Here is a 144,179-nt window from a genome sequence, read left to right as displayed (position 1 = left end):
ATGCTGAAGGAGCTTGTCTAGGTGGAAAATAAAAGGCCACAACTAGAAACAAGAAAATTATAAATGGAAAAGCTCACTGGTAAAGTCATACATACTGTTTAGGGAGGAAATCATCTGTACCCAAGGATGGTATCAAAACCAGCAACAACGAGAAGAGAGTACAAATACAGAATTTTGGAAATGCATTTGATATTACAATATATTATTTTTCATATATAGACTCCTATATCAAAACTTCATGGGAACAGCGATTTGAAAACTTATAATGATATACACTCAATGGACATGGGTTTGGGTGGACTCTGGGAGTTGGTGATGGACAGGGAGGCCTGGCGTGCTGTGGTTCATGGGGTTGCAAAGAGTTGAACACGACTGAGTGGCTGAACTGAACTGATACACACAAAGAAGAAAAAGGAATCCAAACAGAACACTAGAGTTAGTCGTCAGATCACAAGAGACCAAAGAGGAAGGGAAGGAAAAAAACACCTACAAAAACTAATCCAAAACAATGAACAAAGTGGCAATAAGAACATACATATCAAGAATTACCTTAAATGTAAATGGATTAAATGCTCCAACCAAAAGACATAGACTGGTTAAATGGATGAAAAAACAAGACCTGTATAGGCTACCCTGGTGACCCAGACAGTAAAGAATCTGCCTATAAGGCAGGAAACCCGGGTTCAATCCCTGAGTCAGGAAGAACCCCTGGAAAAGGGCATGGCTACCCACTCCAGTATTCTTGCCTGGGGAATTCTATGGACAGAGGAGCCTGGTAGGCTACCATCCATGAGATCACAAAGAGTTAGACACAACTGAACAACTAACACACACATGCTGTCTACAAAAGACTCACTTTAGATCAAGGGACACGTGTAGACTGAAAATGAGGGGATAGAAAAATGTATTCCATGCAAATGGAAATGAAAAGAAAGCTGGAGTAGCAATATTCATGTCAGACAAAATAGACTTTAAAGACTATCATAAGAGATACAAAGGGCACTACATAGTGATCAAGGGATCAATCCCCCCAAAAGATACAGCAATTGTAAATATATATGCGTCCAAAATAGGAGTACCTCAATTTTTAAGGTAAATACTATCAACCATAAAAGGAGAAATCAACAGTAACACAATAATAGTGGGGGATTTTAACATCCTACTTTTTCATCAATGGACAGATGATCCAGCAGAAAATAAGTAAAGAAACACAGGCATTAAATGGCCAATTAGATCAGATGGGCTAAATTGATATTTATAGAACATTCCATACAAAAGAAGCAGAATACACATTCTTCTCAAGTGCACATGGAATATTCTCCAGAATTGATCACATTCTGGTCCAAAAAGTGAGCCTCAGTAAATTTAAGAAAATTGAAATCATACTAGTCACCTTTTCTGAATACAATGCTATGAGATTAGAAATCTACTACAAGAAAAAAAAAAAAATGTAAAAAAAACCCCAAGTACATGGAGGCTGAAGAATATGCTACTAAACAACCGATGGATCACTAAAGAAATCAGAGAGAAAAATTTTAAATGCCTGGAAACAAATGAAAATAAAAGCACAACAATCCAAAACCTATGGACACAGCAAAAGCAGTTCTAAGAAGGAAGTTTACAGCAATAAAGTCTTACCTCAGGAAACAAGGAATATCTCAGGTATACACCTAACCTTATACCTAAAGCAACTTAGTAGAAAGGAAGTGAGAGGCTAACAGGCAGGAAGGCCAGGGGTCTCCAAACAGAGGAAATAAGCTCCAAGTGTCATTTTTTTCTCTCTCTCAAGCGAAAGGGGGAAACAAACCAGTGATATATTTTTCCCCCTTCTCTATACAAATTTAAAAAGAGGTTTCTCTTAAAATACTGTGCTGCCATAATGATAATTGGTTCCACCTGAACTTAACTTTTCTCAAATCTTGAGCTAACCAATGCATTTTTCTTATGCAAATGTTTGTCTTAAGCTATGTTAATGTATATGCATTTACCCTAGATTCTATCTTCAAGTCTGCTGCTGCTGCTGCTGCTAAGTCGCTTCAGTCGTGTCCGACTCTCTGCGACCCCATAGATGGCAGCCCACCAGGCTCCCCCGTCCCTGGGATTCTCCAGGCAAGAATACTGGAGTGGGTTGCCGTTTCCTTCTCCAAGGCATGAAAGTGAAAAGTGAAAGTGAAGTCGCTCAGTCGTGTCCGACTCTTCGCGACCCCATAGACTGCAGCCTACCAGGCTCCTCCGCCCACAGGATTTTCCAGCAAGAGTACTGGAGTGGTTTGCCATTGCCTTCGGTTCTGCCTAAAAGCTCAGATTTAGGCTCAGAACTGACTTGACAAACCAGTATGTTAAACTCTTACATTGTTCTCCTAATCTATGTAAATGAAATTATTTGTATGGTAACCTGCTTTTCTTCAAGATTCAAGTCAATTGTTTTATGGCCGGGATGACTCATCTGGTTCCAAGATTATCTCAAAATGCATCTTGTAGGTGAGGGGCCTGGTGACCTCTGAGTTTTGAGACATTTCCTTTCTTTAATTAATAGACTGCTAGTAGCCATACAACATCCAGCTAAAGACTAACAGGCGGGTACTCTTTCTGCCCCCTTCTGAAGTCTATGTCAGAAGCTTTCTCTACCTCTTTTATACTTTAATAAAACTTTATTACACAAAAGCTCTGAGCGATCAAGCCTCATTTTTGGCCCCGGATTGAATTCTTCTCCCCCAGTGGTGAAGAATCCCGGCGTCTTTCATGGTTCAGCAACAACTTCTCAGAAGTAATCATAAAGATCAGAACAGAGATAAATGAAATAGAATGAGGGTGAGAAATGCTGCTGTGGTAGTTGCTTAGTAAACATAAAAAATTAGATTATGCAAGTAAGGCCAAATGACCCTAATTCTTTCATTTCTGCAGGGAAACACCTTCTACAGTATATTCAGCAGTGACTGCAACTTGGATACTTCTAAAGCTCCAGAACCTAGCATAGGATTTATAATAGGGACAAAAGAAGGGAAGAAATATAAAGAAGATAATAAATTACTTGCATTGAAGCAGCTAGAATATATAAAATATAAAATAAGTCATAATAAAATAAAAACATAGAAGGATTAAGTAAACAATATGAAAAATTCTAAGAACTATTGCTTTAATAGATGTGAAATGTCAAGACAAGATTACCATTGATCAAACCACATTTAGAATATACAGTTATGGATGCCAAAGCATAAGTGAGATATTTAAAAACCTTGTGAGCAGAGGAAAGATTTCCCACTGTTTCCCCATCTATTTCCCATGAAGTGATGGGACCAGATGCCATGATCTTCGTTTTCTGAATGTTGAGCTTTAAGCCAACTTTTTCACTCTCCTCTTTCACTTTCATCAAGAGGCTTTTTAGCTCCTTTTCACTTTCTGCCATAAGATTGGTGTCATCTGCATATCTGAGGTTATTGATATTTCTCCCAGCAATCTTGATTCCAGCTTGTGCTTCTTCCAGCCCAGGGTTTCTCATGATGTACTCTGCATAGAAATTAAATAAGCAGGGTGACAATATACAGCCTTGACGAACTCCTTTTCCTGTCTGGAACCAGTCTGTTGTTCTATGTCCAGTTCTAACTGTTGCTTCCTGACCTGCATATAGGTTTCTCAAGAGGCAGGTCAGGTGGTCTGGTATTCCCATCTCTTTCAGAATTTTCCACAGTTTATTGTGATCCACACAGTCAAAGGCTTTGGCATAGTCAATAAAGCAGAAATAGATGTTTTTCTGGAACTCTCTTGCTTTTTCCATGATCCAGCGGATGTTGGCAATTTGATCTCTGGTTCCTCTGCCTTTTCTAAAACCAGCTTGAACATCAGGAAGTTCACGGTTCATGTATTGCTGAAGCCTGGCTTGGAGAATTTTGAGCATTACTTTACTAGCGTGTGAGATGAGTGCAATTGTGTGGTAGTTTGAGCATTCTTTGGCATTGCCTTTCTTTGGAAGTGGAATGAAAACATCTTTTCCAGTCCTATGGCCACTGCTGAGTTTTCCAAATTTGCTGACATATTGAGTGCAGCACTTTCACAGCATCATCTTTCAGGATTTGAAATAGCTCAACTGGAATTCCATCACCTCCACTAGCTTTGTTTATAGTGATGCTTTCTAAGGCCCACTTGATGTCACATTCCAGGACGTCTGGCAGAATACGCAGTATATGCAGAATACATCATGCAAAATGCCTGGCTGGATGAAGCACAAGCTGGAGTCATGATTTCCTGGAGAAATATCAATAACCTCAGATATGCAGATGACACCTTCTAGGGGACCCATGTCCCTGTCCAGGGTACAAATTGCTGCAGCAAAGATAGTCTGATCTTTATTCCATTTAGGCCGCCACGGATCAGCTGCTTCACTCTGAGCCTCAAATGTTTCTCCTCTGACCCAAACAAGTGCTCTTTTGTGGGGATCAGACCCTTCCTTCAGTTCCCCCACCCACCTAAGGCAGGTCCAGTCCAACTAACTCTCCTGTTTCCCCCCCTACTTCCTTCATCCAAGTTTTGCATTGGTCCATATATTCCTTTCTGGTGGTTAGGTACTCCTGTCCACGTTCAGCTGTTGTTCTGCAAGCACTTTCGTGTCTCTGTTATGTATATTTCATCACAGTAAAAAAAAAAAAAAGACAATTGAGCCCATGTGCACTGGAAACTTAATCTTTGATCTTGACAGTTTTGACAGCCTTGTGAATAATGGAGTCAAAAATCAAATCCAAGACTTGTTGTTGTTGTTCAGTTGCTAAGAATACGACTCTTTGTGACTCTGTCTTCCACTTACTCCCAGAGTTTGCTCAGATTCATGTTCATTGAGTTGGTGATGCTATCTAACCATCTCATCCTCTGCTGCCCAAATCTTTAATCTTTCCAAAAATCAGGGTCATTTCCAATGAGTTGACCATTCTCATCAGGTGGCCAAAGTATTGGAGCTTTAGCTTCAGCAACAGATCTTCCAATGAATATTCAGGGTTGATTTCCTTTAGAATTTACTGGTTTGTTCTCCTTGCTGTTAAAGGGAGTCTATAGAGTATTCTCCAGCACCACAATTCAAAAGCATCAATTCTTTGGTGTTTAGCCTTTTTTATGGTTTAACTCTCACATCTGTAGATGACTACTGGGAAAACCATAGCTTTGACTATATGCACCACTGTTGGCAAGGTGATATCTCTGCTTTTTAATACACTCTAGGTTTGTCATGGCTTTCCTTCCAAGGAGCAAGCAGCTTTTAATTTCATGACTGCAGCCACCATCCAAAGAACAATAATAACAAAGGAGGCAAAAGAGCTGGAGCAGGCAATGGCAACCCACTCCAGTACTTTTGCCTGGAAAATCCCATGGACGGAGGAGCCTGGTAGGCTGCAGTCCATAGAGTTGCTAAGAGTCAGGCACGACTGAGGGACTTCACTTTCACTTTTCACTTTCATGCCTTGGAGAAGGAAATGGCAACCCACTCCAGTGTTCTTGCCTGGAGAATCCCAGGGACAGACGGCAGACATAGTGGGCTGCCGTCTATGGGGTCACACAGAGTCGGACGCGACTGAAGTGACTTAGCAGCAGCAGGCAAAAGAGCTATACTCTGAAAACTTTAAAACACCGATGAAAGAAATCAAAGATGACAAACAGATGGAGACATATACCATGTTTTGTATTTGAATAATTAATATTCTGAAAATGAATATACTACCCAAAGAAATCTATGGATTCAGTGCAAGTCCAATCAATTACCAATGACATTATTCACAGAATTAAAACAAATAATTTTACAATTTGTATGGAAACACAAAACACTTTGAATAGCAAAAATATCTTTAGAAAGAAAAACAGAAGTGGAGACATCAGGCTCCTCAACTTCAAACTATACCACAAAGCTACGGTAATCAAGACAGCATGGTACTGGCACAAAAACAGAAATATAGACCAGTGGTACAGAATAGAAAACCCAGAGACAAACTCATGCACCTGTGGTAACCTAATCTATGACAAAGGAGGCAAGAATATACAATAGAGAAGACAGCATCTTCAAGAAGTGGTGCTGAGAAATCTGGACAATTACATATAAAAGAATGAAATTAACATTACCTAGCATCATACACAAAAATAAACTCAAAATGGATTAAAGACCTACATGCAAGACCATTCACTATAAAACTCTTAAAGGAAAACATAGGAAAAACACTCTTTGACATAAACCACACAAGATCTTTTTTGACCTACCTCCTAGAATAAAGAAAATAAAAACAAAAATAAGCAAATAGTACCTAATTGAACTTAAAAGCTTTTGCGCAGCAAAAGAAACCAAAATAAGGTGAAAAGATAACTGTCAGAATGGGAGAAAATATTTGCAAATGAATAACATAAACAAGTTTAATCTCCAAAATATACAAATAGCTCATGGAGCTCAATATCAAGAATACAAACAACCCGATCAAAAAATGGATGCAAGGCTTAAATAGATCTCTCTTCAAAGAAGACACATAGATGGCCAAGAAGGACATGAACAGATGTTTAACATCACTAATTATTACAGAAATACAAATCAAAACTACAATGAGATACTGCCTCACACCAGCTATTGTAAAAAATCTACAAACAATACATGCTGGAGAGTGTGTGAAGAAAATGAAACCCTCTTACACTGTTGGTGGGAAGGTAAATTAATACAGCCACTGTGGAAATAGTATGGAGATTCCTTAAAAAACTAAACATAGAACTACCATATGACCAAGCAATCCCACTACTGGGCATACATCCTGAGAAAACCATAACTCAAAAAAAAAAAAAAAAAATGTGGTAAATGGATTAAACACACCAATCAAAAGACATAGACTAGCTGGGTGAATGAAAACATGTGCATGTATGCACTTTCACTTGCCATATCACTCTACTTAACTTCCAAAATTGTATTTAATTATTTTATATTATTAGGTGAGCCATTTTTCCATTATGGCTCACAAATGCAATAATCTTTCTTTTCCCTGGCTATTGTTTATAAAAAATGATAAATATTTTTTTACTATTGAAATTAACTGTTATTCATTTTAATAGTATCTTTATTGGTCAACATAAAATGATATAATTCTATATCACTAAAACTACCATTTATAGAAAAACCTGTAATTACTTTTCAAAATCCAAATGTACATTAGAATTATCTTGGAATTTTTTGAAAAGTGTTAATGCCCAGATGCGTGCTGAGATTCATCGGGTCACAAAGAGTCAGACATGACTGAGTGACTGAACTGAACTGAACTGAATGCCCAGGTATTGTTTTTTTCCTCGAAAGCTCCAGATACAATTATAATGAGCAGCCATGTTTAAAAACTGGACTGTATCATGATCTTTTATCTAGTCTGTTTCACTTTTTCTATTCCATATTCAGTGCTCCCATTTCATTTAATCTATACTTTCCAATTTCTCGATCTCTTTTTTTGTTGTTCATTCTTAAGCCTTTATCAAGTATAGTAGAAAGCTTTTGTATACATATATATCTATAAATAGCATGTATAATATAATACATATGTTAGAAAACTTATGTTTTTGCATAAATAAAAACAATATAACATATTAATTCCACTTGTTTGACTAAGTATGAATAGAATGTTAGATTTCTAATTTTATTCACTCAAAACTTTGATATAGTTCCACTTATTCTGGCATCTAATATTACAGCTAAAAGTCTAGAAAGGTATTATCTTAGTGATTTTTCTGGTCACGTGAGCTGCTCGGACCTCGGAAGGGCACAAAACGCAGGCCCAACTGAGTCTGCGCCTTTGTGGAGTACCCGAGAACCTGAACCTGAGCAACTTAGACCTGGGAAGTGCACGCAACCCAGGGCCTGCCTCTGACAGTTCCCAGCAGAGCAACCTAGAGCCTGAGAAGTGTAGACCATGAAAGCACACAAGCCCTGAGCGGGGGCAAACCCAGTGCGGCTGACAGCTAGCACTCCCCACACATGCCAGTGATGTTTGAAGTGTTCCTCCCTCCCCACAACACGACTGAACAAGTGAAGCTAAAAAAGTGACCACCATCGCCCCCTTGTGTCAGGGCGAAAATTAGACACTGAAGAGACCAGCAAACAGAAGCTAAAATAAACAGAGGGAACCGCTTTGGAAGTGACAGGTGCAACAGATTAAAACTCTGTAGTTAGCACTAACTACATAGGAAGGGGCCTATAGATCTTGAGAAGAAATATAAGCAAGATCAAGGAACTATCTGAAAATGAATTGACCCCACACTGTCCGCAACAGCTCCAGAGAAATTCCTAGATATGTTTTTACTACTATAATTTTTTAAAATTAAAAAAAAATTAAGTCCTATATTACTCTTTTAATTTTCATTTTTATAACCTACTATTACCCTGCAAAGAAAGACCTTCGTACATATATATTTTACAATTGTTGTGACTTTTTTTTTTTAAATATTGTATTTTTGAGAATCTAATCTCTACTCTAGATTTTTAAACTTTGCTTTTTGGTATTTGTTATCAATTTTGTACCTTTAAGAACCCAATCTTCAGTATCCATTTTGACTTGGGAGTGAGATTACTGGCTTCATTGCTCTATCCCCCTTCTCCACCAGGTCACCTCTATCTCCTCCCTCTCCCTTCTCTTCTCTATCCAACTCTGTGATTCTTTATGTGTGTTCCGGGCTGTGGAGAACACTTAGGGAACTGATTACTGGCTGGATCTGTCTCGCTCCTTTTGATTCCCCCTTTTATCCTGGCCACCTTTGTCACCTTCCTCCCTCTTCTCTTCTCTGTGTAACTCCGTGAACATCTCTGAGGGATCCAGATTGTGGAGAGCACATAGGGAAGTGATTACTGGCTAGCCTGATCTCTCCCTTTTTGCTTCCCTGTCTTCTCCTCCTGGTCACCTCTATCTCCCTCCTCCCTCTTCTCTTCTCCATGTAACTCTGTGAAACTCTCTGGGTGTCCCTCACTGTGGAGAAACTTTTCATCATTAACCTAAATGTTTTATCATCAGTGCTGTATAGATGGAGAAGTCTTGAGGCTGCTGTAAGAATAAGACTGAAAACCAGAGGCAGGAGGCTTAAGTCCAAAACCTGAGAACACCAGAGAACTCCTGACTCCAGGGAACATTAATCAATAAGAGCTCATTCAACGCCTCCATACCTACACTGAAACCAAGCACATACCATGCAAATTCTCCAGCAACACAGGAACATAGCCCTGAGCTTTAATATACAGGCACCCAAAGTTACTCCAAACCCACTGACATCTCAAAACTCACTGCTTGACACTTCATTGCACTCCAGAGAGAAAAAAATCCAGCTCCACCCACCAGAACACTGACACAAGCTTCTCTAACCAGGAAACCTTGACAAGCTACTCATCCAACCCCACACACAGCAAGGAACCTCCACAATGAAGAGGAACCACAAAGAGCCAGAATACAGAAAGGCCACCTCAAACATAGCTGTTGGGGGCCAGCGTGAGGTACTCCGCCCATGGCAAAGGTCATGAGGAAGGAGGCTCGACATACGCAAAGGCGGGATCGAGCCTCAGGAGTCCCCCTGGAAATCCTCGAGCATCTACCCCCATAACCAGAGCCTGCCTACTTTACTACTTTGTGCTCTCCCCTACACCTCTGACTTTACGGGGGGCTGTCCCCCACCACCTCTTTCGGAGAAGGAGTTAACCTAGAGCTCCAGTTAATCAAAACTCCTGGGCGTGACAAGAGTGTTTTAACCTACAAACTCCTCTGAAGGTTCTCTGGCCTGCCTGACAGGCTTGTCCGGCCACATGTATTGCTCACAGTCTCCCAACCGTGAGAGGCATGAGATGCCTTAAACCTTCTAAAAACAGGTTCCTTAGAAAAGTTAGAAAACTATTAGTATAAGTATAATGGGCTGATTAGAAATTGTATTGGTGAAGGGTTTTTCATTTGTTGAGCCAATGTTTGTTGCTAAGACCCCACATCCCCTGCCCTTACACACATTAATGAATATATAGAAGAAATAAGTATTAACCTTTGATATTAATCACGTTAGACCTTAGGCTAAGTAAATTCTTTCCTTAACTAAAACCCACTATACCCTCAGGCTATAGGAATGTGACTTTATTTGGGTGGCGTCTGTTTTGAGAATAATCACCCTTGGAGAAAAAAGTGTTCTGGTTGACTGACCACTGTCACAAGGAGAGGGTCATAAATTGTCAGCAGGCCCCCCTGGCCAGAAGATGATGTAACACCCCTAAGACCTCTGTATACATTTGTGTGAAGCACCTGACTTTAATAAAAGTCAGGACTGCTGTCCCCACATGACTTTTGTATAACATCTCAGTGTATAAAACAGACTCTGGAAAATAAAGAATTGGGATCAGTTCCTCGAAAGACTGGTCTCCCCATGTCTCTCTCTCTCTCACTCTGGCTGAGTCTCCATCTGGAGCATGGAACCCACCATGCTTACTAATTATGCCTGGGCTTCTAAGATCCGACCGGGGAGGCCTCAGTGTCTCCTCTCCTTCGGGAGAACGGAAGGACGCCTGCGGCCTACATAAGTGGTGCAAGCTTCTTGTCTTGAAGTTTTATTGGTCTCCCACGTAAACCAAGCTACTCAGCCTCTTTTCTCCACTGAATTTTCCTACTGAGCTATCCTCATTCTATTACTCTTTATATCTTTGATGAATATTTAAATAGTCGCCTAAGCCGTCTCCCCTTCGAATACCCTGGATCAGCCAGGGCTGGACCCCAGCAGCTGGCGCCCGAGACAGGGACTTTGAAGGTAAGTCCCCAGCCCTATTCCCCCAGTGTTGAGTTTTCGGGATGGCTAGGACCCCACTTAGGGTGCTGCAGACCCCCCTGTAGGATAGACAGGGTGAAGAGGAGTGGGAAGTGTTGAAAGTGTTGAAGAGTTAGAGATAAAAAACGGATTCCAAAAAGGCTGACAAAAAAGCCCTAATCTTTTGATAGCTAAAAGCAAAATCTTTTACTATACTTAATTTTCTGACATGGGTAACACTGAATCAAATGAAAGACAACTCTTTATATGAGTAATTTTTTTCCATTTGTACAAAAACAATGTCCTTGATTTCCAGAAGAGGGTACTGTTAATTTAGATACATGGGTGAAGGTAAAAAAAAAAAAAAAAAAACTAAAAACTTATCCTATAAATATGATTAAAAATGTTCTGGAACCCCGTCATGAGGCTGTGGGATAACCTATGGGAGAGGCTATAGCGGTGGATGGTAGTGGGTCTCCACCTTCTGCGCAGATCATATTTTCTGCCATTGATGAAGAAAAGGAGGGAGACTGTGCTCTACCTCCCGAGGAGTGAGAGGGCTTACAGGACGCTGTGGCGGGGCGCCCTGGCGAGCCCCCTCTTCCTCTACACAAACCTTTAAAAATTTATCCAATAATTTCTGATTTAAGATGACTACCCCACCTCCGCTTGCACCTCCCAGGGCCTAATAATTCCCCAGTTTACATCCAAAGCCTCCCAGAGCATTGCCTAAAGCTGAAAAAGATAAAAAAAGTTTTCTTTTTAAACAAAGGAGCTTTTAAAAAAATACACAATATACAGAGCCTGCTCCTTGCAGAAAACCCCCTCGGGGGGGGCCTCACCCAAGCAAAAAAAAAAAAAAAAAACAAGAGAGAGAGAAAAAAAAAAAAAATGAAAAAGTGAAAAAGAAAAAATAAGGAAAAAAGGAAAGACAATAGAGAAAAATCTAAAGATAGAGAAAGAACTAAAGAGTGAAAAGGAGAGAGCAACAGAGGAGGAAGGAATCAGGGAACGCAGCAAGATAGAAAAAGGAAAAAAGGAAGTTAAAAAAAAGAGATACAGAGAGAAAGAGGGAGGAGGGAAGAAAAAGTTAGAGAGAAAGAGGGTAAAAGGAAAGGAACGAAGGAAAGAGAAGGTAGCAAGAAAGGAAGGGGGAGAGAAAAGTGAGAAAGGCAGGAAGAGAGGGAGAGAGGGAGAGAGAAAGTAAGGAAGAAGGGAGAATGAAAGAGGGAAACAGGAAGGAAATGATAGAAAGTAAAAGAAGAGAAGAGGAAGGAAAAAAGATAGACTGAGGGAAAGAAAACTTGAGAAAGATTTAAAGAGAAGAAGGAAGAAAAAATCAGCAGAGGAGAGAGGAGAGGACTTACAGGACACTGTGGCAAGGTGCCCTGGCGAGCTCCCTCCCTCTCTGCGCAAACCTTTAAAAAAACCTATCCACCAGTTTCTGATTTAAGGCGATTGCTCCCGCCTCCGTTTGTGCCTTCCAGGGCCCAAAAGTTCCCCACTTTGCCCCCAAAGCCTCTCAAAGTGTTGCCTAAGCCTGAAAAAGATAAAAAGTTTTTTAAACAGTGGAGCTTTTAAAACAGACTGCATGCACAATATGCAGAGCATGCTCCTTGGAGAAAACCCCCTCAGGGGGGTCTCACCCAGGCTAAGAGAAAAACAAAATGGTAAGGGGATTTAGCAACAATATTAACCCCTGACAAGCCGATTACTCCAATTCCAAAGGGAGTGGCTGGCCCCCTACCTGAGGGCATTGTAGGACTTGTGCTAGGGCGTAGCTAGCTTTCTTTTAAAAAAAAAAAAAGAAAAATAAAGAAAGAAAAGAAAAAAGGAAAAATTTCGGTGGTGCATGGTGTAGTAGATTCTGATTATATTGAGAAATTAAAGTTTTGACCTCACCACCTACTAAAACTGTACAAATTAATAAAGGTCAAAGAGTAACACAGCTTTTGCTTTTTACCTTATTATCAGACAAGAAAAAACTTGACTTCTCAGGCTAGGAGCCACAGAGCATTTGGATTTAGTGATCTAGCCTTTTGGGTGCAGGAAATTACAGCTTCTAAGCCTTAAAAAAAATTTTTTTTTTAATTAAAAAAAATAAAAAGTCAGGTGCTTCACACAAATGTATACAGAGGTCTTAGGGGTGTTACATCATCTTCTGGCCAGGGGGCCTGCTGACAATTTATGACCCTCTCCTTGTGACAGTGGTCAGTCAACCAGAACACTTTTTTCTCCAAGGGTGATTATTCTCAAAACAGACGCCACCCAAATAAAGTCACATTCCTATAGCCTGAGGGTATAGTGGGTTTTAGTTAAGGAAAGAATTTACTTAGCCTAAGGTCTAACGTGATTAATATCAAAGGTTAATACTTATTTCTTCTATATATTCATTAATGTGTGTAAGGGCAGGGGATGTGGGGTCTTAGCAACAAACATTGGCTCAACAAATGAAAAACCCTTCACCAATACAATTTCTAATCAGCCCATTATACTTATACTAATAGTTTTCTAACTTTTCTAAGGAACCTGTTTTTAGAAGGTTTAAGGCATCTCATGCCTCTCACGGTTGGGAGACTGTGAGCAATACATGTGGCCGGACAAGCCTGTCAGGCAGGCCAGAGAACCTTCAGAGGAGTTTGTAGGTTAAAACACTCTTGTCATGCCCAGGAGTTTTGATTAACTGGAGCTCTAGGTTAACTCCTTCTCCGAAAGAGGTGGTGGGGGACAGCCCCCCGTAAAGTCAGAGGTGTAGGGGAGAGCACAAAGTAGTAAAGTAGGCAGGCTCTGGTTATGGGGGTAGATGCTCGAGGATTTCCAGGGGGACTCCTGAGGCTCGATCCCGCCTTTGCGTATGTCGAGCCTCCTTCCTCATGACCTTTGCCATGGGTGGAGTACCTCACGCTGGCCCCCAACACATAGCAATATAAACAAGATGAAAAGGCAGAGAAATACACAGCAGGTAAAGGAACAGGACAAACGCCCACCAAAACAAACAAAAGAGGAAGGGATAGGGAATCTACTTGATAAAGAATTCAGAATAATGACAGTGAAAATGATCCAAAATCTTGAAAACAAAATGGAGTTACAGATAAGTCGCCTGGAGACAAGGATTGAGAAGATGCAAGAAAGGTTTAACAAGGACCTAGAAGAAATAAAAAAGAGTCAATATATAATGAATAATGCAATAAATGACATCAAAAACACTCTGGAGGGAACCAATAGTAGAATAACAGAGGCAGAAGATAGGATAAGTGAGGTAGAAGATAGAATGGTAGAAATAAATGAAGCAGAGAGGAAAAAAGAATTAAAAGGAATGAGGACAAACTCAGAGACCTCTGGGACAATGTTAAATGCCCCAACATTTGAATCATAGGAATCCCAGAAGAAGAAGACAAAAAGAAAGTCCATGAGAAAATACTTGAGGAGATAATACTTGAAAACTTCCCTAAAATGGGGAAGGAAATAATCACCCAAGTCCAAGAAACTCAGAGAGTCCCAAATAGGATAAACCCAAGGCCAAACACCCTGAGACATATATTAATCAAATTAACAAAGATCAAACACAAAGAACAAATATTAAAAGCAGTAAGGGGAAAACAACCAATAACACACAAGGGGATTTCCATAGGAATAACAGCTGATCTTTCAATAGAAACTCTTCAGGCCAGAAAGGAATGGCAGGACATACTTAAAATGATGAAAGAAAAAACGTACAGCCCAGATTACTGTACCCAGCAAGGATCTCATTCAAATATGAAGGAGAAATCAAAAGCTTTACAGACAAGCAAAAGCTGAGAGAATTCCAGCACCACCAAACCAGCTCTCCAATAAATGCTAAAGGATCTTCTCTAGACAGGAAACACAGAAAGGGTGTATAAACTCGAACCCAAAACAATAAAGTAAATGGCAACGGGAATCATACTTATCAATAATTACCTTAAACATGAATGGGTTGAACGCCCCAACCAAAAGACAAAGACTGGCTGAATGGATACAAAAACAAGACCCCTATTATGTTGTCTACAAGAGACCCACCTCAAAACATGGGACACATACAGACTGAAAGTGAAGGGCTGGAAAAAGATATTCCATGCAAATAGAGACCAAAAGAAAGCAGGAGTACCAATACTCATATCAGATAAAATAGACTTTAAAACAAAGGGTGTGAAAAGAGGCAAAGAAGGACACTACATAATGATCAAAGGATCAATCCAAGGAGAAGATATAACAGTTATAAATATATATGCACCCAACATAAGAGCACCACAATATGTAGGCAAATGCTAACAAGTATGAAAGGGGAAATTAACAATAACACAATAATGGTGGGAGACTTTAATACCCCAGTCACACTATGGATAGATCAACTAAACAGAAAATTAACATGGAAACACAAACTTTAAATGATGCAACAGATGAGTTAAACCTAATTGATATCTTTAGGACATTTCACTCCAAAACAATGAATTTCACTTTTGTGTCAAGTGCACATGGAACCTTCTCCAGGCAGATCACATCCTAGGCCATAAATCTAGCCTTGGTAATTCAAAAAAATTGAAATCATTCCAAGCATCTTTTCTGACCATAATACAGTAAGATTAGATCTCAATTACAGGAGAAAAAATATTAAAAATTCCAACATGTGGAGGCTGAACAACACGCTGCTGAAAAACCAACAAATCGCAGAAGAAATCAAAAAAGAAATCAAAATATGCATAGAAATGAATGAAAATGAAAACACAACAACCCCGAACCTGTGGGATACTGTAAAAGCAGTGCTAAGGGAAGGTTCATAGCAATAAGGGCAAAACCTCAAGAAACAAGAAAAAAAGTCAAATAAATAACCTAACTCTACACCTAAAGCAACTAGAAAAGGAAGCAATGAAGAGCCCCAGGGTTAATAGAAGGAAAGAACTCTAAAAAATTAGGGCAGAAATAAATGCAAAAGAAACAAAAGAGACCATAGCAAAAATCAACAAAGCTAAAAGCTGGTTCTTTGAGAAGATAAATAAAATTGACAAACCATTAGCCAGACTCATCAAGAAACAAATGGAGAAGAATCAGATCAACAAGATTAGAAATCAAAATGGAGAAATCACAACAGACAACACAGAAATACAAAGGATCATAAGAGACTACTATGAGCAACTATATGCCAATAAAAAGGACAACTTGGAAGAGATGGACAAATTCTTAGAAAACTACAACTTTCCAAAACTGAACCAGGAAGAAACAGAAAATCTTAACAGACCCATCACAAGCATGGAAATTTAAACTCTAATCAGAAATCTTCCAACAAACAAAAGCCCAGGACCAGACGACTTCACAGCTGAATTCTACCAAAAATTTAGAGAAGAGCTAACACCTATCCTATTCAAACTCTTCCAGAAAATTGCAAAGGAAGGTAAACTTCCAAACGCATTCTATGAGGCCACCATCACACTAATACCAAAACCAGACAAAGCTGCCACAAAAAAAGAAAACTACAATATCACTGATGAACATAGATGCAAAAATCCTTAATAAAATTCTAGCAAACAGAATCCAACAACATATTAAAAAGATTATACATCATGACCAAGTGGGCTTTATCCCAGTAATGCAGGGATTCTTCAATATCTGCAAATCAATCAATGTAACACACCACATTAACAAATTGAAAGATTAAAAACCAGATGATTATCTCAATAGATGAAGAGAAAGGTTTGACAAAATTCAACATCCATTTATGATAAAAACTCTCCAAAAAGCAGGAATAGAAGGAACATACCTCAACATAATAAAAGCTATATATGACAGTTCAGCTCAGTCACTCAGCCATGTCTGACTCTTTGCGACCCCATGAATTGCAGCACGCCAGGCCTCCCTGTCCATCACCAACTCCCGGAGTTCACTCAGACTCACGTCCATCGAGTCAGTGATGCCATCCAGCCATCTCATCCTCTGTCGTCCCCTTCTCCTCCTGCCCCCAATCCCTCCCAGCATCAGAGTCTTTTCCAATGGGTCAACTCTTCGCATGAGGTGGCCAAAGTACTGGAGTTTCAGCTTTAGCATCATTCCTTCCAAAGAACACCCAGGACTGCTCTCCTTTAGAATGGACTGGTTGGATCTCCTTGCAGTCCAAGGGGCTCTCAAGAGTCTTCTTCAACACCACAATTCAAAAGCATCAATTCTTCTGTGCTCAGCTTTCTTCACAGTCCAACTCTCACATCCATACATGACCATTGGAAAAGCCATAGCCTTGACTAGACGGACCTTTGTTGGCAAAGTAATGTCTCTGCTTTTGAATATGCTATCTATGTTGGTCATAACTTTCCTTCCGAGGAGTAAGCGTCTTTTAATTTCATGGCTGCAGTCACCATCTGCAGTGATTTTGGAGCCCTAAAAAATAGTCTGACTCTGTTTCCACTGTTTCCTCATCTATTTCCCATGAAGTGATGGGACGAGATGCCATGATCTTCGTTTTCTGAATGTTCAGCTTTAAGCCAACTTTTTCACTCTCCTCTTTCACTTGCATCAAGAGGCCTTTTAGTTCCTCTTCACTTTCTGCCATAAGGGTGGTGTCATCTGCATATCTGAGGTGATTGATATTTCTCCCAAATAATCTTGATTCCAGCTTGTGCTTCCTCCAGCCCAGCATTTCTCATGATGTACTCTGCATATAAGTTAAAAAAGCAGGGTGACAATATACAGCCCTGACGTACGCCTTTTCCTATTTGGAACGAGTCTGTTGTTCCATGTCCAGTTCTAACTGTTGCTTCCTGACCTGCATACAAATTTCTCAAAAGGTAGATCAGGTGGTCTTGTATTCCCATCTCTTTGAGAATTTTCCACAGTTTATTTTATTTCTTTTTCTGTTCTGATTGCTGTGGCCAAAATTTCCAAAACTATGTTGAATAGTAGTGGTGAGAGTGGGCACCCTTATCTTATGCCTGACTTTAGGGGAAATGCTTTCAATTTTTCACCATTTTAGCAAACAGTATCCTCAATGGTGAAAAATTGAAAGCATTTCCCCTAAAGTCAGGCATAAGACAAGGGTGCCCACTCTCACGACTACTATTCAACATAGTTTTGGAAGTTTTGGCCACAGCAATCAGAGCAGAAAAAGAAATAAAAGGAATCCAAATTGGAAAAGAAGAAGTAAAACTCTCACTGTTTGCAGATGACATGATCCTCTACATAGAAAACCCTAAAGACGCCACCAGAAAATTACTAGAGCTAATCAATGAATATAGTAAAGTTTCAGGATATAAAATTAACACACAGAAATCCCTTACATTCCTATACACTAACAATGAGAAAACAGAAAGAGAAATAAAGGAAAAACTTCAGTTCACCATTGCAATGAAAAGAATAAAATACTTAGGAATATATCTACCTAAAGAAACAACAGACCTATATATAGAATACTATAAAACACTGATGAAAGAAATCAAAGAGGACACAAATAGACGGAGAAATATACCATGTTCATGGATTGGAAGAATCAATATAGTGAAAATGAGTATAATACCCAAATCAATCTATACATTCAATGCAATCCCTATCAAGCTACCAATGGTGTTTTTCACAGAACTAGAACAAATAATTTCACAATTTGTATGGAAATACAAATAACCTCGAATAGCCAAAGCAATCTTGAGACAGAAGAATGGGACTGGAGAAATCAACCTGCCTGACTTCAGGCTATACTACAAAGCCACAGTCATCAAGACAGTATGGTACTGGCACAAAGACAGAAATATAGATCAGTGGAACAAAATAGAAAGCCCAGAGATAAATCCTCGCACCTATGGACACCTTGTCTTTGACAAAGGAGACAAGAATATACAATGGAGAAAAGACAATCTCTTTAACAAGTGGTGCTGGGAAAACTGGTCAACCACTTGTAAAAGAATGAAACTGGAATACTTTCTAACACTATACACAAAAATAAACTCAAAATGGATTAAAGAGCTAAACCTAAGACCAGAAACTATAAAACTCCTAGAGGAAAACATAGGCAAAACACTCTCTGACATAAATTACAGCAGGATCCTCTATGACCCACATCCCAGAGTATTGGAAATAAAAGGAAAAATAAACAAATGGGACCTAATTAAACGTAAAAGCTGTTGCACAACAAAGGAAACTATAAGCAAGGTGAAAGCCTTCAGAATGGAAGAAAATAATAGCAAACGAAGCAACTGACAAAGATTTAATCTCAAAAATATACAAGCAACTCTTGCAGCTCAATTCCAGAAAAATAAACGACCCAATCAAAACATGGGCCAAAGAACTAAACAGACATTTCTCCAAAGAAGACATACAGATGGCTAACATGAAAAGATGCTCAACATCACTCAGAGAAATGCAAATCGAAACCACAATGAGATACCATCTCATGTCAGTCAGAATGGCTGCGATCCAAAAGTCTACAAGCAATAAATGCTGGAGAGGGTGTGGAGAAAAGGGAACCCTCTTACACTGTTGGTGGGAATGCAAACTAGTACAGCCACTATGGAGAACAGTGTGGAGATTCCTTTAAAAACTGGAAATAGAACTGCCTTATGATCCAGCAATCCCACTGCTGGGCATACACACTGAGGAAACCAGAATTGAAAGAGACATGGGTACCCCAATGTTCATCGCAGCACTGTTATAATAGCCAGGACATGGAAGCAACCTAGATGTCCATCAGCAGATGAATGGATAAGAAAGCTGTCGTACATATACACAATGGAATATTACTCAGCCATTAAAAAGAAAACATTTGAATCAGTTCTAATGAGGTGGATGAAACTGGAGCCTATTATACAGAGTGAAGTAAGCCAGAAAGAAAAACACCAATACAGTATACTAACGCATATATATGGAATTTAGAAAGGTGGTAACAATAACCCCACGTGTGAGACAGCAAAAGAACACATATGTATAGAACAGTCTTTTGGACTTTGTGGGAGAGGGTGAGGATGGGATGATTTGGGAGAATGGCATTGAAACATGTATATTATCATATGTGAAATAGATCACCAGTCCAGGTTCGATGCATGAGACGGTACTCAGGACTGGTGCACTGTGATGACCCAGAGGAATTGGATGGGGAGGGAGGTGGGAGGGGGGTTCATCATGGGGAACACATGTACACCTGTGGCAGATCCATGTCAATGTATGGCAAAACCGCTACAATATTGTAAAGTAATTAGCCTCCAATTACAATAAGTAAATTTATATTAAGAAATAAAATAAATAAATAAATTTAAAAAATAATAAAAGGAAAAGAAAGACTGAGACTAAAAAAAAATTTTTTAATAAAAATAAAATTTGAATGAGGCTTGAAACTTCTAATCCAATTCTGAGAATATAACGAAATACTATGTTGTAAAGAAAACAGGAAACTAACCTTTCATGGGGTCACAAAAAGTTGGACATGACTCAGCGACTGAACTGAACTGAACTGAACTGATAATAAATTTATATATATATTATAAATTTTAATTGATATGCACAAATACCAAATAATCTACATGAAAAGAAAATAATTTTAAATGTCTTATTACACCTAATCTACCTCTTTTGAGGAAAAGTTCATTAATCATGTTACATTAGATAACAGGATTTTAAATTTTCACTATGTTTTTTCTTGTATTTTCATCTCTTACATCAGTTATATTTTCTCTCTTAAGTAAAGAGCTATGTAATTTTATTTCCAATTGAATAGTATTTACAAAAGTATTTACAGAAGCAGAAGGTACAGTATCTTGATATATTTCTGTAGCCATGAAGTTAAAAGATACTTGCTCCTTGGAAGAAAAGCTGTAACAAACCTAGACAGCATATTAAAAAGCAGAGACATCACTTTGCCAACAGAGGTCCATATAGACAAAGCTGTGGTTTTTCCAGTAATCATGTACAGATGTAAGAATTGGACCACTGAGCGGCTTAGTTCTGAAGAACTGATGTTTTTGAACTATGGTGCTGGAGAAAGATGCTTGAGAGTCCCTTGGACAGTAAGGAGATCAAACCAGTCTATCCTAAAGGAAATCAATCCTGAATATTCATTGGAAGAACTGATGATGAGGTTAAAGCTCCAATACTTAGGCCACCTGATGCAAAGAGCCAGCTCATTGGAAAATATCCTGATTCTGGGTAAGACAGAAGGAAGAAGGAGAAGAGAATGACAGAGGATGAGATGGTTGAATGGCATCACTGACTCAATGGACATAAGTTTGAGCAAACTCTGGGACATAGTGAAAGACAGGGAAGCCTGGCATGCTGCAGTCCATGGGGTCGCAAAGAGTCAGACATGACTAAGTGAGTGAAGAACAATAACAAAAGCCTGTCATACAGAGTCAAGTAAGCCAGGAAAAAAAAAAAAAAAGACCATATATTAACACATATATATATGGAATCTTGAAAAATGGTACTGATAAACTTATTTGCAGGACAGGAATAGAGACACAGATGTAGAGGATGGACTTGTGGACACAGGAAAGGAAGGAGAGGGTGGGACAACTGAGAGAATAGCATTGACATATATACACTATCATATATAAAATAGATAGCTAGTGGGGAGCTGCTGTATAGTACAGGGAGCTCAGCCCAATGCTATGTGGTGACCTAGAGTGGTGGGATGGAGGGGTATGAAGGGGGCTCAAGAGGAGGGGATTTCAATGGCACCCCACTCCAGTACTCTTGCCTGGAAAATCCCATGGACGGAGGAGCCTGGTAGGATGCAGTCCATGGGGTCGCTAAGAGTCGGACAAGACTAGACGACTTCACTTTCACTTTTCACTTTCATGCATTGGAGAAGGAAATGGCAACCCACTCCAGTGTTCTTGTCTGGAGAATCCCAGGGATGGGGGAGCCTGGTAGGCTACCGTCTATGGGGTCACACAGAGTCGGACATGACTGAAGTGACTTAGCATAGCATAGCTATTTTACATTATTGTACATCAGAAATTAACACAGCATTGTAAAGCAATTATATTCCAATAAAAAAATAATAAGGAAAAAGCTCAATGGAAAAAGCAGGTGAACAGTATGAATAACAACTTACAATGGAGCAAATCCAATAACTGAAGACAGTTTGAAATGATTCCTAGCCTCATTAGTGATCATGGAAAATGAAATTGAAAAACAACAAAGGGATATTCTTTTCCATTCAGCAGATAGTCACAATACTACAGAGCAGGGCCTCAGATCCTCCTGATGGGAGTATAGATTGCTCTACTCTTTGGGAATAAAAGCCTGGAGGTCGATTTAAGATGAAAAATACACATACTCTCTGAAATTTCATTTTAGATAATGTATATTGTGAAAATTAAGCTTACATGAACACAAACAAACATGCATTTTCCACAGATATTTTTCTATGGACATAAATATATACACAATAACAACTGAAAGCTACCTTAATGCCAATCAATAGAATGTTTGGCCAAACTAGAGTACATCTTTACTATGGGTTATTTATTATGCAGTCATTAGAAAATGAATTGCATTTGTTATGGTGATCTGTGATCAGTGATCTTGATATTACTACAGTAATTGTTTTGGGATGCCACAAACTATCCTTAAGTAAGACAGTGAATTTAATCAATAAAAGTTGCATGCATTCTGATATATACTATGATAATGAACATCATGTTTTTCACTGTCAGAGGGAAAAATGCTATGCTATTGCTTGCAGTGAATTAGATTCTGAGGTATTGGTTTGACCTTTTTAATATGTATTTTTATTGTGGTAAAAATACATAACACAAAGTTGTTATTTTGATAATTTTAAAGTATTAGTCCAGTGAAAATAGGTATATTCACATCATTGTACAAGCATTACCATTATCAATTTCCAGAACATTTTCATAATCCCAAACTGAAACTCTGCACCTACTAAACAATATTTCCCCATTCTCCCTCCCCCCAGCCCCTTATAATTTCTGTTCAACTTTCTTTGTGTTTTTAACTCTTCAAACTCCTTCATATAAATGTATGCATACAATATTTATTTTTTTTGTTTGGCTTATTTCATGTAGCATAATGTCTTCAAGGTATAGCTACATTGTAGCATGTATCAGAACTTCATTCTTTTTTAAAGACTATATATACCACACTTTGTTTATCCATTCATCCACTGATGGACATTTTGGTCATTTCCACCTTTTGGCTATTGTGAACAATGTTTCTTTGAACACTGATTACAGACAATTGCTTGAGTTCATCTTTTCAATTATTTTAGTTACATACACAGAGGCAAATATCTAGGTTAAATGTTAAGTCTATGTTTAATATTTTGAGGACAACCATATTTGTCCACAATGACTGCACCATTTTATAATTCCACTATAAACCCACAAAGGTTCCAGTTTCTCCACATCCTTGCCAACACTTTTTGTTTTCTGCCTATATATATATATATGTGTGTGTGTGTGTGTGTGTGTGTGCTAATGGATTTTTAAATATAGATGTGTGTCTATATGACTTAGTATATACGTATTTCCTTTTTCTGCCAGCTGAGAGGACCTAGAAGCAGCGACACAACAATGTGATGAACTAACTACCTAGCACACAGATTTTGGTTTCTAAATACCATTCTCCATTAAAAATGACCAGGGCCCCCTGGAGAAGTGGTTAATTTCAGGGCTGAGACAAGGAAAATGTGAGATAATTCTGGAGTTTCTTTTGTGGCAGAAAGTCAGGAAGTGCTAGGGGAAACCTGAGAGAAAATGGGAACATGTAGAAAGACACAGTAGTCAGCCTGAAAGAGCTCCCGTTATCACAGCTGGAAAAATGTGAGTGATATTTCTGTGATATTTCCCAAAACTTATAACCTCAGACTACTTATAAGATAACATCAGGAAAACCCAAATTGAAGGACATTCTTTGAAATACTGAATCTGTACTTTTCAAAAGTGTCAAGGTCATGAAAGGCAAGGAAAGACTGAGGAACTGTCACAGAGTAGAAGAAAATAAGGAAACATTACAGCCAAAAGCAAAGTGGAATCTTGGATTGAATTTTGGAAGAAATAACATCAGTGGAAAAACCGGTAAAATCTGAGTAAAGTCTGTAGTTTAGTTAGTGGTATTGTGACAATGTTAATTTCTCAATTTTGACAATTGTATTATGGTTCTACAGATACTAACATTACGGGATGCTCAGTGAGGAACATAGGAGAATATAACACAATCATTGCAGATTTTCTGTACACTGAAAATATGCCTTATGCCAAGTTATGAAAATATATTATGTGTTTAACTTACTTTTTGTGTGTTTCTCACCTGCTGAATGTGTTAAAATCTTACACTATGATGGTAGATAAATCTATTTCTCTTCATAATTGTATCAATGTTTACTTTCTATAGTTAATGTTATGTAACTAGGCACATGCAAATTTAAAATTGTTGTATCTATCTGTGAAATAACACTTTATGAACTTTCCCTATTTTTCACTTGTAGTGATTTTTGCTTGAAATCTATTTTACCTAGTATTAATGTAACTTTAGCAACTTTTTTTTTTTTTTGGTTAGAATTACCCTAAATGTCTTTTTCTAACCTTTTACTTTCAAATTCTCAGCGTTCTTGTACTTCAGAAGTGTCTCTTTAATAATATGTAGTACATTTCTAAAAAATACAGTCTGACCACTTTTGCCTTTTATGATTGTAATCACTAATGTTCCAATTTACAACTGTCGTCTTTGTACTTTTTATTGTCTCACCTGTTTTATATGTATTTTCTTGGGCTCCAAAATCACTGAGGACAGTGACTGCAGCCATGAAATTAAAGGACACTTGTTCCTTGGAAGAAAAGCTATGACAAACCTAGACAGCATAAACATGTATAATATCATATAAGAAACAAATCGCCAGTCCAGGTTCCATGCAGAATACAGGATGCTTGGGGCTGGTGCACTGGGATGACCCAGAGGGATGGTATGGGGAGGGAGTTATGAGGGGGGCTCAGGATGGGGAACACGTGTACACCCGTGGCAGATTCATGTTGATGTATGGCAAAACCAATACAATATCGTAAAGTAATTAGCCTCCAATTAAAATAAATTAATTTAAATTAAAAATAAATAAATAAATAAAGACATCACTTTGCTGACTACAAGGAACTTGCAGCAAAGCTATGGCTTTTCCAGTAGTCATGTACAGATGTGAGAGTTGGACCATAAGGAAGGGTGAGCACCAGAGAATTGATGCTTTTGAATTGTGGTGCTGGAGAAGACTTGAGAATCCCCTGGACTACAAGGAAATCAAGCCAGTCAGTTCTAAAGGAAATCAACCCTGAATATTCATTGAAAGGATTGATGCTGAAGCTGGAGCTCCAGTAATTCTGCCATTTAATGTGAAGAGCTGACTCATTGAAAAAGATCCTGATGCTGGGAAAGATTGAAGGTAAAAGGAGAAGGGGACAGCAGAGGATGAGGCAGATAGCAGCACCAACTCAATGGACATAAATTTGAGCGAACTCCAGGAGATAGTGGAGGACAGAGGAGCCTGGTGTGCTTCAGTCCGTTGGGTCACCAAGAGTCAGCACTGTCTTAGCAACTGAACAACAACAACATTTTAAATAAATTCAGTATTAGTCTGGAAGTTAGGGCTAGGACTATAATGCTTCTATATTCCAAGAATTACAATATGCTTTTTCTCTTTAACAAAAGGCAATAAATAAATTAAAAATAATATTAGTAAATAAAAGCCTGGTTTGTAGCATGTATTTATTTCTGTGATTTAAGTACTCCCATCATGGCTGATTTCAAGTTGCCAACATTGGGAGTCAGAAATGTCCAGAAATGGCATGGAAGTTTCATACTACTTACACCCTCAATAAATTAAAAGGTCTTAGAAGTACTTTTCTTCCATCTGCTATTATACTGTTGTTGACATGTTAACTCTGTTAAGTTTCTATTGCTTCTGTAACAAATTCTTATAAGCTTAGTGACTTGAAACAACACCATGTATTATCTTCCAGTTCTGTAGAAGTTCAATTCAGATCTCACTGAGCTAAAATCAAGCTGTTGGAAAGTCTCTGCTCCTTGCTAGAGACCCTAGAAGGGAATCTGTTTCCTTGCTTTTCCAGCTTGTAGAGATGGGCTGTATATTTTGGCTCAGGTCCCTTCCTCGTTCTTCAAATCCAGCAACAGTAGATCAAGTCCTTGTAGACCATCACCCTGACATTTTCTTCTGCCTCCTTTTTCTACATTTAAAGACCCTATGTAGTGGACATGGCTCTTCCTCCAGTAATCCATATACTCTTCCCTTGTTAGAACCATCTGATTAGTTCCATCTTTAATCTTAATTTCCCTTTGTTATGTAACATAACATATTCACAAGTTATATGGGCATTTTGGGGGGACCTTACTTTGTCTACTAATCTTGCCCTTAAAATAGTTTTCAGTTCAGTTCAGTTCAATTACTCAGTTGTGTCCGACTCTTTGTGACCCCATGAATCGCAGCATGCCAGGCCTCCCTTTCCATCACCAACTCCCGGATTTCACTCACACTCACGTCCATCGAGTCAGTGATGCCATCCAGCCATCTCATCCTCTGTCGTCCCCTTCTCCTCCGGCCCCCAATCCCTTCCAGCATCAGAGTCTTTTCCAATGAGTCAACTCTTCGCATGAGGTGGCCAAAGTACTGGAGTTTCACCTTCAGCATCATTCCCTCCAATGAACACCCAGGACTGACCTCCTTTAGAATGGACTGCTTGGATCTCCTTGAGTCCAAGGGACTCTCAAGAGTCTTCTCCAACACCACAGTTCAAAAGCATTAATTCTTTGGCGCTCAGCCTTCTTCACAGTCCAACTCTCACATCCATACATGACCACTGGAAAAACCATAGCCTTGACTAGATGAACCTTTGTTGGCAAAGCAATGTCTCTGCTTTTGAATACGCTATCTAGGTTGGTCATAACTTTCCTTCCAAGGAGTAAGCATCTTTTAATTTCATGGCTGCAGTCACCATCTGTAGTGACTTTGGAGCCCAGAAAAATAAAGTCTGACACTGTTTCCACTGTTTCCCCATCTATTTCCCATGAAGTGATGGGACCAGATGCCATGATCTTCGTTTTCTGAATGTTCAGCTTTAAGCCAACTTTTTCACTCTCCTCTTTCACTTCATCAAGAGGCTTTTTAGTTCCTCTTCACTTTCTGCCATAAGGGTGGTGTCATCTGCATATCTGAGGTGATTGATATTTCTCTCAGCAATCTTGATTTCAGCTTGTGCTTCTTCCAGCCCAGCGTTTCTCATGATGTACTCTGCATATAAGTTAAATAAGCAGGGTGACAATATATAGCCCTGACGTACTCCTTTTCCTATTTGGAACTAGTCTGTTGTTCCATGTCCAGTTCTAACTGTTGCTTCCTGACCTGCATACAAATTTCTCAAGAGGCAGATCAGGTGGTCTGGTATTCCTATCTCTTTCAGAATTTTCCACAGTTTACTGTGATCCACAGTCAAAGGCTTTGACATAGTCAATAAAGCAGAAATAGATGTTTTTCTGGAACTCTTGCTTTTTCCATGATCCAGCAAATGTTGGCAATTTGATCTCTGGTTCCTCTGCCTTTTCTAAAACCAGCTTGAACATCAGGAAGTTCACGGTTCACATATTGCTAAAGCCTGGCTTGGAGAATTTTGAGCATTACTTTACTAGCATGTGAGATGAGTGCAATTGTGCGGTAGTTTGAGCATTCTTTGGCATTGTCTTTCTTTGGGATTGGAATGAAAACTGACCTTTTCCAGTCCTGTGGCCACTGCTGAGTTTTCCAACTTTGCTGGCCTATTGAGTACAGCACTTTCACAGCATCATCTTTCAGAATTTGAAATAGCTCAACTGGAATTCCATCACCTCCACTAGCTTTGTTCGTAGTGATGCTTTCTAAGGCCCATTTGACTTCACATTCCAGGATTTCTGGCTCTAGATGAGTGATCACACCATCGTGCTTATCTGGGTCGTGAAGATCTTTTTTGCACAGTTCTTCTGTGTATTCTTGTCACCTCTTCTTAATATCTTCTGCTTCTGTTAGGTCCATACCATTTCTGTCCTTTATCGAGCCCATCTTTGCGTAAAATGTTCCCTTGGTATCTCTAATTTTCTTGAAGAGATCTCTAGTCTTTCCCATTCTGTTGTTTTCCTCTACTTCTTTGCATTGATCACTGAGGGAGGCTTTCTTTTCTTGCTATTCTTTGGAACTCTGCATTCAGATGCTTATATCTTTCCTTTTCTCCTTTGCTTTTCACCTCTCTTCTTTTCACAGCCATTTGTAAGGCCTCCTCAGACAGCCATTTTGCTTGTTTGCATTTCTTTTCCATGGGGATGGTCTTGATCCCTGTCTCCTGTACAATGTCACAAACCTCATTCCATAGTTCATCAGGCACTCTATCTATCAAATCTAGGCCCTTAAATCTATTTCTCACTTCCACTGTATAATCATAAGGGATTTGATTTAGGTCATACCTGAATGGTCTAGTGCTTTTCCCTACTTTCTTCACTTTAAGTCTGAATTTGGCAATAAGGAGTTCATGATCTGAGCCACAGCCAGTTCCTGGTCTTGTTTTTGCTGACTGTATAGAGCTTCTCCATCTTTGGCTGCAAAGAATATAATCAATCTGATTTTGGTGTTGACCATCTGGTGATGTCCATGTGTAGAGTCTTCCTTTGTGTTGTTGGAAGAGGGTGTTCGTTATGACCAGTGCATTTTCTTGGCAAAACTCTATTAGTCTTTGCCCTGCTTCATTCCGTATTCCAAGGCCAAATTTGCCTGTTACTCCAGGTGTTTCTTGACTTCGTACTTTTGCATTCCAGTCCCCTATAATGAAAAGGACATCTTTTTTGGGTGTTAGTTCTAAAAGGTCTTGTAGGTCTTCATAGAACTGTTCAACTTCAGCTTCTTCAGTGTTAGTGGTTGGGGCATTGGCTTGGATTACTGTGATATTGAATGGTTTGCCTTGGAAACAAACAGAGATCATTCTGTCATTTTTGAGATTGCATCCAAGTACCGCATTCCGGACTCTTTTGTTGACCATGATGGCTACTCCATTTCCTTCTAAGGGATTCCTGCCTGCAGCAGTAGATATAATGGTCATCTGAGTTAAATTCACCCATTCCAGTCCATCTTAGTTTTCTGATTCTAGATTCCTGATTCACTCTTGCCATCTCTTGTTTGACTACTTCCAATTTGCCTTGATTCATGGACCTGACATTCCAGGTTCCTATGCAATATTGCTCTTTACAGCATCAGATCTTGCTTCTATCACCAGTCACATCCACAGCTGGGTATTCTTTTTGCTTTGGCTCCATACCTTCATTCTTTCTGGAGTTATTTCTCCACTGATCTCCAGTAGCATATTGGGCCCCTACTGACCTGGGGAGTTCCTCTTTCAGTATCCTATCATTTTGCCTTTTCATACTGTTCATGGGGTTCTCAAGGCAAGAATACTGAAGTGGTTTGCCATTCCCTTCTCCAGTGGACCACATTCTGTTAAATCTCTCCACCATGACCTGCCCATCTTGGGTTGCCCCACGTGCATGGCTTACTTTCATTGAGTTAGACAAGGTTGTGGTCCTAGTGTGATTAGATTGACTAGTTTTCTGTGAGTATGGTTTCAGTGTGTCTGCCCTCTGATGCCCTCCTGCAACACCTACTGTCTTACTTGGATTTCTCTTACCTTGGGCGTGGGGTGTCTCTTCACGCCTGCTCCAGCAAAGCGCAGCCGCTGCTCCTTACCTTGGACGAGGGGTATCTCGTCACCGCCGCCCTTCCTGACTTTCAACGTGGGATAGCTCCTCTAGGCCCTCCTGCATCCGCGCAGCCACTGTTCCTTGGACGTGGGGTTGGTCCTCCCAGCTGCCGCCCCTGGCCTCTGGCATGGAGTTGGACCTCCCGGCTGCCGCCCCTGGCCTCAGGCATGGGGTAGCTCCTCCCGGCCGCTGCCCCTGACATCGGATATGGGATAACTCCTCTCTTCACCGCCCCTGACCTCAGACGCGGGGTAGCTCCTCTTGGCTGTTCCTGCGCCGTCGCAGCCTGGCACTCTCGGCTGCTGCCCCTGACCTTGGACGTGGGGTAACTCCTCTTGCCGCCCCCCTTCAGGCATGGGGTCCTCCCGGCTTCTGCCCCTGACCTCGGACGTGGGGTAGCTCCTCACGGCCCCACTTAGTGCGCCGGTCGCAGCCGCCCCAAATACATCCTTATTGTTTTTAAGGCCAATGTTAGTTTAAATTTATCCACAAAGTTACTGCTTCTTGTGCTCTTTATTACCTCTTGCTGCCCAGATCTTCTACCTGCTAATTTTCCTTTTCCCTAGAGTATATTCTGTGTATTATGCATTTCATTCTTATATAACCAGGTATGGATTTCTTTTTGTTTCTTCAGCTTGAGATTTGTTTAGCTTGTTGGATCTGTGAGTTGTTCCCTTTCCTCACTTCTTAGTCATTATGTTTTCAGATATTGCTGCAGGTATTTCAGATATTGCTTCTTCTCCACATTCCCTTCCTTTCCAGCTGGATCAATAATTACATATACATTAAACTTTCTTCATCTTCTGTGTTTCTTAACCCTTATTCATATTTTATCTTTGACTTTTTGTTCCATTCTAGATAATTTTTTAACTTCTATATTTCAATTCACCAATTTCTTTTCAGTATGTCTAATTTGCAGTTAAACCCACCCATTACACTTGTGATTTTAATTATAATTTATTTGTTTTGATTATTTTTCAAATCTCATTCACATGTTTTGGTAAATATATTTAAGATTATCTTTTATTTCTTTCAAAATATTAAACATAGTTACTATAAAATCTATGGATAATAATTCCATTTACTTAAAATTCTTGAAGGTTTGAGTTTTTTCTCACTCATGGTGCCTTGTTTCTGTTTGCGTTATTTTCGACTATCAAATGCTCATTTTTCTTGGAATTTTATTTCAGAAATTCTTTGAGGCCTAGAATAAAATGTGTATTTTTCCAGAGGGGATTTGTGCTTGTGTCTTCCAGGCTCCTGGAAGGACTCCCAATCCAGAATTTACTCTAAATTTACTTCTCAATTTTCAGATTTTCCCAGGTAATATTAATTCAGGCTGTAAACTCATGTGAGGACCACCTCTCACTTTGATATTCTCAGAGGTTATCCTCCTAAGCCAAACTGGAGACAATCAACTCTCCTCTGAAATGGATGCCAGTTTGCTCCTATTTCACTGTCAATCCTGTGTATATGGCCCTTTGTGGTACCAGCTTTAGAGATGGAGGCTGTTCTTTTACAGTTATTGCCTTGGGTGGGTCCTGAGATTTGTTTTCTGTTTTTCAGACTCTCAAACTTTCACTTGGTAAGACAAAGATCTCCAAGAAGAAAGAGTTTGAATATACTCTGTAGGTTCACTTTGTTTCTAACCAAAGAATTCTTAACTTCTTATGAACTCATTGGAGAGATTTAATATTTTTTAAATTTCCCAGAGTTTTAAAATTCTTTATAGCATTAGGGTCAAACTGAATAAGATAGTCTGGATTTTTTGATAATCAAAATCCACTCTTTCAGCCCTTTAACTTCAATGTGCTAAGTCACTTCAGTTGTGTCTGACTCTGCAACCTCATGGACAATAGCCCACCAGGCTTCACTGTCCATGGGGTTCTCGGATTTTCCAGGTAAGACTACTGGAGTGGGTTGCCATGCCCTCCTCCAGGAGATCTTCCTGACCCAAGGATCGAGCTTACGTCTCTTAAGTCTCCTGCATTGGCAGGCAGGCTCTTTACAACCAGTGCCACCTGGGAAGACTTTTGCCTCCTTCGGTACATTTATTCCTAGGTATTTTATACTTTTTGTTGCAGTGTTGAAAGGGATTGTTTCCTTCTCTTATTTTTCATTGTTACTGTATAGGGATACATGGGAATTCGGCGCATTAATTTTATATCCTGTGACTTTATGATATTCTTTGATGAGCTCTAGTAATTTTCTAGTGTTATCTTTAGGGTTTTCCATGTATAGTGTCATGTCATCTGCATACAGTAAGAGTTTACTTCTTCTTTTTCAGTCTGGTTTCCTTTTATCTCTTTCCTTCTCTGATTGCCATGGCTAGGACTTCCAAAACAATGTTGAATTACAGTGGCAAGAGTGTGCACCCTAGTCTTGTTCCTGATCTTAGAGGAAATGCTTTCAGTTTTTCACCACTGAGAATAATGTTTGCTGTGGATTTGTCATATATGGCCTTTATTAAGTTGACGTAGGTTCCTTCTATGCCTACTTTCTAGAGAGTTTTTATCATGATTTGTCGTTGTTCTTCAGTTGCCAAGTCCTGTCTGACTCTTTGCAGCCCCATGGACTGCATGCAGCTCGCCAGGCTTCTCTATCCCTCACCATCTCCCAGAGTTTTCCCAAATTCATGTCCAGTGAAACAGTGATGCCATTCAACCATCTCAAGCTCTGTCACCCCCTTCTTCAGCCTTCACTCTTTCCCAACATCAGGGTATTTTCCCTATGTCACTCTTGAAGATGGGGTCCTGAAGTTTGCAAGTGTGCAAAGTTAGGTTATTGCAGCAGTGATTTCTTGTCTCTCTGGCAGGCCCAGGCTTTCCCCTGGACTTGCTCAGCTGTGTCATACTGGCCTCCTCAGAGTATATTCATGGCAAGTAACCAGAGTCCTCTCTCTGGGGTCCAGCCCCTAAAGCCTGAGCCTCAGCATCCAACCCCTACTCACCGTGGCAGGTGTGCAGTGTTTTGGCTAGGAAGTGTTGGTTTGCAATGATTTCTATGGTGAACTTTCCACTTTGTTTTCCAAGCACCTGTTGCTGGTTCCCCTCTGAGATTCCATATCTCCACCTGTCCCTACCTTTAAGGGAGTTTCCAAGTGTGCAGAAAGTGTTTCTCCTTCATAGCTCCCTTCCCAAGACACAGGTCCCTGTCCCAAATCCTTTGTCTATTTATACTTTTTTATATCTTTTGCCCTACATCATTCTCTGGAGATTAGCTTGCTTTTTGGAAGTCTAGGGTCTTCTGCCAGTGTTCAGGTGTTCTATAGGGGTTGGTCATATGCAGATGCATTTTTGATGTATTTGTGGGCAGGAAGGTGATATGCCTATTTGACTCTTCTGCCACCTTGTGTGGGTCTCCCAAATAGACTTTAGAACAAAGTCCATGAAGAAAACAATGGACATTACATAATGATAAAAGGAAGAAGAAGGGTATATTAAACTCTTTAATATATGCACCCAATAGAGAAGTCCCCAAATATATAAACAAATAATAATAGAAATAAAGAGAGAAATGGACAATAATACAATAATAGTAGGAGACTTTAACAATCTACTGACACCAATGGACAGATATTCCAGAAATAAAATCAATAATGCAATAGAGGACCAAAATGATACAATAGGCCATTTGGACTTAATTGATATCTATAGGACACTACATCTAAATACATATTCTTTTCAAGCATACAGGAAAAGTTCTCTAGGTGGACCACATTTGATGTCACAAAACAAGTCTCAACAAATTCAGTTGGATAGAAATTAAAGCAAGCATCTTTTCCAACCACAGTCATATGAAATTAGAAATCAATTTGCAAAAAGAAAAATGGGAAAAGAACATGTGGAACCTAAACAAAATACTACCCAAAAAATCCAATCAGTCAATTATGAACTCAAAGAGGAAATCAGAAAATACGTCAAGACAAATGACAATGAAAACATAGCCTTACAAAATGTATGGAGTGCGGAAAAGCAGTTTTAAGAGTGAAGTTCATAGCAAATAGCCCTTCCTCCAGAAGCATACAAACAAACAAAAACTCAAATAGAAAAATCTAACCTACCACCTAAAAGAATTGGGAAAAGAAGAACTAACAGAACCTAAATTCAGCAGAAGGAAGGAAATAATAACAATCAGTGAGGACATAAACAAAATATATATTAATATTAAAAACAATAAAAATGATCAATGAAACTAAGAGCTGATTTTTAAAAAGGTAAAGCCAACAAACCTTTAGCCAGATTCATCAAGAAGAGAGAGAGAGAGGACCCAAATAAACAAAATAAGAAATGAAAGAAGGAGAAGTAACAACCTCAGGAAAAAAAAAAATTATAAAAGAAAGTTATTAACAGTTATATGCCAACAAATTGGTCCACCTAGAAGAAACAGACAAGGTTCTAGAAATATAGAGCCTGCCAAAACTGAGTAAAGAAAAATTAGGTAATTTGAACAGGCCAATCACTAGAAGTGAAAGAATTTGCAAAAATAATAATAAAAACTCCATGTGAACAAAATTCCAGGATTGGACAACTTCTCCAGGGGATTTTACCAAACATACAAAGAATTTACAACTATCCTCCTCAAAATATTCCAAAAAATTGAAGAGAAAGGAACACTTCCAAATTCATTCTATAAAGTCACCAGCACCTTGATACCAAACTCAAAGACACCACACAAAAAAAGAAAGAAAGAAAAAAGAAAATTACAAGTCAATATCTTTGATGATTATAGATACAGAAATCCTCACAAAATGTCAGCAATCTAAATCCAACTATACATAAAAAAGGATCATACACCATGATCAAACTGGATTTATTCCTGGTCAAAAGTGTGGTTCAACTTATTCCTTATTGAGTTATGGTTGACAGTGTGTTTCTAGGAAAACTTTTTTAGGTTATCCAATTCATTGGTATACATCTGTTATAATGTTCTCTAAAATTATTTTTGTTTCTGTAAAGTCTATAATAATGTCCTCACATTTACTTCTGATTTTAGTAATTTGAGTCTTCCTTTGTTTTTTCTGAGTTGAGCAAAGATTTGTTAATTTTGTTGATCTTTTCAAAAAGTCAACTTCTTAAAAAATATTTGGCTATGCTGGGTCTTAGTTGTGGCATGTGGGATCTTCTATCTTCATTGCAACGTGGAATCATTTTAGTTTAGGCATGAGGGATCTTTAGTTGTGGCATACGAACTCTTATTTGTGGCATGCAGGATCTAGTTTCATGACCAGGGGTCAAACCCAGGACCCAAGCACTGGGAGCACAGGATTTTAGCCAGTAGATCATCAGGGAAGTCCCAGAATCAACTTTTTACTTCATTGATTTTTCTCTCTAGTTTATCCTCTACTCTTTATTTTCTCTGCCCTAATCTTTAATTTTTTTTTTTTTTCATTTTGTTACCTTTGAGTGCTCTTCATTTTTTTGTTTGTTTTGTTTTTCCTTAAGATACAGAGTTAGGTTATTAATTGGAGATCTTTCTTCTTTAACACATATTCACAAGTATAAAATTCCTTCTTAGCCTTGATTTTGCTGTGTCACATAAGCTTTAACATACTGTGTGTCTTATTTTTATCATGGTATTTCCTAATGTTCCTTATGATTTATTCTTTAATCCACATTTTTAGAGTCAGTTTTTTAATTTCCACATATTTGTGAATTTTCTAGTTTTCCTTCTTTTTTCTAGTTTCATTCCACTGTGATCAGAAAAGTAACTTTGTAGTATCTTTAAAGATCATTAAGGATGATTTGTCTTTTAAAAATTTGGCCCAACATAGGGTCTATTCCAAACAATGTACCATGTACACTTGAGAAGAATGTGTACTCTGCTGTTATTGAGTTGAGTGTTCTGTATATGTCTGTGTGGACTGCTATATCAGTAATCAAATTATGTTGCTGCCATCAGTGCCTATAGCCACCCCAGACTTTATATCCCAAGGAAATTCAGGATGGTTAAGAACAGGATACTGGTCTTAGACAGTTAAGGTGCACATCAAAGGAATATTTTTAATGAGCCTATACTCTTGAACCTTGCCATACATAGAAAAGTGCTAAATTCATTAACTTGAGATGTCTGGGTTTTCTTTAATTAATCTTTTGAAGTTCTGACTACCTGATTTTTGTTGCAAAACTTCTATATATCCTGTCTCCTCCCTTACCTCTTCAGAGCAGTCCCTCAAAGCTATATGAAAGAATGTCTTCTGGAATTAAGTCCTCAGAAAGCCTTAAAACATAATTGCCAGCTTTTAGATTGTGCACTTTTTTCAGTTGACACCTGTTAAGTAAAACTGACTTGTAGTACTGTTTAGGTTATCTATTTTCTTTTGTCTGGTTCCATCTACTATTGAAAATGATTATTGAAGTATTCACCTATGACTGTGGAACTATTTTCCCTTCAATTCTGTGAATGTTTGCTTCATTATATTTTGAGGCTCATTTTTGTACATATATGTTTATAATTAGGTCTTGTTGAATTAACTTTTGTTTACTACATAATGTCTTTATCCTTTGTAAGTTTTAAAACTGAAGTCTATTTTGTCTGAATTAGTATAGCCTACCCAGCTTTCGTTTGGTTAATATTTACATGGAATATCTGTTTCCATCCTTTTATTTTCAGTTTTCTATCTTTATATCTAAAGTGAGTCTCTTGAAGACTGTATATTTGGATCATTTTTCTAATCCATTCAGCTATCTCTGCCTTTTGATCAGTTTGATCCATTTACATTTAAAATAACTACTTGTGAGGAGGAACTTCTTACTGTCACTTTGCTACTTTTGAAAAAGTCTTATAGGGTTTTTTGGGGTTTTTTTGGTCTCTATTACTGCCATCTACGGAGAAGGCAATGGCACCCCACTCCAGTACTCTTGCCTGGAAAATCCCATGGACGGAGGAGCCTAGTGGGCTCCAGTCCATGGGGTCGCTAAGAGTTGGACATGACTGAACGACTTCACTTTCACTTTTTACTTTCATGCATTGGAGAAGGAAATGGCAACCCACTCCAGTGTTCTTGCCTGGAAAATCCTAGGGACAGGAGAGCCTGGTGGGCTGCTGTCATGGGATCACACAGAGTTGGACACGACTGAAGCGACTTAGCAGCAGCAGCAACTGCCGTCTTTTCTATTCAGCTTTTTTTTTTTTTTTGTAATGACATGTTTTTAGTTCCCTTCTCACATATACTTTTCTGTATATTCTATAGATATTATCTCTGTGATGACCATGAGGAATTCATATAACATTCTAATGTTATTAACAATCTAATTTGGATGATACCAACTTAGCTTCAGTTGCATACAAAAACTCTACTCCCTAAAAGTTCTGTTTCCCCTTTATGTTAATATCACAAATTACATCTTTATATGTTGTATGTCCAATAATATATTTATAATATGTATTTTTAAAGTCTTTTTGGAAATAAAAACTGGAGTTGCTACCAAAATTAAAATAATATTGCCCATGCATTTCTTTTATGTTGCCCATGGATTTCTTTTTTGGATTATTACATCTTCATACTGCTGTGATTACCGTATAGCATCTTTTCATTTCAAACTGAAGGACTGATTTTACCACTTCTTACAGGTCAGGTAGTACACAAATAAAGTCTGCTCTGCTCCTTCCAGTTCAAGGTGATAGGAATGTGGGGATTGGAAAATAGGATGCTACTATCTCAAGACCAAGACCACTGCCACACTAGAGAATGAGTAGGGCAATGGAATCTGAAAATGCCACAAAATTTTTGTGTCATTTTAAAGATGGCTTTTTCTTTCTTGAATGTTTGCTTGATTCCTATGAATCTTTGATTTTTTTCAGAGTATCTACAAAATTAGTTCAGACAACTTGTTTGCTTTCTTCATGTTTCTTTCTATGGGAAAAGGAGAGCTTGGAACTTCCTAGTCTACCATTTTGTCAAAATACTGTTTTTTAATCTACTAAATTTGCAATGATAAAGAAATAATAAAATTTATTGAGAGTTTTGGCAAACTGGCACCATCATCGGTGTTGGTGACTGCTGGGACAGCAATCTCTATGTGTGTGTGTTAGTATATATATCTGTGTGTGTGTGTGTGCACATAAGTATATATGTGTGCGTGTGTGTTTGTGTAATTAAGTACACAAATACAAACAGAGATTATATATGTATCTGAAGAGACCTAAAATACTAGTATCATCTGACTCCTGGGAACTTAGCTTAAGGAAATACTCATGGGTATATATACAGAGTTTTTGCTATATTTATAGTCCACATTTTCCATAATAATGAAATATTGGAAGCAAAATTTTGTCTAATAATATGTATGGAAAAAGTGAAAGTGTTAGTCGCTCAGTCATGTCCAACTCTGTGACCCCAAGACTGTAGGACTGCAGCCCACAAGCCTGCCCACCAGGCAAGAATACTGGAGTGGGTTGCCATTTCCTCCTCCACGGGATTTTCCCGACCTGGGAATCCACCTGCACTGTAGGCGGATTCTTTACCATTGGGGCTACCAGGGAAGCCCAAAGTCATAGGTGTAGAGCCCTGTACGAAGGTCACAGGACAAAAACCTCTGGAACTGACCAAGCCTCATAGCAACTGTTGCCTTGAGCCTCTGGATCTAAACAGGCCAGTTCCTTGACCCCATATTAGGTAAAATGTCTACCCTATTACCCACCCTGAGCTTCAACTCCTAGATCAGGAAGATGCCCTGGAAAAGGAATAGGTTACCCACGCCAGTAGTCTTGAGGTTCCCTGGTAGCTCAGCTGGTGAAGAATCTGCCTGCAAAGAGGGAGACCTGGGTTCGATCCCTGGGTTGGGAAGATCTCCTGGAGAAGGGAATGGCTACCCACTCCACTATTCTGGCCTGGAGAATTCTATGGACTGTATAGTCCACAGGGTCGCAAAGAGTTGGCCACAACTGAGTGGCTTTCACTTTCACTTTTCATTACCCACCCTACAGAACCCTAACCAATCACGTAATGCCACCATTCCAGTAGGAATTTTCTGTGTCTTGAGGCTATAAAAATTGGCTATAAGCCTGCGAAAGGGTTCTGCTCTCTCTCAGGCTGGCCTTCTGTTCTAACAGTGCCTCCCACTCTAATAAACTTTATTCTCCTCTCATTCTGCCTCACATATGAAAATTATTTTCCAATCCACACATGGACCACAACAATAGGGGTTGGTTAAAACATATGGTGCTCCACCATGCAGTGAAATGCTACATACCTAGTATAACTCATATTGAGGAAGAATATTTACTTTCATTGAACTAATACTAGTCATTATTTCAAAATACATTTTAAAACCAACAGCTTATTTTAAAAAACACTGGACCTCCTCTGCTCCAATGGCAACCACTGCTGCCTGGAATCAGGCCACTTTATCAGTTGAATGGGCAACTGATAGAGTTTGCCCATTCCCCAAACTCTTCCTTAACCCTCTAAGATTCACATCTACTTTGGGTCTCACAAACCCCTGTAGCTTTACTTTTCAGCTCACACTTACAGAGCATTATCTTCTGAACTCAAGGCATCAATTGTGACATTCCATTTTACTGAAGGAAAGAGGATTCTCAAAACATTGGATGGGTTCTCTGGAGGTTAAGAGACTGAGAAATGGAATATTTCCTCCCATATCATTACACAAGAATGTCACAGTCACCAGTGATTACAGCTACCATATATGGTGAGCTGGTGAGCCACGAGGGAACTTAGGAAGGAAAGAATACCTGCCATCCCAATGTTCACTGCAGTACTATTTATAATAATCAGGACATGGAAGCAGCCTAGATGTCCATCAACAGAAGAATAGATAAAGAAGCTGTGGTACATATATATAATGGAATATTACACAGCCATAGAAAGGAATGCATTTGAGTCTGTTCTAATGAGGTGGATGAACTTAGAGCCTATTATATAGAGTGAAGTGAGTCAGAAAGAGAAAAACAAATATTGTATATTAATGCATATATATGGAATCTAGAAAGATGATACTGATGAACCTACTCACAGGGCAGCAACGGAGACACGGACACAGAGAACAAACTAATGGACATGGTGCGGGGGGTGGGGGGGAGGGAGAGAATGGGACAAATGGAGAGAGTAACGTGGAAATATATATGCTTGTTACTCAGTCACCAAGTTGTATCCAACTCTGTGATCCTATGGGCTGCAGCACGCTAGGCTTTGCTGTCCCTCATCATCTCCCAGTTTGCCCAAGTTAATGTCCATTGAATTGGTGATGACATCCAACCATCTCATCCTCTGTACACTACTGTACATAAAATAGACAGCCAATGGGAATTTGCTGTATGACTCAGGGAACTCAAATGGGGACTCTGTAACAACCTAGAGGGGTGGGATGGGGTGGGAGGCAGGAGGTGGGAGGGAGGTTCATGAGGGAGAGGATGTAGGTATACCTATGGCTGATTCACGATGATGTGTGGCAGAAACCAACACAATATCATAAAGCAATTATCCCTCAATTTAAAATAAATAAATAAAATTTTAAAAAACACAGAGAATATATGCCATCTAGCAGCTGTCAGACTGCAGTCACTACCTACAGTGAAAGCTGGAGTACATATCAAAGGAATGGTTTCAGGAAGCCCAGACTCTTATATCTCTCCATACATAGAAAAGTGCTAAATTCCTTAACTTGGGTTATCTAGTTTTCTTTAATGATAACCTTTTGATATTCAGACTACCTGTCCTTTGTTAAAAAACTTCTATATAACTTGGCTCCTCCCCTCACCTTCTCCAAGCAGTTCTCCAGGCTTAAATTCCTAAAAATTCCCACTGAATAAAAATAACTCTCAGCTTTTAGGTTGTTAATCTTTAAGTCAACAAGGCCATCTACCAGGCAATGTATTAATCACTTTACAAATATTAACTCATTCAATTCTCATAGAGAGGAAGGGGCCTATCATTATCCTCGTTTTTCAACTGAAGAAACTGTAGCCCTTGGAAGGTTCTATCTTCCTAAGATTCCACAGATGATAATTAGTAGAGGTGAGATTTCAATCCAGGTATTTTGGCTCCAAAGCCAAGGCTTTCAGTCACAACTTTATTGTCTCTTAACTCTTATTATTAGTAAAAATAATGAAATAATGATTAATAATATTTAATATAACACAGAAGTGTAATCAACGATGATTTTCATTGTCCAGAGCTTTTTACTAAGTGTTCTTACTTACAAGAGCTCATTTACCTCTGAAAACTCATTTTGTTGAGACAAGAGCTGAGGTTCAAGTACCCATCATTGATGCTGTGAAACCCACTGCAGGAATTCCAGAGCCATTACTATGGATAAATAGTATAATGTAAAGAATAATAAAAAAGTGCCCCCACAATCCTCAAGCCTTCACAATGTGATTTTACACATCTTTTACAATGGATAACTGACTCCGAAGCCAACATTCATGCAACACAGTACACCAAGTAAGAAATAGTGAAGTTACTGTTTTGCTTAATAACAACACATCTTCACACACCAGCGCTAAAGGATTTTCTTAAGGAAATCAAACTCAAATCTGGGAGGTTCTGACTTCACCAGGGTCCTGCAGCTGTTTAGTGGCCCCAGGGCAGGTTCTCCCGCTGATTTGGCACCGGAGGCGTCTTCCAGCGACTGCTGGCCTCTAGGCAGCGGTGCACCTGAGCAGGTGGGAGGTTCAGGCCTGCGGGTCGTGCACCGCCCCCGTTCTCGGTGCCACCCAGCGCCGTCAGCGCGCCAACTGCCCCCCGCCCCCCACCCTGGGCCGCTCGGAGCGGGCCCTGGACCCCTCCCAAGGCCCCACCGCCCTAGACGCTCAGAACCGATGCCCGGCTTCAGCCTCATCTGGCCGCCGGCGCGCTCACACCCTTCTCCGGCTGACCCCGGGCCCTCCCCGCCGCCCCCGCCGCCTGCTGGTGGAGTCGGGCCGGCGAGAGGCCCCTCCCCGGCGGAGCGGCTCAGCACGGAGGAAGCACAGGCGGCGACAGTACCGAGGCCTCGTCGCGCTCATGGCGTCGTCCGGGTGAGTGCGGCGCTCGCGGCCGCGCCGGTGCGGGCTGCGCGGTGGGTGCTTCGGCCCACCGCCGGCGGCCTACCCCGGCTCGCGGCTCCGGACCCCCGCCCACCCGGCCCTGCGGCCCTCTGCTGCCGACCTTGGTCGCGGGCGGCCGAGGCCGGGGCAGGGGCGGGCTGGGGGCGCGGGCTGAGGCTCTGAGCGTGGGGGGCGGGATCGGGGTCCCGGGCCGCGGAGGCGGGCAGCGCGGGGGGCCGAGGGCTTGGAGCGCGGGCGCGGCAATTCCCCACCCCCACTGGCGCCCGGGGCCTGAAGCCGCAGCGCCCGGAGCTCGGCTGGGGTTTGCCACCCTGCCTTCCGCATCTGTTTTCTCCTCTTGTTCTCGTTAGAGTTGATGCTGGGCTCTCATCGCAGTCAGGACGCAGCCTGAATGTACCCGAAACGTCAGGGGGTAAGGGCAGGGTCAGCCCTCGACTTGGCCAGGTCGGGGCCTCCTTCTTGGTCTGGGCCGTGGGCCTGGTTACAGTGGCTACCGCGATTCCGACATCACCTCCATTCTACCGTCTTGGTGTTAAAATGCTTTTTTAGGAAGTGATGGTGACACACGGAGTTTGTAATTAAATTTTTTTTTTTTAATTGCAAAGTAAAACCTCAGCAATTCATTATGATCATGAAAGCTAGGATTGACAGAATTAATCAAACAGCTATGCTTAACAGAGGAGGAAAATTAGTCTCAAGGTCATTGCTTTAGTCGTTACTAGTTTTCATTTGACTATTGTCCACTGTTGAAAGTGACATAGATCTAGTGGCTGTGATAGCAATTCAAGTTGTAGATCCTTTCACATCTCAAAGGGCTTTTACCTGTTCGTGGTGTGGGGGTGGGGTTGCTGGTAGAAATGATGGATATTACGACCCTTACAGGGGATGGGAGTTCACTCATGCCATGGCTTAATGAACTGACTCAGTGGAGTGGGTCTTAATGGAGCAAGCTGGATTTGACTCCAGCCAAGTCATGGGCATTTTCCGTCTACCGGCTGTCTTTCTAGGTTTGGGGAGGAGCAGTCAGAAGTACCCAGTACTTGGAGGTTGTAAATGTAATAAACAGTCATTCCTCAGAAGGCCAGGTTGATTCACCCAGAGGTTCAAGGTCCCACTGTGTTGCTGGCCCTCTTGTCAGGAGAGGGTGAGGCAGGGCAGACTGGAAGCAGCAAGGGCTGGCAGAGCCAGTGTGGGGCTTCCATGAGGCCTTTTAACAAGTGATGGTGCATTTGGTGTCCACTACTTTGTAGTCATGGGTCAGAGGTGGACTTAATGCTGGGCTGGTATGCCCTTCTGTGTGCCAATAGTCCCTAAACTGTGTCCCTGTGGTAGATCATATAAGTGCAGATTTGATATTTGCAGTTTGAAGTATTTTTGAGTGATCTCATAAGTCTGCAGTTGTTACTTATTTCTTAGAGGTACCCATTTGAAAACTGAGGTCACACTTTTTAGTATACTTTATTTTCATTTCATGGAAAGAACTATGTACTTACTATGGTATGTACAAATTTGGGAATAGTCTGCATCTCCAGATGTCTGCAGGTTTTGCTGATAGACCAGTGTCTAGCCAGGCAGACCTGGTTTCCTAAGATCCTTTGGCCTTTCCAAGTCAGTCTACTAGATGAGGTGCTGCAGGAATAAGTCCAGAGATTCAGGGCAGGGATGGGAGGGGAGCCATGATTTCTGCTGGGCTGTTTATGGAAGAGCCTCCAAATCTAGTGTTCTTTTCTAAGTGACAATTTCCATAAGAGGATTGGTAAGGAAAGAAGAAATTCTGACAAGTTTTGAGGACCTTACCAATGTGCTAGGCATTATACAAAAGAAAATGGCAAAATGAAGTCATGAAAGGGAAAAGATATATTTGAGATGACTCACAGCTCAGTGTGTTTGGAGCTACATAGAGATAAGGCCAGAGATGGAGGCAGGGTCAAACTGCAGGATCAGATCAGATCAGTCGCTCAGTCATGTCTGACTCTTTGCGACCCCATGAATCGCAGCACGCCAGGCCTCCCTGTCCATCACCAACTCCCGGAGTTCACTCAGACTCACGTCCATCAAGTCAGTGATGCCATCCAGCCATCTCATCCTCTGTCATCCCCTTCTCCTCCTGCCCCCAATCCCTCCCAGCATCAGAGTCTTTTCCAATGAGTCAACTCTTCACATGAGGTGGCCAAAGTACTGGAGTTTCAGCTTTAGCTTCATTCCTTCCAAAGAAATCCCAGGGCTGATCTCCTTCAGAATGGACTGGTTGGATCTCCTTACAGTCCAAGGGACTCTCAAGAGTCTTCTCCAACACCACAGTTCAAAAGCATCAATTCTTCGGCGCTCAGCCTGCTTCACAGTCCAACTCTCACATCCATACATGACCACAGGAAAAACCATAGCCTTGACTAGACGGACCTTTGTTGGCAAAGTAATGTCTCTGCTTTTCAATATGCTATCTAGGTTGGTCATAACTTTCCTTCCAAGGAGTAAGCGTCTTTTAATTTCATGGATGCAGTCACCATCTGTAGTGATTTTGGAGCCCAGAAAAATAGAGTCTGACACTGTTTCCACTGTTTCCCCATCTATTTCCCATGAAGTGGTGGGACTGGATGCCATGATCTTTGTTTTCTGAATGTTGAGCTTTAAGCCAACTTTTTCACTCTCCACTTTCACTTTCATCAAGAGGCTTTTTAGTTCCTCTTCACTTTCTGCCATAAGGCTGGTGTCATCTGCATATCTGAGGTTATTGATATTTCTCCCGGCAATCTTGATTCCAGCTTGTGTTTCTTCCAGTCCAGCGTTTCTCGTGATGTACTCTGCATATAAGTTAAATAAACAGGGTGACAATATACAGCCTTGACGTACTCCTTTTCCTATTTGGAACCAGTCTGTTGTTCCGTGTCCAGGTCTAACTGTTGCTTCCTGACCTGCATACAAATTTCTCAAGAGGCAGATCAGGTGGTCTGGTATTCCCATCTCTTTCAGAATTTTCCACAGTTTATTGTGATCCATACAGTCAATGGCTTTGACATAGTCAATAAAGCAGAAATAGATGTTTTTCTGGAACTCTTGCTTTTTCCATGATCCAGTGGATGTTGGCAATTTGATCTCTGGTTCCTCTGCCTTTTCTAAAACCAGCTTGAACATCAGGAAGTTCACGGTTCACATATTGCTAAAGCCTGGCTTGGAGAATTTTGAGCATTACTTTACTAGCATGTGAGATGAGTGCAATTGTGCAGTAGTTTGAGCATTCTTTGGCATTGCCTTTCTTTGGGATTGGAATGAAAACTGACCTTTTCCAGTCCTGTGGCCACTGCGGAGTTTTCCAACTTTGCTGGCATATTGAGTGCAGCACTTTCACAGCACCATACTCCAGGATTTGGAATAGCTCAACTGAAATTCCATCACCTCCACTAGCTTTGTTCGTAGTGATGCTTTCTAAGGCCCAGTTGACTTCACATTCCAGGATTTCTGGCTCTAGGTCAGTGATCACACCATTGTGATTATCTGGGTCATGAAGATCTTTTTTGTACAGTTCTTCTGTGTATTCTTGTCATCTCTTCTTAATATCTTCTGCTTCTGTTAGGTCCATACCATTTCTGTCCTTTATCGAGCTCATCTTTGGATGAAATGTTCCTTTGGTATCTCTGATTTTCTTGAAGAGATCCCTAGTCTTTCCCATTCTGTTGTTTTCCTCTATTTCTTTGCATTGATCGCTGAAGAAGGCTTTCTTCTCTCTTCTTGCTATTCTTTGGAACTCTGCATTCAGATGTTTATATCTTTCCTTTTCTCCTTTGCTTTTTGCTTCTCTTCTTTTCACAGCCATTTGTAAGGCCTCCCCAGACAGCCATCTTGCTTTTTTGCATTTCTTTTCCATGGGGATGGTCTTGATCCCTGTCTCCTGTACAATGTTGCAAACCTCATTCCATAGTTCATCAGGCACTCTATCTATCAGATCTAGGCCCTTAAATCTATTTCTCACTTCCACTGTATAATCATAAGGGATTTGATTTAGGTCATACCTGAATGGTCTAGTGCTTTTCCCTACTTTCTTCAATTTAAGTCTGAATTTGGCAATAAGGAGTTTATGATCTGAGCCACAGTCAGCTCCTGGACCTAGCCTCCTTTTGTGGGTTTACTGCCCACTGTTTATGGGAGGATGTTTGTCATACAGTTCTTGGGCAATCCATGTGACAGCAGTTTGGAGGTGGCAGAGGGGACAGGAGAGATGGAGCTCATCAGCCTGCTACTGGCTATTCTTCTGCAGGCCTCCACTCCTTACAGCCTGCATCTCTTCTTTACTCTGCCTGCTCCTTCATCGTTGGGGGTTCTTTGGGTTCTATAGTCTATCTCTGTTAATTCCTACGTAGCACATGTTCTTTGCATGATTGCATCCATTTCTGCAGCTTTAAATGTCCAAATCAAAGGTTCATAACCTGGGGTTCATAACTTACGGGTGGGCTTCCAAGGTCCTGCATTCCTTGAAATTGTGTAAAGTATTTGGATATACTTGAATTTGTATAAAATACTAATAAAGAATTAGTATTCTTTATTATATAAAGAAATTGTACAAAGTGTGTGTTTTCCTGGGACCATAGTCTGTGGCCTTCATCATCTGCAGCCTGTCTTGAAGGGGCTCCTACCCAGAGCAACTTTACAACCATCCATCCATACCTATCTAGAGGGATAGCAAACCTAGTTAACTGTTAACCTAGTTAACCTATATACACATATATATTCTATGCTATGCTAAGTCACTTCAGTCGTGTCCGACTCTGTGTGACCCCATAGATGGCAGCCACCAGGCCCCGCCGTCCCTGGGATTTTCCAGGCAAGAACACTGGAGTGGGTTGCCATTTCCTTCTCCAGTGCATGAAAGTGAAAAGTGAAAGCGAAGTCACTCATATATATATATGTGTGACTTATATAAGTCACACATATATATATCATATTGTTAATGGCAGATAATTTGATAAACAAAAGTATAAAATTTAAAAACAAAAAAAGTATAAAACAGAAAATAAAAATCAAGTGTAGTCTGAGTTTCTATAGACCACCAGTTTAAACATTTTGATATTTTTAAAATCAGGCCATTATTTTATCAGAGAGACATGCTCTGCTCCCCACCACCCCGCCGCCCCTGCCACCATCTTAGTTAGGCAGGTATCCTGATAGACATTTTCTATTGCATTTACATGTTTTATCCTTCCCCCCCCATTTTTTAATTTATTATTTTACAAATAACATAAAATTTGCTGTCTTAAATATTTGCTCTCTCTTTTACATAAGTGGTCTCATACTGTTCTGCAGCTTGCTTTATTCACCCGGCAGTATGCTTTGAAATGCTTTTCATGTGAAAACAAAGAACAGATCTACCTAAAATTTGACAGTTATATAATATTTTGTGATGCTTATGTTATCTAGTTAAGAATGCTTTCAGTTTTCTTTGTAAGATAATGCTGTACAATTGGTGTCTCCCTATGGACATGCACAAGTGTTTTTCTAAAATAGATAACAATGCATTGTGGTTGGAGGACCTGTCTGTTTTTTAGCTGATGCTACCAAATATCCTTATAAATGACTGTACCACATTCCCCTTCCACCACCACATTGTAAGGGTCCTCTACACCTTCCAACATGTGATGACATCAAACTTTAAAAGTTTTGCCTGTCTGATGTAATTATTGATTCAAGAAATAGTAAGCTAATGGCATCTTCATTCACCCTGTCTTCAAAATAGAAACTTCATCCCTGACTCCTTATATCCCCTTGGTGCTTAGTCGCTCAGTAGTGTCCAACTCTTTGTGACCCCATGGACTGTAACCCACCAGGCTCCTCTGTCCATGAGGATTCTCCAGGCAAGGCCCTCCTCCGGGGGATCTTCCCAACCTAGGGATCATACCCATGTCTCCCACATTGCAGGTAGATTCTTTACCATCTGAGCCACCAGGAAAGCCCTTGGAAATAGTCCTAATTTCTTTGATCTGGTTGATAACATTGAACTCTAACCACCCATAATATCTCATAAGTAAACTCATACCCTCAGGTTTTTGTTTCAGAAAATGTGGTCATTGTAACACTTAAGTAGTCTCTACACAAGGCCTGGAGTGATGATGAGATCTGTCCTGGACTGAAAGTAGGGGAAGCAAGGAGAGCCACAGAACACCTCACCTGCCCTCCTGACCACTCTCCCAGGATTCATCTCCCTTGGCAGCTGAAAGCAACTCCCATTAACATTGACTGGATATTTAAAAGTCCCCCAGACTTAATGCAACCTTTTGTCTTTCCTGTCCAGGAAGATTCTCTCCAACACCAACATTTTGTGGGAAAGGAAAGGATCCTGGGCTTCCCTTCCTGGGAAGGACTCAGCTTTCCCAGTGAAGCCTGTTCTGGTCCAAATGGACCACAAGAGCTTCAAGCTCTTCACACTGGGTGGAGGATGGGTCTTATGGCCAGGCCAGGGGGAGGAAGAAAAGGGCCCACAGATCACACCATGGGGATGAGACACTGAGGAATTCGTGTGAGGTATATATATTGCTCCTGGGTAAAGTCCAAAAGAGCTGTGAGCCTCTGCTCAGGAGCTGCTGTGGCTTCCAAAGAATGCATGCATGTGGCTTTGGCAGCAGGATGCAGACTTCGCTCTTCCTCTGTAGATCTGGGGTTGCTCAGTGAACCAGCAGCCACCCCAGTGGCTCCCCGCTGGAGAAAACTAGAGAACTGGGAGGGTTGTTATAGCTGAAGCATCCCTGGCTCTGCAAGAGCAGCTCACCAGACTCCACTTACGTGCTCACGGGTGTCAGATGTGTCAGTGCTTCGTCAGATGGAGTGCCATGTGGTGACTTCTCTCTCAACTTAAAGGAGAACCTCTTCTTACACATAACCATGAGTGTCAGGAGTTTTCCAGCCCAAAGGAATGTTCTTTTAAATTTAGATCCTGCCTGCTTCTAAGGAGTGTGTTGTTAGGCCCTCTTGAAGTGTTTTTGTTTATATTGTGTTATTTAATCTTCATAGCAACCCTATAGTGAGTACTATTATTACCTGCATTGTAAGGATAAAGAAATTGAGGCCCAGCTAAGCAGTTTAAGTTAAAACTTGATACCTAACAGGCCCATTATGGATAACTGGTTTAAATTTATTTACTGAGCACAACAAAAATGTTCGATTCAGTATTTTGTTCTGATCACAAAGCACGTGCAGCATCTCTGGCATGCTCGGAATGAAAGTGAAGTGAGGATGTGTTCACTTGGTTTATTGGAGCAAGAAGCTGTTTTAGCAGAGTGGTTATACCCTCAATTTTGCTTGTATGAAATATGGCTCAGTGTAGAATAATTTAGACACAGCTCTTTCTTTTAAAGAAGAATTCCCTCTAGGAGGTTTTACATTCCTAGTGAGATGACCTGCATGTCAGGAAGGCCTTTTTTTCTGTTATAGTTCAGATGTGGTTCTGTCTTAGATTCTCTGCACTGTAACTTTTTATAAAACTGTTAGTTGTCTTAAATGCATATGGTAAAATTTTCAAAATGAACATAAATGAAAACTCAGGCACCTTGCCTCCTGCTCCTGTCTGAGAAGCTGGCTTCCTCATTAGAGAAGCATCTCCCTGGGAGGCAGGGCACAGGGTGGATTCCAGTCCTTCTTGTTCGGTTTTAAACCCAGAATGTTTTTTGGAGATATCTTTGTTACTTTGTTTCTATTTAGCTTGGTTCTTTCTCATGGATTTGTAGATCTTTGTACATTGAGAAAACTAACTTTCATCCTTTGCGTTATACATGCTTTTCCACTGTCTGGCCTTTTGACTTTATGAAGTCAAATTTTAAAGTCTTAAATATTTATTTCAGTGCATTTTTGTTTCATTTTCTAATTTAACTCTTTGATCCAGGTAGTTTTCATTTTGGTGAAAGGAGTAGTAAGAATTTACCTTTATTTTTTCCAAGTTGTTATAATTGAATAATCACCAGATACTTAGAGCTACCTGGATCAGGGACAAAATTCCCAACTGTATTTGGGCCTACTCTGGGGTCCTCTTTTACTGAACTCTTCGTCTATTTGTGAACCAGTACTACAGCTTTAATTTTTTGTGGTTTATACTATGTTTTACTGTCTGGCAGGTTTTGTCCTCCTTCATTACTATTCTTTTTCAGAATTTTCCTGATTATTATTGTACAGATATTCCTGAGTAGAGCCAACTTATCTGTTTTTAAACCTAAATTCACTTATAGGTCAATTTAGTGAGAATTGACTTTAAAATTATGGTAAGACTTTCTTTATCCAAAAAGGATATGGGCTTTCATTTGTTCAAGTTTTTTTTTTTTAAATATATATTTATTTATTTTAATTGGAGGTTAATTACTTTACAATATTGTATTGGTTTTGCCATACATCAACATGAATCTGCCATGGGTATACACGTGTTCCCCATCCTGAACCCCCCTCTCTGCTCCCTCCATGTACCATCCCTCTGGGTCATCCCAGTGAACCAGCCCCAAGAAACCAGTATAATGCATCGAGCTTGGACTGCCGATTCGTTTCATATATGATATTATACATGTTTCAGTGCCATTCTCTTCTTTAGTATTTAGAAATTCTTTTCATTTAGAGGTTGAACATTTTTATGTATATTAAATTTTTTTTTCTTTTTGATACTCTACATGGGAGTCCTCCTTTCACATTGTTAAACTTGTTTGTATATAGGAAGGCAATTTGGTTATTACAATTTTTTTTTGTATGTCCCCAGCTTACCAAGTTCTCTTATTGCTCACAGCAATTTTTCAGTTGATCTCTTCTATTTTCTTTCTGTTATCACGGATAAATAACAAGTTGATTCTTCCTTTGCTATGGGCAGACTGTGTGTCTTTTGGGTCCATGGTGCAATGCTGCTTTCCCTAAGTGCCCCCAGCCCCTTTGCTGCTCAACATCTCCAAGGAGGTTATTTGTGGGTCCTGGGCCAGAACATAAACATTGGCTTGCTCATGGTGCCCTCCAGCCAGGCTCATCTATAGCCTTCCCATTTGAGACAGTAGCAGCTCTACTGAGTCTTAACATTTGAGGTTTACCAGACTCTTTCTCACATGCTCTCCAGTCCTGCACAGAGTTCAGAGCCCAACCCTGTGTTGTTGCCTCTGGTGCTGCCACCCAGATCTGATCTTCCTCATCTCTAGTCTGTTCCCAATATGAAACAGGCATATTGACTTGCACTCAGACCACCTTCCAGAATAAAAACCGGAGTCTTTTCTATGGCCTGGAAAGTTTGCTCTTACCTGACCTCTTCTGTGTCTTCCTCCTACTCACTCCATACCAGTTGCACCATCTTCCCACTGAATGCTGAGCACCTTCTGGCCTGTGTGGTGCCTGAAACACTCTCCTCATGGAGCCAACCATATGCCCCCACTTGCCAAGCTTGCACTTGATGTCCCCTTCTCCAGGAGGCCCACCCTGACCTAATTATGCAGTATGTGCTGCCCGTTCACCACATGTCTGGTACCCTGATCTTAGTCTACACTTTCTTTCTTTCTTCCACAGTGTTTGAACACCTCCTAGTGTATCTTCTATTTAAACTTTCAAAAATAGTTGGTCGGTTTCCCCTACCTCCTTGAATGTAAGCTAAGAGCAGAGGTATTTATGTCCTTCACAGATAAATCCAGAACTCCTAGAAAAGTTCCTCAGTTCAGTTCAGTAGCTCAGTTGAGTCCGACTCTTTGCGACCCCATGAATCGCAGCACGCCAGGCCTCCGTGTCCATCACCAACTCCCGGAGTTCACTCAGACTCACGTCCATCGAGTCAGTGATGCCAGCCAGCCATCTCATCCTCTGTCGTCCCCTTCTCCTCCTGCCCCCAATCCCTCCCAGCATCAGAGTCTTTTCCAATAAGTCAGTTCTTCGCATGAGGTGGCCAAAGTACTGGAGTTTCAGCTTTAGCATCATTCCTTCCAAAGAAATCTCAGGGCTGATCTCCTTCAGAATGGACTGGTTGGATCTCCTTACAGTCCAAGGGACTCTCAAGAGTCTTCTCCAACACCACAATTCAAAAGCATCAATTCTTCAGCGCTCAGCCTTCTTCACAGTCCAACTCTCACATCCATACATGACCACTGGAAAAACCATAGCCTTGACTAGACGGACCTTTGTTGGCAAAGTAATGTCTCTGCTTTTGAATATGCTATATAGGTTGGTCAAAACTGTCCTTCCAAGGAGTAAGTGTCTTTTAATTTCATGGCTGCAGTCACCATCTGCAGTGATTTTGGAGCCCCCAAAAATAAAGTCTGACACTGTTTCCACTGTTTCCCCATCTATTTCCCGTGAAGTGATGGGACCAGATGCCATGATCTTCATTTTCTGAATGTTGAGCTTTAAGCCAACTTTTTCACTCTCCACTTTCACTTTCATCAAGAGGCTTTTGAGTTCCTCTTCACTTTCTGCCATAAGGGTGGTGTCATCTGCATATCTGAGGTTACTGATATTTCTCCTGGCAATCTTGATTCCAGCTTGTGTTTCTTCCAGTCCAGCGTTTCTCATGATGTACTCTGCATATAAGTTAAATAAGCAGGGTGACAATATACAGCCTTGACATACTCCTTTTCCTATTTGGAATGAGTCTGTTGTTCCATGTCCAGTTCTAACTGTTGCTTCCTTACCTGCGTACAGATTTCTCAAGAGGCAGGTCAGGTGGTCTGGTATTCTCATCTCTTTCAGAATTTTCCACAGTTTATTGTGATCCACACAGTCAAAGGCTTTGACATAGTCAGTAAAGCAGAAATAGATGTTTTTCTGGAATTCTTTTGCTTTTTCCATGATCCAGCAGATGTTGGCAATTTGATCTCTGGTTCCTCTGCCTTCTCTAAAACCAGCTTGAACATCAGGAAGTTCACGGTTCACATATTGCTGAAGCCTGGCTTGGAGAATTTTGAGCATTACTTTACTAGCATGTGAGATGAGTGCAATTGTGCGGTAGTTGGAGCATTCTTTGGCATTGCCTTTCTTTGGGATTGGAATGAAAACTGACGTTTTCCAGTCCTGTGGCCACTGCTGAGTTTTCCAACTTTGCTGGCATATTGAGTGCAGCACCTTCACAGCATCATCTTTCAGGATTTGAAATAGCTCAACTGGAATTCCATCACCTCCACTAGCTTTGTTCGTAGTGATGCTTTCTAAGGCCCACTTGACTTCACATTCCAGGATGTCTGGCTCTAAATGAGTGATCACACCATCGTGATTATCTGGGTCGTGAAGATCTTTTTTGTACAGTTCTTCTGTGTATTCTTGTCACCTCTTCTTAATATCTTCTGCTTCTGTTAGGTCCATTCCATTTCTGTCCTTTATTGAGCCCATCTTTGCATGAAATGTTCCCTTGGTATCTCTAATTTTCTTGAAGAGATCCCTAGTCTTTCCCATTCTGTTGTTTTCCTCTATTTCTTTGCATTGATCACTGAGGAAGGCTTTCTTATCTCTTCTTGCTATTCTTTGGAACTCTGCATTCAGATGTTTGTATCTTTGCTTTTCACTTCTCTTCTTTTCACAGCTATTTGTAAGGCCTCCCCAGACAGCCATTTTGCTTGTTTGCATTTATTTTCCATGGGGATGGTCTTGATCCCTGTCTCCTGTACAATGTCACAAACCTTATTCCATAGTTCATCAGGCACTCTCATCTATGAGATCTAGGCCCTTAAATCTATTTCTCACTTCCACTGTATAATCATAAGGGATTTGATTTAGGTCTAGTGGTTTTCCCTACTTTCTTCAATTTATGTCTGAATTTGGTAATAAGGAGTTCATGATCTGAGCCACAGTCAGCTCCTGGTCTTGTTTTTGCTGACTGTATAGAGCTTCTCCATCTTTGGCTGCAAAGAATATAATCAACCTGATTTCGGTGTTGATCATCTGGTGATGTCCATGTGTAGAGTCTTCTCTTGTGTTGTTGGAAGAGGGTGTTTGCTATGACCTTATGTTCAATGTGTCCTCTTGTTCTCTCAGAGAGAGAGCAAGCTCTTGGGGGTCTCCTCTCATAGGACACCAATCCCGTCACATCAGTGCCTTACCCTGGTGACTTCATTCAACAGTAATTACTCCTCTAAAGGTCATATATCCAAATATGGTTTCATAGGGGGTTATGGTTTCACTATAGGAATTTGGGGGAATATAATTCAGGCCGTGCAATCATTGAAAGGAGAGTTGTAAACTAAAATGCATGAGACAAAGGTGTGATTCTGCTGCTGCTCTCTCTTGCAAGACTTGGCTCTGCTTCCAGTTGAAACACAGAGACTCAGTTAGATGTGAAGTTCTTTGATGAGAAAAAAGAAGAGATTTATATGTATATTTTTAGAAATGGGCACAAATTCAGGGTTGTCCCTGTGATAATTACACTCTTGTCTTCTACCTCTTGCATGGAGAAGAAAGGGCTGAAGTTAAGTTCCTGTCTTGGTAAGTTCTGACGAGTGTCCTGAAAGCCTGTGTGCAGGGGGAAGAGGCCAGGGAACACCCTCGGTGGAACTTCCTGTCCTCTGCCCTTGTCCTCCCTGTGTCTCAGCACAGGGCTCCATGTCACCGCCATGACAGGCCTGCTTCTTCCCCTCTGGAAAACTATTTTTAACCAGTCATGGTTAATTTTTTATTCTTTTTACAAAAGCTATATATGTTCTTTTCAGAAAAATGAAGCAAAGACAATGAAAACCTCCATTTTTGTCAGCAATAGGATCAGATTTAGTTAGAGAGTTGCCTAGTACTCTGCAATGATAACCTGGAGTAGGAAATAGCAATCCACTCCAGTGTTCTTGCCTGAAAATTCCATGGACAGAGGAGCCTGGTAGACTATATAGTCCCTGGTGTCACAAAGAGTTGGACACAACTGAGCACACACACAGTGCACTGTTAAAATGGCTAAAACAGCTGTGAACACAGTAACCACTGGGGTTACCAGAACTCTTTTCAGAGAGGGCTGAAGATGAGACCTTCAAGGAACATGCTGGGATAATAACCAATGGTCCTGAAATCCTTCTTTCCTCTAGGAGGATGAATTTCATTAACACAAAACATTTGTTTTGCTGATGAATTAAATGGAGCTAGATTACTTGTCTCTAAGGGGGCCTGCCACAGTGTTTTACACTCTTGGAAAAACATTGGTTTGAAGGGGCAGCAGATTACAAGTTTTCTTGGGGCAGACACACATACAGTTCTCACCCTGACCCTGAGTAATAGCATTACTTTAATAGCTCATTTAGCTTTATTAAATCAGTATGTGCCTCTTCTATTTAAAAAATTCAAATAAGACAAAATAAACTGATATCATACTACCCACAAATAACTAACACTATTAACTTGAACACATTTTGTTTGGAAATAACTTCTACTTAGAAATAAGTTACAAAATTAAAAAGGCACCTCATACAGAGTCTCCTATTCTTAATCTTTTAGCTCATTTACCATTCCCATTTATCGTTCTATGGGTATGCATGTGTATACACACACACATAAATACATACATATATACTTTTTTCTTAACCAGAAGTTAAGAAAAAGTTAGAAACTAACTTGCATGTATCATTACCCTTTATTCCTAAATTCTTCAGTACCTTATTTCCTAAGAGTAGAGATATTCTCTTACATAACCACAGTACCAGTTATCAACATCAGTAAATGTGACATGGATAGCATCTATATTTCAATTTAGTCAATAGATCACAAAATGTCTCCTTCTGGTTTAAGATCCAGTCCAGGGGTAGTTACTACATTTTTTCCTTATCTCTGTAGCACCCTTAATCTGGAAAGTTCCTCAATAATTTTTTTTTTTCTTTTCAGACATTCATTGTTGTTGTTTAGTCGTGTCCAACTCTGTGTGACCCTATGGACTGTAGAGGAGCCCCATTCTTCAGGGTCCTCTGTCCATGGAATTCTCTGGGCAAGAATACTGGAGTGGGTTGCCATTCCCTTCTCCAGGGGCTCTTCCCAACCCAGGGATCAAACCCGGGTCGCCCTCATCACAGGCGGGCTCTTGACTGCTGAGCCACCAGGGAAGCCCAAGACGTTCATACTTTGTGATAATATTTTTTTCCCCTGTCACAATACATTTCATTTTGGGTTTGTCCTTATGATTACATCAAGGTTCTACAGTCTCAGCCAGAGTGCTGCATAGGTGATGGTGTGTACTTCCTCAGGGTACCGCAGCTGGAGGCACATACAGCTCTCTATCCCCATGTTCACTGGCTTTGCTTACCCTGTCAAGTATAATTGCTAGTTTTTTTTCTTTTTTCCTCCTGGCACCTAATAAGCAATCTGTGAGGAAACATTTTGGGCCTGGGCAAATATCTTACTCCCTGTCAACATTCTCTTGCCAGAACTGGCATTCATTGGTGTTTCTAGCTTGAACCATTCTTTATTAGGATAATTCTAAAAGTCATGCTGTGCTACCTGCAGCACCGTCCACATTAGCATTCTGTTATAAGCAAGAGCCCTCATTTCCTCCCCCTGCCATTTGTTTATCTGTTTGTTATCTATACGGACTCACTAATACCTGTTTTTCAATGGTTTTAAATTGATTACTGTATTTAATTATATTCATGCTCAAACTGACTAACACTTGGTAGTGGGAGCCCCTTCAAGGTGGCTTCTGTGTCCTGTGACGTACCCCAGCATTTTTTTTTTCGAGTACTTCCTAGTTTTCAGAGGGATTCTCTGTTAGCTCAGCTGGTAAAGAATTAGCCTGCAACGCAGGAGACCCCAGTTCAATTCCTGGGTCAGGAAGATCCGCTGGAGAAGGGGAATGGCTACCCACTCCAGTATTCTGACCTAGAGAATTCCATGGACTGTATAGTACATGGGGTCACAAAAAGTCGGACACAACTCAGTGACTTTCACTTGCACTTTTAGTCTTCAGAAATAAAATGCTCAGGCTCATCTTGTTCTTTTGCTGCTCCAGCCCTGGACTCTCTAATTCCTCCAAGGAGACCTGATAGCTTTTAGTGTGGTGTGATATTGAAAGGTACTTGGTATGCTCACTAATATTGTAGTGTCTTTGCTTCAGGCCTTTTCAATGGACAGAGCTAGGAAATGTATGCATGTGTACACAGATACACGGACATGCATGTAGAAATCACGAGTGCATACCAGTACCTCCAATCCCAGTGTACCTCTGTGAATTCTTTTTCTAACTTCCTTCATTCTTTATTTGTGTGCCCTTTCTTCAACAATGGAACCCTGACTTCTGACAAAATGAACACATTTAATCATTCCTATAATATACCTTAAATAGTTTATTCTTAAATAGATTAGACTTATCAAGGCTACTTAAATTAATTCAGGATCATCCCTCCCTGCCCACACTATTAACTTTTGATGAACATCCTTCTAGATCTCCCTGTATACACCTTTAGATAAAAAGACAGTTTTATTAAATAGTAATCAGACTCTACATACTCTTCTGTAACCTGGCTTTTCCCAACCAATGAAAATATCATTAACATCATTCCATATCATACAACATCTTTTTTTTCCACAAAATGAGATCCATAGAATATTTTTTAATGATTGCACAATAAGACTGTACCATAATTCCTGTTATTGGACTTTGATTTAAAAGATGTCCAATTTTTCACATAATAGTGTAAAAGAATGAAAATCTATCTTTTATCCACTTGGCATCAACATATTTGTAACTAAATTTTAATTGTTTCAGTAGGATAGAAGTGGACTTACTGGTCAAAGGATATATATATATATATATATATATATTTTTTTTTTTTTTTTTTTAATGCTTTTCTGGATGGCTGTTTGCTCTGTTCCACAGTTTTTGAGTGCTGGTTTTTCTAGACACATATGGGCCTGGCTTTGAGATTCTAGTTTTGAGGATCTAGAGTGTGACCAGGATTTGTACTTTTTAAAGGCTTCTTAAGAGATTTTGATGTGCATCCAATTTGATAGGTGAAAGTGGCATTTCATTAATTTAATAATAATTTTCTTCTGAAATTGTTTCAGACACTCAGATTTGGGAGAAGTAACATCAGAAATAAAAGCTTCTGAGAGACGAACAGCTGTGGCCATTGCAGGTAAAGTTGGGCTTGGGCCCACCCTGAAGCAAATCCATTTCTTCTGTCCCATTGGGATTCTGGATTCCAGAATCATACTGGGCAGGATCATGGACCTCAAAAATAAGTAAGCATAAGGAGCTTGCCAGGCTCCTCTTTCCATGAAATTCTCCAGGCAAGAATATTGGAGTGGGTAGCCATTCTCTTTTCCAGGAGATTTTCCCAACCCAGGGAAGCCCCCATTTTGGATCTATCTTTTATTAATTTGGTGCTCCTCAAAATGAATGCGTCCTATTGGATATTAATAGTGTTATGCAGAAATAACCCTACAAAAATATGCAAATAAGTTTGGGTTAATCAAATTTTATTTTATCCATTCAAACAAATATTTGTTGACTATTTACCATGTGTTGGTTTTATTGTAGGGATTGTGAATATAAGAAACAATAGTGAATGCAATAACCAAAAATCCTAGTCTTTTGGGAACTTAAGTTCTAGAAGGTAGGCATTGTGGGAGTTCATGGTCAGTTGCTCAAGGCTAAGCAAAGCTGAGATCAAGCAATAATTGCTCAAAGCCCTTCAGTTTCTCCAGACCTTGAATTGTACTATTCATTAGCCACTAGGCACACATTTAAAATTAAATAAAATTAAAAATCCAGTTCCACAATCACACTAGCCATATGTCAAGTGCTCAGTAGCCATACAGCTAGTGACTGCATGTTTAACAGTGTAGATAGAGAACAAGGCAATCTATTGGCAGGCAGTGCTATATAAAATCGGGAAAGAAAATTTCAGGGTGGGCTGGGGAAAAGCAGTGGCCTTACTGGCTTATTGTGAGCTACTGCTGCTCCTAAGTCACTTCAGTCATGTCTGACTATGTGTGATCCCATAGACGGCAGCCCACCAGGCTCCCCCGTCCCTGGGATTGTCCAGGCAAGAACACTGGAGTGGGTTGCCATTTCCTTCTCCAATGCATGAAAGTGAAAAGTGAAAGGAAAGTCGCTCAGTCGTGTCCGACTCTTCACAACCCCATGGGCTGCAGCCTACCAGGCTCCTCCATCCATGGGATTTTCCAGGCAAGAGTACTGGAGTGGGGTGCCAGCTAGGTTGCCCTATTTAGTTCTTTACAACAGCCTCATAAGATAGTCATTATCAGCCCTTTGTTTCATTTGAGGAAACTGAGGGTCAGAGATGTTCTAGCCCTTCTCCAAAATTCTATCTTCCCAGTGAATAAGGCTTTTGTAATTATTAAAAAAAATTTCTTCTTCACATGCCTGAGGCATGTGAATTCCTCTTAAGCATATTAGACCTAAAGCAAGCTTTTCAACATATAAGATTAAAAAAAAAGTTGTATTGAAGTATAATATAAATATGGAAAAGAGCCCATATTGTAAGTACATAGCTTCATAAAGTTTCACAAAGACTGACCTATGTTAGCCAGCATCCAGGAGAAGAAGCTAAACAAAAACATTACCTAAGAAGTCCACCTTCTAATCACTTCCTACCATGCCTTTGCCAGACATAACCACTCTTTAGACTTCTAAAAGCTTAGATTAATTTTGCTTGGTTTGTGCTTTATATAATTATCCTATAGAATATATTTGCTTTTGCTTTATCTCAAGTCTGAGGACTCTAATTACTTCATAACTTTTTCTTTAAAAAAATTATTTAAATCATTGAAGAGAATTCTGGAAGATGGCATAGCAAGATATGCCAGGAATACCTCTCCTCACCTGGACAGCAGTTGTGCTGGCAGAATCTGATGTAATTACTCTGGGACTCTGCAGTCTGATGGAGGCTTCCAACTTCCAGGGGAAGAATTAGAGGGTAAACTGCAGTTAATTTTGGTCAGTTTCAGCTCTTAATACAGTAGCAGTTACCCATCTCTACCCACAGCCAAGTGGCAGGCAACTGTGTACATGGTCTTGGAGTAACTTGACACAGCATGTGAGATCCAGGGTGAGCAAAAAAAACCCATCCTCTAAATATCCAGTATCTGTGCTCTAATTGCTGATTGCTGTTTCTGATCACAGAACTGAAGGCAAAGAGGGGGACAGCAATTGTCAGAACTCCAAACATTGTTGCGAGCCCCTCCCCCTCTGGCTGAAGGGCCTTACAGGGAGAATCAAAAGATCAACACCTTCCCATCTATCATTATTTGCTTATTTCTATTTTGTAAGCCACACATTAAAGAGTAGAACATTCAAAAACAACTGCATATCTGGGAAAAATTAGAAAATAACTGTGCATTCCCAGGAAAATGCTCAAAAAAGATCAGTTCAGTTCAGTTCAGTCGCTCAGTTGTGTCCGACTCTTTGTGACCCCATGAATCGCAGAACTCCAGGCCTCCCTGTCCATCACCAACTCCCGGAGTTCACTCAGACTCACATCCATCAAGTCAGTGATGCCATCCAGCCATCTCATCCTCTGTCGTCTCCTTCTCCTCCTGTCCCCAATCCCTCCCAGCGTCAGAGTCTTTTCCAATGAGTCAACTCTTCGCATGAGGTGGCCAAAGTACTGGAGTTTCAGCTTTAGTATTATTCCTTCCAAAGAAATCCTAGGGCTGATCTCCTTCAGAATGGACTGGTTGGATCTCCTTGCAGTCCAAGGGACCCTCAAGAGTCTTCTCCAACACCACAGTTCAAAAGCATCAATTCTTCAGCGCTCAGCTTTCTTCACAGTCCAACTCTCACATCCATACACGACCACTGGAAAAACCATAGCCTCGACTAGACGGACCTTTGTTGGCAAAGTAATGTCTCTGCTTTAGAGAAGACTTTAAGTTTACATCTTAAGCTGAATCTCAGCACAGCAACAGCCAACTGCAATCAAAAACAAACAATAAAAAAATAACCATAGCAAACCCTGAGTAAGGGGAAATAATCTGATTTCCATAATTAGCACATTATTAGATTCAAAGGTGTTCAACAAAAACATCAGAAAGCATAGAAAAAAATAGGAATATGTGGTCCATTCAAAAGGAAAAATATATCAACAAAATCTGTCCCTCAAAAGACTTTGTGGCAGATATATTAGACAGACTTTAAAACAACAATCCTAAAGATGCTAGAAGAACTAAAGGAGGATATGGAGAAAGTCAGGAGAATGGTGAGTGAACAGAAGGTGAATATCAATAAAGAAATAGAAAACCTAAAAATAAGCCAAAACAAGTTCTAGAGCTGAAGAGTACAACAACTGAAATGAAAAATTCACGAGCAGGATTCAAAGGCAGACTTGGCAGACGGAAGAATGAATTAGTGAACTTGAAGATCGGACAGTGGAAATTATCAAAGCTGAGGAACAGAAAGAGAAAAGATTGAATAAAAGCAGACAGAGCCTGTTTGACACCATCAAAAGGACCAAGATACTCATTGTAGGAGACTCAGAAGGCGAAGAGAAAGAAGCAGAGAGAATATTTGAAGAAATAATGGCTGAAACTTGCTGAATCTAAAGAAAGATGTGTATGTAATCATCCAAAAAGCTCAGTGAACTCCAAGTAAAATGAATTCAGAGAGACCTACACCAAGACACATAATACAAAGAAAAAGAAGAAATCTTGAAAGCAGCAAGTGATAAGTCACTACAAGTGATTTTCAAAGAGATAATCTGCAGATTTCTCATTAGAAACTTTGAAGGCCAGAAAATATAGTCAAAGTGTTTAAAAAAACTGTCAACCAGGATTCATATATCCAGCAAAATTGTGCTTCAGAAATGAGGGAGAAATCAAGACATTCCCAGATGAACAAAAGCTGAGGGAGTTTGAGACCACTAGTTATTCCTAAAAGAAGTGCTTAAGGGAGTGCTGCAAAGAGAATGGACATTCATTAGACAGTAACCTTATGCTGTATGAGAAATAAAGATCTCAGTAAAGTAGATACATGGGCAATTATATAGTTAGTATTATTGTAACAGTTGTTTGTAACTGCAGTTTTTGTTTTCTATGTGATGTAAGAGACCAATATATTTAAATTAAAAATTAATATGATAGCTAGCATTACTGTAACATTGATTTGTAATTCCAAATCTTGTTCTGTATGTAATTCAGGAGAGTAATACATTTGAAGAGTTATTAGTTTATGTTTAGGGGCACACATTATATAAAGATGTAATTTTGTGATATCAAAAAACAAAAGGGGTTTTTGGTTTTACAGTGTGTAAACAATTAGAATATATATGTTGTTGACATTAAATTAGTATAAATTCAAATTAGAATGTTATAAACTTAGGAGACTAAATGTAATCCCCATGGCAATCACAAAGGAAATTGTTATAGAATATACACAAAAGGGAATCAAGAAGGAATTTAAACATTTCACTACCAAAAAATAGACACAAAAGAAGATAGGAATGCAGGAAATGAGGGACATAAAGATATAGCACAATGACAGAAATAAGTGCCTCCTTATCATTAATTACTTTAAATGTAAGTGGATTAAACTCTCCCATCAAAAACCAGAGATTGGCAGAATTGATAAAAACACATGACCTAACTCTTTCCTGGAAAATCCCGTGGATGGAGGAGCCTGGAAGGCTGCAGTCCATGAGATCATTGAGGGTCGGACACGACTGAGTGACTTCACTTTCACTTTTCACTTTCATGCTTTGGAGAAGGAAATGGCAACCCACTCCAGTGTTCTTGCCTGGAGAATCCCAGGGACAGGGGAGCCTGGTGGGCTGCCATCTATGGGGTCGCACAGAGTCGGACATGACTGAAGCGATTTAGCAGCAGCATAAGAGACTCACTTTTGAGATCCAAAGACAACTTGTAAAAGTAAAAAGATGGAGAATGTGCAAATAATTATCAAAAGAGAACTTCAGTGGCTATACTAATTTCAGATGAAATAGGCTTTAAGTAAAAATCAACTACAAGAGAAAGAGAAGGACATTACATGTTAACAAACATTTCAATATAGCAAGAATATATAACAATTATAAGCATTTATGTAATGTCAGACCATCAAAATATAAAAAGCAAAACCTGAGAGAACTGAAGGAGAAAATAGACGGTTCTACAGTAATAGTTGTGGATTCCAATACCCCACTCAGAATAATGGATAGAACAACCAGACAGAAGATAAGTGAGGAAATAGAGGCCTTCAACAACACAATAAACCTACTAGATCTAAGAGACATATGCAGAACACCCCCCTCCCCCGGCCAGCAACAACAACAGCATACACATTCTTCTCAACTGGATATAGGATATCCATATATAGATATATGGATAGACCATATATAGGGCCACAAAGTAAGTGTCAGTGGTTTCTAGAAGATATCATACAAAGTATCTTCTTTGACCATTGAGATAAAGTTAGAAATCAATAACAACCTGGAGAATTCACAAAATTTTGGAGACCTAATAATGTCCTTTCAAACAACCAATGGATCAAAGACAAAATCACAAAGAAATTTAAAAAATAGTTAAGAAGACATGAATGAAAATATAAACACATCATATTAACACTTACGGACTGCATCCAAAGTGGTACTAAGGGGAAATTTATAAATGCTCATGTTAAAAACAAGAAACATCCCATATAAACAGACTAACTTTACAACTTTAAGTTGTAACAGGAAAAGAAAAACAAGCTAAATGCAAAACTCACACAAAGAAAGAAATAATAAAAGATTAGAGCAGAAATCAATGAAATAGAGAATAGAAAACTAATAGATTCCAGTTCAAGATGGTGGAGTAGAAGGATGTGCGTGTATCTCCTCCCATGGGAGCACCAAAATTGCAACTAGCTGTTGAACAACCATCAAAAGGAGGATGCTGGAAACCACCAAAAAAAGATACCGCACATCCTAAGACAAACAAGAAGCTGCAGTGAGACAGTAAGAGGGGCACGAAGAGAAAGAGAAAGGACCTGGGAAAATATTTGAAGAGATAATAGCTGAAAACATCCCAAACATGGGAAAGGAAATAGTCAGCCAAGTCCAGGAAAGACAGAGTCGTAGAAAGTAAAACCCCAAGGAGGAACACACCAAGACACAGACTAATCAAACTGACAAAAATTAAAGACAAGACAAAATATTAAAAGCAACAAGGGAAAAACAACAAATAACATACAGGGAACTCCCATCAGGCTATCAGCTGATTTCTAAGCAGAAACTCTACGAGCCAGAAGGGAATGGCATGATTTATTTAAACTGATGAAAGGGAAGTACTACAACCAAGAATACTTCCTCTACCCAGCAAGACTCTCCTTCAGATTTGATGGAGAAATCAAAAGCTTTCCAAGACAAGCAAAAGTTAAGAGAATTCAGCACCACCAAACCAGCTTTACAACAAATGCTAAAAGCACTTCTCTAGGCAGGAAACACAAGAGTAGGAAAAGACCTACAGAAAATAAACCCAAAACAATTAAGAAAACAGTAATAGGATTATACATATCTATCAGTTCAGTTCAGTTCAGTTCAGTCACTCAGTTGTGTCCGACTCTTTGCAACCCCATGAACCTCAGCATGCCAGGCCTCCTGTCCATCACCAACACCTGGAGTCTACCCAAACCCATGTCCATTGAGTCGGTGATGCCATCCAACCATCTCATTCTCTGTCATCCCCTTCTCCTCCTGCCCTCAATTAGATGGCCAAAGTATTGGAGTTTCAGCCTCAGTGTCAGTCCTGCCCATGAACACTCAGAACTGATCTCCAGTAGGATGGACTGGTTGGATCTCCTTGCAGTCCAAGGGACTCTCAAGAGTCCCTGGTGGTCCAGTGGTTAGGACTTTGCGCTTTCACTTCCCAGGGCCTGGGTTCACTCCATAGTCCAGAAACTAAGATCCTCTCAGCTGTATGGCATGCCCCTCCGACCCCGCCAAAATAGTAAATTTTATGTTACGTGTATTTTAACACAATTTTTAAAAACGGAAAAATACTGAAGGAAAAAAGTGTTTTATGGTGAACAATTCTATGACATTTAGTACATTCATAAACTTATGAAATCACAACTTCTTATCTATTAATTTCCAAAACATTTCCATCACTTGAAAGTAAAACTCTGTACCCCTTGAGCAGTTTCTACCATCTCTCCTCCCAATTTCCAGGCTGGACCACCAATCTGTGTTAAGTCTTTGTTTACATTTATGTTAAGTATTTTCCTATAAATGAAGTCATACAATATGTGCCCTTTTGTGTTGTTGTTTTTTTTTTCACCTAGCATAGTGTTTTGGAGTTCCTCCACGTTGCTCCTTTTTCGGGTTGAATCATATGCTATTGTATGGTTAGACTGCATTTTGTTTATCTATTCATTTGTCAAGTGGACGTTTGGCTATTTGGTTTCCACCTTTTGGCTATTGTGAGTAATCATGCTATGAACATGCATGTACATGTACTTGTTTGAGTCCCAGTTTTAAGTTCTTCTAGGCAGATACCTCAGAGTGGAATTACTGAATCAAATGGTAATTCTGTGTTTAACTGTTTGAGGAATAGCCAAATTGTTTTCCCAACAGCTGCACCGCTTAAAGTCCTACCAGAAATGTACAAGGGTTCTGATTTCCCCCCATCCTGTCAATGCTTGCGATTTTCCATCCTTTTTTAAAGTCACCATCCTAACAGGTGTGCAGCGCTATCTCCCTGTGGTTTTGATTTGATTTCCCTTGTGACTGATGATGTTGAGCATCATTTTATGTTCTTGTGATCATTTGTATATTTTTTTGGAGAAATGTCTATTCAACTTCTTTGAATATTCCACTTTTCAATTGAGGTTTTTTTGTGTGTGTCTTTTTTTGTTGTGAAGTTGTACTTGTTTACATATTCCAGATACTAGATCTAATCACATATGATTTGCACATATTTTCCACATTCATAGGTGGTCTTTCACTTTCTTGAGAATGTTCTTTGATGCATAGAGAATTTTACTTTGATGAAGTCCAGTTTATGTATTTTTTGTGGCCTGTGCTTTTGGACTGATAATCCTAGAGCAAATCATTATCTTGTGTGTGTGGTTATTACTACTTTGTGTCCTATTTGGGATTGTAAGCAAATTTACATAGGAAAAACTGAAACCAATAATAGTACTCAAAATAAACATTGTATCTTCACTTGAATTTTCTGGTAGAAAGGTCCTAAGTTGCTGATGAAACTAAATGTGTATATATGTTTTTTTCTTCCAGATTTGGAATGGAGAGAAATGGAAGGAGATGACTGCGAGTTTCATTATGGAGGTAGAAATTACAGGATTGGCAACAGATTGGATTAGGGAAAGAGATAAGGAAGTGATGGGCAAAGATAGGCAAAGTGAAAAAAATAACTGGGATTTTAGATTTTGAACAATTGGGAGAAGTTACTACCTTAGTAAGAAAGAATGGGGGTTCTAAGTTTAGCCTAAATTAATTTGTGTCAATTCAAGCCCCCTGATTTGATTGATATTTCGTTTTCCTTTGCTTTTTTTTAGAGGGTCCAAATGAAGCTCAGGATAATGACTTTCCAATAGGTATGTTTCATCTCTCTGCTCTGTCTGTGTTATTGATGGAAAACATCATCTGGGCTGATAGTTTCAACCCCTGACTGCATCAAAAGCACTGCTAGTCCATTAATCCTTTATGTGCCATTAATAATACTGCCAGGAAAATAACGCCTGGGGAGCTGTTACCATACAGAGTAACATAATGAATTTGCATATTTGGACATAAAGCTCAAAAACCTTATTTTTAACAAGTTCCTAAAGTGATTCTAAAGCTTATCCAAGTTTGGGAGTCATTCATCTGATCCGGTGGTTTCATTTATAGATCTGCCAAGGGTCATGGACTGGGCATGGGTGTACACATTAATAGGTTTGTTTGCTCTGGCTTTCCCTGTCACATTTAGCTACATGCTGCTTAAAAAAGTTATTCTATGCCTGGATAAGAAAAACAATGTCCCTGGTTTTAATTCAGGCAACAATCAGAAAATTAAGTTACTTATATGATGGATTTCTACTAAGGTGTCTCTCCCCATGTGGTTCTTTTGTTTCTGCAACAAGTTTACCAGCTCTTGACTCTCTGGGATGGTATGGCCAGTTAGCCCCTGTGGAAGGCTGAGCTTCTGAAGAGAGACATTAGGCAGCAAGTGGATCCCTACAGGGGAATGAGTGCTTTGAGTCCTGCTCTTCACCCAGGCATGGTCCTGATCCCATCATATAACTTACTGGGAACAAGAAGAAGGCTGATCACCTGCAGTTCCTCCTGTGGTTTCTGTCAGCACCTAACGTAGCATCATAGGCATAGCTTCCTCTTTTAAGGAAAGAATGGAGAGAATCCTAGAGCTCAGCAGGATTTATGTTTATTTGTTTTGTTAATATATTTAACATTTAAAATTTTCTAATTATATGCAGTGCTATCAAAGTGCTGCCCTCGATATGTCAGCAAATTTGGAAAACCCAGCAATGGCCATAGGACTGGAAAAGGTAAATCCTCATCCCAATCCCCAAGAAGGCAATACTAAAGAATGTTCAAGCCACTGGACAATTGCACGCATGTCCCCTGCTAGTAAGGTTATGTTCCAAGTCTTGCATGCTAGACTTCAGCATTACATGAACAGAGAACTTCTAGATGTCCAAACTGGGTTTAGAAAAGGCAGGAACCAGAGATCAAATTGCCAACATTCACTGGATCATAGAGAAAGCAAGGGAGTTTCCAGAAAAACATCTACCTCTGTTTCATTGACTATGCTAACGCGTTTGACTGTGTGGATCATAACAAACTGTGGAAAACTCTTAAAGAGATGGGAATACCAGACCATCTTACCTGTTTCCCGAGAAACCTGTATGTGTCAAGAAGCAACAGATAGAACCAGACATGGAACAACTGACTGGTTGATTGAGAAAGGAGTACGACAAGGCTGTTTATTGTCACCTTGTTTATTTAACTTATACACAGGGCATATCATGTGAAATGCTGGGCTGGATGAATTACAAGCTGGAACCAAGATTGCCGGGAGAAACATGAACAACCTCAGATATGCAGATGATTCCCAATGGCAGAAAGCGAAGAGGAACTAAAGAGCCTCTTGATGAGGGTGAAGGAGGAGAGTGAAAAATTTGGCTTAAAACTCAATGTTAAAACAACTAAGATCATGGCATCTAGCCCCATCACTTCATGGCAAATAGAAGGGGAAAAGGTGGAAGCAGTGACAGATTTCCTCTTCTTGGGCTCTAAAATCTGCAGCCATAAAATTAGAAGACAACTGCTTCTTGGCAGGAAAGCTATGACAAACCTAGACAGTGTGTTAAAAACCAAAAACATCACATTGCTGACAAAGGTCCGTATAGTCAAGGCTGTGGTCTTTCCAGTAGTCATGAACGGTTGTGAGAGCTGGACCATAAAGAAGGCAGAACACTGAAGAATTGATGCTTGAACTGTGGCACTAGAGAAGACTCTTGAGAGTCCCCTGGACTCTCAAGCAAAGAGATCAAGCCAGTCAATCTTATAGGAAATCAACCATGAATACTCATTGGAAGGACTGATGTTGAAGCTGAAGCTCCAGTTCTTTGGCCACCTGATGTGAACAGCCAACACATTGGAAAAGACTCTGATTCTGGGAAAGATTGAGGGCAGGAGGAGAAGAGGGTGACAGAGGATAAGATGGTTGTATGACATCATTGATGCAATGGACATGAACTTGGGCAAACTCCAGGAGATGGTGAGGGACATGGAAGCCCGGTGTGCTGCAGTCCATGGGGTCGCGAAGAGTTGGACATGACTTGGCGACTGAACAAATTATATGCAGTAAATTATATGCAATGAAAATTGGTAAGATGCTGTGGCCAAGAACAGGGATGGTGGAGGAAACCTTTGCAGGTGACATTACTGTTCTGAGCATCTAGTGCTTGTAAGAATTCATACTCTATTGGATGTTATGGCTGAAAATCTGAACAAATAAGTACAGACTTATGATCTCTACCAAATATTTTAATACAGTGAAAATTTAGAACCATACTAGCAGCTTCAAGTTTGGAGAAATGTTATTTAAAAGTGATTGCTATTACTCTGTACCAAGAGTAACTCCCTGTTTCCTTTACAAAATTTCCAGCTTGTTTGTAGACAGAAAAGAACATCAACCAGAAAACCACAGTGAATCAGTGATTGTGTCCACTGTGGAAAGTTCCTGGTAACAGTGTGAGGGAATCCACTGCTGGGCCAGAAGCACAGGAGTATGTTGAAGGGAGCGGGGTATGGCCAGAGAATGAGGCCTGTGTTCCACATCTCAAGTGCATAGCTGCTCACTCTAGCCAATTTTTTACATAAAATCTCCCAATTCTTAAAAGTAGCCCCTGGATATCCCTTTCTTTTTCGTCTCTAATGTCACATGTATCTGGCCACACTTGGGTCTGGGGTGGGTGATGTTACCTTTGTCTTGTTCTCAGGTGGCCTAGGGGTGCCTGCATTTTGCTCTGAAGGAGGCCATCTCCTACCTGCTGAGTTCGGCTCTCCCTCCCCACCTCTAACCTGGATCCTCTGACATGCAGAGTATGTAATTATATCTTCATTTCTCTCCACAGAGGAGAGGAGCAGACTACAAGAAATGCTGTTCCTTTTGGGACTAGAGACATACCAAACACAGAAACTCAGCCTCCAGGACGCCTTACAGATCAGCAGTGACAGCATGAAGAACTGGGCTCCTCAGACTCCCAAAGACTTGCCCTGGAATTTCCTCAGGAAGCTGCAGGCCCTCAATGCTGAAGCCAGGAATACCACCATGGTCCTGGACCTTCCCCTGGACACCAGGCCTGTGGAGAAGGAGAGCCAAATGGAAGAGGAGATCATCTACTGGGACACGGCTGAGGACATCTCAGCAGACATCTATTCCTTCTCCGAGCTGCCAACACCCGACACACCTGTGAATCCCTTGGACCTTCTCTGTGCCCTTCTGCTTTCCTCTGATAGTTTCCTGCAACAGGAAATTGTGTCAAAAATGTCTCTCTGCCAGTTTGCACTCCCTCTCATTTTGCCTGACCCAGAAAACCACTACCACACATTTCTGTTGTGGGCCATGAGGGGGACTGTGCGGACATGGGGGTCACAGCCCCCAAGGGTGATGGGAAGCTTCAGAGAAGACAGCATGGTCCTGTCCCGAGCACCTGCCTTCGCCTTTGTGCGCATGGAGGTCAGCAGCAACTCTAAATCCCAGCTTCTCAACGACGTACTCAGCCCTGGCCACAGGCAGCAGGACTGTTTCTGGCATCGGGATCTGAACTTGGGCACTAACCCTCGGGAGATAGCAGACGGGCTGGTAGAAATTTCCTGGTTTCTTCCCAGTGGCAGGGAGGACTTGGACATTTTCCCAGAGCCCATGGCCTTCCTAAACTTGAGAGGTGACATTGGGTCTCACTGGCTGCAGTTCAAGCTCTTGACAGAAATCTCTTCGGCCATATTCATCTTGACTGACAACATCAGTAAGAAGGAATACAAATTGCTGTCTTCCATGAAGGGGTCAGCCACAAAATACTACTTCATCCTGAGTCCCTACCGTGGGAAACGAAACACAAACCTGAGATTTCTGAACAGGTTAATTCCTGTGCTGAAGATGGACCACTCTCACGTCCTCGTGAAGGTCAGCAGCACAGACAGTGTAGGCTTTGTGCGTAGGGTCCGCGCCATCATCACACATGTGACCCGGTCCCCCTGCAGGAGGGTATCCGTGGAGGACATGGCAAACGCGGCCCGCAAGCTGGGGCTGAAGGTCGATGAGGACTGTGAGGAGTGTCAGCGGGCAAAGGACCGGATGGAGCAGATCACCAGGAAAATCAAGGACTTGGATGCCTACCGCAGGGATGAGCTGAGGCTACAGGGGGAAACTTGGAGAAAGGTGGCCCAGGTGGAGAAGGAGCTCTGCCAGATCCAGTGGGCCAGCGACCCTCCTGAGAAGTACAGGGCTGAGCTGAGGCATCGGTTACTGGAACTTCGAATGCAGCAGAATGACCATGACCCTTCCTGGGGGGTCCAGGAGTTCATCTCGGGCATCAGCAGCCCCTCCCTGGGGGAGAAGCAGTATTTCCTGAAGTGGATGGAGTGGGGACTGGCCCGGGTGGCCCAGCCAAGGCCAAGACCATCTCCAGAGATGATTTTTACCCTGAGACCAAAGCACTGTGGGGCCGTGGACTTCAGTGAGCCATTCTGGCCTGAGCCCCTGGGGGTGGAGCATTTCCTGCGGGAGATGGGACAGTTTTACGAGGCCGAAAGCTGCCTTGTGGAGGCAGGGAAGCTGCCAGCAGGGCAGAGGCGGTTTGCCCACTTCCCAGGCTTGGCCTTGGAGCTGCTGCTGAAGGGGCTTCCTCTGGAGCTGATCGATGGGAACACCCTAAGCCCCGCCTTGCGCTGGGTCACAGGGCTCCTGAAGGAGCTACACGTCCGCCTGGAGAGGAGGTCACGCCTGGTAGTCCTGTCAGCACTTGGCGTGCCAGGCACGGGCAAGTCCACCCTTCTCAATACCATGTTCGGGCTGCGGTTTGTCACAGGAAGGGGCCGTGGTCCTCGAGGGGCCTTCATGCAGCTCATTAAGGTGGCCGAGAGCTTTAGCCAGGACCTGGGCTGTGATCACATCCTGGTAATAGACTCTGGGGGCTTGATAGCTGGAGTCCGGACCGAGGCAGGGGAGAGGTTTGAGCGGGAGGCTTCCCTGGCCACTTTGATTATGGGGCTGAGCAATGTCACTGTGGTCAGTTTAGCTGAAACAAGGAACATTCCACCAGCTATTCTGCATGCATTTCTAAGGCTGGAAAAAACAGGGCACATGCCCAACTATCAGTTTGTACACCAGAACCTTCATGATGTGTCTGCCCTTGGCTCCAAGCCAAGAGATCGGAGGCAGCTTCTGGACCAGCCCAGTGATGTGGGCAGAGCCACAGTGCAAATGGAGAAACAGGGTGACGGGATCCAGACGCTGGCTGACCTGGCCTTTTGGGACCCTGAGAAGCAGCACATTTGGCACATCCCTGGCTTATGGCATGGAGTGCCTCCCATGGCCGCTGTGAACTTGGCGTACAGTGAAGCCATTTTTGAACTGAAGAGATGCCTGCTAGAAAACATCAGGAATGGCCTGTCCAACCAAAATAAAAACATTCAGCAGCTCATTGAGCTAGTAAGACGGCTGTGAGTCATCAAAAGAAAAGATCAGCTGCCAGAGGCCTCCTCTGGGCAACCTGTTCTGATGGGCCTGTCCACGTGGGGCTGTGCCCAGCTTCTGAGAGGGGAGAAAAGTGAAAATGGGGCTGGGTCTGGAGTTGCCTACACAGTGTTAGGAAAGGAAGTTACCTCACAGACCAGCTCAGAGATGCTTTCAGGAGTATAACAACCTGGGGCAGGAGCTGTTGACACAAGCAGTAAAGTGTTCTTTGTCTCTGAACTTTGCAGCCCCTGGTGGTTTGCCTTTTGTACAGCTACTCTCTGTCATTAGCCTCTGAAGCAGAGAGTGGCTCCTGAAAACTGCAGCCCAGGCAGACAGTAATCAGGATAGGGCTGGGAAGGTGCCCTGAGGAAGCAGGTAGGCCTTCCCAACTAGCAAACTTCAGCGTCAGCATGGGTGACCCAGTCCTGCCCACTGAGGGAGTGCCTGCTGTGTGCACGCGATGTATGGACTGCCCGTGCCCCAGGAGGGCTCCTGCTGGTTCTGTTGCACCCACAGCACTTTGTTTACACCTCCGCCACAACACTCAACATGTGCAGTGTCTTACCTGTGCATATGTTTGCCTCTTGCCTAGACCTGTGAGCTCCTTGAGAGTACATGACCCACATCTGTACCCCCAGAGCCTGACACACTGTAGGCACTTAATAAATGTGTGTTGAATGAATGAAATTAGTGAATGCACAAATGGTAAGTAATGGGCAGGTTCCTCTCTGTGCCTTGATTTTTCTTTTTCTTCAAAGAGGATCACAGTGTCGTCTTAGAGGGTTGCTTACTAGAACATCTGAAATAGTGGACACCTGGGAGAGCATCTTTAAAAATGCCATCATGTCCCCTTTCTTTAAGCAGAGATCCAGTCTTCAGGGTATTAATAGAAAACTGAACTAAATATCTTCACGGGAACTCTGTGATGGTGATGATAGCTCCATCATTACCCATTTTAGGAAAGGAGGCCTGGAGCAGTTCAGCAGCTCATCCAGCCTGCAAACCTGCATCAGGGGTGAGGAGCTGATGAGGAAGCGGGTGCCCTCTGCCCTGCACCTCTGCTTGTGACCACTTATTGTCCCCAGACTTCCACAGCTTCCAGGCTGAACCCGAGCCTGGCCCCTTGGGTGTCCCCAGTTTCATGCCTCCAGGGCAAGACCCCTGACATCATCCATGGCCCACTTGACACCATGAGCCAGAACATGGAGTTTTTCCTCTGGTGAGTCTCCAGCTGGAATCTGTCTGTGCTGGAACAGCTTGAATCAATGTTTAAAGGAACTGATTGGTTTTCATCCATCATAAAGAGATTTCCAGTGCTTGAATTTGGGACCCAGGAATGTCCTGGGTGAAATTCCTATAAGTGCTAGAGAGGCAACTGGGTAGTTTTCATGACTCTAAGAGGGAAAAAGGAAGGACAGGTTTTGGTATTTCCAGGTAAACCAACATCTTACTATTTGTGTATATAATGATCTAGGAAGAAATGAATTTTTAGTGCCTGAGCACTAGAAACTCTTTTGAGTTTCAGAAGTGATATGTGAAAGTCATGTCCAACTCTTTGTGACCCCACCTACTGTAGAGTTCATGTAATTCTCCAGGCCAGAATACTGGAGTGGGTAGCCTATCCCTTCTCCAGGGTATCTTCCCAATCCAGGAATTGAACCCTAGTCTCCCATATTGCAGGTGGATTCTTTACCATCTGAGCCACAAGAGAAGCCCTCAGAAGTGATAAGGTTTTCCTAAATTTGTTAGCAAAAGACTAGGTTCCCCGAGTTCCAGCACTTCTTCCAACCTCTGTTTCACATATCCAGAGCCAGGCTCCCAGAGCACAGGGACCACATTCTGAACATCAGGGGCAGCAGGCGGAACATCCTGGGGCTCTGGAACGGGGGCTGAGGAGCCTGCCATTAAAGAAAGGGTTCCAGTCTGGAGGGCTCCCTTTCCAAGTCTGGTAGAAGGAGTTCAGGGAACAGACAAGTTCCTGGTCCCCACCTGGAGGCCTCATTTTCCTGAAATCGCAAATTACAGAGGGGAGGAGGCCCTAGGCCCAAGCAAGAGACTTCCAGAACTAGTGACACAGCTAGGGTTGGGGTCTGTGGCTCAGACAGGTGACCCTGGTCCTGGAGCTCAGAACACTAAGCATCAGCCTACTGTAGCCATTCATGGGTACACCACAGTCAGAAGGCCTCCCTGCATCAGACCTGAAGACATCTTTAGGGTCTGAGAGGTCATGGGACTTGCTGTAGGGCTACTGGGCAGTAATGTCTTTAGAGCCCAGCTTTGTAATGTGAGAGTGTCTCAGAAGAATGGGTGGGTGGACAGCTCACAGGGTATCAGGTGCTTTGATGAAAACATAAACCATGTCAATGATCTTGGAGTAAATGGGCCTATGAGTCTTAAGATTGGGCACAGAACGCCTGCCCCATTCTCTGGAGACAGAAAGTAGGATGTGGAACTCAAGGTCTGGTTTTGAACTTGGCCTTGCTTCCTGCTAATTACATGGCCCTTGAACAGAGTCATTCAACGTCTCTAAGCCTTAGGTCACTCCTAGCACCTCCTCTGTGGTGAGTGCACAAAAGCTGGTTTTGGAGGAGCCAGTCTGTGTGCACAAACAAGTAAGGCACCTGAAGATGTGTCTACACCAGTCTGCATGCCCATGAGACTTACGCAAAGGAAGCTGCCGGCCTTCTCCATCAAATTCATTTTAACAGGCCAAAAAGGATTTATCTTGTAATTGATTAGTGATATCTTAATTTACAGCCTTTTCTCCTTCTAATTAGTGATGTCTTCTAAACGATGTGATCTTAGATTTACTGAAACATATTGTCTAGCAGGGCTACTGTTGAGAAATCTGTGCCAGTGTAAACCTGATCTGGTAGCTCTCCCCAGCTCCTCAGATGTGAATTAGCCCAAGAGAAATCCTTTCTTTCTGAGTCAGTAGTGAAAAAATGATTTTTGCTACAAACCTATCCTGAGTTCCTAAAATTTCAACAAAATTATATCAGAATGCAGCCTTACAAGCACTGTAAGTCAGAGCCGCAAAAGAGAGCTCCACGGTGGTCTTGCTCCGGCTTCTGTGACTTTCCAGCCCCCATCCACAGCACCCACACTTGGGCTCCATGGCTGCATCTACGCTGTCTGTCTGGGGCCTCCGTCCACCTCTCCTTGGTCCTGGCTGACCCTTCTTTAGGATGGCTTTGACGGCAGCCCCACCTCCACTCTACCACCTAAGGGGGTCATGGTCCTCGTCTAAGCCCCTTTTACTTGTCTCCTTCTCTGCCCTCCCCATCAGAAGAAAGGATATCAAGCCTATTTTTTTGTGTCCAGGTCTAGCACAGTAGCTAAGGACCAGGGAGTGACGTCTCAATGCCTTTCATACATGAGGCCCACTCCTATCCATCTACTTCAAGGCGTCCTGAAGTAGGATTGTTTTAGCTTAGGCTACCAGTGTAGCAAAGGGTGTTTCTAATTGGTTCCACCATCAGAGACTGGACTTCCTCAGGATGGCAATGCTGGTCAGTAATGATAGTTTTGGATGTAACCCCTCTTCTTGTGCCTCAACAGAAGGAGAGTTGAGAGGTAGGAGTAGAGGCTCATGGGGAAACATGGGATTAGGGCCCCTTCAGCTTCCTATGCAAGAGAGAAGACAATTCAAGACTCTGCTTTAATTTGGTTTCAGTGGTTGTTTGGCATAATTCACAGAAGAGAGGTCGTGAGAACCTCTGGGATTCTCTTGGTGAATGGGTTGGTTATTAGCAGAAAATGAATTACCAACAGTGACACAAAAACCATAGGGTTACAAAATTTAAAGTATCAGCAGTTCTGAATTAGAACAAGTCCATCTTGTGAGGAGAATCAACATGAGTGGAGCTGTCTCCATGACCCCACAGCCAACAGGATTGCAGACGTCTCTGCCTAAGACACCTCTCCCAGAGGGTGCATTCTTGTGAGTTCTAGGAAACAAACACTGTTCTAGGCTGTGCTGTGCTATGCAGAGTCTCTTTCTCACACAGTGCCACCCCACAGCCTAGCCACTGCTCTATCCTTTGATACAAGTCAGCCTTTGGGCTACACTGGACCCACCGAACAGACCATCTTCAAAAAAAAGTCCAGACCACACAGCAGCCCCCTCCTTTTTCTAGTCCCCTCAGAATAAGAGCTGTGATGGTCTCACAAGACTGGTGGTAGGAAAGGGTTGTAAGAAGCATCTAATGTCCCTCTCCTGCAAAGGGGTCTCAGGTTCCGAGGGTCTTTCACATAAACCTGGAGTTGAGGATGCTGTTTCTCAACCTGGGCTGTAAATTGGGATCATCTAAGGAATGCTGCCACTCCTCTGCCCAGTACTGTCCTTGTGGTATGGGGTCCAGTGGGCTCTAATATGCAGTCAGGGTGGAGAATCGCTGCTCTGAGAGTAAATAGGGGAATCTGGATCCTCCTGGCTACCATGAGGAGAGCAAAGGCGCTCACCTGTGAGAATAAACAGCCGGACACCCTTGTCTCCCCAGGGTTCTGGTCTGGACTCCCAGCAAGGGAGTCCCCCAGGGCCAATCCTGAGCACTCTGTGCCCAACCACAGACACATGGGCCATTCGTCCATTCTCTATGGTTCTGAACACTCACCCCCACTCAGTGATGCAGTGGAACCCCAGATACGGAATGAGCACATGCTTTGGAACAAGAAGTCCGCTACCCTTTGCTAGTTCTGTAACCTCAGAGGAGTCTCTGAGCTTCCATCTTCTGATCTGCAAAACCTGGACAATACTGCCTCCTTTCTAGGATTGATGGGAGAAGCAAAGTACATAAAAACACCGTTAGTGTTTTGTTAAATGGAAATTACAGAAAAATAAATATCCTACTAAATTATTTCTCTTGGTGATCTAAAACAATGTAAGTTCATGCTAATGTATTAAAATGTACCTTTAAGTTGTTTAAATCATGCAAACACATTTATGTGATCCCCCCTCCTCCCCCACCCCCTTTCAAGGAACCAGCTGAATCCCTTTTTGCAACAAGGCATAGTATAAAATAAAGATAATAAACAAAAGGTAGCAAATGGTCTGGATCAGTTTGGAATTCCTGGGAGACTCTCAGGCATAAGGAACAGTGGCAAAACTTGAACCCCAAGCACAATAGCTCCTGCTCGGCTGGACAGCACTGCCTTCTGCTGTGAAGTCCAGGCCATTGTCACCTTGATGGAAAACCAGGCCTTTCCTTGGGTGAAGGTGGTATTTCAGTGAATTCTCATGAACCCTCAATGGCTGGTTCATTTCTCTAAGAGGATAATAGATACCAGGGACTTTATTATTTAAACAACAACAACAATAACAACAAAATATTTATTAGCTGCTCACTCCGTCAGGCATTTTACAATGTGAATTTCACAACAACCATCATTGTCCTCATTTTATAGATAAGAGAAACTGAGACTCAGGAAGGTCAAGTCACTTGCCAAAATTTACAAGCCAGGAAGTTGTAGTTCTACCTGATCTATATCTACCAGATCCCACGTGCCTCACCACTTTGGAGATTTAAAAATGCTTCTCTTGTGGCTCAGCTGGTAAATAATCCACCTGCAATGCTGGAGACACAGTTTAATCCCTGGGTTGGGAAGGTCCCCTGGAGAAGGGAAAGTCTACCCACTCCAGTATTATGGCCTGGAGAGTTCCATGGACTGCAGTTCATGGGGTTGCAGAGAGTCAGACATGATTGAGCAACTTTCACTTTTCAAAAATTTACCAAAATATAAATTACCAAACTTTATGGAAACTTTTAAAAGAAAAAAATACTATCAGCTTAAAAAAGTCCTTCAGTTAAAGTTGAAATTTCTTATATTTGAAAAATATTGTGATTGAAGAACATCTCAGTCCTATTCTGTCCCCTTATTCAATATGCAGAACAGCTGGAGGCCACAGTTAAACATTTTAGAAATAAAATGTTCCTAGTAAAGTGGGCTTGAAAGACGTTGTCCCTTTTTGGAGAAGCCAGCTCCCAATGGTCAGAGGAAACGTGATCATGGAAAATGGACTGCACTGAAGCCAAGAGTCCCCTCCAAACCTCCCCGTGTCGTCTGAGGCAGCTCACCGTTTGCCTTTGCCTCTGTTTCCCTTCCACACACATGATAATCTAGTCCTCCCTCCCATGGGAAAGCACAGCAGTTTTAAGCAGCATTAGGTGAATGATTTAAGTCAAAATGGTCAAACGGTAGCAACTTCACATGATTCACCCTAACAGTACCAATAACAGCACTATGAGGTGGTATTATTAACAAAACCAATTATATGGATTATGGAACTGAGGCTCAGTTGTACAAAAATTGTTATATCTGAATCCAGAGTCTGTGTTTTTTCCATTACTATGTTGAATTCTGAACTAAGATATCCAGTGTTGATATTTTCCCCTCTGACAATTTCTGGATATAATTACAATGGCAATGCTTTGGCAATGCTGAGTAGACCAGGTTCTATAATATCTTCAAGAATTTTCTGACCATCAGTCCTTTCTCCTTTAAAACTTCCCTTCCTCAAGGACCAGATCCTAGGGTATGGTCAGATGTGAAAACCTACCCTCTGCATAACGCATCCTTGAAGACTTGGATGATTTTTAAGTTTAAGTTACAGCTAATTGAAAACTTACCCTCTGCATAACCCATCCTTGAAGACTTGGGTGATTTTTAAGTTTAAGTTACAGCTAATTTATTAATATTAGTGTACAATATTATATTAGGTGCTAAACTAAAAAACTAAACTAAGTCACTTCAGTCGTGTCCAACTCTGTGCGACCCCAGAGACGGCAGCCCACCAGGCTCCCCCGTCCCTGGGATTCTCCAGGCAAGAACTCTGGAGTGGGTTGCCATTTCCTTCTCCAATGCTTGAAAGTGAAAAGTGAAAGTGAAGTCGCTCAGTCATGTCTGACTCTTAGCGACCCCATGGACTGCAGCCCATCAGGCTCCTCCATCCATGGGATTTTCCAGGCAAGTGTACAACAATATTAATAATTCAATATTTTTTATAGATTTTGCTTAATTTAAAGTTATTATAAAATTAAAAACTTTTTATATTCCCTGTATTGAACAATATTTCTTTTACCCTGCTTATTTTTACATTGCAGTCTGTGTCCCTGAACCCTGTCAACTAAAAAATATTAGTTACAACCTGTAAATAGTTGTTTTATTTGGTGGGAATGTTTAGGACCCTGAGCCTGGGAGACAGCAGCGCAGTAGCTCTGAGAACACTGCTCCGAGGAGGCGGGCGTGGGTGCCCGGTGTGCAGTCAAGTTTGCAACAAAGGGAGAGGTAGGGGCAGGCAATCTAAACATCGAAGATTATTGTCAAGTAAAGAAACCCAGCTATCAAGTTTAGGAATTTAGTATTCTTCTATGTAATGGGAAGATGCAAGAGTGTGGGATTATTTAAGTCATTCCTTTCATATGCTTCTCAGCTTGGGGCCACCATGTTGCGTATTTACAGAGATAATTTCTCTTTCCTGAGTTCCCTTAGGGCCTTCTGGGTCACATTGGAGGCTGTAACTGTGACTTTGGTCAATCACTGGTGACTGTGACATCCTTAAGTACGTTATGTAGGGAGTGGTGCCGACTGCCAGCATGGCTCAGTAATTCACATTTGGAAGGCTGGAATCACGCAGAAAGCTGTGACATCGCTTGCCCACCAATATGGCAGGAAATATTTCATTTCACAGTTTCGTACCCCTATCTTGCCCCTCCCAAGAACTGTATAAAGTTTTAACCAAAAGATATTTCTTCTTTATCTGTGGATAAGTCAGTACCCCCCACCTTTTTTTTTTAAAGGATATTATTTGAAGACAGAGCTTAGCAGCCTAATCTGTCAGAGGTGGTAAAACGCTGTTTCCCTAGAGACCCTGGCCAGGCGGTAGGGTTAGCACCAACCCTCCGAAACACTCGTCATTCCACCTGTGAGAACTCTCAAGACAGCGAATCCTCGCGTTCAGCATCCTTCAGTTTCCGCATAGATGACGCAAACCACGACTGTGGCACGGCGGAGTGGTGCGAGACATGCACAGGGCTGCGAGGGGAGGCGCTGAGTCCAACTCCCCGCACCTCCCGGCCCCACACAGCCCGTCTCCTGAGCCCGGAGCCAGGGCCTCCACCGCCCACAGCAGGTCGGTGCCGACGGTGCGCGCCCCTGCGCCGGCCCGCGGGTGGTCTCGCCCTGGTGGAAGCCTCGCGCGGTTTGTCTTTACGCGGCCCGCTCCGCTCCGCCCCGCCCCGCCCCGCCCCCACGTCCAAGATGGTGGCGCTCTACTGCGGTGGCGGGCTCAGGCCTCTGGTGAGTGGGCGGTGCGGGCCGGACGGCCGGGTGGAAGTGAGGGCCCCTGTCTGGGTCTCACCCCTCACTGTCCCTACAGATGCTGTCCTGGAGCCGGGATCTGCCATGCATCTGGCGCGCCCTGCATACCTCCGCGGTCTGCTTCAAGGTGAGCGCAGCATGGGGACTCGCGGCCTCGGGGTCTGGGACCTGGGGGTGGGGACATGACCTAGGGCTCGTCCTTGGTCAGTGGTCGCGGAAAGTCACGGCTTCTCTTTTCAGAACCGGGCGGCCCGAGTCCGAGTGGGCAAGGGGAACAAACCAGTGACCTACGAGGAAGCGCATGCGCCTCACTACATCGCCCACCGCAAGGGCTGGCTGTCACTGCACACAGGTGAGGGGACGGTGCGGGACAGAGACGTGCTGTGTCGTGACTGTCACATAAAACACTAATTGAACACGTGTCACATATTTTAGTTAACTCAGTAATAAATGGGTGGATCAGAAATCAGTTAAAATAAAGGAGAATTAATATAGATGAGAGGTATGTGATACGGAATGTCCAAATGTATTTGAAGGGATGCAAAATTGTTTTTTTTTTCCATGGGGGGTGGGCAAGGATTTTGTTGAACTTCCACAGAAATTACTTGCATGCCTAAAGATAATTGTTTTGCATTGCTGTCTTCCTGCATGGTTCAGCCTGGAGAAGGCAATGGCACCCCACTCCAGTACTCTTGCCTGGAAAGTCCCATGGACGGAGGAGCCTGGTGGGCTGCCGTCTGTGGGGTCTCACAGAGTCGGACACGACTCAAGTGACTTAGCAGCAGCAGCAGCAGCAGCATAGTTCAGCAGTGATGAATCTGTCTGCAGTACAGGAAACCTGGAGACACTGGTTTGATCCCTGGATGGGATGGCAACCCACTCCATTAATCATGCCCGGAAAATCCCATGGACAGAGGAGCCTGGTGGGTAACACAGTTCAAGGGGTTGCAAAAAAAGTCAGACATGACTAAATGACTAAAACAATAAAACTTGATTATAATTTAGAGATATAAAATAGCCCAGAGGCAGTGAAAAAAGTGAAACCTTGTAGAATTTGAACAACCCAGGAAACTGTCCTAAATATTGCAGTTTTCCACCAGAGCACAAATCTACATACAGTTGATACCATTATTTGCAGATTCCATGTTTGTGAATTTGCCTGCTTGAGGTGCTTTTTGATTTCAGACCTGCGTAACACTAGGCGGTAGCTTGCAGCAAGTCACAGTAAGCGGTAGCTAATAACAGGCCCTTAGTTTCCCAGACAGGGAGTCCTAACCACTGTACCACAGAAGCCAGCAATTAGGGCCACGTGCCCTAGTCTTGTCTGCCTAGTCAAGAACAAATTCAGGTAAGGAGGCAGAAGATAAAGAATAAAGTAGAAAGTTTATTGAAAGGAAAAATACATGTAGAAAGGTGCATAGACAAGCTCAGAGAGAGCCAACCCTTTGGGAAGTTTAAATCCTTTGTAAAGGGGCAGTTTTCCAAGTCTGTGTCTTCCCTCAGGCCAGTCACCTTGCTTTGTTCCCTTTGGTTAATTTGTCTCAGGACCCTCCTCTAGGGTGCCCACGCACACCCTAGCCAAGATGGATCTTTAAGTGAAGGCTTCTGGGAGGAGCAAGAGTCACTGTGGCCTGGAATTACCCTCTGACTTTTGACCCCAAGGAGCCCTTCCATGCATGTGTAGTGTTCCCCTTATCAGACAGGGTTTTTTCCTTTCTTTGTCCTTGCCATGATTATTCCCTTGAGGTGTTAGCAAGAGACAAAGACTGGCTATATGCCCTGTTTTTGTTGCCTGTAAATTCCTCAACTGAAGCGCACCTGTCTCTCATCTCAGGAAATGCAAGCAGAAGAGTGGCTAATTATAAATGTCCAACCTGAATTCCGTCTATCTCCTACCTCATTTTGACATTCATCCTCAGATGTGGGCGGAGCAACAACTCTGCGTATGCCTTCCCAGCTGAGGTTGAATAAGGCTCTCTGCCTTCTTGTTTCAGCTTTCATGCTGTAAACAAGTACTCTTTTTGAGATCTGTTAGAAGGCAGTGGCAACCCACTCCAGTACTCTTGCCTGGAAAATCCCATGGAAGGAGGAGCCTGGTAGGCTACAGTCCATGGGAGGCGAAGAGTCTGACACAACTAAGCGATTTCACTTTCAGTTTTTACTTTCTTGCACTGGAGAAGGAAATGGCAACCCATTCCAGTGTTCTTGCCTGGAGAATCCCATGGATGGAGGAGCCTGGTGGGCTGCCATCTATGGGGTCACATAGAGTCGGGCACGACTAAGCAACTTAGCCAGAGTGCAATGTTTTCAAGTTTTGTGCTTTTTGTTGTTGATTCCCCTGACATGCTCTTGTTACCAGCAAAATCTTGCTTTTCTCTGTCCATTGATGCTGAAAAAAAAATACAGGCAGAGTTTCGAGGGAATAGAAAGATGGCTTTAATCTTCAGCCAGCTGAGGGGAGAACACAGCAGGCTAGTGTCTGAAGAGCTGCGCCCCACTCCTAGGGGAAACGAGAGTTTATATAGCCTGGGTCTTGTGGTCTTAGGGTAAATGATAATGCTTAAAGTAATGAAGATCTTGAATTTTTCTTGAATTCTTTCAAAACAGTCATAGTTGGCATCAGGTAACCTGGTAATTGGGTTTTGCAATCTGGTAGCCCAGTAATTGGGTCCATTTATCTCTGGTTTATTGTACTGTGGCCTTCTTTCTGAAATGCAAAAAGCTACAAGGGTGGTCTGCAAAGGGAGTGCAATGAAGGTAAGTAAGCACAGGTCCAGGATGTAATTAGCATTAGAGTTAAAGCGTAGTTGTGCAGGATGTAACTCATGCAGAATTAGGGGGCAGTAGGCACAGGATGTAGTTTACGTAAAGTCAGGTTAGTTTTGGGAAAAGCAACCCTAGTTGCAGACAAAGATTGGGAATAGGTAAAGTAAAACTAGGTAAACTAATCTAAAGTAAAACTAGTAAAACTAAAATTAGCTCTTTCAAGCCTGTTTATGTTTCTTCTCCAGCCTGTTCAGTATTCTCTTTATTTTCTTTATTTTCAGGAAAGGGAAAGGAAAATAAAGAGAAAGTCATTCCTCTTTTTTCCTTTTCACTGCAACAAATTCCCCAGTGTTAATTTATTTACTCCGTATCAGTGGAGGAAGGGAAATAGGCATCATTCTTGTCTGGCTGAGGATAAAACCTCAGTTTTGCTCCACTTGACAGTTACCAGCTGTCCAACCAAGGGGTTCATTTATGTCCTATTTCATAAATCCCCTTTGAGAGTTGTGAACCCCAAGAAATCTTTATTGGGAGGATGAGGGACGATGGTCTGTCTTCTGTAGCTTGTTCAGACTGACAAGGGACTCGTTGACCCTACCTGGTTGGGGTTGCGGAGTTCTCGCTCTGTTTCATTATGTTTTATTAAGGGGCCCTCTGGTGAGTTCTCTTGTTATTCCTCTAGGATCTGTTCTTCAGTTCAGTTCAGTCGCTCAGTCGTGTCCAACTCTTTGCGACCCCGTGAATCGCAGCACGCCAGGCCTCCCTGTCCATCACCAACTCCCGGAGTTCACTCAAACTCACGTCCATCGAGTCAGTGATGCCATCCAGCCATCTCATCCTCTGTTGTCCCCTTCTCCTCTTGCCTCCAATCCCTCAGAGTCTTTTCCAGTGAGTCAACTGTTCACATGAGGTGGCCAAAGTACTGGAGTTTCAGCTTTAGCATCATTCCTTCCAAAGAAATCCCAGGGCTGATCTCCTTCAGAATGGACTGGTTGGATCTCCTTGCAGTCCAAGGGACTCTCAAGAGTCTTCTCCAGCACCACAGTTCAAAAGCATCAATTCTTCGGCGCTTAGCCTTCTTCACAGTCCAACTCTCACATCCATACATGACCACTGGAAAAACCATAGCCTTGACTAGATAGACCTTTGTTGGCAAAGTAATGTCTCTGCTTTTCAATATGCTATCTAGGTTGGTCATAAGTTTCCTTCCAAGGAGGAAGCGTCTTTAAATTTCTTTAAATTTAAGCGTCTTTAAATTTCATGGCTGCAGTCACCATCTGCAGTGATTTTGGAGCCCCAAAAAATAAAGTCTGACACTGTTTCCACTGTTTCCCCATCTATTTCCCATCAAGTGATGGGACTGGATGCCATGATCTTCATTTTCTGAATGTTGAGCTTTAAGCCAACTTTTTCACTCTCCACTTTCACTTTCATCAAGAGGCTTTTTGGTTCCTCTTCACTTTCTGCCATAAGGGTGGTGCCATCTGCATATCTGAGGTTATTGATATTTCTCCCGGCAATCTTGATTCCAGCTTGTGTTTCTTCCAGTCCAGCGTTTCTCATGATGTACTATGCATATAAATTAAATAAGCAGGGTGACAATATACAGCCTTGACGTACTCCTTTTCCTATTTGGAACCAGTCTGTTTTTCCATGTCCAGTTCTAACTGTTGCTTCCTGACCTGTATACAGATTTCCCAAGAGGCAGGTCAGGTGGTCTGGTATTCCCATCTCTTTCAGAATTTTCCACAGTTTATTGTGATCCACACAGTCAAAGTCTTTGGCATAGTCAATAAAGCAGAAATAGATGTTTTTCTGGAACTCTCTTGCTTTTTCCATGATCCAGCAGATGTTGGCAATTTGATCTCTGGTTCCTCTGCCTTTTCTAAAACCAGCTTGAACATCTGGAAGTTCAGGATTCACGTATTGTTGAAGCCTGGCTTGGAGAATTTTGAGCATTACTTTACTAGCGTGTGAGATGAGTGCAATTGTGTGGTCGTTTGAGCATTCTTTGGCATTGCCTTTCTTTGGGATTGGAATGAAAACTGACCTTTTCCAGTTCTGTGGCCACTGCGGAGTTTTCCAACTTTGCTGGCATATTGAGTGCAGCACTTTCACAGCATCATCCTCCAGGATTTGGAATAGCTCAACTGGAATTCCGTCACCTCCACTAGCTTTGTTCGTAGTGATCCTTTCTAAGGCCAACTTGATTTCACATTCCAGGATATCTGGCTCTATGTAAGTGATCACACCATTGTGATTATCTGGGTCATGAAGATCTTTTTTGTACAGTTCTTCTGTGTATTCTTGTCACCTCTTCTTAATATCTTCTGCTTCTGTTAGGTCCATACCATTTCTGTCCTTTATCGAGCCCATCTTTGCATGAAATGTTCCCTTGGTATCTATAGTTTTCTTGAAGAGATCTCTAGTCTTTCTCATTCTGTTGTTTTCCTCTATTTCTTTGCATTGATCGCTGAGGAAGGCTTTCTTATCTCTCCTTGCTATTCTTTGGAACTCTGCATTCAAATGGATATATCTTTCCTTTTCTCCTTTGCTTTTTGCTTCTCTTTTCACAGCTATTTGTAAGGCCTCCCCAGACAGCCTTTTTTCTTTTTTGCATTTCTTTTCCAGGGAGATGGTCTTGATCCCTGTCTCCTGTACAATGTCATGAACCTCATTCCATAGTTCATCAGGCACTCGTTCTTAGGAGTGCTGTAATCTCTGTATCATCATTACCTTGAGGTGAATCTGTTATAATCTGGAGGAGGCAAAATTTAACAAGTAGTTTTTTGTTTTTCTTAAAAAAAAACAGAGGCCAAAGATCAGTGAAAGAATTACTGTAACTAGGAGTCAAACTAGGAGTCAAAGCAGGAATAAGAACCAAGCTACATTTGATAACAGTTTTGAGTGTGGTCCAGATAATGATCACTGCTTGGGTTATCCTGTCCAAAGGAATGGAGCCATTTACAGTCAGAACTGGAATCAAGATTGCCGGGAGAAATATCAATAATCTCAGATATGCAAATGACACTGCTCTTATGGCAGAAAGTGAAGAACTAAAGAGCCTCTTGATGAAAGTGAAAGAGGACAGTGAAAAGGTTGGCTTAAAGCTCAACATTCAGAAAACTAAGATCATGGCATCTGTTCCCATCACTTCATGGCAAATAGATGGGGAAACAGTGTCTGACTTTATTTTTCTGGGCTCCAAAATCACTGCAGATGGTGATTGTAGCCATGAAATTAAAAGATGCTTATTCCTGAGTGCCGAAGAATTGATGCTTTTGAACTGTGGTGTTGGAGAAGACTCTTGAGAGCCTCTTGGACTGCAAGGAGATCCAACCAGTCCATTCTGAAGATCAGCCCTGGGATTTCTTTGGAAGGAATGATGCTAAAGCTGAAACTCCAGTACTTTGGCCACCTCATGTGAAGAGTTGACTCATTGGAAAACACTCTGATGCTGGGAGGGATTGGGGGCAGGAGGAGAAGGGGATGACAGAGGATGAGATGGCTGGATGGCATCACTGACTCGATGGACGTGAGTCTGAGTGAACTCTGGGAGTTGGTGATGGACAGGGAGGCCTGGCGTGCTGCGATTCATGGGGTTGCAAAGAGTCGGACACGACTGAGCGACTGATCTGATCTGATTCCTTGGAAGGAAAGTTATGACCAACCTAGACAGCATATTAAAAAGCAGAGACATTACTTTGTCAACAAAGGTCCCTCTCTCTCTAGTCAAGGCTATGGTTTTTCCAGTGGTCATGTATGGATGTGAGAGTTGGACTATAGAGAAAGCTGAGCACCAAAGAATTGATGCTTTTGAACTGTGGTGTTGGAGAAGACTCTTGAGAGTCCCTTGGTATGCAAGGATATCCAACCAGCCCATAATAAAGGAGATCTGTCCTGGGTGTTCATTGGAAGGACTGATGCTGAAGCTGAAACTCCAATACTTTGGCCACTTGATGTGAAGAGCTGACTCATTTGAAAAGACCCTGATGCTGGGAAAGATTGAGGGCAGGAGGAGAAGGGGACGACAGAGGATGAGATGGTTAGATGGCATCATTGACTCAATAGACATGGGTTTGGGTGGACTCCGGGTGTTGGTGATGGACAGGGAGGCCTGGCGTGCTGCAATTCATGGAGTCGCAAAATGTCGGACACGACTGAGCGACTGAACTGAACTGAGAACGATAGTAAACAGGATAGAAATTATTTTTTTTTTTTAGGAAAAGACACCTGAATCCTAATCTAGACTTTACACTTCAAGGAGACTTGAAGCCAGGGTAGCCAGTTGTCTGGTTTTATCCAAGTAGGTTTTAACCTTTAATATGGCTATTGGTCACTCCACATGTGTTTTCTATTTTTGTTAACATGTGATCTGAGGCAGTTTCATTGTCTAAACATAACAATAATTACAAGAAGAGACCTTTAAAAGGTAACATTGTGTGACCCACTGCTAGCAGACATTGTTTTTAGAATGGCTAATGGCATCCTGGATGGCATCACCGACTCGATGGATGTGAGTTTCGGTGAACTCCGGGAGTTGGTGATGGACAGGGAGGCCTGGCGTGCTGCAATTCATGGGGTTGCCAAGAGTCGGACATGACTGAGCAACTGAACTTAACTAAACTGAATGGTATCCCAAGTTGGATACAACTCAGAAAACTCAAGTTTTTAACAATACAAGGACTTGTCTGAAATCATACCCATTGTGCCATCTAGTTATTTCCTTGAATGTCTGAACCACAGCTACTCTATTTTGACTTTTAATTGTAGTTTTCTCCTTAATAGCCATAGCAAATGTCACTGTCAATGGCGTTAGTGTTTCTCTAGGTATGAGAGGATGAGCTAGGTATGAGCAAGAGTCTGGGCTCATAAAATCTCCTCTTGAAAGTATTTTAAGTATTTGAAGGTCTGTTCTGCCAGTTGTTCCAGAGCACAGAGTGCTTCATTCCTGATCTCCACCCAGAACTCCTTTCAAGAGATGTTGAAAGTCAGCAGCTGCAGTGGCCATGATTTAATCTTTGTAGAGGTAGATGGCAAGTGCCAATATCTAGTTGGTAGATTCCCTTCAGGGTCATAAATTTGACCATGGTTTGGGGGCATTCATGGCCATTTTGTCCCAGTGTGCTGTTTGGTTGGTACAAAAGTAATTGAGGTTCAAAAGTAATTGTGGTTGATGCAAGAGTAAGAGTAATTACAGTTGGTGCAAAACTCAACTGCAATTACTTTTGAACCTCAATTACTTTTGCCCCAACTGCAATTACTTTGCACAATCCAAATAGGAATGCTTATTCCCAGGTCTGGTGAAGATTTCATTGACAGGCCACTCAATGTGCTGTTACTGGGTTAGGCCATAAAACAATATCCAGAATTCTCTGAATTACCTGTCTTTACTAGTCAGTCTCTTGTGGTCCAGGAAGATATCCCCTCTTGTTGCTTCTTCTCATATCTGGAGTTACACTGTTAGAATCACTGCTCTCATATGGAACTACATATCATCATTTTATCAAAGGCTCAATCACACATTTGGTAATGTAAGAAACAATTTTCTGAAGCAGGCAGTATAGAAAATAACTAATAGTATTAGTAGGGTTAAGTTAGAATTTAAGTCAAGAACTTCCATTAGGTGTAACCCAGTATATCCCCAGGTTATCTTAGTCTGTTCTGTTACAGCCCCTATCTTTAAGGGAAATTATATATTGTCACTGTTTAGAAGACACCCAGCTTAATTTCCTAATGTTACTAGACTGATTATCCTTAGTATAGTCTACTTGTTTCTAACATAGAGGACCATTAAAACTTAAATTACCGTAGCCTGGTGTTAACTGCATAAATCTCATACTTATGAGAGGCTTTTATTCCTTGGCTGAAATTTTGCTTGTTGCTGTGACTGAACTTGAGTGATAAGGAAATTTTATGTTTATGGCCAAATTCAGAGCAGGTATTATTAATTGATCAGGTGACGGGATATCTATTAATATCAATAGTGGCCTGAACATGACTATAATTTTTCTTTAAAATAAATTCCCTAACAGTCAGCCAGTTAGAGCCTTGGAGTGGAGAAATCCACCAAAGTAACCCAGAAGCACTAGACACAGTTAATTGGCCACAAACCCAACAATTGGATTGATGTTTAAAATTAGCATAGGATCATGTCTATGATAGAAAAACATTTGATTCATATGCAGAGGTCCAAGAAGTCAAGAAAATATTTTAAAGAATCATGAGTCAGGTCCAGGATCTTGAGCAAGCTGTCTACTTCTGATGTCTTCTCATCCTGGTATGAATGTAGTTTCTCCTCTGAGCATTGTTTTAAGGTAATTTTGAGATCAGCAGTCTTCACTATAAGCCAATCCAATGCAGAAACCCTTTGTGAGTGAAAATTAATCCAAGAGATAATTCCTCTTAGTTTCACTGTGCATGAGCTAATTAAGAGTACCTGATCCTTCCATCTAGGTTGGTGATTGTCCTTTGAATTAGATCTTTTCCAGTATGCATAATACCCTGGTTTCAGGTCACGGGGCATCTGATCTCCCTTCAAAGATAAGATTACTGAGATAAGCTTCAGAAACAAACTTAAAAGTACGCCTTAATTAAACTTTTTTAGCATTATAACATAATAGCAAGAAACTGGGAAATGAGTCTTGGTAACCCTTAGTTAACAAAACTCTTAAGTGAAACATAGTTGTTTCCACTGTGAGGACATTAAACCCATCAAATTAAAAAGTTTTTGATTTGTCAGGGGGCTGGGAAAAGCCAGGTGGCCTTCTTGGGTTTTCCGTAGTCCTGAGTCTGATTTACAGCTATTGTTTACCCATTTTAATCCCCTGATGCAGTAGTAGATTGTTGCCATGTTAAGATAACAAATTTTGTAGAAGCAGAATGAGCTTTATCTACACGTGCCATAACCTTTGTAGATCATTGTGAGATAATACTTGTTTACCTTACCAAAATAACAGAAGATTTTAACAACAAATATAAGTCACTTAAAAGCAAATAAATTTACACAGACTAATTAAAAGCAGCCTTCCAAGAAAATTTTGTTCTCTTAAGAGAAAGAACCAAATTTCAGTCTAGTTTCAATGAACTTGGCCTGATGATTTATATAATTACAGTTGATCTTAGAGGGTTTTTGCTTGCTGAAACTTTTTAAGGAGTCTCAGACTGAACTTTTAAAAGACTTATCAGGGCTAAGAAAATCACACCAAGGGCTTGTCACAGATTTTACTTATCAGACCCACTGACTTCCTTCCTTTTTAAGGTCCCCCAAATCTTGAGATTTTTGTACCTGTTAGTGAGGTAGGCTTCCTGACTTACCTAATAAGCTGCTGGGAATCTAAGAGTTCCTAATCTCTAGAAAGCAGACAAAGGGGAAAAGATAAATGTTTCCATTCTGCTTACAAAGAAAATTTACCAAATTACTTTACGTCATAATCAGTTTGAGAAGGTTTTCCTTACACCGGAAAACACAAATTCAAATCTGTTATTTTTCAAATAGAAATCATAAAATTAAAACCATATCTTCCGTCCATTTAATCCTTCTGTTAGCATTTTATGAAGCCATCAGGTACTTATTAGGATTCTTTGATTTCTTAGCCAGTTCAGTATTATGGTGTGAAAATCAGAAACTTGTATTTATCTAAAAATCCTTCTATAAATCTTGAAGCTGAAGCATTTTTCAAAGGCATCAGAGTGAACCCATAGGTATATATAATGACAGAAGACTTAAATCATGTTTAAAATCTGATTACAATGCAATTGACAGAGTAACTAGGTTACTGGTGTGACATAAAACACTTTCAGATAACTAGGGTTATGGTTGATGACATTTTACCAGGTCCGCCTGCCATGCTGGAGATGCAGGAGACGCAGGTTTGATCCCTGAGTCAGGAAGGTCCCCTGGAGGAGGGCATTAGCAACCCACTCCCGTATTCTTGACTAGAGAATCCCATGGACAGAGTGTTACTGAACATAGTCAAGTCTGTGTGCTTGATGCACAGTAAGGCCAAACAATACTAAAATATTGGAGTTTGGGACAGAGAAAAGTTTTTTTTTCAGGGCCATGTAAGGAGACAGGTGGTTCATGCCTTAAGAATCCCAGTTTTCAGCAAAGTCCTTGTAAAAGCAAAAGGTGATGGAGGGACGTGGTTAGTTGTTGCAAACTTCCTGATATTAGATCCTTTGTTCTTGAAGTCAGGTCATGTTCAGGTAATGATTTTCCTGTAAATCTCTACCAAAACGAATGTTATTGTCTTGACAAGAAAGGACAAGGTCTCAAGGCACAGCTTTTACACTCCAGAGTCCTGGTCCTGGCTAAGAGGAGGCAGAGCTCAGTTGACAGTTCCTTCAGGGCCAGATCTCCAGGCTTTGCCCAACCCAACTAGTCCTCAGGCCTCTAAAGAGGGGAGACCAGGTCCCACAGACTGTGTCCCAGGCAAACTGCCACTGTTACTGAGCCCAAGCTCATTCTGCTCGCGGCATAACAGGCCAATAAATTTGGAAATGAGTTGTTGGAGCAAGAAATAATGACTTTAATTGGAAGGTCAGCAAACAGAGAAGATGGCAGACTAGCCCCTCAAAAACCCTTAGAATTCAGAGTCTATACAGTAGAGGGAGGGGCTTTCAGTAGCACTGACCAATGGCAGAGCAGGACTGTTAATGGTCACTTCTCTATGGTTGCTCACTTGCTTTGGGGGAGGGGCCCACCGGGGTGGGCCAATGGCTGAGAGAACCATTATAGCTGGTGTCTGTCTTAGTGGAGCATGCAGGCCAGCGCCAGGGAGGGAAAGGCCCCTTATGCCTTGGGTCCCATCTGGGACCACCACACCAGCATGGCTGTTAGGTCGCAGAGACCAGGATGGGGGAGAGGTTCACCGCTGCCTCAAGGCCTGGGCCAAAACTAGTGAGTGGCCTTGGTGAGGGCTCTGAAAAGCCCTACAGTACACAGACCCAAGCCTGTTCTTTGGGCCCCTCATCTGCCCCACTGGCCCAAGGCTGGGTGAGCTGGAGGGCCTTGGGAAGAAGGCCGGGATCCGCCTCTTACCTCACTCTCCACCTCATGACCAACACTCAGCTATTGTCTGAATCCTCTCACTAACTGTTGTTCATTGACAGTTGGTTGCCAGTGGGTGAGGCACACTGAGGCACTAACCAATAGCTGAGTAGGACCCGTTGCCTGGTAACAGGGTACAGAGTATGATGCACAGCAGTGGCTGTATGCTAAAGGCTGAGCTCACTGTGCTGTTACAAGAGGATCCTGGCAGGCTGTAACAACAGGATGAGCATAGCCCTTAGCAGGCAGCCGTTGCTGTCCCTTGTTACTCTGCACCCTGTTACTAAGCAACAGGTTTTGCTCAGCCACTGCTTGCGGCCTCAGTGGGCCCTGCTCACAAGCAACCAGCTGTCAGTGAGCGACCGTTAGTGGTCCTGCTTAGCTATCGGTCAGTGCCACAGTTGGCCCTATCCACTGGTAACTGTCAATGAAGGACTACTGGGGAAGTGATTCAGTCAAGGGTTAGTGGTGTGGTCATGAGGTAGACACTGAGGTAAGAGGCAGATTCAGGCCTTCTCCTGGAGGCCCTTACAGCTTACCCAGCCTTGGGCCAGCAGGTGAGCTGGAGGGCCCAGGGAATAGACTGGGGATGTCCTGCAGGGCTTCATAGCCCTTACTGAGGCCCTCCACTAGCCTTGGCCCAGGCCTTGAGGCAGCAGTGAACCTCTTTCCTCATCCCTGTCTCTGCAACCTGATAGCAGTTGCTTTCTGCCTGGCCACAGTCTGGGGGACCTGGTCTCCTCATTTGGATGGGCTGAGGAGACTGACGATCAGTTGGTTGGGTGCCTGGCTCCCTCAGGGATGACAGCTGGGCAGACTGTGGAAGGAGCTGCCTTCTCTTAGCCAAACTGGGACCTTAGAGGGTGAAAGTTGTTGTGCCTTGGGACTTTGCCCTTTCTTGTCAGGACAGAGAATAACATTCAGCTGGTAGAGATTTACAGGAACATTGTTACTTAACCATGACCTGACTTTGAGAACAAAGGATCTGACATGGAGAAGTCTGCAACAAGTAACCATGCCCATCCCTCACCCTTTCTTTTAAAGGGCTTGCTGAAATCTTTTTAGTAACTTTGGGGTTCTTAGGGAATGAGCCACCATCTCTTTGTATGAATCTATAATAAACCTTTCTCTGTTCTAAACTGTAATGTTTTAGTATTGATGGACCTCACCGTGCATCTGGCACACAGACTTGCAATTTCGGTAACAATTTAGGGCTACAGTCCACGTGTTCACAAAAAGTCAGACATGACTGAGCATGCACACATGTACCATACAGTATAATCTTTGTTGTTGTTCAGTCACTAAGTCATGTCTGACTCTTGGTAATACCATGGACTGCAGCATGCCAGGCTCTTCTGTCCTCTGCTATCCCCCAGAGTTGCCCAGATTCATGTCTATCGAGTCAGTGATGCTGTATAACTGTCTCATTCTCTGCTGCCCTCTTCTCCTGCCCTCAATCTTTCCCAGCATCAGGGTCTTTTCCAGTGAGTCGGCTCTTTGTATTAGGGGCCAAAGTATTGGAGCTTCAGCATCAGCCCTTCCAATGAATATCCAGGGTTGATTTCCTTTAGGGTTGACTGGTTTGATCTCTTGGCAGTCCAAGGGCTTCTCAAGAGTCTTCTCAGCACCACAATTTGAAAACATCAATTCTTTGGCTCTCAGCCTTCTTTGTGGTCCAACTCTCACATCCATACATGACTATTGGAAAAACCATAGCTTTGACTATACAGACCTTTGTGGACAAGGTGATGTCTCTGCTTTTTAATACTCTGTCAAGGTTTGTGATAGCTTTCCTTCCAAGGAGCAAGCATTTTTTAATTTTAGGGCTGCAGTCACTGTCAGAAGTGATTTTAGAGCTGAAGAGAAAAAAAATCTCACTGCTTCCATTTTCTCCCTTTTTATTTGTCATGAGTAATGGGACTGGATGCCATGAGCATAGTTTTTTTAATGTTGAGTGTAATTGGAGGATAATTGCTTTACCATATTGTATTGGTTTCTGCCGTACATCAACATGAATCAGCCATAGGTGTGCTTATGTCCTCTCCCTCTTGAGCCTCCCTCCCATCTCTCACCCCATCCTACCCCGTAGGTTTTCAGAGAACACCGAGTTTGAAGTTTCCTCAGTCATAACGCAAATTCCCACTGGCTGTATTACATATGGTAATGTATATGTTTCCGTGCTACTCTCAGTTCGTCTCATCATGTCCTTCCCCGACTGTGTCCACAGGTTTGTTTACTATGTCTGTCTCCATTGCTGCCCTGCATATAGGTTCATCAGTACCAGCTTTCTAGATTTTATATATATGCGTTGCAGGAGTGCTCAGTCACTCAGTTGTGTCTGACTCTTTGTGTCCTCATGGACTGGACCCTGCTAGGCTCCTCTGTCCATGGAATTTTCCAGACAAGAATATTGGAGTGGGTCCCCATTTCCTACTCCAGGGAGCTTCCTGACCCAGGGATTTAACCCACGTCTCTTGCATCTCCTGCATTTGCATGTGGATTCTTTTACCATTGCATCAATATGTGTTAATATAGGATATTTATTTTTCTTTTTATTAACTCTGTATAATAGGCTCTAGGTTTATTAGAGCCTTATTAGAACTGACTCAGATGCGTTCTTTTTTTTATGGCCGAATAATATTCCACTGTATATATGTCCTACAAGTTCTTTATCCATTCATATGTCCATAAACATCTAGGTTGCTTCCATGTCCTAGCTATTGTAAATAGTGCTGCAGTGAGCATTGGGGTATATGTGTCTTTTTCAGTTATGGTTTCTTCAGGGTATATGTTCAGTAGTGGGATTGCTGGGTCGCATGAAAGTTTCATTCTTTATATTCTAAGGAGTCTCCATACTGTGCTCCATAGTGGATATATCAGTTTACATTCCTACCAACAGTGCAAGAGGGTTCCCTTTACTCCACACCCTCTCTAACATTTATTGTTTGTAGATTTTTTTGGTGATGGTCTTTCTGACCGGTGTGAGGTGATACCTTATTGTAGTTTTTTTTTTTTTTTTTTTTTAACTTTAAACTTTTTATTTTGTATTGGGGTATAGCCAGCTAACAATGTAGTAGTTTAAGGTGAACAGTGAAGGGACTCAGCCATACATTTACATGTATCCATTTTCTCCCACACCCCCCTCCCATCCACGCCCTCACCACTCTAACATTGAGTAGAGTTGCATTCAGTTCAGTTCAGTTCAGTTCAGTCGCTCAGTCATGTCCAACTCTTTGCGACCCCATGAATCGCAGTACGCCAGGCCTCCCTGTCCATCACCAACTCCCGGAGTTCGCTCAGACTCACATCCATCGAGTCAGTGATGCCATCCAGCCATCTCATCCTCTGTCGTCCCCTTCTCCTCCTGCCCCCAATCCCTCCCAGCATCAGAGTCTTTTCCAATGAGTCAACTCTTAGCATGAGGTGGCCAAAGTACTGGAGTTTCAGCTTTAGCATCATTCCTTCCAAAGAAATCCCAGGGCTGATCTCCTTCAGAATGGACTGGTTGGATCTCCTTGCAGTCCAAGGGACTCTCAAGAGTCTTCTCCAACACCACAGTTCAAAAGCATCAATTCTTCAGCGCTCAGCTTTCTTCACAGTCCAACTCTCACATCCATACATGACCATTGGAAAAACCATAGCCTTGACTAGATGGACCTTTGTTGGCAAAGTAATGTCTCTGCTTTTCAATATGCTATCTAGGTTGGTCATAAGTTTCCTTCCAAGGAGGAAGCGTCTTTTAATTTCATGGCTGCAGTCACCATCTGCAGTGATTTTGGAGCCCCAAAAAATAAAGTCTGACACTGTTTCCACTGTTTACCCATCTATTTCCCATAAAGTGATGGGACCAGATGCCATGATCTTTGTTTTCTGAATGTTGAGCTTTAAGCCAACTTTTTCACTCTCCTCTTTCACCTTCATCAAGAGGCTTTTTAGTTCCTCTTCACTTTCTGCCATAAGGGTGGTGTCATCTGCATATCTGAGGTTACTGATATTTCTCCCAGCAATCTTGATTCCAGCTTGTGTTTCTTCCAGTCCAGCGTTTCTCATGATGTACTCTGTATATAAATTAAATAAGTAGAGTGACAATATACAGCCTTGACGTACTCCTTTTCCTATTTGGAACCAGTCTGTTGTTCCATGTCCAGTTCTAACTGTTGCTTCCTGACCTGCATACAGATTTCTCAAGAGGCAGGTCAGGTGGTCTGGTATTCCCATCTCTTTCAGAATTTTCCACAGTTTACTGTGATCCACACAGTCAAAGGCTTTGGCATAGTCAATAAAGCAGAAATAGATGTTTTTCTGGAACTCTCTTGCTTTTTCCATGATCCAGCAGATGTTGGCAATTTGATCTCTGGTTCCTCTGCCTTTTCTAAAACCAGCTTGAACATCTGGAAGTTCAGGATTCACGTATTGCTGAAGCCTGGCTTGGAGAATTTTGAGCATTACTTTACTAGCGTGTGAGATGAGTGCAATTGTGCGGTAGTTTGAGCATTCTTTGGCATTGCCTTTCTTTGAGATTGGAATGAAAACTGACCTTTTCCAGTCCTGTGGCCACTGCTGAGTTTTGCAAATTTGCTGGCATATTGAGTGCAGCACTTGGACAGCATCATCTTTCAGGATTTGAAATAGCTCAACTGGAATTCCATCATTACTATGTATAATAGTTCCTTCTTCATTTTCCATTTTGAGTATATTAGTGTATACGTGACCTCCCCAAACAACCTAACTATCCCTTCATGCCAACAACCATAAGTTCATTTTCTGAGTCTGAGTCTCTGTTTTGTACGTAAGTTCATTTATATTCTTTTTAGATTCCACATATAAGGGATGTCATATGATGTTTCTTCTTCTCTTATTTGTCAGTTTGACACTGTCTAGGTTGCCCATGTTGCAAATGGCATTATTTCATTCCTTTTAATGGCTGAATAATATTCCATTATATATATGTAGCATCTTATTTATCCATTCCTCTGCCTATGGACATCTAGGTTGCTTCCATGTCTTGGCTATTGTAAATAGTGCTGCAATGAACATTGAGGTGCATGTATCTTTTCGGATCATGTTTTTCTCCAGATATGTGCCCAGGAGTGGGATTGTAGTGTCATATGGTAGCTTAGTTTTTTAAGGAACCTCTGTACTGTTCTCTATAGTGGCTGTACCAATTTACATTCCCACCAACAGTGTAGAAGGCGCCCCTCCTCTGCGCACCCTCGCCAGCATTTACTGTCTGCATTTTTTGGTGATAACACTCTGACCCCTGTGAGGTGGTATCTCGTTGTAGCTTTGATTGCATCTCTCTAATGATTAGCTATGTTTAGCAGCTGTCCATACGCTGTCTGTATGTCCTCTGGAGAGATGTCTGTTCAGTTCTCCTGCCCAAGCAGGCTGTTTCTTTTGATGCTGTTGAGGATTATAAACTGTTTGTAAATTTTGGAGACTAAAACCCTGTCAGTCACATCATTTGCAAATATTTTAATATTTTCTCCCAATCTGTGGGTTGTCTTTTTGTTTATTCCTTCACTGTGTAAAAGCTTTGAGTTTTAAGTAGGTTTTTTTTTTTTTTTTTTAATTTACGTTATTCTGGGAGATGGATCAAAAAAGATGCTGCTATAATTTATGTCAGAGAGCATTCTGCTGATGTTTTCCTCTAGGAATTTTATAGTGTACAGTCTCACATTTGGGTTTTTAATCCATTTTGAGCTTATTTTTGTGTGTAAAGTTAAAGAATGATCTATTTATCTATTTTTCTACCAGTACCATACTGTCTTGATGACTGTAGTTCATAGTATAGTCTGAAGTCAGGAAGGTTGATTCCTCCAGCTCCGTTTTTCTTTCTCAACATTACTTTGGTTGTTCGAAGTATGTTGTGTTTCCATACAAATTGTGAAATTTTTTTGTTCTAGTTCTGTGAAAAATACCATCAGTGGTTTAATAGACACTGTGTTGAATTTGTAGATTACCTTGGGTAGTTTAGTCATTTTCACAATACTGATTCTTCCAGTCCAAGAACATAGTATATCTCTCCATCTCTGTGTCATCTTTCATCAGTGTCTTACACTTTTCTGCATACAGCTCTTTGTCTCTTTAGGTAGGTCTATTCCTAGGTATTTTATTCTTTTGGTTGCAATGGTGAATGAGATTGTTTGCTTAATTTCTCTTTCTGATTTTTTATTGTTAGTGTATAGGAATGCAAGGACTTTCTATGTATTAATTTTATATCCTACAACTTTATGATATTCATTGATTAGGTCTAGCAATTTTCTAGTGGTATCTTTAGCGTTTTCTATGTATAGTATCATGTCATATGCAAACAGTGAGAATTTTCCTTCTTTTCTGATCTAGATTCCTTTTATTTCTTTTTCTTCTCTGATTACCATGGCTAGGACTTCCAAAACTATGTTGACAAATAGTGGCAGGAATGGGCGGGTTACTCCATTTCTTCTAAGGGATTCCTGCCCACAGTAGTAGATACAATGGTCATCTGAGTTAAATTCACCCATTCCAGTCCATTTTAGTTTTCTGATTCCTAGAATGGCGACGTTCACTCTTGCCATCTCCTGTTTGACCACTTCCAATTTGCCTTGATTCATGAACCTAACATTCCAGGTTCCTATGCAATATTGCTCTTTCCGGCATCAGACCTTGCTTCTATCACCAGTCACATCCACAACTGGGTATTGTTTTTGCTTTGGCTCCATCCCTTCATTCTTTCTGAAGTTATTTCTCCACTGATCTCCAGTAGCATATTGGGCACCTACTGACCTGGGGAGTACCTCTTTCAGTATCCTATCATTTTGCCTTTTCATAGTGTTCATGGGGTTCTCAAGGCAAGAATACTGAAGTGGTTTGCCATTCCCTTCTCCAGTGGACCATATTCTGTCAGACCTCTCCACCATGACCTGCCTAATCTTGGTTGGCCCCACAGGGCATGGCTTAGTTTCATTGAGTTAGACAAGGCTGTGATCTGTGTGATCAGATTGGCTAGTTTTCTGTGATTATGGTTTCGTTGTGTCTGTCTTCTGATGCCCTCTCGCAATACCTACTGTCTTACTTGGGTTTCTCTTACCTTGGACGTGGGGTATCTCTTCATGGCTGCTCCAGTAAAGCGTAGCCGCTGCTCCTTCCTTACCTTGGACGAGGGCTATCTCCTCACCGCCTCCCCTCCTGACCTTGAACATGGAGTAGCTCCTCTAGGTGCAGCCACTGCCCCTTTGATGTGGGGTTGCTCCTCGGCCACCACCCCTGATCTCAGGCGAGGGGTAGCTCCTCCCGGCCGCCACCCCTTGTTATCTATACGTCGACAATAACTTAGAATTTTTCCTAGGGGACTCTGTGATGGAACCTTAGAGGAAGTGCTTCCTATTCTAGCTTGAACAGTTAGTACTGGATGTTTGCATGCTCATAACAATATAAACAAACCAAACTGCAGCAGCAGAAAGTCACTAAAAAGAAAGAGAATGGCAAAGACATGCCCAGAAATCAAAAGCAAGGGGGCAGAAAAATGCCCCAAAAGGATGGCATGAAGATGTCCAAAAATCAAAAAGCCAAATGGCAAGAATGCCTCAAATGTGACTTCCAAGTCCTGCTAAACCTGTGACATTTGTCCAAAGTGGCACCTTGTGAAAGCAGTTTCTCTTCATAGAATTTTCCAAACTGGGACTGAAGCTATTCCCCAAATAGGAAACATCAACTGTCTCTAGAGGGCTTACCAAACATAGCAGTTTGGGACATACCAAACTCCCTCTTTTTTATCCTCCACGAATTAATGTCTTCTCGGAGTAGAAATCTGTGCCAGAGAGGGCAGTGGAAGAGAAGGTGTCCTCAAGGCAGAAATAAAGCTTCTGCAGCTGTAGGGCATCTTTTCCCCTGTTCTCCACCATAGCCTCAGATTTCTGCAGCCAAGTTGGCCAGTTGGGTGTGTTTGGGGTACAGCCCTACAACAGGGAGTCCCAGGCCATCTGGCCTCAGAGAAATCCCCCAGTGAGCTATTCTTCCTGAAAGAGCCTTGTGTGGAGAGAGATCCCTAAACTTCCAATCAAGCCAACGGGCCCTGTGGGGTCACCTGCCCACAAGCAGATTCTGCGTGAGCTCCCATTTATTGCTGCCAAAATCTTCCCTTCTCTGCCCACCCATGCCAAATAAAAATTATGGAGACAGAGTTTAGAGGAAGAAGTTAGCTGAGGGGAGAACACAGCATGCTAGTGCCTCAGGAACTGTGAGTCAAGAGACTTCATTTTTTTTTTTTTTTCCTTTAGACTTTATATAGCCTGGGTCTCCTGGTCTTAGGGTAAATGATAAGGCTCAAAGTAATGAAGGTCTTGCATTCTTGCATTGTTTTAAAACAGTAATAGCAGGCATCAGGTAACCCAGTAATTGGGTTCATTTGTCTCTGCTTTATTCAATGTGGCCTTCTTTCTGAAATGAAAAAGCTACAAGGAGTGGTCTACAAAGGGAGTGTGATAAGGGTATGCACCAGGTACTGGATGTAATTAGTAAAGAGTTAAAGGGTAATGGAGAAGGAAATGGCAACCCACTCCAGTGTTCTTGCCTGGAGAATCCCATGGACGGAGAAGCCTGGTAGGCTGCAGCCCATGGGGTCACACAGAGTCGGATACGACTGAAACGACGCAGCAACAGTAACAACAACAACAGTGGAGAAGGCAATGGCAAACCACTCCAGTACTCTCGCCTGGAAAATCCCATGGACAGAGGAGCCTGGTAGGCTGCAGTCCATGGGGTTGTTAAGAGTTGGACACGACTGAGCGACTTCACTTCACTTTCACTTAAAGGGTAATAGGCTTCCCTAGTGGCTCAGATGGTAAAGCGTCTGCCCACAATGCAGGAGACCTGGGTCCGATCCCTGGGTCGGGAAGATCCGCTGGAGAAGGAAATGGCAACCCACTCCACTACTCTTGCCTAGAAAATTCCATGGATGGAGGAGCCTGGTAGGCTACGGTCCATGGGGTCACAAAGAGTTGGACACGACTGAGCAACTTCACTTAGGAAAGGGTAATAGGTTCTGGATGTAACTCATGCAGTTTGGGGGCGATAGGTGCAGGATGTAATTTACATAGTGTCAGATTAGTTTGGGGAAAAGTAAACCTAGATACAGACTACAGATTGGGAATAAAGTAAAATTAGGAGTGATTATCTCTTTCAGGCCTGTTTATATTTGCCCTCCAGCTTGTTTACTGTTTTCATTATTTCCTTTGTTCTCAGGAAAGAGAAAGAAAAAAGAGAAACTCATTGCTTTTTTTTTCTTTTCACTGCAACACCATCTAGTGTTTCTAAGCACAAGAAGACTGTGTTGTACTTTACAGGGCACGATTGTTAGAAAAGCTTTCTTCAAGCATGTGTTACAGAGCTGTTGGGAGAGAGTTCAGTGTTAATCAGCCATTTGTAGGTGTCTTTAACAGAGAAAATAAAACAATATCAATCTGTTGATAAAAGTATTGTAACCAGAGACTTGCAGAATTTCCACCAGGAGCAGTGGTTTAGTTTAGTATTTACTAATTTGTTATTCATTTTGATTATATAGAACATAACTCTTAACTTTACAAAGCATAACTACTGTGAATTAATGAGAATCAACAATATTTTGTTCATTATAAGGGTTCTCAACTTGAACGTTTGAGATACATCTGTCTAGAGAACCTACTTAAAGTATGGATTTCTATCCCAAACCCTTTTCAAGTTCTTGTTCTGAGGTCTAGCGGGTGGGTGTGGAGACTCATAACAAATATCGTAAGAGGTGCAAAGGTTTATGGTCTACAGTGAGAATTTACTTGTTGAGGCCATGGCTGTAGTTAATGAGAGAGCTCACACCTCAGAAGTAGCTGATGGCCTCATCTCTCTGGCCCATGGCATGACCAGTGCTTTTGTATGGCAGTGAGGAGAGAGTGGGAAAGGGGTACTCTGTGTCTACATAAAGGAATCTCAGTTTTGTGCCCTTCTTTTTTGTGAGACAAGATAATGATAATAAATGCTTCACAGGATTTCGGGATTACTGAAATAATGTTCTTTAAGCTTCAAAGTATTATTCTTTTTCCACTGTAGAAGAAAAGAGAAGAGGCTAAGGTGGGGAATTGAATGCCCAGTGCTTTTGGATGTTACCTCTGGAGTTTTGGCCAACTCACCACGGTACGCTTCTCTTTTCAGGTAACCTGGATGGGGAGGACCACGCTGCTGAGCGAACAGTGGAAGATGTTTTCCTTCGCAAATTTATGCTGGGCACCTTCCCAGGCTGCCTGGCTGACCAGCTTATTCTGAAGCGCCGGGCTAACCAGGTGGAGATCTGTGCCCTGGTTCTGAGGCAGCTACCTGCGCACAAGTTCTACTTCCTTGTGGGCTACAGTGAGACCCTGCTGTCCCACTTTTACAAGTGTCCTGTTCGTCTGCACCTCCAAACTGTTCCCTCAAAGGTTGTGTATAAGTTTATCTAGGACATACATCAAGCTTTTTACATCAAGTTGTAGCCTGCGAAGGACAGAAACTTGTGAAAACGGACTGAAGTAGAAATAGGGGAAATACATCCCTTCAGATTTCTGAGACTTTGTCTTCAGAGTTGCTATTGAATAAATAGACTCTCCATGTTGTCTTGCTTCTTCGTCTGTCTAGAGAACTAGAATAGGGTCTTTGAGGATGCTCCAGGGTTCCGAAGAAGGCTGCCAGTTACCTGAGGTTTAGGTAATAGCTATGGTTCAGTGCATATCCTGTGCCAATCACTGTGTCAGGAACTTTACCTGAAGTTCTTTGTTTTCTCTTAAAATGGAAAGATCCATTTTCGGAGATTATAAAGCAGTTATTTTTTTAAAAACCTTTTTCAATTTAAGTCTGAATTTTGTAATAAGGAGTTCACAATCTGAGCCACAGTCAGCTCTTGGTTGTGTTTTTGCTGACTGTATAGAGCTTCTCCATCAGCTGCAAAGAATATAATCAACCTGATTTTGGAATTGACCATTTGGTGATGTCCATGTGTAGTCATCTCTTGTGTTGTTGGGAAATTGTGTATGTTATGACCAGTGCATTCTCTTGGCAAAACTTTGTTAGCCTTTGCTCTGCTTCATTTTGTACTCCAAGGCTAAACTTGCCTGTTTAGCCAGGTATCTCTTGACTTCCTACTTTTGCATTCCACTTCCCTATGACATAAGGACATCCCTTTTTTGGTTAGTTGTTTGGTTAGTTCTGCTTCGGTCCAGTGTATAAAAAAGTGGAGACATTGCTGCTGACAAAGATTCGTATATACCTAGCTATGGTTTTTTCAGTAGCCATGGATGTGATGGTTGGATGTGAGAGCTGGACCATAAAGAAGGTTGAACACTAGTGCCTTTGAATTATGGTGCTGGAGAAGACTTTTGAGAGTTCCTTGGACTGCAAGAAGATCAAAGCAATCAATCCTAAAGGAAATCAACCCTGAATATTCATTAGGAGGACTGATGCTGAAGCTTCAGTTTGGCCACCTGATGGGAATAGCCAACTCATTGGAAGAGACCCTGATGGCTGGGAAAGATTGAGGGCAAGAGGAGAAGTGGGCAATAGAGGATGAGATGGTTGGATGGCATCACTGACTCATTGAACAAGTTCTGAGAGATGGGCAAGGACAGGGAAGCCTAGCATGCTGCAGTCCACAGGGTCACAAAGAGTTGGACATGACTGAGCAACTGAACAACCACAACTTCCTTATCCATTCAATGTCGATGGACATCTAGGTTGCTTCCATGTCCTGGCCATTGTAAATAGTGCTGCAGTGAACTTGGGGTACATGTGTCTTTGCCAATTCTGGTTTTCTCAGGGTATATGCCCAGTAGTGGGATTGCTGGGTTGTATGATCGTTTTATACCTAGTTTTTTAAGGACTCTCCATACTGTTCTCCATAGTGGTTGTACCAACTTACGTTCCCACCAACATTGTAAGAGGGTTCCCTTTTCTCCACACCCTCTCTAGCATTTATTTGTAGATTTTTTTATTATGGCCATTTTGACTGGTGTGAGCTGATACCTCATTTTGGTTTTGATTTGCATTTCTTTTAGCCATCTGTGTATCTTCTCTGGAAATATCTTTAAAAAAAATTTTTTTCCTTGCTATTGCAGGAGCTGCTTGTATATTTTTGAAGTTAATCTTTTGTCAGTTGTCTTATTTGCTATTATTTTCTCCCATTCTGAGGGTTGTTTTTCATCTTGTTTGTAGTTTCCTTTGTTCTATAAAAGCTTTTAAGTTTAATTAGGTCCCATTGTTTATTCTTATTTTTATTTCCATTACTCTAGGAGGAGAGTCATATAGGATCTTGGCTGTGATTTATATCAGTGTTCTGCCTCTGTTTTCCTCTTGAGAGTTTTATAGTTCCTGGTCTTACGTTTAGGTCTTTAATCCATTTTGAGTTTATTTTTATGTATAGTGTTAGGAAGTGTTCTAACTTCATTCTTTTACATTAGTTGACCAGATTTCCCAGCACCACTTATTGAAAAGACTATCTTGTTTCCATGTATATCCTTCTTCGTTTGTCAAAAATAAGGTGTTCATAGGTGTATAGACTTTTCTCCGGGCTTTCTGTTTTGTTTCATTGATCTATATTTTTGATTACAGTTTCAGTTTCCATGCATGTGCTTGATCTGTTCATATTTTCTATTTCTTCTTGGTTCAGTTTTGGAAGGTTGTACTTTTCCAAGAATTTGTCAATTTCTTCCAAGTTGTCCATTTTATTGGCATATAGTTGCTCATAGCTGTCTCTTACGATCCTTTGTTTTTCTGTGTTGTCTTTTGTAGCTTCTTTTTCATTTCTAGTTTTATTGATTTGAGTTTTTTTCCCTTTTTCCCTTGATGAATCTTGCTAACAGTTTGTCAATGTTATCTTCTCAAAGACCCAGCTTTTATTTTTATTGATGTTTGCTATCTTTCATTTCTTTTTCATTTATTTCTGCTGTGATCTTTACAATTTCTTCCCTTCTACTAACTTTGGGTTTTTTTGTTCTTCTTTTTCTAGTTGCTTTAGGTGTAAGGTTAGGTTGTTGATTTGATTGTCTCTTGTTTCTTGAGGTAGCCTCTTATTGTTATGAACTTCCCCCTTAGCACTGCTTTTACTACATCCCATTGGTGTTGGATTGTCTTGTTTTCATTGTCATTTTCTTCTAAGCTTGTTTTGATTTCCTTTTGCTGTGCTATGCTATGCTAAGTCACTTCAGTCGTGTCCGACTCTGCAACCCCATAGATGGCAGCCCACCAGGCTCCCCCGTCTTAATGATCTATTGGTTATTCAGAAGTGCATTGTGTAGCCTCCATGTTTCTTGTTATTTATAGTTTTTTTATCGTGTTGTTGTTCAGTCACCAAATTGTGCCCAACTCTGTCACCCTGTGCCTCCTGTCCTTCACTGTCTCCTGGAGTTTGCCCAAGTTCATGTCCATTGAATTGGTGATGCCATTCAACTATCTAATCCTCTGTCATTCTCTTCTCCTTTTGCCTTAAATCTTTCCCAGCATCAGGGTCTTTTCCAATGAGTTGGCTTTTGCATCAGGTGGCCAAAGTATTGAAGCTTCAGTTTCTGCATCAGTCCTTCCAGTGAACATTCTGAGTTAATTTCCTTTAGGATTGGTTGATTTGATCTCCTTGCTGTCCAGGGGACTCTCGGAGTGTTTTCCAGCGCCACAGTTCAAAAGCATCAATTCTTTGGCACTCTGCCTTTATGGTCCAACTCCCACATTCATAGATGACTACTGGAAAGATCATAGTTTTGACTATACAGACGTTTGTTGACAAACTGATGTCTTTGCTTTTTAATACACCATTTGTAGTTAATATCTAAGCTTACAGCGTTGTGATCAGAAAAGATGCTTGAAATGATTTAATTTTTAAATTTTTCCAAGGCTTGATTTGTGGTCCAGGATTTGATCTATTCTGGAGAATGTTCCATGTACAATTAAGAAAAAAATGAAATCTATTGTTTTGAAAAGACCCTGATGCTGGGAAAGACCCTGATGCGGGGGGAGAAGGGGACGACAGAGGATGAGATGGTTGGATGGCATCACCGACTCAATGGACATGGGTTTGGGTGGATTCTGGGTGTTTGTGATGGACAGGGAGGCCTGGCATGCTGTGGTTCATGGGGTTGCAAAGAGTCAGACACGACGGAGTGACTGAACTGAACTGATTGTTTTTGGATCAGATGTACTGAAGATATTAATTAGGTCCACCTGGTCCAATGTATTGTTTAAAGCTTGTGTTTCCTGTTAATTATCTGTCAGGATGATCTATCCATCCATGAGTGGATGGATTAAAGTCCCCCACTATTACTGTGTTGCTGTCGATTTCCTCTTTAATAGTTATTTCCACTTGCCTTATACATCTTGAGGTGCTCCTTTGTTGGGTTCATGTGTGTTAATAATTGGGCTTCCCTGGTGGCTCAGAAGGTAAAGTGTCTGCCTGGAATGCGGGAGACCTGGGTTCCATCCCTGGGTTGGGAAGATCCCCTGGAGAAGGAAATGGCAACCCACTCCAATACTCTTGCCTGGAGAATCCCATGGAAGGAGGAGCCTGGTAGGCTACAGTCCATGGGGTCGCAAAGAGTCAGACATGACTGAGCAACTATGGTAATAATTATGTCTTGGATCGATCCCTTGATCATTATGTAGTGTCCTTCTTTGTCTCTTATAACCATCTTTATTTTAAAGTCTATTTTACCTGATATAAGCATTGCTACTTGTATTTTCTTTTGGTCTCAATTTGCATGGAATAGTGACTTCCCTGGTGGCTCAGATGGTAAAAACGTCTGCCTACAATGCAGGAGACCAGGGTTCGATCCCTGGGTTGGGAAGATCCCCTGGAGAAAGAAATGGCAACCCACTCCAGTATTCTTGCCTGGAGAATCCCATGGACAGAGGAGCCTGGTAGGCTATAGTCCATGGGGTCGCAAAGAGTCAGATGTGACTGAGTGGCTTCACTTTCACCTTCACTTTGCATGGAATATCTTTTTTCACTCCCCACTTTCAGTCTGTATGTGTCCCTAGGTTTGAGGTGGGTCTCTTGTAGACAGAATATATAGGGTACTTGTTTTGTATCCATTCAGTTAGTCTGTGTCTTTGGTTGGATCGTTTAACCCATTTATGTTTAAGGTAATTCTTGATAAATATGTTCCTGTTACCATTTACTTTATTGTTTTGTGTTTGTTTTTATAATCCTGTTTTGTATTTCCTGTCTAGAGACATTCCTTTAGCATTTGTTGAAGAGCTGGTTTGGTGGTGCCGAATTCTCTTAGCTTTTGCTTATCTGAAGCTTTTTATTTCTCCTTTGTATCTGAATGAGATCCTTGCTCGATAGAGTATTCTTGGTTGTAGGTTTTTCCCTTTCATCACTTTAAGTATATCCTGCCATTCCCTTCTGGCCTGCAGAGTTTCTGTTGAAAGATCAGCTTTTAGCCTTATAAGAATTTCCTTGTATGTAATTTTTTGCTTTTCCCTTGCTGCTTTTAAGATTTTTTCTTTGTGAATAATTTTTGTTAGTTTGATTAGTATATCTCTTAGCATGTTTCTCCTTCAGTTTATGCTCTGTGGGACTCTCTGGGCTTCCTGGACTTGGTGGCTATTTCCTTCCCCATTTTAGGAAAGTTTTCAACTATTAACTCCTCAAATTTTTCTCATGCCCTTTACTTTTGTCGTCTTCTCTTGGAACACCTATGATTCTAATGTTGGGGTGCTTAGTATTGTCCCATAGGTCTCTAAGGCTGCCCTCATTTCTTTTTATTCTTTTTTCTTTTTTTCTGCTCTGCTTCAGTTATTTCCACCATTCTATCTTCCAGCTCACTTATCTGTAACTGCCTCAGTTACTGTACTGTTGGTTCCCTCCAGAGTGTTTTTAATCTCAGTTATTGTGTTGTTCGTTGCTGATTGACTATTCTGTATTTCTTCTAGATCCTTATTAAACATTTCTTACCTCTTCTCAATCTGTTCCTCCAGTGTCTCTGTTTTCTTTTCAAGATTTTGGATCATCTTTACTATCATTCTGAATTCTTTTTCAGATAGATTCCCTATCTCCTCTTTGTTTGATGGGTTTTTACCATGTTCCTTCACCTGCTAGATATTTCTCTGTTTTATCATTTTGTTTAGTTTGCTATACTTAGGGTCTCCTTTCTGAAGGTTGCAGAGGCATGGTTCCTCTTAGTTGTGGAGTCTGCTCCCTGTGGGTGTGGTTGCACCAGTGCCTTGTGAAGGTTTCCTGGTTGGGGGGATTTGTGCCTGTGTTCTGGTGGATGGCGCTCCATCTCATCTTTCTGGAGGGCAGTGCAGTGTGCAGTAGTGAGTTTGGGAGTGTCTGTGGGTTTGATGTGGTTTTGGGCCTCCTGTCTGTTAATGTGCAGGGTTGTGTTCTTGCTGGAGGATTGGCATGTGGTGTCCTGCACTGGAGCTTGCTGGCTCTTGGGTGGAGCTTGGTCTCCGTGTAGTTATGGAACTTTTTGGGCGGGATCTCGTCTATTACTGTTCCATGGGTTTGGGAGTTCTCTGATGTTCCAAAGTCCTGGAGTTGAGTCTCTTGCCTTGGATTTAGTTCTGACCTCTTACAGGAGGACCAAAACTTCTCAGGCCACATAGCACAGGAGACAAAACCCATAGGTTAATGGTGAAACAACTCTCAACAGCCAGTAACACCCAAAGAGATTCACAGAGCTATGTAGAGAACAGAAGAAGATGAAAAGGAGAAAAGGGAAAGTCAGAAGAGAGCAACCAAGCCAACAATCAAATTCTTAAGTGAAAATGGAAACTTAGATTCTCAAAGATTAAAATTAACAAAGGAAAAAAAAATAGTTAACAAAAGATCATAAAGCAAAAATTAAAAACCTAGTATAAAAATTAGTCCTTCAAAAGTCCAATGTAAAAAAAAAATATCAAACACTAAAGTATGGAATTTATTTTAAAAATAAGGTTTTTTTTTTTTTTAAGAAAGGTAAAAGGCTATAAAAATAAAAAAGCAGTAATAAAGAACTGTATTAGGACACTATAAGGGGGGAAAGGGGAGTTAAAAGAATAAAAAATCTAAAAATAATAAATTTATAGGAGGTAGATAGTATGTATATGGTGGTAGTGAGAGAAATGTTTGTGTGATTCCTCCCTTTTTCTGCTCCAGTCGCTTTGCCTACTCAGAAGGTTCTCCAATATATCTTGGAAGGTCTCTGGACTTCTGTGCAGTGTGGAATCAGTTCAGTCTCAAGATCTTCCATTGTTCAGGTTTTTACTTGCTCTGAAAGCCTACAGGTTTGCCTAAAGCACACAGTCTGAAGTTAACTGTAGGATTTTAATCTGTTACACTTGCCACTTCTGGTGCGATTCCCCCTTTGCTTTGCTCACACTTCTGCTTTGTTTTTTGGCCTGCCTCTGCTTGCAAGTCTCTCTTCAATGTCTTACCTACCCCTTGACATGAGGGGGTGAAAGGGGCCACTTATTTGGGCTCACTTGCTCAGTTATGCTGTGGAGAGGGAGGGACACTGTAAACGCTGCTGCGTGTATGGGGTGCAGTTGCTATGGCTGGACCACATGGGAGGTTGCCACTGCCGTAGGTGGGCATGCACCTCCCAGGAGAGTCGGTCTCAGTCTGTGGGACCCTTGGCCAAGCCGCTTGGGCTCCTGGCTAGTCCATGAGGTCACAGTCCCAGGTGGGTTGTGCGCTTCCCTAGGCTGCTGGCGGATACGAGCCGCCAAGGATCACAGGAGGAAGTTGCGGGTGGCAACTGGTGGCTGCTCACAGCTTGGCAGCAGCAGGCCCTTGCCTTCTGATTCTGGCAGTCATGCGCCTGCCTGTCTTCCTCTGGAGCTGTAGACTACAGCTAGCCCACCCCACTTCGGTATTTGCTAGGGTGCAGTCCTTTGTTCTGTGAGTGCACTGAGTTAGAGTGCAGCATTAGAGCCTTCCTGTGGGAATGATCTTTTGTTTTTCTGGTGGTTCCAGGATTTTCTCTATCCTGGCTATGCTGTGTCACATTAGCCTCCTCGGCATGTCTTCATGGCATTCACCCTCAGTCCTTTTCCTTAGGACCGACCCACACGGCCTGCGCTTCTGCACCCAGCCCCCATTCACTGCTGCTGGACACAAGTGTGGGAGCTGCTGCTTGGCTGGAAGTTGCATTTTGGTGCAGTCTTTGTGGTGAATTTTCTCCATTTTGCCTCATTGTGCTTCCCTCTGACATTCCTAAACTCATCCCTGACCCCACCTGTGAGAGGATTTCCTATTGTGTGAAAATATATCCTCCTTCATGACTCCCTCCTTAGGATGGGTCCCCTGTACCAAAATCTTTGGTCTTCTTCTCGTCTTGTCCCAAAATCCTTTGTCTCCCTTCTCGTCTTCTTGTGCCCTACCTCATTCCGAGGAGACTGGTTTGCCTTTCTGTAAGTCTGGGGTCCTCTGACAGTGTTTAGAAGTTGTTCTGTGGGAATTGTTACACATGGAGATGATCTTTTGATGTATTTGTGGGGGAGAAGGTGGTCTCCCTGTCCTATTCCTCTGCCATCTTGAAGCTCCTCATAAATCCTACTTAATCATGGTGTATAATCTTTTATGTGCTTTTGAATTCTGTTTGCTAATATTTTGTTGAGAATTTCTGCATCTGTATTCATCAGAGATATTGGTCTAGTTTTCTCATTGTGTCCTTATCTTGCTCTATTAGGGTAATTCTGGCTTCCTAGAATAAGTTTGGAAGTATTCCATCCTCCTCAGTTTTTGAAAGTTTGAGAAGGACTGGTCTTAAATCTTTGAATGCTTGGTAGAATTTGTCATTGAAGATTTCTGGTTCTGTGGTTTTCTGTTGGGAGGTTTTTGGTTATTGATTAAATCTATTTACTTGTTATTGGTCTGTTCAGATTTTCTGTCTCTTCAGTCTTGGTAACTTGTGTGTTTCTATAAATTTATCTATTTATTCTAGGTTATTTAATTTTTTTGGCTTATAATTGTTCATAATAATTTCTTATGAACCTATGTATTTCTGTTAGATCAGTTGTAATGTCTCCACCACCCCACCATTTTCATTCCTAATTTAATTTATTTTAAGTCTTCTCTTTTTTTCTTAGTCTAGGTAAAGTTTTGTCAATTTTATCTTTGGGGAGACCGCCTCTTAGTTTTGTTGATTCTTCCTATTGTTTTTCTGATCTCTCACTCATTTCCACTCTGATCTTTATTATTTCCTTCTTTGTGCTAACTTTGGGCATAATTTGTTCCTTTTCTAGTGCCTTGAGTTGTGTTTTTTGATGTCTTTCTGATGATGATATTTGTATTTATTGCTATAAACTTTCCAAACTGCTTTTGCTGCACTCCATAAGTTTTTACATGTTGTTTTTTCATTTTCAATTGTTGGAGATTTTTTTTAATTTCACCATTGACCCATTGGTTGTTCAGAAATATGCTGTTTTGTTTCTATATATTTGTAGATTTTCAAGGTTTTTCTGTTGTTGATTTCTAGTTTTATACCATGTGGTCAGAAAACATAGTTGATAGGATTTCAGTCTTCTTAAATTTTCTGAGATCTGTTTTCTATCTAATTATCTGTCCTGGAGAATTTTCCATGTGCCCTTGGGAAGAACTTGTATTCTGCTGCTATTGAATGGAATTTAAAAATATAGATATTTGTTAATTCCATTTGTTCTGGAGTATTTTTCAATTCCACTGTTTCCTTGATGATTTTCCATCTGAATGATCTACTTATTGCTGGCAGTTGGGTGTTGAAGTCCCCTACTATTAATATGGGCTTCCCTGGTGGCTCAGTGGTAAAGAATCTGCCTTCCAAGCAGGAGATACAAATTTGATCCTTAGGTCAGAAAGAGCCCCTGGAGGAGAAAATGGTAACCCAGCCCAGTACTCTTGCCTGGGAAATCCCACGGATAGAGAACCCTGGGAAGCAACAGTTCATGGGGTTGCAGAGTTGGATACAACTTAGTGACTGAGCACGCATGCACACACTATTAATGTATTGTCCGTTTCTCCTTTTGGATATGTTAGTATTTGTTTATATTGTGGTGCTCCAGTGTGATTTACAATTGACCTTTTTATCAATATATACTGTCCTTCTTTGTCTCTTATTATCATTTTTGGGCTAAAGTCTATTTTGTCTGATAGCTCTATGACTGTGCATACTTTTGGTTTCTACTTGCATGGAATATCCTCTTCAATATTTCCACTTTAAACCTGTGTATCTGTAGAGCTGATATGAGTTCCCTATAGGTAGCTTATAGTTGGGTCTTGTCTTTTAATCAATCCATCCATTTTTGTATTTTTTGACTGGTGACTTCAGTCCATTTAGAGTAATTACTGACAGGTAAAGACTTACTGCTGTCACCTTATTTATTGCAGGCTGTAGGCATATGGGCTTCAGTAGTTGTGGCATGTGGGCTCAGTAGTTGCAGCTTGCAGGCCATAGAGTGTGGGCACAGTAGCTATTACCTGGGCCTAGCTGCTCTGTGGCATGTGGAATCTTCAAGGGATTGAACCTATGTCCCCTGCACTGGCAGGTAGACTCCTATCTACTGTACCACCAGGGAAGTCTTGCATCATTTCTTTTCACCTCTCTTTCTGTCTGTTTTTTCATGGAATTTTCTCGGCTTCCCTCTCTTTGTGTGTGTTTCATGACTCTACTGTAGGCTTTTGCTTTGTGGTTACCATGTGATTTATGTGAAACATCTCAGGTGAAATAATCATTTTTATGCAGATAGCACCTTAACTTTATCTACCTATAAAGTTTCCACCATTTTACATCTCTTAATGTTGCAATTTACCTTTTTTATGCTGTGAATTTTTTGAGAAATTATAATAGCTGTAGTTGTATGAATGCTGTGTCCCTTTAGCCTTTATATTAAGTGGTTGATGTACCATTGTAATATATGGAGTCACAGTTTTCTCATTCTGTTTACTTTTCATGTTTGTTAAGAATATTGTGTACTTTCATTTGCTTTTATGTCACTAGTTAGTGTCTTTATTTCAGCTTGAAGAGCTCCTTTCAGTCTTTCTGAAAGGTAGATCTAGTGGTGGTGAAGTTTCTCAGCTTTATCTGAGAAAGCCTTTAATTTTCCTTCTGATCTGGTGGCTAACTTTGCTAGATAAAAGTATTCTTAACTGGCAGTTTTTACCTTTTAACACTTTGAGTATGTCATTCTACTTTTTCCTGGCCTGTAGAGTTTCTTCTGAGAACTTTGCTGATAGCCTAATGGGGGTTCCTTTGTGGATTACTTTCTTTTCCCCCCACAGGCTGCCTTTAAGATTTTTTCTTTGTCACTGACTTTTGACAGTTTTAATATGTCTTGGAGAAGGTTTTTGCATTGAAGTAGGTAGATATTCTCTTAATTTCATGGACTTATATATACAGCTTCTTCCCCAGGTTTGGGAAGTTCTCAGCTATTATATAAAAGATGCTTGTTCCTTGGAGGGAAATCTATGACAAACCTAGGCAATGTTTTAAAAAACAGAAACCTCACTTTGCCAACAAAGGTCTGTATAGTCAAAGCTATGGTTTTTCCAGTAGTCATGTACAGGTGTAGTTGGACCATAAAGAAGCCTAACTGCCAAAGAATTGATGCTTTTGAGGTGTGGTGCTACAGAAGACTTTTGAGAGTCCCTTGGACACCAAGGAGATCAAACCAGTCAGTCCTAAAGGAAATTAACCCTGAATACTCATTGAAAGGACTGATACTGAAGCTGAAGCTCCAAAACTTTGGCCACCTGATGCGAAGAGCTGACTCATGAGAAAAGACTTTGATGCTGGGAAAGATTGAGGGCAAGGAACAACAGAGGATGAGGTGGTTGGATGGTATCACTGACTCAATGGACATGAGTTTGAGAAAACTCTGGGAGATGGTGAAGGACAAGGAAGCTTGCTGTGCTGCAGTCAGTGGGGTCATAAAGAGTCGGACACAACTGAGCAACTGAACAACAACAGAATAGATGATGGGTGTGAAGTGGAAGTATGACAATCATTCACAATATATACAAATATTCAGTCATCGTATTATACACCCGAAACTAATATAATGGTATATGTGAATTATGCATCAATTAAAAACAAGAAAAAAGCCAGGGGAGAGTGGGGAGAGGGCAACAAGTATTCTAACAATTCCAAACAAAGCCAAAACGATGAGCTTTCCTTCAGGGTTTGCAGTCTTCCCTTCTTGTCATTAAGGTAAAGGATACATACGGCCGTTGATACAATGGGATGGGATGGGACTGGGATCCTGCATTTCTCACAAGCACCCAGAAAAGAAAATGCCAGTACTGCAGGTCCCTGGGTTGTATTTTGAATTTGTTGTTTAGTCACTCAGTCATGTCTGACTCTTTTGCAACCCATGGACTCTAGGCCTCTAGGCTCAACAGGATTTTGAGCTCTAAATGCTCTAAACAGGATTTCCCAGGCATGAATTTTGGAGTGGGTTGCCATTTCCTTCCAGGGGATCTTCCCAATTCAGGGATCAAACTCATGTTTCCTGCCTTGGCAGGTGGATTCTTTGCCACTAAGCCACCAGGGAAGCCCACAGCAAGGTCTTAAAGCACCTGAGGGTGTAGATTAGCTGGGCTGGTTTCTAAGGGATCAGATTACAATTATAATGAGTGGAACACAAGGGCCATTTTGGCCTCCTTTCCTGACAACCTGAAACAGCTGTGGGATGAACTGAGGTAGTGTTTCCTTGCTACAGAGAAAAATAAATCAGTTGTTTTCACAGACTGGGTTATATAACTCAAGTGGTTTAACATTCTGGGCATTTGTTTTAATTTTTCTTGGAGGGCTCATTGGGAACCCTTCTTAGTGTCTACAGTCACACATTCCATGAGGACTTCACTGAGCTTGTCATCATTGTTTCAAGGCTCCAGTGGGAAATTAATGATTTAAAGCAATATAGGGAGGAATCTTTGCTACAGTTGGTAAAAAATGAAATGGACTTGCTTGAGAAGCTTTAAATTGTATTTCACTGTGAGGAGTAGAAAGTTGGGAAGGAAAAGAAACATCTGTGCCACACAGGAGCCAGATGGGCTACTCCTAGCTCTCAGCTTCTGTGACTAAAGGTGATGTCCATGCCCCCTAGCCTCGGACACACTTCCTGATGGCCCAGTGGCCCTGAGTGGCCTGGTGTGGACACAGGGCTTTTATTTCTGATGTGGGAGAAGGCAGTGGGCTCAGGAGAGACCCTGGGCTCTAGCTCTACCACACACTGGGTGACACCTCTGGGTTCAGTGTCCTCGTGTAAAATGAGGTTACTCTTAGAGTTCCTTGTGGTGACTTGATTTTCCAACAGTGTTTGGGCATCAGCAAAGTTGGCAGGTGTCAGAAGTGTGAGGTCTCTCTGTCTGGCAACTCCATAGTACCAGAGCCCCTGCAAACAGCTGGGGAGGCTCTGGCCAAGTGGTGTCACTGCAGACACGGAGGGGACAACTGTGGTGCTGGGGCAGCTACAGGCATTATCTGGTCCCCACCATGTCCTGAAATGACGACCCTCTTCTTCTTACCTTCTGATGCACACAGGCCAGCATCCTGGGAGTCAGTTGGGTAGCCAGTCCTCTCTCTGCACCCCATCTGGGCCACCCATGTGGTCTATGCATGTTGCAGGAATGGGGACCCCCTCCTAACACTCAGAAATGAATTATCCAACATGTGCTGACAAAGAAGAGACTTTATTGGGAAGGGGGCACCCTGATGGAAAGCAGGAGGGTGTTAGGGAAATGAAAAGTGTAGTCTTGTTCAGGCTTTAGAGACAAAGCATAGCAGGCCTCTGACTTGTCCCTGATCTGCCTGGATGACACCCTGGCTACATGCCTGCCTGCAGTTGTTACCAGCCAGCTGGGTAGCATCATAGAGAGGATAGGTAGTGAGTCGTGGAATTCTCCCAAGCCCTGGAGATCCAACCAATCTCCCAGACCTAGAGAATATCAACACTCATAAGATAAACAGCATTAACATGAAACCAGAGCTGCAGTTTGCTCACAGACTGATGATGATACAGTTTGTGGCCCTAGGATGATAAGCAGGAACACCAAACTGCAACTTTTGAAGTCTCACCCATGGAGCAAACGTACTGCCTGGGACCTTTTCCCAATTGGGACCCTGGACACGCTATGACATGGGATGTCCCAGTGCTGTTGAAGTCTAAATGTTGATTGAAATCTGCTGATGAATCCTCTGCTGTTTCTGTCTTTTTTCCTTTACTGTTAGTGTCTTGAAAATAAGCTTGATAATTCTCTAATAAATATTAGTATTGTTAATATGTATATAACAAGTGGTTTATTTTGTTAAAATCATTTGAACCTAAGATGAAAATTAAAACTCGGCAGAACAGAGGGTAAGGGAACCCAGGAGAACTGCTCTGCCACATGGCTCACATTCTCAGGTTTAATGATAATGGGTTGGTTTCCAGGCTGTCTCTGACCAATCATTCTCACTCAGGGTCCTTTATAGTGTCACATATGTTGCTCAGCCAAGATGGATTCTGGGAGGTGGTAGGGAAAGTCTCCTGTTGCCCTTTACCGAATTCTGGTTCAGTTCAGTTCAGTTCACTTCAGTCACTCAGTCGTGTCCAACTCTTTGTGACCTCATGAATTGCAGCACGCCTGGCCTCCCTGTCCATCACCAGCTCCCGGAGTTCACTCAAACTCATGTCCATCGAGTCAGTGATACCATCTAGCCATCTCATCCTCTGTCGCCCCCTTCTCCTGCCCCCAATCCCTCCCAGCATTAGGATCTTTTCCAATGAGTCAACTCTTCGCATGAGGTGGCCAAAGTACTGGAGTTTCAGTTTCAGCATCAGTCCTTCCAATGAACACCCAGGACTGATCTCCTTTAGGATTGACTGGTTGGATCTCCTTGCAGTCCAAGGGACTCTCAAGAGTCTTCTCCAGCACCACAGTTCAAAAGGATCAATTCTTCGGCGCTCAGCTTTGTTCATGCTCCAACTCTCACATCCATACATGACCACTGGAAAAACCATAGCCTTGACTACATGGACCTTTGTTGGCAAAGCAATATCTCTGCTTTTTAATATGCTATCTAGGTTGGTCATAACTTTCCTTCCTTTTAATTTCATGGCTGCAGTCACCATCTGCAGTGATTGTGGAGCCCCCCAAAATAAAGTCTGACACTGTTTCCACTGTTTCCCCATCTATTTGCCATGAAGTAATGGGATTGGATGCCATGATCTTAGTTTTCTGAATGTTGAGCTTTAAGCCAACTTTTTCTCTCTCCACTTTCATCAAGAGGCTTTTTAGTTCATTTCTGCCATAAGAGTGGTGTCATCTGCATATCTAAGGTTACTGATATTTCTCCCAGCAATCTTGATTCCAGCGTGTGCTTCTTCCAGTCCAGCATTTCTCATGATGTACTCTGCATATAAGTTAAATAAGCAGGGTGACAATATACAGCCTTGACGTACTCCTTTTCCTATTTGGAACCAGTCTGTTGTTCCATTTCCAGTTCTAACTGTTGCTTCCTGACCTGCATATAGGTTTCTCAAGAGGGAGGTCAGGTGGTTTGGTATTCTCATCTCTTTCAGAAATTTTCCACAGTTTATTGTGATCCCCACAGCCAAAGGCTTTGGCATAGTCAATAAAGCATAAATAGATGTTTTTCTGAAACTCTCTTGCTTTTTTGATGATCCAACGGATGTTGTCAATTTGATCTCTGGTTCCTCTGCCTTTTCTAAAACCAGCTTGAACATCAGGAATTTCACAGTTCACGTACTGCTGAAGCCTGGCTTGGAAAATTTTGAGCATTATTTTAGTAGCGTGTGAGATCAGTGGAATTCTGCGGTAGTTTGAGCATTCTTTGGCATTGCCTTTCTTTGGGGATTGGAATGAAAACGGACCTTTTCCGAGTCCTGTGGCCACTGCTGAGTTTTCCAAATTTGCTGACCTATTGAGTGCAGCACTTTCACAGCATCATCCTCCAGGATTTGGAATAGCTCAACTGGAATTCCATCACCTCCATTAGCTTTGTTCGTAGTGATGCTTCCCAAGGCCCACTTGACTTCACATTCCAGGATGTCTGGCTCTAAGTGAGTGATCACACCATCGTGATTATCTGGGTCATGAAGCTCTTTTTTGTACAGTTCTTCTGTGTATTCTTGCCATCTCTTCTTAATATCTTCTGCTTCTGTTACGTCCATACCATTTCTGTCCTTTATGGAGCCCTTCTTTGCATGAAATGTTCCCTTGGTATCTCTAATTTTCTTGAAGAGATCCCTAGTCTTTCCCATTCTGTTGTTTTCCTCTATTTCTTTGCATTGATCGCTGAGGAAGGCTTTCTTATCTCTCCTTGCTATTTTTTGGAACTCAGCATTGAGTTGCTTATATTTCCTTTTCTCCTTTGCTTTTCACTTCTCTTCTTTTCACAGCTATTTGTAAGGCCTCCTCAGAGAGCCATTTTGCTTTTTTGCATTTCTTTTCCATGAGGATGATCTTGATCCCTGTCTCCTGTACAATCACGAACCTCTGTCCATAATTCATCAGGCACTATCTATCAGATCTAGTCCCTTAAATCTATTTCTCACTTCCACTGTATAATCATAAGGGATTTGATTTAGGTCATACCTGAATGGTCTAGTGGTTTTCCCTACTTTCTTTAATTTAAGTCTGAATTTGGCAATAAGGAGCTCATGATCTGAGCCACAGTCAGCTCCCGGTCTTATTTTTGCTGACTGTATAGAGCTTCTCCATCTTTGGCTGCAAAGAATATAATCAGTCTGATTTTAGTATTGACCATCTGGTGATGTCCATGTGTAGAGTCTTCTCTTGTGTTGTTGGAAGAGAGTATTTGTTATGACCAGTGCGTTCTCTTGGCAAAACTCTATTAGCCTTTGCCCTGCTTCATTCTATACTCCAAGGCCAAATTTGCCTGTTACTCCAGGTTTTTCTTGACTTCGTACTTTTGCATTCCAGTCCCCTATAATGAAAAGGACATCTTTTTTGGGTGGTAGTTCTAAAACGTTTTGTAGGTCTTCATAGAACCGTTCAACTTCAGCTTCTTCAGCATTACTGGTTGGGGCATAGGCTTGGATTACCAGGATATTGAATGGTTTGCCCTGGAAACGAACAGAGATCATTCTGTCGTTTTTGAGGTTGCATCCAAGTACTGCATTTCAGACTCTCTTGTTGACCATGATGGCTACTCCATTTCTTCTAAGGGATTCTTACCCACAGTAGTAGATATAATGGTCGTCTGAATTAAATTCACCCATTCTGAGTTAAAGAATCTTTAACTGAGATTCTTCTGGTAAGTGGTGGCTTATTTGTTCTATGTTCCTTGCCAGGACCTCCTGTCATAAAATAGCTCATGCAGATGGTTATAGGGTGCCTGGGTAGGGTGAGTGGTTTCAGTTATTGTTTTCCCTAACACACATAGGGCCTATATGAAGTGGCGTGCTCAAATTCCTGCCTGTTTGTTCCTTCCCCACACTTCCCACTGCTCTGGAAGCTCCTGGAATGCAGGGCTGATGAATCCTGCACGTCTGTGTTCTTGGGCTCCCATAGCCCTGGTAGACAGCAGACACTGAAGAGTGAATGGGAGAAGGAGTAGAGTAGGATAAACTGGAAAGCATATGACTCTGTTGTAAAGATGGAGAGATGGGGGTTCTTAAAGTGAAAAGCTGCTCCTCCACAGCACAGACAGTGTTTGTGATGAAAGACCAAGGAAGGCAGGAGGCCTTATGAAACAGTCTCAGCTTCCAGTCATTGGGCAGACAAACAGTGAGCACCTCTGTGCCGATTCAAGGCTGGAGACTGGGTTCCTGCTCTTAGGAAGCCCTGGGCCTAGGAAGGGAGTCAGACAAGAAATATTTGTCCCACCATATGGTAGATGCTCACCAAGCAAATGTCACAGAGGACCAGAAGAATGGACAAGGAGATGTGACTCAGCCTGAGGGAGTCAGAGGAGATGGTTATCAGGCAAGGCCTGAGAAATACAGTTAGCAGCCAAGAATCTGGAGCCAGGAGCCAATGATAGGTGCAACATAGAGAGAAAGTCTCTGAAAAAGGCAGGTGTGAAGGAATAGGATACATTTAAGCTCCTGGAGGATGTCAAAGGAAGCATGGGCTATAGGGGTTCATGCAGAGTCGGGTGCCACAGAGGAAGGGGACAAGGAAGAGAGAATGAAAGGGTTAGGGCCTGGACATACATGCCATTCTCCTTCCAAGAGAAATGGGGAGCTATTCAAATGCTGCAGAGAACTGACGTGTTCAGAACTGCAGTTAAAACAGATCACTTATCACACAGAGAAGGCAAATAGGAGGGTAGAGAAGGTGCAGCCAGAGGGCTGTGTCAAGAACCCACTAAGACTACCAATGAGAAACAGTACCCACCTGAACTCAAAAGATGTCAGATCTGGAGAGAGGAAGCAAGTTAGCAGTACTGGGGGGAGGCACAGAAGGAGGAGGCAAAACAGTAGTAAAGTCAAGAACAATTCATGCAGATGCTAAGAATCCTGTCCTCATTGTTTGCTAATGAAGTTCAGAGAATACAATCGCTGAAGAACAAGACTTGAACTCTAATCTCTGTCCATTGCTTTCCCCAGGTGCTGCTTTCTGTCAGTTCCCTAAGCAAGGCTGCTTTTTTTTTTTTTTTTTTAAAGTAATTCACCTCCAATAAAATAAATTTATATAAAAAATAAAATAACATTACATCATTGTAATATAGTTGTTGGTTATTAAAATTGTAGATAAAACAGGGGCGGTCCTAAGATTGCAGAGGAATAGGATGGGGAGACCACTTTCTCCCCCACAAATTCATCAAAAGTGCATTTAAATGCTGAGTAAATATCACAAAACAACTTCTGAATGTCGGCAGAGGACATCAAGCACCCAGAAAAGCAGCCCATTGTCTTCGAAAGAAGGTAGGAAAAAATATAAAAGGCAAAAAGAGAGACAAAAGAGGTAGGGACTGAGCTCTGTCCTGGGAAGGGAGTCTTAAAAAGAGAAGTTTCCAAACACCAGGAAACACTCTCGCTGCGAGTCTATGGCGAGCCTTGGAACCACAGAGGACAGCATAACTGGGAGGAAAAATAAATAATTAAAACCCACAGATTACATGTCTAATGGTGACTCTCCCAGCGGAGAAGCAGTGCAGACGCTTGCATCTGCCACTAGCAAGCGGGGGCTGGGCAGGGAGAAGCGGGCTGCATTGCTTAGAGTAAGGACTGGGCCTGAATGCCCCGAGGGCAATCTGAGGGAACTAACTTGGGCTAGCAAACCAGACTGAGGGATAGCTACCACGCGAAAAGCCCCAAGACACCGCCAGGCCTGCTCACAGAACAAAGGACTGACTAGAGCTACGCGAAAAGCCCTAACCTAAGACACCATTAGGCCCACTCACAGAACAAAGGTCTGAGCAGAGATAGCTGGCTGCAGACCATCCCCCTCTGGTTACAGGCAGCCAGAGCCAGAAGGGGGCAATTGCGGCTCCAGAGAGGCATTATCAACCAAACTGCAAGCAGGCTTCTTTGCTAACTAAGACTTCTTGGGATTCTGGATGGTCAACAGGCACCTGAGAAGGTGTGCCGGTTGTACACCCAGAAAACCCAGTGGCAGGTACGGGGGAGGCGATAAGTTCCAGTGACCACACTCTCCAAACACCTGATCACCTGAACTGCTCGGACCTGGGAAGGGCACAAAATGCAGGCGCAACCGAGTCTGCACCTCTGAAGACTACCCGAGTGCCTGAACCTGAGTGGCTTAGACCTAGGAGGTGCATGCAGCCCAGGGCTGGCCTCAGACAGTTCCCGGCGGAGCAACCTAGAGCCTGAGCAGTGTGGGCAGGGAGGGCACACGCGCCAGGAGGTGGGGCAGGCCCAGTGTTGCTGAGATACTGCAAGCACATGCCAGTGTTATTTGTTTGCAGCGTCCCTCCCTCCCCACAGCGCGACTGAACAAGTGAGCCTAAAAAAGTGTCCACCACCGCCCCCTTATGTCAGGGAGGAAATCAGACACTGAAGAGACCAGCAAACAGAAGAAGCTAAAACAGAGGGAACCGCCTTGGAAGTGACAGGTGCAATAGATTAAAACCCTGTAGTTAGTACCGACTACATAGGAAGGGGCCTATAGATCTTGAGAAATTTAAGCTGGACCAAGGAACTATCCGAAAATGAACTGACCCCACACTGCCCACCACAACACCAGAGAAAGTCCTAGATATACTTTTACTATTTTTACTATCATTCTTTATCTTTTTAATTTTTAAGTCCTCGATTACTCCTTTAATTTTCATTTTTATAATGTACTATTACTTTGCAAAAAAAAAAGAGAGCCCCTATTTTTTAAAGCAAACTTCATATATATATATATATATATATATAATTTTTGTGACTTTTTTTTCCTTTTCTTTAATATTGTATTTTTGAAAATCCAACTTGTACTCTAGATTTTTAATCTTTGCTTTTTGGTATTTCTTATAAATTTTGTACCTTTAGGAACCCAATCTTCAGTACCCATTTTTACTTGGGACGAGATTACTGGCTTGACTGCTCTCTCCCCCTTTGTACTCTCCTTTTTCTCCACCAGGTCGCCTCTATCTCCTCCCTCCCCCTTCTCTTCTCTACCCAACTCTGTGAATCTCTTTGTGTGTTCCAGACGGTGGAGAACACTTAGGGAACTGATTACTGGCTGGATCTGTCTCTCTCCGTTTGATTCCTCCCTTTATCCTCCTGGCCACCTCTGTCTCCTTCCTCCCTCTTCTCTTCTTTGTATAACTCCATGAACATCTCTGAGCAGTCCAGACTGTGGAGCACACATAAGGAAGTGATTACTGGCTAGGTTGCTCTCTCCTCTTTTGATTCCACCTAATCTCATTCAGGTCACCTCTAACTCCATCCTCCCTCTTCTCTTCTCCATGTAACTCTGTGAACCTCTCTAGGTGTCCCTCACTGTGGAGAAACTTTTCATCTTTAACCTAGATGTTTTATCAATGGTGTTGTAGAGATGGAGAAGTCTTGAGGCTACTGTAAAAATAAGACTGAAACCAGAAGCAGGAGGCTTAAGTCCAAATCCTGTGAACACCAGAGAACTCCTGACTCCAAGGAACATTAATCAACAGGAGCTCATCAAATACCTCCATATCTACACTGAAACCAAGCACTACCCAAGGGCCAACAAGTTCCAGAGCAAGACATACCATGCAAATTCTCCAACAACACAGGAACACAGCCCTGAGCTTCAATATATAGGCTGCCCAAAGTAACTCCAAACCCATTGACATCTCATAACTCATTACTGGACACTCCCTTGCACCCCAGAGAGAAGAAATCCAGCACCACCCACCAGAACACTGACCAAGCTTCCCTAAACCTAGACAAGCCACCATACAACCCCACCTGCAGCGAGGAAACTCCACAATAAAGAGAATTCCACAAACTGCCAGAATACCAAAAGGCCACCCCAAACACAGCAATACAAACAAGATGAAGAGACAGAGGAATACCCAGCAGGTAAAGGAACAGGATAAATGCCCACCAAACCAAACCATACCAAAGAGGAAGAGATAGGGAATTTACCTGATAAGAATTCTGTATAATGATAGTGAAAACGATCCAAAATCTTGAAATCAAAATGGAATCACAGATAAGTCGCCTGGAGACAAGGATTGAGAAGATGCAAGAAAGGTTTAACAAGGACCTAGAAGAAATAAAAAAGAGTCAATATATAATGAATAATGCAATAAATGAGATAAAAAACATTCTGGAGGGGAAAATAGTAGAATAATGGAGGCAGAAGATAGTATTAGTGAGGTAGAAGATAGAATGGTAGAAATAAATGAATCAGAGAGGAAAAAATAAAAACGAATTAAAAGAAATGAGCACAATCTCAGAGATATCTGGGACAACTTTAAACACCCTAACATTCGAATTATAGGAGTCCCAGAAGAAGAAGACAAAAAGAAAGACTATGAGAAAATACTTGAGGAGATAATAGTTGTAAACTTCCCTAAAATGGGGGAGGAAATAATCACCCAAGACCAAGAAACCCAGAGAGTCCCAAACAGGATAAACCTAAGGCCAAACACCCCAAGACACATTAATCAAATTAACAAAGATCAAACACAAAGAATAAATATTAAAAGCAGCAAGGGAAAAACAACAAATAACACATAAGGAGATTCCCATAAGGATAACAGCTGATCTTTCAATAGAACTCTTCAGGCCAGGAGGGAATGGCAGGGCACACCTAAAGTGATGAAAGAAAATAATCTACAGCCCAGATTACTGTACACAGCAAGGATCTCATTCAAATATGAAGGAGAAATCAAAAGTTTTACAGGCAAGAAAAAGCTGAGAGAATTCAGCACCACCAAACCAACTTTCCAACAAATGCTAAAAATCTTCTCTAGACAGGAATCACAAAAAGGGTGTATAAACTCGAACCCAAAACAATAAAGTAAATGGCAATGGGATCATACTTATTAATAATTACCTTAAACGTGAGTGGGTTGAATGCCTCAACCAAAAGACAAAGACTGGCTGAATGGACACAAAAACAAGACCCCTATATATGTTGTCTACAAGAGACCCACCTCAAAACAAGGGACACACACAGACTGAAAGTGAACGGCTGGAAAAAGATATTCCATGCAAATAGAGACCGAAAGAAAGCAGGAGTAGCAATACTCATATCAGCTAAAATAGACTTTAAAACAAAGGGTGTGAAAAGAGACAAAGAAGGACACTACATAATGTTCAAAGGATCAATCCAAGAAGAAACTATAACAATTATAAATATATATGCACCCAACATAGGAGCACCACAATATGTAAGACAAATGCTTACAAGTATGAAAGGGGAAATTAACAATAACACAATAATAGTGGGAGACGTTAATACCCCACTCGCACCTATTGACAGAGCAACTAAACAGAAAATTAACAAGGAAACACAAACTTTAAATGCTACAATAGACCAGTTAGACCTAATTGATATCTATAGGACATTTCACCCCAAAACAGTGAAGTTCACCTTTTTTCTCAAGCGCACATGGAACCTTCTCCAGGATAGATTGCATCCTGGGCCGTAAATCTAGCCTTGGGAAACTGAAAAAAATTGATCATTCCTAGCATCTTTTCTGACCACAATGCAGTAAGATTAGATGTCAATTACAGGATAAAAACTATTACAAATTCTAACATATGGAGGCTGAACAACCAACAAATCACAGAAGAAATAAAAAAAGAAATAAAAATATGCATAGAAACGAATGAAAATGAAAACCCAACAACCCAAAACCTGTGGGACACTGTAAAAGCAGTCCTAAGGGGAAAGGCATACCTCAAGAAACAAGAAAAAAGTCAAATAAATAACCTAACTCTACACCTAAAGCAACTAGAAAAGGAAGAAATGAAGAACCCCAGGGTTAGTAGAAGGAAAGAAATCTTAAAAATTAGGGCAGAAATAAATGCAAAAGAAACAAAAGAGACCATAGCAAAAATCAACAAAGCCAAAAGCTGGTTCTTTGAAAGGATAAATAAAATTGACAAACCATTAGCCAGACTCATCAAGAAACAAAGGGAGAAAAATCAAATCAATAAAATTAGAAATGAAAATGGAGAGATCACAACAGACAACACAGAAATACAAAGGATCATAAGAGACTACTATCAGCAATTATATGCAAATAAAATGGACAATGTGGAAGAAATGGACAAATTCTTAGAAAAGTACAACTTTCCAAAACTCGACCAGGAAGAAATGGAAAATCTTAACAGACCCATCACAAGCACGGAAATTGAAATTGTAATAAAAAATCTTCCAGCAAACAAAAGCCCAGGTCCAGATGGCTTCACAGCTGAATTCTACCAAAAATTTAGAGAAGAGCTAGCACCTCTCCTACTCAAACTCTTCTAAAAAATTGCAGAGGAAGGTAAACTTCCAAACTCATTCTATGAGGCCACCATCACCCTAATACCAAAACCTGACAAAGATCCCACAAAAAAAGAAAACTACAGGCCAATATCACTGATGAACATAGATGCAAAAATCCTTAACAAAATTCTAGCAATCAGAATCCGACAACACATTAAAAAGATCATATACCATGACCAAGTGGGCTTTACCCCAGGGATGCAAGAATTCTGCAATATCCTCAAATCAATCAATGTAATACACCACATTAACAAATTGAGAAATAAAAACCATATGATTATCTCAATAGACACAGAGAAAGCCTTTGACAAAATTCAACATCCATTTATGATAAAAACTCTCCAGAAAGCAGAAATAGAAGGAACATACCTCAACATAATAAAAGCTATATATGACAAACCCACAGCAAACATTATCCTCAATGGTGAAAAATTGAAAGCATTTCCTCTAAAGTCAGGAACAAGACAAGGGTGCCCACTTTCACCATTACTATTCAACATAGTTTTGGAAGTTTTGGCCATAGCAATCAGAGCAGAAAAAGAAATAAAAGGAATCCAAATTGGAAAAGAAGAAGTAAAACTCTCACTGTTTGCAGATGACATGATCCTCTACATAGAAAACCCTAAAGATTCCATCAGAAAATTACTAGAACTAATCAATGATTATAGTAAAGTTGCAGGATATAAAATCAACACACAGAAATCCCTTGCATTCCTATACCCTAATAATGAGAAAACAGAAAGAGAAATTAAGGAAACAATTCCATTCACCATTGCAACGAAAAGAATAAAATACTTAGGAATATATCTACCTAAAGAAACTAAAGACCTATATATAGAAAACTATAAAACACTGGTGAAAGAAATCAAAGAGGACACTAATAAATGGAGAAATATACCATGTTCATGGATTGGAAGAATCAATATAGTGAAAATGAGTATACTACCCAAAGCAATTTATAGATTCAATGCAATCCCTATCAAGCTACCAACGGTATTCTTCACAGAGCTAGAACAAATAGTTTCACAATTTGTATGGAAATACAAAAAACCTCGAACAGCCAAAGTAATCTTGAGAAAGAAAAATGGAACTGGAGGAATCAACCTGCCTGACTTCAGGCTCTACTACACAGCCACAGTCATCAAGACAGTATGGTACTGGCACAAAGACAGAAATATAGATCAGTGGAACAAAATAGAAAGCCCAGAGATAAATCCATGCACATATGGACACCTTATCTTTGATAAAGGAGGCAAAAATATACAGTGGATTAAAGACAATCTCTTTAACAAGTGGTGCTGGAAAAACTGGTCAACCACTTGTAAAAGAATGAAACGAGCATTTTCTAACACCATACACAAAAATAAACTCAAAATGTATTAAAGATCTAAACGTAAGACCAGAAACTATAAAACTCCTAGAGGAGAACATAGGCAAAACACTCTCCGACATTCATCACAGCAGGATCCTCTATGACCCACCTCCCAGAATATCGGCAATAAAAGGAAAAATAAACAAATGGGACCTAATTAAACTTAAAAGCTTCTGCACAACAAAGGAAACTATAAGCAAGGTGAAAAGACAGCCTTCAGAATGGGAGAAAATAATAGCAAACGAAGCAACTGACAAACAACTAATCTCAAAAATATACAAGCAACTCCTACAGCTCAATTCCAGAAAAATAAATGACCCAATCAAAAAATGGGCCAAAGAACTAAATAGACATTTCTCCAAAGAAGACATACAGATGGCTAACAAACACATGAAAAGATGCTCAACATCACTCATTATCAGAGAAATGCAAATCAAAACCGCTATGAGGTACCATTTCACGCCAGTCAGAATGGCTGCAATCCAAAAGTCTACAAGCAATAAATGCTGGAGAGGGTGTGGAGAAAAGGGAACCCTCTTACACTGTTGGTGGGAATGCAAACTAGTACAGCCACTATGGAGAACAGTTGGCGATTCCTTAAAAAACTGGAAATAGAACTGCCTTATGATCCAGCAATCCCACCGCTGGGCATACACACTGAGGAAACCAGAAATGAAAGAGACACGTGTACCCCAATGTTCATCGCAGCACTGTTTATAATAGACAGGACATGGAAGCAACCTAGATGCCCATCAGCAGATGAATGGATAAGAAGGCAGTGGTACATATACACAATGGAGTACTACTTTGTCATTAAAAAGAATACATTTGAATCAGTTCTAATGAGGTGGATGAAACTGGAGCCTATTATACAGAGTGAAGTAAGCCAGAAAGAAAAACACCAATATAGTATACTAAAGCATATATATGGAATTTAGAAAGATGGTAACAATAACCCTGTATATGAGACAGCAAAAGAGACACAGATGTATAGAACAGTCTTTTGGACTCTGTGGGAGAGGGAGAGGGTGGGATGATTTGGGAGAATGGCATTGAAATATGTATAATATCATATATGAAACGAGTCGCCAGTCCAGGTTCGATGCACGATACTGGATGCTTGGGGCTGGTGCACTGAGACGACCCAGAGGGATGGTATGGAGAGGGAGGAGGGAGGATGGTTCAGGATGGGGAACACATGTAAACCTGTTGTGGATTCATTTCGATATATGGCAAAACCAGTACAATATTATAAAGTTAAAAAAAAAAAAAGAATTAAAAAAAAAATACAAAAGGTCCTTCCACGTTACATGTTCAGGCCAAATCATGGAAAGCAGGGCGCACTGAGGGGAGAGCAGGGAGAGGCCCCAGTATGATGTCCTCCTCACCCCCTTCATGACTGTCTTGCTGACTCAGCAACCTGTGTTCTGGCTGCTTGGGAGCCCTTGTTTGTCTTCTCTCTGGGACACTGCTCATTAATAGCAACACCCACCTCTGTTCCTGTCTGATCAGGCCCCGGGAAATGAGTTGCCCTGACCTGGGACAGGCTTAAACATAATGAACTGCTACCTCCCACAGCTGGGGTCAGAATGCTAGGTATGTTGTTCAAGGTTCAACAAGCCATTTCACATTCTCCCAGTATCTCCTCTCATCTCCCTAAGAAACTCTCAACACCTCCCACTAATATCCTCCATTTGGTGGGAGCTGGTGCTGAGCTGTCAATATTTCCAGCTCAGAAAGACCACAGCCCTGTGCTTTGGAACATAGAAAACCCTCCCCCTATGTCCTCAGCCAATCCAAATCTCCCCTGTTCCCCAGCTCCACCAACCCATAGACAGTTTCTGAGTCTGTTCAGCAGACAAGCTCCCACAGGTGTTAGATGGTAAGGTTCCTCCAGCCATCATGATCCATTCAACCCAATGATGAGTCCACAGTCCCCAGTGAGTGGCGGGACCCCTCCAATGTGCCTTTATCAGGATGGTTGCTGGACCTTCTTACTCCTTAAACTAGGGCAAGGAGCTTGACTTGCCTATGCCTGTGAAGAAGGGTAGAAAGGGACAAATGGCCTAGAGTTCAGTCCATTCTGGATCCCATGGTTCCAAGATCCTTACAGGTGGAAGCAGTGGGGGCAGTGGGACAGCAGGGGTCTTGGCGTGCATAGTGACTCAGGATTTAGGGCACATTCAAGTGGAGGCTGAACCTCTGGGAGAACGTTGATGGAGACAAATTCCCTCCACATCTGTAGGAGCTGGATCAGTTCACCAAGCTCTCTCAAAACTGACATCCATATATAAGCATTCTTACTTCTTTCAACTTGGGAAAGGCCAGCTATGTTCCAGTAAACTTCTCCCTACCCTCTGGGAAATATTCTGACAAACCCTCTGAAGATGCAACAAAGGATTTTTTTTTTTTTTTTGGTTTAAAAGACACTGGAGGATTTGAACATTGGTTCCAAAGATGCATTTTGGTAATGTAAAAAACTGTAATGCATTATTCCAAAAGTTAAAATCTTATTTTATGATTTAGAATCTACTGTACTCAGGTGACTGATAAATTGTTTAATTCAGGCATTGATAAAAACAAAGTTCAGTTCAGTCGCTCAGTCGTGTCTGACTCTTTGGGACCCCATGAACCGCAGCATGCCAGGTCTCCCTGTCCATCACCAACTCCCAGAATTTACCCAAACCCATGCCATCAAGCTGGTGATGCCATCCAACCATCTCATCCTCTGTCATCCCCTTGTCCTGCCTTCAATCTTTCCCAACATCAAGGTCTTTTCAAATGAGTCTACTCTTTGCATCAGGTGGCCAAAGTATTGGAGTTTCAGCTTCAACATCAGTCCTTCCAATGAACACCCAGGACTTATCTCCTTTAGGATGGACTGGTTGGATCTCCTTGCAGTCCAAGGGACTCTCGAGAATCTTTTCCAACACCACAGTTCAAAAGCATCAATTCTTCAGTGCTCAGCTTTCTCTATAGTCCAACTCTCACATCCATACATGACTACTGGAAAAACCATAGCCTTGACTAGAGGGACCTTTGTTGACAAAGTAATGTCTCTGCTTTTTAATATGCTGTCTAGGTTGGTCATAATTTTCCTTCCAAGCAGTAAGTGTCTTTTAATTTCATTGCTGCAGTCACCATCTGCAGTGATTTTGGAGCCCAGAAAAATAAAATCAGCCACTGTTTTCACTGTTTCCCCATCTATTTGCCATGAAGTGATGGGATCAGATGCCATGATCTTCGTTTTCTGAATGTTGAGCTTTAAGCCAACTTTTTCACTCTCCTGTTTCACTTTCATCAAGAGGCTTTAGTTCTTTTTTTCCATTTGTTTGATAAAAACAAAAACTGAGAGCTAAAAAGCTTTATTATCATTTTCTATTTTCATAAATCTTACACTATAGTCTTAAACTGGGGAATACATGTCTATTTATTTATCTACCTCTCCTCTCCTCCTTTTCTCTGTATTTTTAAGATGTGTGTCACCATTGGGTTTGTGCCAATTTGCATACAACATGTACACTTCATTCTGCAGAAGTGATAATATTTGTTCATACTAGTGTAAGTGAGGAGGTGATACCCAGGTGGGCTGGGGCCACTGTGATGTGGTGAAAAAAGGAAGGGAGCTGGCCAGGGAGGTTGAGCCCTGGCCTTCAGGCTCCTGCTTTGCCCAGACACTCAGAGCTCCATGATTCACTCTTGACCCAGTAAAAGGGGCTTAGAAAAGCCCTGTTAGTAGCCTGGCCAGGAGGCCCTCCCATACTTCTCTCCATTTACATCATGGGCATGGAGTTCCCTCAAAGGTCTTCAAAATCCTGGGTTCTTCTGATTTCTTTAGTATTTACCAGTCTTCTTACTAAGGATGTCACTAACTAAACTAGCCTATATATTATTAATATAAATGTTGTTATATTAAAATAATAATACTAACCATATTTAACTTTTTATTTACATTATATATACACATCATTTATATAGTATTATGTTCTTCTGTCCATGGGATTCTCCAGGCAAGAATACTGGAGTGGGTTGCCATCTCACTCTCCAGGGGATCTTCCCACCCCAGGAATCTAATCCAGGTCTCCAGCCTTGCAGGCAGATTCTTTACTGACTGAGTTTTGAGGGAAGATGTATATTATAATAAGTTAAATTAATAAGTATTAAAAAACTAATATAATAATATGAATATATATTATGCCTGGGAATCAATCCTTTGCATTTTGCATGGTCAGCTCTGCCCACTGACTATATATTGTTTGCCGCCCCCCCCCCCCCCCAAATGAAGACTTGAGACCATAGTGAAGCATGAGGGGGAGGTGGGCACAGAAGACCCAGCTTCTCTGGGAAATTATAGGGAAGGCACCAGAACTAAATTACACAAGTGAAGCATGAAGTGTGTTATCAGGACCAACTTGAACTGCACAGTTTTAGTGAAAGGAGTGGATGTAAACTCCCTCTCCTGACACACACACCCTTTCTGGAGTGAGGGATGCAGAGGAGGAAGCATCCTCCAGGTATTTCTTCTGCAGCTCCTCCCACAGGACCCTCTTTCTCCTCCCCAGTGTCTGCTCTGACCCTTGTGTTTGGCTGTCTAGAAGTCAAGTTACTGTCTCCCAACTGTTCTCCTCCCTCCTGTTTCTTTTCTTTCCCTTCCTTGATTCTCTCCGGCTGGTGCCACCCAGGCTGGGGACACAGCCAGACATATGCACCTTCCTTCCAGTCAGTGAGCTGTCCTTGCCCCTATCCTCCTCCTTTAGAGCTGGCTGGAGATCCTGGATGCCTGCTCTCAGTTTCCTCCCTTCCAGATGGTTGGATGTGCAAGCCAACTAAGGGCAATTCTGAATTCCCCCAAGTGGGGATGCTAGAATGGATTGGAGGTCATTAATACTTTCCACTTAAGCACAAACAGTGAGTTGGTTTAAGCTATAGTTCATAAATAAAATAAGAAGAAAACTCCCTTGATAAAAGTAGGATGATTGAATAAATTCAGAATTTGAGTGAGCCTATTCTCGTACACTTGGTTTCTACAGTTTTAAAGTAAGAGATTTCTAACTTCTACTCAGATTTGCAAAGATTGGTCATTGGGAAATTTATTAGGTGCCACTTTTTCCAGATGGCAGACTAAACAGGAATTTAATGTACAAAAGTCTGCAAAACACTTAATTTGGTCAAAACTGTCTGACTACTTTTAAAATGTTATTGCATAATCATCCAGAGAGATGTCAGAGAAAAGTCAACTAGAGACCTTTTCTGTTAACACAAAAGAGGAAGTTGGCCCAGTATGGTTGGTGGGAGCAGACAGTTCAGATCTTATGGAGGCAGCTGTGGTGGCAGCTTGGCCATGTCCTCCCTGGGGCTGGTCTCTCAGCGCCCCAGGCAGACAGCCTTCCTAGGAAAACACAGAGTAAGAATATTGGCATTTCATCAGGGTCTTCTTTGGCTTCTCACATTGCCAGGACACGTGGAGCCTCAAGGTTTACACATTAGAGCCTCTGCTGTCCCCAGGCTATGCTTTGTGCCCTCCTAGTATCTATCACAGCACCTATTCCATGTCCTGAGGGTCCAGGCTCACAGGGGAGCTGCTTGAGGCTAGGCTGTGACATTTCCATGCCTGGCATGTAGCAGGCATTCCACGAACACTTACTAAGGACAGAGTGGTTGACACTGTATGAGCGTACACTCCTAATCTTCTTCTCATAGTTTGTGATCGCAGCTTTTATCCAGAGACTCCACTCCCTGTTGTGGGCATTCTAAGCTCTCAGAGCTTGTTTCATCTGCATGCTCTTTTCCCCTCTGACAGTATAATCCTCTTAACAGAGTTTTGCATAGCCCCACATCTGGCTGTAGACAGTTCCAATATATACCAGAAGCTCAGGAAAAGAACTGCATTTTTGGAGGGTGACTTTCAATAAAAGATGTTACAATGCAACTCACCTCAAAGATGTCTGTACTTTCTGTACAAAGATATTAGTCAAACGCTCCTTTAAAAGTGCACAATTTACACTGTGTGAAGTTTAAGCTCTTTGCTCTTGCTCTGAGGCAAGATTTTTCAATCACAGCATCAAAGGCATTCTGGGCTGGAGAATTCTTGGGTGTGGGGGCTCCCTGTTAATTGTGGGATGTTGAACAGCACCCCTGTCCTCAGCCTACTAGCACCTCCTCAGTGGTAGCTGCCCCAAATATCTCCAAACATTGCCACTTGTCGCCTGGGTGTGGGGGTTGGGGCAAAATTGCCCCAGTTGAAAATCACTTTTTTTTTTTGAAAATCACTTCTTAAATGGCACCAGTAGATTGCAAGGAGAAACAAAAACAAATGACCTACTGAGAGGGTAACAGGTAGAAAGGACTGGAGTCTCCAAACGGAAGAAATAGGCTGCAAGTGTCAGACATTTTCTCTCTCTCTCTTAAGCTGCAGGAGGAAACAAATAAGTGCTAGATTTTCCCCCTTCTCAACACATTCTCCAAGCCAGACTTCAACAATATGTGAACCGTGAACTTTCAGATGTTCAAGTTGGTTTTAGAAAAGGCAGAGGAACCAGAGATCAAATTGACAACATCTGCTGGATCATCGGAAAAGCAAGAGAGTTCCAGAAAAACATCTATTTCTGCTTTATTGACTATGCCAAAGCCTTTGACTGTGTGGATCACAATAAACTGTGGGAAATTCTGAAAGAGATGGGAATACCAGGCCACCTGACCTGCTCTTGAGAAAGCTATATGCAGGTCAAGAAGCAATGGTTAGAACTGGACATGGAACAACAGTACGTCAAGGTTGTGTATTGTCACCCTGCTTATTTAACTTATATGCAGCATACATTATGAGAAACACTGGGCTGGAAGAAGCACAAGCTGGAATCAAGACTGCCGGGAGAAATATCAGTAACCTCGGGTATGCAGATGACACCACCCTTATGGTGGTGAAGTGAAGAAGAACTAAAGAGCCTCTTGATGAAAGTGAAAGAGGAGAGTGAAAAAGTTGACTTAAAGCTCAACATTCAGAAAACTAAGATCATAGCATCCAGTCCCATCACTTCATGGCAAATAGATGGAGAAACAATGGAAACAGTGGCATACTTTATTTTTGGGGCTCCAAAATCACTGCAGATGGTAACTGCAGCCATGAAATTAAAATACGCTTACTCCTTGGAAGTTAAATTATGACCAACCTAGACCACATAATAAAAAGCAGAGACATTACTTTGCCAACAAAGGCTATGATTTTTCCAGGAGTCATGTATGTGAGAGTTGAAGTATAGAGAAAGCTGAGCACCAAAGAATTGATGCTTTTGAACTGTAGTGTTGGAGAAGACTCTTGACAGTCCCTTGGACTGCAAGGAGATCCAACCAGTCCATCCTAAAGGAAATCAGTTCTGAATATTCATTGGAATGACTGATGTTGAAGCTGAAAATCCAATAATTTGGCTACCTGATGCGAAGAGCTGACTCATTTGAAAAGACCCTGATGGAAAGATTGAAGGCAGGAGGAGAAGGGGATGACAGAGGATGAAATGGTTGGATGGCATCACTGACTTAGTGGGCATGAGTTTGAGTAAACTTAGGGAGTTGGTGATGGACAGGGAGGCCTGGTGTGCTGCAGTCCATGGGGTCACAAAGAGTTGGAGGCAACTGAGGGACTGAACTGAACTAATACAAACTTAAAAGGGGTTTCTCTTAAAATTCTGTGTTGCCATGACAATGCCTCGCTCCAACTGAACTTAACCTTTCTCAAACCTTGAGCTAACCAATGCGTCTTTCTTATGGAAATGTTTGTCTTAAGCTATGTTAATGAACTATGTATTTACCCTAGACTCTGTCTTCAAGTCTGTTCTGCCTAAGACTCAGAACCCACTTGACAAACCAGTATGTTTTACTTATGCAAATGTTCTTTAAGCTATATTAATGAGACTGTATTTGCTTGGAAACCTGCCTTTCTTCAAGATTCATGTAAATCATTTTATGGCCCAGGACAACTCATCTTGTTGTTCTGTGCCAATGTTATCTCAAAATGCATGTTGTGAGTGAGGGGCCTGGTGCCAGTCTCAGAGTTTAGAGCCATTTCCTTTTTCTAATTATCAGACTGCTAGTAGCTATATAACATCCAGCTAAAGACTAGCAGGGGGGCGCTCTTTCTGTCCCTTCTGATGTCTATGTCAGAAGCTTTCTCTATCTTTAATAAAACTTTATTACACAAAAGCTCTGAGTGATCAAGCCTCCTCATTGGCTCTGGATTGAATTCCTCTCCTCCAGAGGCCAAGAATCCTGGTGTCTTCATGGCTCAGCAACAACCTTTTCATCTTGGGGGCTCGTCTGGGATTCTTCAGGACAAGTTAAGGACGCTTGAAACTCTAGTTCTTGTTCTCCAGCTGCTGCTGCTAAGTCGCTTCAGTCGTGTCTGACTCTGTGCGACCCCATAGACGGCAGCCCACCAGCCTCTGCCATCCCTGGGATTCTCCAGGCAAGAACATTGGAGTGGGTTGCCATTTCCTTCTCCATTGCGTGAAAGTGGAAAGTGAAAGTGAAGTCGCTCAGTCGCGACCGACTCGTAGTGACCGACTCGTAGCGACCCCATGGACTGCAGCCTACCAGGCTCCTCCATCCCTGGGATTTTCCAGGCAAGAGTACTGGAGTGGGGTGCCATTGCCTTCTCCGTCTCCTAGCAAACACGTTTTCTGCTGTACTTTACTAACTCTAGGGGGTGCTTGTGTGTGTGATCAATTGAAAGAGGCACACACGTGCAAACCAAGAGCTGTGTCCTAATCTGCGGTTCTAAGGTGGCCTCATACAGTTTATGGCAGAAAACCCTGTCAGGGGATTATACCCCCCTGCTAATGTCAAGAGGCACCCAACGCCTCCTTCGGGAATGGCCAGAAATGGACAAAGCCCGTGGATCAAACTCTCCTTTCTCGGTCAAACTTTCCAGTCTCTTTGACCATTTCATAGCTTCCTGGGAATTAGAAATACTAACCCAGTCTCTCAGATCATAGACTTTCAAGGGACTTGTGATCTATGTTGTTACTGTGTACTGTTACTTAGGTCCCAAACTTGAACTGGTAGTCAGGAAGCACCTAGACTTGCTAGGAGTCGAAAGTTCGAAAGCTAGATGGAGCTCTAGCTCCAAGAGCATCTCTCAGGTTAAAGGTTGCTCAGATAGGAAGTACAGCGGTCTTCTTTGGTAAAGCTAGCTCTCAGTGGACCAGTGGAGGCTCTCCAGTGGCTTTTGTCCCAACTCCTTAGATATCCTTTCTGTGGAATCTGTGGGAATGAACTGGAAGGACTAGCCCTAATAACTTGAGGACAAAAATCACTTTTTCCTCACTGGCCACCCCTTCACTGTCTCTTTTGCTATCACTTATACTGGTGTGGTGACGCTTCAAAGGAACATATTGGTTTTATGTTCATACCGGTCTTATTATGGTCAGGAAGATACCCAGGGTCATGCACAGGCACTCAGGAGACAAATGTTTTCCCCAGTGGTCTTAGCTTGGAGGCATTCTGGAAGGTTACTCTGATTGCACCCCAGATGGCATCAGAGGCAAGCAAGGTTTTAATGGTGAGGAACTGAATACTAGTCTGGGATGCCATCAGGTCTACCCCTGGTGCATTGCCATCCCGCCTCAGTGGTAGAACTGGGAGGGCTGAGTATGGTGCCTGCGTTGGAAAGGGACAGACTAAGTCTGACCAGGGAAGGAAAGCTTTCTTGTAAAGTCTGTTTACACCCCCATCTAGATCAGGGAGGGACACCTCCAGTAGAAAGATGGCACTGGTCACGTTTTTCCTCTCATACAGATGGGAGCTAACAATTCCAGCCTCACTCCTTTGAACTGTATCCTGAAAAACTGGGATAGATTTGATCCCCAGAGCTTGAAGAAGCATGCCTGATCTTCCAATGTGATAGTACATGGCCACGATATCCACTGGAGAATGGTGAATGGAGGCCAGTTGGAAAGTCTCTTAATTATAATACTGTTTTACTATTAGACCAGTTCTGTAGAAAACAAGGTAAATGGATAGAAGTAGCATATGTGTTGCCCTTTTTCTCTCTGTGAGACATGTCAGACTTATGTCCTAAGAATATAGATTTAGGTATGAAGCCTTCAGCTCCCTCCTGTCCTCCTACTTTGGCCCCGTACCTGGGGCTCCAAACTGAACAAACTGAAAGTCAGGGAACCCCCCCAGAAAGGGTTGCCTTGGTGTCACTAAAAACCCAAACAGATTCAAACTGTCCAAGTAGAGGTCCAAACAACCCCTGTCTCAGTACAACCCTCAGAACTCTGAGGTTTCAAAGGAAACTCAGACAATCGAAGTAATGAAGCTCAGACAGCAAAAACTAAGGGTGAAATACAGGTTGAGATTGGAGGACAGGAGACAAAGAGATAAAGAAAAGCAGGTTTCTCCAGTCTATCCATAGGATCATATGCACCACGCAGCCAGAGAGGCTGAGGAACAGCCACACAAGCTTTTGCCTCTTCATGAAGCACCCACCAGGAGAAATAATCTATCTATGAGAGTTAATAAGCCCTTTTCTTATGAAGAAATACGAAGAATCAAGAATTATCTGGAAGATTATTTAGAGAACCCAGAAAAGTATATTAGAGCTTTTAAGGGTGTTACTCTGTTTTATGACCTTACTTGGAAGGACAACGGCCCTTGGGACAAACGCTAACTCCTGACTCAAAAACTCGAGTTTTGGGGAAAGCTGTTGCTTATGGAGATTAATGGCTTAGTGATGAATCAGTAGGGAAGGGGGAGGATGATATAGCTGCCCTCCCTGCTGGGAATCAGGTGGTCCTGACTATAGAACCAGATTGTGACTATAACATGGCTAAAGGAAGATGAGATCAAAGTCATTTTGTCAGATGTATTCTTGAAGGACTCAGGCAAGTGCATGCTAAGACTTTAAACTATACCAAATTGGCAGACATAGAACAGAAAGAGAAGGAAGCTCCTGGTAAATTCCTAGATAGACTGAGCAAAGCCCTTCACAGATTCACTGAAATTAATCCCAAGAGTGGAGAGGGAAGAGTGATCTTAAAAGATAGATTTCTCAGTCAGTTGGCTCCAGATATCTGCCGTAAACTATTAAAACAGGTGTATGGACCAAATCAGTCTTTAAATAATCTGTTGCAACTGGCTCAGTCTATTATGGTAGAAAATATGAGGAAAAGAAAGGCAGAGAAAGACAAAGGAACAGGCAGAAGCCCTTGTAATGGCTGTCAGAAGCAGTTCGAAACAGCCAGAGAAAAATGCCCAAAGGGACCTAAATGAAAAGGGATGGGCTTGCTATTACTGTGGAAAGGAGGGCGCCTCAAGTGGGATTGCCCTCGGACATTTAAGTTGCCCCCGGCTACATATCCAGTTTGGAAGGGACCACACTCGAAGAAAGACTGCCCCTAGAGGCGTAGGTTTCAGGGGTCAGACTCTCAAGACAATCAGGATTGAAGGTGTCTGGGGATCCGCACACAAGCTCCCATCCTAATTACACCTGAGGAAACCCGGGTATTAATAACTGTGGGGGACAATCCATCGATTTCCTTTTAGACACTGGGGCAACTTACTCTGTGCTTACTGAAGCCCCTGGCCTACTTTCTCCCCAATCCACTTCCATAATGGGACTGTCAGGGCGAGCCAAACGTTTTTGGCTCGTCCTCTAAGCTGCAGCTTGGACTCTGTGCTATTTTCACATGAGTTTCTGATCATGCCAGAGTCTCCCTCACCCCTTTTAGGGAGGGATATACTGAGCAAGGTACATGCCTCTGTTTTCATGAATATGAAGCCCTCCCTTTTTCTCCCTTTAATTGAACAAAATGTAAATCCTAGAGTGTGGGCTGATGGAAAATCTCTGGGTCGAGCACAAAATGCTATTTCTGTAGTTGTCAAATGCAAAGATGCACATTTATTTCCACATAAAAAGAAGTATCCTCTGAAACCTGAGGTTGGGGAAGGGTTAAAACTCTTCATTGAGAATTCAAAGGAGCAGGGGCTATTAATTCCTTGTAACAGTCCATGCAACATTCCTATTTTGGGTATAAAGAAATCAAATGATAAATGGAGACTAGTTCAAGATTTAGGAATAATAAATAAGGTTGTAGTTCCTTTGCATCCCATGGTACCTAATCCTTATATTCTATTATCTAAAGTTCCTGGATGAGCCAAATATTTTTCAGTATGCTTTCTAGAATTAAACCTACACTAAATTATCCCTTACTTATGACTTTAAGACAATTGAGAGGATTTTTAGGGATCACAGTCTACTTCCACATTTGGATTCTGGGTTATGGGCAACTTTCCCGGCCTTTATATAAACTTATGAGTGAAATTAACAAGCCCAAACTGACAAACTGGTTTGGTCTCCAGATTCTCAAAGTCTTTTAAGGCTCTTCAGACTGCTGTCCTGCAAGCTCCCACTTTGAACTTGCCCACAGGATCAGAATTTAATTTCCTTATCACTGAAAGAAAAGGTATTCACTTGGGAGTTTTGATACAACCCCAAAGGCCTTACCAGCACCCACTAGGAATGCATTCTTAAACTCTGAGGTTAAATTTGGATGACAGACAGTTGGCTTCTTAAATATCAGTCATTGTTGTTAAAAGGACCGGTAACTAAGCTTAAAGTTTGTGGAAACTTAATCCTGCCGCTTTCCTTCCTGAAAAGGAAAATGAAACACCTGATCATGATTATTCCTAATGTCTGACTTTAAGCTATGCAGCTCGGGAAGATCTGATGGATACCCCGTTAGACAATCCTGACATGAAATTATTTACAAATGGCAGTTCTTTTGTTCGGAATGGGAATCATAAAGCAGGTTATGCTCTGGTGACGGCTGAACAGATTTTAAAAGCAAAATCTGTCCCCCAGAAAATAAGTGCTCAGCTAGTGGAGCCTGTGGCTCTGACCTGAGTTCTAGAGTTAAACAAAGGGCAGCAAGTAAATATCTAAACTGATTCTAAGAATTCTTATCTGACTTTACACGCTCATGCTGCAATATGGAAAGAAAAACAGTTTAAAATGGCAACAGGAGAACCTATTAAGCGTTTCAGAGAGACTGAGAGACTTTTGACTGCTATCAGTTCAGTTCAGTCGCTCAGTCCTGTCCGACTCTTTGTGGCCTCATGAACCACAGCAGCCAGGCCTCCCTGTCCATCACCAACTCCCAGAGTCCACCCAAACCCATGTCCATCAAGTTGATGATGCCATCCAACCATCTCATCCTCTGTTGTCCTCTTCTCCTCCTGCCCTCAATCTTTCCCAGTATCAGGGTCTTTTACAATGAGTCAGCTCTTTGCAACAGGTGGCCAAAGTATTGGATTTTCAGCTTCAACATCAGTCCTTTAAATGAACACCCAGGACTTATCTCCTGTAGGATGGACTGGTTGGATCTCCTTGCAATCTCTAGTCTTTCCTACTCTATTGTTTTCCTCTATTTTTTTTTTTTTTTGCATTGATCACAGAGGAAGTCTTTCTTATCTCTCCTTTCTATTCTTTGGAACTCTGCATTTAGATGCTTATATCTTTCCTTTTCTCCTTTGCTTTTCACTTCCTGTCTTTTCAGAGCTATTTGTAAGGTCTCCTCAGACAGCCATTTTGCTTTTTTGCATTTCTTTTTCTTGGGGAAGGTCTTGATTTCTGTCTCCTATACAATGTCACTAACCTTCACCCATAGTTCATCAGGCATTCTGTCTACCAGATCTAGTCCCTAAAATCTATTTCTCACTTCCACTATATAGTCATAAAGGATTTGATTTAGGTCATACCTGAATGGTATAGTGGTTTTTTCCACTTTCTTCAATTTCAGTCTGAATTTTGCAATAAGGAGTTTATGATCCAAGCCGCAGTCAGCTCCCAGTCTTGTTTTTGTTGACCCTATAGAACTTCTCCATCTTTGGCTGCAAAGAATATAATCAATCTGATTTCGGTGTCAACCATCTGGTGATGTCCATGTGTAGAGTCTTCTCTTGTGTTGTTGGAAGAGGGTGTTTGCTATAACCAGTGCATTCTCTTGGCAGAACTCTATTAGCCTTTGCCCTGCTTCATTTTGTACTCCAAGGCCAAATTTGCCTGTTACTCCAGGTGTTCCCTGACTTCCTACTTTTGCATTCCAGTCCCCTAAAATGAAAAGGACATCTTTTTTGGGGTGTTAGTTCTAGAAGATCTTGTAGGTCTTCATAGAACTGTTCAACTTCAGCATTACTGGTTGGGGCATAGACTTGAATTACCGGGATATTGAATGGTTTGCCTTGGAAACGAACAGAGATCATTCTGTCATTTTTGAGATTGCATCCAAGTACTGCATTTCAGACTCTTTTGTTGACTATGATGGCTACTCCATTTCTTCTAAGGGATTCCTGCCCACAGTAGTAGATATAATAGTCATCTGAGTTAAATTCACCCATTCCAGTCCATGTTAGTTCACTGATACCTAGAATGTTGATGTTCACTCTTGTCATCTGTTTAAATATTGTCCTAAAAAAGTAGATGTTATGGATTGCAAAGGGCACAGCAGGGCCAGGACTAAAGTAGCCGAAGGTAATCAGCTGGCTGACTGTCAAGCCAGAAAGGCCACACCTTAGGAAACCCCTTCAATGCAGACACCTTTGATCTGAACATGTCCTGTGGAACAGGAAAAACTATAATATACTGAGGAAGAATTAGAAAGATATGAGAAAAGAGGACTAAAGATCACTGATAAAGGGTGGTTACAGTCAGAGGATGGATGATTAATAATTCCTGAAAATGCTCAATGGAAAAGTTTTCCTAGAACTTTGGAATTAACTATGAAACTCATCTCTCAGCTTTTCAACAGGCCTTAATGGAAGTCCAAGAGGTGACTCTTGACCCAGCCTCTGAGTCAAGCCAGCTGCCCCTTGAGCCAAGAACCAGGGTCCTGATAAAAACATTGGGATCTGGGGGCCAATCCCTCAAGCCCCTCTGGGAAGGCCCTTACCAGGTTATTCTTCTTCTCCCACAGCTGTCAAAGTGCCAGGAATTGATTTGTGCATATACCACACTTGAATTAAGAGATGGCACCCTGAGGAGAACTAAGTGATGTCATTTTATGCCTTTACTTTCTAGGCTCTGACTCTGTATTTTTCAGATGGGCCTGATAATCTATGTGAGCCTACTGCTGCTGACTCCAAAAATCCTGAATCTGCCATTTGATCCTCAAGACAATGCCTTCCTGTCCTGGAAGAAACTGTCAGGGGGAGGGGTGGGGACACCCTGGGTCCAGCCCAGTGGGAAGCATGGGAGCATGGAAAAAGAGGCCAGAGTCCCTGCTGGGGAAATGGCAAAGGGAAGGGAGTCAAGCCATTAGGTCTGTGCCAGAATAGGGCTTTCCAGCCTGGAATCTGCTCACTCCAGCAGACGGGTAGGGCTTGTGGAAGACGAGTGCAGAGCCATGGGAGAGCCCTAGCTCGCTGCAGGGTAGCCCAGAGGAGACTTCGCCCAAGAGACACAGGAGGTCTGCCAGGGCCCCAGCGGTGGGCTGGGCTCTGCCTCCTGCCTGCCTCCTGCTGGCACCTTGGAGGAGTGCATGGGACCCCATGGGTCTCCAAGGTGCCTGCACCCCAGCTCTGGGGAGACACTGCCAAAGAGATGTGGAAGGTCTGCCAGGGCAACGGCTGGCTGGGCCCTGCCTCCCGCCAGCCCGTCAGAGAGGTCCAGGGCCGCCAAGAGCTGGGGGCCTCAGGGGACTCGCTAGATTTAGGTTCCCAGTCCAGGAGATACTCTGTCAAAGAGACAGGGGAAGTCTGCCAGGGATCTGGGTAGCTGCCATCTGCAACCCGCTGGGGGCTCGGTGGGATGCAGGGCAGCCAGGAGCTGGGGGCATCAGGGGCACTCCATGGGATCTAGGTCCCAGCCCATGGGAGACTCCACAGAAGAGACTGAAGAGGTTTGCCAGGGGCCTGGCAGGCTGGCCTCTGCCAACCACTGGCGCCTCTGTGGCTGCAGGGGTACCCGCGGGGCTCCCAGGGGTCTGCGCCCCAGCTCAGGGGAGATCTGGACAAAGACATGGGAGGTCTGCCAGGGCCCGGGTGTGCCCTCTGGGCTGCCCTCTGCATTGCGCCAGCCCATCTGAGGGGTGCACGGTGGCCAGGAGCTAGTGGCCTCGGGGGGGTTGCCTGGTTTGGGGCCCAAGCTCAGGGGATACCCCATCAAAGAGACTGGGGAGGTCTGCCAGGGACCTGTGGAGCTGCCATCAGGGACCAGACAGCGGCTTGGTGGGCTGCAGGGCTGGCAGGAGCTGCAGTTGGGGGTCTCCCCAGGGTCTGTGACGCAGCCCATGGAAGACTCCGTGGAAGAGACCCGGGAGGTCTAGCAGGGACCTGGCGGGCTGGCCTCTGCCTCCTGCCGGTGCCTCTGGCGGCTGCAGGGGTCCCCACGGGGCTCCCAGGGTTCTGCGCCCCATCTCGGGGGGGACTCTGCCAAGGACACGGGGGAGGTCTGCCAGGGCCCCTTGGTGCCCGGAGGGGCTGGCCTCTGCCTCCTGCCGGTAGCTTGGCAGGGTGCAGGGTGGCGAGGAGCCAAGGGCCATGGGTGAACCCAGGGAAGATCCTGGGCCAGCACCTGGCAGGCTCAGTGCTTGGGTCGATGCTTCCTGTGTGGGACAGGCCCAGGGACCCACAAGCCTGGAGACAGTTGGAGAATAGCTGGGACTCTCCTCAGGAGAGTCCCAGGGGGCTGCTGCTAATGCCAGGGGTGACCCTGTGCAAGACATGGGGAAACTCTGCCAGGTACCGCTGGTGTCCCTAGGACTGGGTTCTGACTCCTGCCAGGGTCTGGGAGGTGTGCTGGGCGACAAGCATCTGGGGCCCACGGAGGACTCCATGCGGAGAGGGCGTGAAGGACTAGGCGACGACAGGACAAACATATGGTACCTCGTGGTGAAGCCAGGGGACAGCGAGGACACCACTCGGGAAGAAGCTGATGTCGAGCCCCCTGAATCCGGTGGGGACTGCCCCGTGCTCTCTCCCCAGGGAAGTGGGAAATCCAAGGAGGGCGCTAGAGGTGGAACCACCAAGGTGCTTGGCCTGGGGGTGCAGGCAACCTGCCCCTGCGGTGCCCCTGCTGAGGCATCGCCTCTGCACCCTGAGAGGCTGGGTGAGCTCGGCCCACCACGTGGGCAGTGAAGGCCAGAGGACCCTTGGGGTGAGAGACATCCATTGTATCTGTCTCCTCATGAGACAACTGGAGAAAACCTTTGGCTTTTAGGACACCCTGACCGCACACCCCTTTTCCTCCTTCTTCTCCTCCTCTACTG

At 42.1% G+C, this 144,179-nt stretch overlaps 2 protein-coding genes and 1 long non-coding RNA gene across 6 annotated transcripts; 2 read left to right on the top strand and 1 right to left on the bottom strand.

Moving 5' to 3' along the window:
- Window positions 1–41,387: 41,387 nt before the first annotated feature.
- Window positions 41,388–74,504, top strand: URGCP (upregulator of cell proliferation). Of its 4 annotated transcripts, none has more exons than XM_059879493.1 (5): window positions 41,388–41,905; window positions 57,439–57,509; window positions 65,604–65,654; window positions 65,885–65,923; window positions 68,969–74,504. In XM_059879493.1, exons 3-5 carry the CDS (start codon window positions 65,621–65,623, stop codon window positions 71,560–71,562), a joined length of 2,667 nt encoding a protein of 888 aa, XP_059735476.1. In that variant the 5' UTR covers window positions 41,388–41,905; window positions 57,439–57,509; window positions 65,604–65,620; the 3' UTR covers window positions 71,563–74,504.
- Window positions 74,505–79,824: 5,320 nt separating this feature from the next.
- MRPS24 (mitochondrial ribosomal protein S24) lies at window positions 79,825–102,308 on the top strand. Its single transcript, NM_001046601.2, is given in 4 exon segments — window positions 79,825–79,872; window positions 79,952–80,020; window positions 80,134–80,245; window positions 101,873–102,308. Coding segments are annotated over 4 exon segments (504 nt in total). The 5' UTR covers window positions 79,825–79,833; the 3' UTR covers window positions 102,157–102,308.
- On the bottom strand, window positions 88,758–91,854 carry LOC112443523 (uncharacterized). Its single transcript, XR_009492314.1, has 3 exons — window positions 91,703–91,854; window positions 89,977–90,012; window positions 88,758–89,194 (listed from the first exon to the last, which is right to left on the bottom strand). It is a non-coding gene; the product is annotated as an uncharacterized lncRNA (long non-coding RNA).
- Window positions 102,309–144,179: the final 41,871 nt, after the last annotated feature.

The sequence above is a fragment of the Bos taurus genome, chromosome 22, assembly GCF_002263795.3.
Source record: "Bos taurus isolate L1 Dominette 01449 registration number 42190680 breed Hereford chromosome 22, ARS-UCD2.0, whole genome shotgun sequence".
In the NCBI taxonomy this organism is placed as follows: Eukaryota; Metazoa; Chordata; class Mammalia; order Artiodactyla; family Bovidae; genus Bos; species Bos taurus.
This window is presented reverse-complemented; position numbering and strand designations above follow the sequence as displayed.

What these genes read in the sequence shown, in the direction of transcription:
- URGCP (XM_059879492.1), top strand. An exon ending in AACAGCTGTGGCCATTGCAG is followed by an intron (nt 57,510 to 68,968) that starts GTAAAGTTGGGC and finishes TTCTCTCCACAG; the next exon opens with AGGAGAGGAGCAGACTACAA.